This window comes from Chionomys nivalis, chromosome 2 (genome assembly GCF_950005125.1).
Source record: "Chionomys nivalis chromosome 2, mChiNiv1.1, whole genome shotgun sequence".
Taxonomy (NCBI): Eukaryota; Metazoa; Chordata; class Mammalia; order Rodentia; family Cricetidae; genus Chionomys; species Chionomys nivalis.
Window position 1 is genome coordinate 86,911,349 of NC_080087.1, and position 113,051 is coordinate 87,024,399.

At 45.9% G+C, this 113,051-nt stretch overlaps 1 protein-coding gene across 2 annotated transcripts; it reads right to left on the reverse strand.

Annotated features, from left to right (window-relative positions):
- Positions 1-23,067: 23,067 nt before the first annotated feature.
- Positions 23,068-96,170, reverse strand: Dpy19l3 (dpy-19 like C-mannosyltransferase 3). 2 transcript variants are annotated; one of them, XM_057762249.1, is made up of 19 exons: positions 96,032-96,170; positions 94,470-94,611; positions 91,114-91,247; positions 71,131-71,221; positions 68,344-68,465; positions 66,824-66,969; positions 61,685-61,808; positions 60,664-60,798; positions 56,601-56,732; positions 54,103-54,204; positions 49,652-49,725; positions 49,377-49,535; positions 45,704-45,826; positions 45,287-45,398; positions 44,550-44,606; positions 40,467-40,549; positions 31,627-31,759; positions 29,080-29,238; positions 23,068-26,889 (listed from the first exon to the last, which is right to left on the reverse strand). In XM_057762249.1, the coding sequence occupies exons 2-19, from the start codon at positions 94,570-94,572 to the stop codon at positions 26,728-26,730; spliced, it is 2,151 nt and encodes a 716-aa protein (XP_057618232.1). In that variant the 5' UTR covers positions 94,573-94,611; positions 96,032-96,170; the 3' UTR covers positions 23,068-26,727. The 2 variants fall into 2 exon arrangements, with proteins under 2 accessions (XP_057618232.1, XP_057618233.1); XM_057762250.1 differs by lacking the exons at positions 91,114-91,247; positions 96,032-96,170 and having other exon boundaries at positions 94,470-94,570.
- Positions 96,171-113,051: the final 16,881 nt, after the last annotated feature.

Consider the following 113,051-nt stretch of genomic DNA (forward strand, 5'->3'; position numbering starts at 1 on the left):
AGAACTAATCTGAGTATAATGATGCGATAATGTAATAGCAGGAGCAGGGACCCAAGCCACTGCCTGCGCTGTGCGTTACAGCGGGGGCCGTTAACAGACTCCATCAACCAGGGCCTGACTCAGGAGGCTTAACGAGAACAGTTCCTGGGATGACCCTTGGTGGCGAGAAGGATCAGCCATCACTCACGGCGGGAGCTGCGGACCAACTTCTGCTCGGAGTCCTGAAGGAAGCCACACTTAGCATTCAGATTTCTGAGTTCTCCAAAGGGAGCTGCTGGTGCCATGAGTGACAAGGCCTGTGGGAGCGGGGAGGCCCGGAGCCTTGATGAATGCCGCCTCCCCTGTCCACATGCCTGACTTCCCGAGCGAGCTGACCCGTGTGTCTGTCTGAAGTCTGAGGGGTGGGCCGCTCCGAACAGGGCATCGATACCCTTCAGGATAATTAAGTCCCTAATTGAGTGTCTCCATTCAGCTGAGGCAATTTATGTGACGGCTTGTCATGTCCACGTGCCAGTTCCGTTTCCGTCAAGTGTACATATTGTGTCTTATTTCCTTTGGTGGGTTTGTGTGTGGTATGCGTGGTCTGTGAGGGGTGTGTTTGAAATGCGCATGTGTTGTGTTCGGAGGGTGTGTGTTGTCTGTGGTGTGTTTGTATCTGTGTGTGTTCTGTGTATGGTGTATAGTGTGTGTGTGTGTGTATGTGTGTGTGTGGTATGTGGTGTGCAGCATGGATGTGATATGTGTGCACACCCATGCCTGAGCGTGTGGCAGCCAGAGGAGAACATCAGCTGCCTTCCTCCAGCTCTTCCCCTTATTCCCTTGACGCAGGGTCTTCTCTTGAACGTGAAGTCTGCTGTGCTCTCCAAATCTGCCTGTCTCCATCCTGCAACACTAAGGTTACACTCTTCATAGCATGCCTGTCTTCTGCGTATGTGTGTGTGAATTGGGGGGGGGGGTGCCGGGGATTTGAACTCAGGACCTCAAGTCTGCATACACTAGGCAAGCACTCTATAATTAAACTGCATCTTCAGTCTGCTTCTGTTTCCATAAGGCTCTCATGCCAACCGCAGCGGTCCTGTGTTCCCGCTGCAATCTTCTGAAGGATCCCTGCCTCTTAATGCCATCAGTTTGGGAGGTCTAGCATTTCAACTCCGGACACAGACAGTCAGACCACAGCAAAAAGAAAAAAAAATATCATGTATTGATATATATCTTCAGCATGGCCTTTACCAACAGATTTTCCTCTTATCTCTTATTACTACTTTTGGAGGGTGTCACTGCTTTGACTCCTGTATACTCAAACATTTATGAAGCGCTTACTGGCTACGCTGACCCAAGATAGTTCTGGATTCTAGGTATTAGCCCACACCATCTGATCTGGTTTTGTCCTTCTAAGTGGAGTCCCAGCTTGACACCTCAAACAGTCATGGGGTGCCAGTATGGGATGAATGGGGCTTGGCTCTGTGCAGAAATCCTCAGAACTTTGGGGAGCACGGCGCCCACTGCCAGCTTCTCTCTGTCTCACACAACCGAAGAGGTAGAGTCTCTCAACAGGGCCCGTGATGCGATCTTCTGGTTGAGACATCTATTTTCGAAAGTCTCAGAAGGGATGGGATGGCCACATTAGGGCTGTAGGACAAATCAACACGGACCTAATTTCCACAGTAAATGTGTCCTCTTCTGTGCTAGCTTTCCTTCGCTGGAGGACGGTTCACCTACCTGAGCTCTTGGTTTGCAACGTTTCAGTTCCTGGTTGGCTGGCTGCATGGTTTGGGGCCTGAGACAAGATGGAGACGGAAGTGAGTGGCGGAGGAGGCTGGTCACCTAATGGCGGCTGGGAAGTAGAGGGCCAGAGGGGCCAGGGCCAAGGTGTACCCTCAAAGTCACACCACGTCCTCCATCAGGGAAGCTCCACGTCCAGTTTCTGCTGCCTCCCAGCAGTCCTCTGTCTTTACATTTTACATATCTACTCTGCGTGTGCTTGTGTGCACACATGCACATGGAGGAGTCAGAGGTCAACTTGCAGGAGTCTGATGCCTTCTTCCACCATGTGGGTCCTGGGAACATAACTGAGGTTATCAGGCATGGCCACAAGGTCCTTTACCCACCGAGCCATCCAGCTGTCCAGTCAACGGTCCTTTCAATGACAAATCTAATAATGGGTCAACACACTGATGAAGTCAGAGTCCCTAAGTCACACAGTGAGCACTGCTGTAGCAGAGGCCAGTCCTTCAGCACAGACGCCTTTGAGGGGACACATCACATCCAAGCCAGCATTCCTATCCTGAGTCTAACTTTAAATGTAGCTGCTTCCAGTGTGGACACAAGTTGAGAAGACAGTGTGATGAACCCCAAATTAGTTAAAACCGAAAGGGTTTTATTATTTCCACATATGCACTTGGATTGCACCCATCCCTCATCATGACCTTTGCTCTCCCCTCCCGGATCCCCAGCAGCCTTTTTTATTTTCACATCCTGCTCCCCTCCCCCACCACACAAGGAGGGAAACTGTGGAGCGCTTGTCTTTTGTAGTCTGGCTGCTTTCACTTAACACAGTCTCCCGTTCCACACGCTCTCCTTCAATGATGTGATGTTCTTCTGCATGGCAGGAGAGCGTCCATGGTGGGCGTGCACCTCTCCTTCAGTCAGTCCTACAGCTGGGCGGGTTCTGTAGCTGGGCTCCTGTGGGAAAATCTCAACAACCACAGGAGGACAGGCACTCCCAGAGCAAGGCGACGCTGATTCTTCTGGTTACCACATGGTGGGTGGCTTTGAAACATTAAATGACTTATCTGAATTTGAGTCGTGTTTTATAAAGGGTGGGTAGTGTCTCTAGACTTGTCATTTGGGGAAGTGACGATTTGGCGTTCCCTGGCAAGCTTGCCATCCCTCGTCTTCTCCCTAAATTCTGGACTGCTGTTGCTCCTCTTTCCCTTTCTGCATATCCAAGGTGACGACATTTACCACCCCCATAACTAAATGTGTCAAGAGGATAATTAAAGAAACTAGCCGGGCATGGTGACGCACGCCTTTAATCCCAGCACTTGGGAAGCAGAGGCAGATAGACCTCTGAGTTTGAGGCCAGCCTGGCCTATCGAGCTAGTTCCAGGATAGCCAGGGCTACACAGAGAAACCTTGTTTTGAAAAAAAAATCAAAACCAAAACAAACCCCATAGGATCCAGCTGGGCCTCATGGTGCACACCTGCAATCCCAGTACTTGGGAGTCAGAGGCGGGAGGATCGATGAGCTCACGGCCATCCTGGCCTACACACAAAAGCACTGAACAGTCTCACACACATACAGACACATGCACAGGGTGAGGGGCTGGAGAGATGGCCCAGAGGTTAAGAGAGTTCACTGTTCTTACAGGAAACCCGAATCCAATTCCCAGAAGCCACGCTGGGCAGCTCAGAGCCATTTATAACTTCAGGTATAAGAGGTCTAACTTCCAGTTCTGGCCTCTGTGGGCACCTGATATGTGCCCTTTCTAGAAATTTTATGGTCAAAATTATTTAAGCTGTGCAATTTGTGAAACTAATTTCTTTATCTGTTTTTACTAAGGAGTAAATAAATGTTTGAAGAACAATGAACAGTGCTAAGCATGGCTCAAAGTGTCTTTAGGATGGCCTGGAACTCATTGTGTGGCTCAGAATAGCCTTGAACTTACTAAAGTGTGTACCACCATGCTTGTCTCTCTCTCTCTCTCTCTCTCTCTCTCCCTCCCTCCCTCCCTCCCTCCCTCCCTCCCTCCCTCCCTCCCTCCCTCCCTCCCTCTCTCTCTCTCTCTCTCTCTCTCTCTCTCTCTCTCTCTCTCTCTCTCTCTCTCTCTCTCTCCAATTAGTGCTGCCTGTTAACCTATCTCGTATATGTCCTGGGCAGTTTCTGAGTTCATGGGTTCAATGACTGGGTCAGGTCCTGAAGACAGCATTTCACAGTCCTCCTCCCCACCCTCCAGCCCCTACATCTTTCTGCTCTGCCTTCTGTGATGTTCTTGAACCTGGGGGATGAGGGTTGAGATGGATGTCCCACTTAGGGCTGAGCAATGGGTACCAGATGTCTGACTAGGAAGTTCCTTAGTTCTCTGACCTTGGCAGGAAGGGAAAGCACACCGTTTGTCTTGGCAGAACTTCGACTCCAGAACGACCCCCTGCCCCCTGGCATCCACCTTCCACCCAAGGCTACCCCCCCCCACACACACACATAGAGGGATCCTCTCAGCATCCACCTTCCACCCAAGGCTACCTTCTCCCCCTCCCCCTCCCGACACATGGGGGATCCTCTCAGCATCCACCTTCCACCCAAGGCTACCCCATCCCCCCCACACACATAAGGAGATCCTCTCCACAACTCTAGTTCCCCTGGGACTCCGGAGAGGAGGATCCCCTCCCGAAGCCCACCAGGTACAAGGGCACACCAACTTCAGTAGTACTGAACCCAAAATGCTTCTCCCTTGCAGTCCGTCCTCACAGCTCAGCCCTCACCAGCTGACCCTAGACCTCCCGCACAGCTGCAGGCACTGTGGACAGATGCCTGTGGTTTGTGGGTGGAAGTTATCAAAGACAGGGTTTCATTGTGTAGCCCTGGCTGTCCTGGAACTCACTCTGTAGACCAGGCTGGCCTCAAACTCACAGAGATCCTCCTGCCTCTGCCTCCCAAGTGCTGGGATTAAAGACATGCGCCACCACCACCCAGCTGGTTTTTAAACAAGGAGTCTTGGAGCTAGAGAGCTGGCTCAGTGGCTAGTAGCACTTGCTGCTCTGGCAAAGGACCCGAGTTCAGTTCCTAGGATCCACATGGCCGTTCATAACTCCAGTCCAAGAGACTGGAAGTCTTTTTCTGGCCTTCAGAGGCACCAGGTACATATGTGGTTTGTATAAATAAATGCAGGCAAACACTCATACACATAAAATAACAATTAAAGATAAATTACGGGCTGGAGTGCGTACTGCTCTTCCAGGGACCTGGGTTCAGGTCCTAGCATCTACATCACAGCTCCCAGCATCCTGTAACTCCAGCTCCAGGGGACCTGACACCTCTTCAGGCCTCTGAGGGCTCAGCACTCATGTGCACAGACCCTACACAGACACACATAATATACTTAAATAAAAATTTCTAGCCGGGCAGTGGTGGTGCATGCCTTTAATCCCAGCACTCGAGCGGCAGAGGCAGGTGGATCTCTATGAGTTTGAGGCCAGTCTGGTCTACAAGAGCTAGTTCCAGGACAGGCTCCAAAGCTACAAAGAGAAACCCTGTCTCGAAAAACCAACCAACCAACCAAACAAACAAACAAAAAAATTCTAAAAAAAGGCGTCAAGGCAGAGTGGAGATTTTGCTCAGTGGCTAAGAATCCTTGTTGCCCTTGCAGAGGACCTGGGTTCAACTCCAAGCGACCACGTGATAGCTCACAACTGTCTGTAACTCCAGTTCCAGGGGATCCCATGTCCTCTTCTGACCCCATGGGCACCAGGCATGCACGGTGTGCATCCATACACGCAGGTAAAACACCGTACACATAAATAATCAAATAAGTCTAAAAAACTGGAAGCTATCATGTGTCTTAAGCCCTTGTGTTAGATTGAATTTTGAAGTATTTTGAAAGCCAGTCACTCTTCTTGTGTGGTTCTGCCTGGTGCTGCTGGTTTGGCCTTCCCACTGTTTTGATTGTCGTTGCAGAAGGTTGCTTTCAAGAAGCTCCTTGGGTCTCGCGCTGCCTTGGGTCTGAAAGCAAAGGCTGTGTAATAAGGTCGACTTGTAATACCAGCACCAGTCCTCCCAGTGGGTTTTAATTCTCATCGCAAAAGAAAAGATTGTTCTCCAGAATGAGACAACTGGTCTCTGGGAAAGACTCTGGCTTCGAAAGAGTTACCATGACAACCTCTGTCTTTAGGGCAGCATTTGAGTTTTACGAAAACAAAAGACTTGGCTTTGTGTTAAGTTGGTTGCCATGAGTGCCACAGCCTGCGGACTTCACCCGCTCCCTTCGCTCCTGGGGGCATCTGTTTTTCTTCTGAGATTTGGAGACTCGGCTCAACACTGAGTGGCCATCTCCCACCTCCCTCTGGCAGCTCGGACTCACAGTGGGAGCCTGCTTATATCTGTGAAACGAGATATGCTTTCTCTAAGACAGCAGGTTCTGTTGGCTGGATACGGCCCTTCACCACGTGCTTACTGCTCCTTAAATATGGGGCTCTAAGTTGGGAAAGATTTCTGTGCACCGGAACACACTCTGTTTATGTCTCTACCCACCATCCCTCTCCACCACCCTTTTCTCTGGCCATAGTGCGCTGTTTGTCCCTTGACTGGTCCACTGACATTGAGTTATTCTCTTAAGGGGGAAATATCATCACACTTCCATGACATTCATGAGATTATATGTGGATTAATAATCTGAAAGTGGCCTGGCAGTGGTGGCGCACGCCTTTAATCCTAGCACTCAGGAGGCAAAGGCAGGTGGATCTCTATGAGTTCAAGAGCAGCCTGGTCTAAGAGCGAGTTCCAGGATAGCCAAGGCTGTTATGTAAAGAAACCCTGTCTCAAAAAACAAAACAAAACAAAAATCTAAAAGTGACTAGGGTGGCAGAAGAAACCATTATATATGTGTTTCCGTGTGTGTGTGCGCGCGCGCGCATGCGTGTGTGTACACAAGAGTGCAGTGCCCACAGAGACCAGAAGAGGGCATCAGATCTCTATCAGATCTGCTGGGAACTGAACTCAGGAACGCAGGTCCTTTGCAAGAACACTCTTAAGCACCCAGTCACTTTGTCTGCTTTTATTTTTTTATGATTTTATTTTTTTGGGCTGGAGATCCAACACTCTCTTCTGGCCTCTGTGGGCACTGCACACACGTGATGCACAAACATACATACAGACAAGCACTTATAAACATAAAATAAAAATATACAACAAAATAAAAATGACATACATACATACACACATATGCATTTATTATGTCATAATACATATGCATGTATATATGTCACACACACACATATATGTATGTATGTATACACACACACATACACACTGGCTGTTTTATCATCTCCATTCGTTGCATTTCTTTTGGGCTTTGCACCTTTTGGTTGAGTGAAAAATCCCCTTCTTTGTTTTGTATGGCAATGGCAGTACTGAGAGGCTGTGGCTCTCCCCGCTGTTGACTGGTCTCTGTCGTCCCCCACCATCCTAGCATCCTGAGCTGGTGGTGTGGGTTTCCTCCTTGACAGAGAGGGTTGTTTTTAAAAGGCGCCTTTAAATCCCAGGTTTGAATTTTTAAAAAATTAACCTCTTAGAGATGATTTCTAGTTTTACTAAATTGGCACATCCTGTGGTGGAATTAGACATTTTCCACTCGTGACATTTCTGTGATTAAGTTGATTACACACAAGCAAGGTTGTGTGGTCCTGCCAGTCAGCCACGCTCCTACTGAACCTGCTGTAAATGGGGATGTTCGCGCTGAAGCACCTCACTGTGGTTTTCTTTCCGACATTCACGCCTCAGTTTCTTCTACTGTGCTTAACAATTCGGTGATTAGCATTTGTATTAGCGACCCGACCACTTTCACTGGGAAACGTTCCTCCTGTCTGGTAATATCTCGGCCCAAAGCCACATCACACATAACGGAGGGTTTTCCTCAGCTGGCAGCTGCCTGGTGGCCATTCATTCGTGTCTGCCGTGCTCCGGCCACCATGCTTGGTCATGGGGACAGAATGCTGAAGAGGCCACCGCTGGGCCTGCCTCGGCAGGGCTTCCAGGAGGAGACTCAGTCTTAGGCGCACTCCTACCCATGCTCACATTTGTTCACACTTACACACTCTTGTGTCCTGCACGCTCAGTCACACTGTCACCCATCCCCCGAGTGCATTCTTCAATCACACACACACACACACACACACCCTTTTAGCCTGTAAGATTCGGTATTAGGAAAGGAATTAGAAAAGGCATAGACAAAAACTGCTGTTTTTGCCTTTACAAAGATTGCATGATTTTCTGTTCTGTGATGGTCGGTGTGAAATATCAAGCTACTAGAAAGTGGAGTCACCTGGGAGACGGACCTGGGCATGTCTGTGTGTATGTGGGGGTTATTGTGATTGTGTTAACTGAGTCCATTTGGTCTGTAAGCCTGTGTAATCCGCACATGCTAGTTCTCTGGAAAACCTTAGAAGCAGGCATGTGGCTCATGTAACTAACACCAGTACCTCCTGTGCATGCGTGTTTGTGAATGTGTATGTCTGTGTGTGTGCATGTTGATGTGTATATGTGTGTGGTGTATACATTCGTGTGTGTATGTAGTATGTATGCATATATGTATATTTATATATGTGTTTGAGTGTGGTATTTATGTGTCTGTGTGGCATATCTGTGTGGTGTTATGGCATATCTGTGTGTGTGTATGTGTGTGTGTATGTGTGCTGTGTCTTCCCAAGAAAAGTCACAAGCATACAACAGCCCCTGGGCATTTCCCACCTGCGTAGCTCCGGCAGGCCCTGGCGTCTGAGCTGCTCTTCAGGGTGCTGTGCCGTCTGGAAGGACACAGACTCAGCTCCCGCTGCCTTTCACTTCTACAGCCTCACCTTGCCCAGTCAATGGAGTGAGAGTGCTGGAAAGGGTACTTAGAGGATGGAGGAAACTCTCTTCAAGGTTTTCACTCTGCTTAATTTTAACAAATAGAATATATATCAGCTAATGAATATTTCAGTCTTTCACGTATGAGCCGAGAATGTAATTATGGATTTGATTTTGCCGACTGTTGCTGCCTGCGGTAGTCAGAGATCACAAATCGCATTAAATGAAAGGTGAACCCCATTACGGCCTCGGGAAAATGGAGCTTAATAAGTTTTATAATTATGGGGCAAATCTATGCAAATTGCCATTTTTTTATCAGGTAATTTTCCATCTTCATCTTGGTGCTAATAGTCCATTAGACTTGCGGCAGCCGGTGCCTCTGCTACGGAAGTCTTCCAGCTTTCTCTCTGGGTTGTTCTCTGTGATAGAGACATGGTGTTTGGGGGTAGGATAGTCACAGACTGATTTACTTTTTGTTTTTGATCTTTTTTAAAATGACAAGACTTGAATTCTGTGCTAGTCACTCAGCTAAAACTCTAGCAAGCCAGATTATACCCATCTTGTATAGAGACTGAGAAGCCAAGTTTGAGGCATTATTTTGTTTAGGTTTTGAGACAGGGTCTCACTCTGGAACCCAAGCTGGCCTGACATTCAGAGAGATCTGCCTGCTTCTGCCTCTCAAGCATGAGGATTAAAGGCGTGCGTCTCAGTTGGGGGTGTCTATCGCTGTGATGAAGCACTCTGACCAAACAGCAAGTCGAGGAGGAGAGGGTTTATTAGGTTTCCTCTTCCATACTGTGGTCTATTGTTTAAGGAAGTCAGCACAGGAACTCAAACAGCATAGGAAATTAGAGGCAGGAGGTGATGCAGAGGCCATGGAGGATGCTGCTCACTGGCTTGCTTCCCCCATGGCTTGCTCAGCCTGCTTTCTTATAGAACCCAGGACCACCAGCTCAGGGATGGCACCATTTACCATGGGCTGGGCCCTCCCCCATCAATCACTAATTAAGAAAATTAAGTTCTACAGGTTTGCCTACAGTTCGATCGTATGAAGATGTTTTCTCGCTTAGGGTCCCTCCTCTCAGTTGCCCGCAGCCAGCACAGCACGGGCCACCACATTTGTCTTTACTGTTATTGTTGAGTTTCACCCTCTAGCCCCAGGCTGCCTGGAAATAATGAGAATCCTCCTGCCTCAGCCTCCCAAGTGCTAGAATTACAAGTATGAAGTCCAGCTAAAGCTATCAATTTTTTTGTTTTTTGTTTTGTTTTTTGTTGTTGTTGTTGTTTGTTTGTTTTGAGACAGGGTTTCACTGTAGTTTTAGAGCCTATCCTGGAACTAGCTCTTGTAGACCAGGCTGGTCTCGAACTCACAGCAATCCGCCTGCCTCTGCCTCCCGAGTGCTGGGATTAAAGGCGTGCGCCACCACCGCCCGGCCAAGCTATCATTTTTTTAAAGTGATTTTTGTTTTTTGGGCATTTCTATTTGTAGCCCCAGCTGCCCTGAAACTCACTCTGTAGACCAGGCTGGCCACGAACCCAGATATCTGCCTGCCTCTGCCTCCCAAGTGCTCCCAAGGGATTAAAGGCATGCCCCATCACCTTCTGGAGAAGTGATTCTTTTTTAAAGATTTATTTTTAATTATAAAATTAAAATTATATTTATAGTAATTTTGTATTATTATAATTATATTATTATGTAGGGGGTATATACACATGAGCGCAGTACCAAACAGAGGCCAGAGGAGGGCATCAGATTCCCCAGGAACTAGAATGACAGGCAGATGTGACTGCCTGATGTGGGCATGGGGAACTGAACCCAGGTCCTCTCTGCAAGAGTAGTGTGTGCTCTTAACCACTGAGACTTCTACAGCTTTGGTTCTGTTTTTCTTTGCTTTCTCTGCACCATCATGTAAGATGTCATGTTTTAACACAGCGGCTTATAGAGAAAGATATATTTTATTCTTAGGTGAGTGTTTTGCCTGTTGCATGTATGTGACCACATGTGTATCTAGTGCCCTCGGATGTCAGAAGAGGGTGTCAGGTCCCCCAGAACTGGAGTTACAGACAGGTGTGGGCTGCCTCTTGGATGCTGGGAATCTAACCCAGCAGCCTCTAACTGCTGAACCATCTCTCCAGCATCCTGCACTCAGATCTCAGAGCATGCTGTCTCTTTTCTTTAGGACTCTAGCTCTGCATCTTACAGACTCATCCTGAAACTCTTCTCAGTGGTGCAAGCTGGGAATCCCAGCCGGGCATGTGGGTGGCATTCTAAAGTGGGCCCATTCCTCAGGCGGCAATCAGCAGCGAAGGGCCCGCCTGCTGCCACCGGCAGGTCCCAGACACACAGACAAGACAAACTGTGGGTTCTTGGGAGTCTCTGAACACATGAAACGATGTATAAATACAGTACTGAGGATTCTGGCTTGAGCAACAGGGTGGGCAGAGGTGCTGTTCACGCATGTACATGTCACATGTCGTTGGCTGCACGTCTCAGAACACACGTCCACCTGGAACATGTGAACACATCATCACTTCGGGAGAAGAGTTTTGTGGGTGCAATTAAGAATCTTGGGGCAGGACTCAAGAGTGGGGGCTGGAGAGGTGGCTCATAAGAGCACTGGCTGCTCTTTCAGTGGACCTGGGTTCAAGTCCCAGCACTCACATAGCAGCTCACACCTGTCTGTAACTCCAAGATCTGGCACCCTCACACACACACACATACATGCAAGCAAAACACCAATGCACATTAAAAATAAAAAGAGAAAGAAAATAAAAAGAATCTTGGGATTGGAGAGATGGTTCCTGGTCCTGAGTTTGGTTTCTGGCAACAATGCGGGGCTGTCAGAGACGCTTGTGACTCCAGCTTCAGGGGAATTTGATGCCCTCTTCTGGGATGTGCACCCACAGGTGCAGGGACACACACACACGATTAAAAATTAAATCTCCCCCCTCATTTTTTTGAGACAGGGTTTCTCTGTGTAGCCCTGGCTGTCCTGGAACTCACTCTGTAGACCATGCTGGCCTCGAACTTACAAAGATTCCCCTGTCTCTGCCTCCTGAGTGCTGGGATTAAAAGCGTGCGCCACCAACGCCCAACTAAATCTTTTTTAAAAAAATAATCTTGAGGGGCTGGAGAGATGGCTCAGAGGTTAAGAGCATTGCCTGTTCTTCCAAAGGTCCTGAGTTCAATTCCCAGCAACCACATGGTGGCTCACAACCATCTGTAATGAGGTCTGGTGCCCTCTTCTGGCCTTCAGACATACACACAGACAGAATATTGTATACATAATAAATAAATAAATATTTAAAAAAAATAATAATCTTGAAAATATTCTAGATGATCCTGGGAGCTTCCGAGGAGGAAGGTATAGGGAAGTTTGAGACATCTGTGAAGCACATATAAAGATAGAGAAAAAAATTAGTTTTGTAACCATAAGCCAAGAACCAAAGGAGCTAAGGAAGGGTGAAGTTTCCAGAAACAAAGAAACAAATCCACACCTATGTCAAAGATCCCCCAAGACTGGCTGATTATTAGAATTGTGGAGAGCTGGAATTCTGCAGATCTAGAGCCAAATTATCTGGGCCATTTCTTTCCCACTGCTGCATCTCACCTAACAACCTTTTAATGCTCATGGAAAATCTTTCGGAATGTACCAACCAGGTCAGAGGCTGCCACCAACCCCAAAGCCCAGGATGCGATAAACGTTTATCAGATGCCATCTGCGGCAACCCTTCCTACTTGGCGTAGGAGAAAACAAAAACAGAACAAAGCTACATCCCAAGCATTGAGAGTTGCGGCTGGGGCAGCAGAAAGCAGAATGGAGGGAGCTGGGGTCATGTGACAAAGGGCGGTGGGGGGGGGGGGCCCACCTGACGTGTTCGCTGTACCTCTGTGTTGATTGGCACCTGCAATCTGTGAAACTGTGTTTTTCTGTTGATGGAAGAAAGTGTTTCAAACACAGGTGCAGAGAAGAAAACAAAGGTTAATATATGTTTCAGCCACATCCTGGGTAGCCACTTTATCGCAAAGTGTGAGGGAGTGATCATGGAGCCAACCTCCCTGTTAGGAATTGTCAGAACTGGGTTAATAATAGCAATAAATATTTATTAGGTGTTTAGTCTGCTCAGTTTTGTTCTAAAAGCTTTAAATTATTAACTAATTTAATCCTTTCAAAAACTCCGTGGGCTGAGACTGCTGACTTAATCTTTTTACAGTCCACACACAGGCGATGCGCCCAAGGTTACGCTTCCGGCAAGCGCTGACAGACACTGGGCGCGATGCTGGCTTTTCCTCCAGACCTCTCAGGCCATGAAAATGTGATTGAAGACGGGTTTAGAGAGATGGCTTAGGGTCAAGAGCACATATTAATCCTGCGGAGGACTTGAGTTCAGTTCCCAGCACACATGTTCGGCAGCAGGTAACCTCTTCTAATGCCAAGAGGATCCTACGCCCTCTGCTGGCCGCCAAGGACACTGCACTCCTATGCAAATACACAGGCACACATATGATTAAAATAAATTTAAATATAAAAAAGAATAATAGAAAACCAAGAGTGTAATAACTGAGATGTCTTCTCTTCCTGCCTTGTCCTCCACAGTGCTGGGATTTGTACTCGGTTCCCCCACTCCTCATGGTTACAGCATTTTCCCAGTTACCCCAATGCACAGTTTACCCCATACCACCACGCTCCACCACATGAATACCATAACCCTTCAGGTGCACACTTCATTTAGGTTCTCTTATGGCACTACACAGTTCAGGCTTCACCATGATCTGAGATAGAACAGCCACTGCTTCAAAAGTCCCCCTGTCTGGGTCTGTGAGAGGACCCAGCACGTAAAGGGGCTTGCTGCCAAGCCTGAAGATGTAAGCTCGATCCTCAGGACCCACAGGGTAGAAAGAGAGAGAGCTGACTTCCAAAAGTTGTCCTCTGACCTTCACATGACCTCCAGAGCACACACACAAACAAAAATAAATAAAAGACCCTTCCTGTGGCACTTCTTCAGCCATCTATCCCCTATATTTTTAAAGACTTACTATTTTCATTTCATATGTATGTGTTTCACATACATGTATGTATATGCACCATATGTGTGCAGTACCCACAGAGGCCAGAAGATGGCATCTAACCTGAAACACCATCCCTAAACGTCCTGTCCCCAAATATCAACTTGGATTAAATGTCTACCTTCTTTGTTTATGTGCATGCATATACACACAGTGGCTGACCTCAGTGTCCCCCTCTATGGCTCTCTGCCTTCATCCCTTGAAAAAACTTCTTTCACTGAATTTGGACCTAGGAAAGTTTTGAGGCTAGGCTGACAGCCACCAAGTTCCAGTCATCCCCATCTTTGCCCAACCCTTGCACTGGGAGGGTACATGATATAGGTCCTTGTGCAAAGGCTCTTACCCTGGTTTCCACCTTATTTATTATTATTTGTTTTTATGGGTATGGGTCTGTGTGTATGCACACATGAATGCAGTGCTCATGGAGGCCAGCAGAGGGCGTCAGATTTACCGGAACTGGAGAGGCAGTTGGCTGTGCACTGCCTGATGTAGGCGCTGGGAACCAAACCCCCATCTTCTGCATGAGATGCAAGTGCTTTTAGGTACTGAGTGGTCTCTCAGTCCAGTTTCCACCTACGAGGGCATATTCCAGCCTCACACAGATCACAACATTTTGAGATTGCCTGCTTCCCTTCAGAAATATGGATTGGGAATTCTTCTGTGACTTTCCATATGGGTGGATTACTTTTTTAGAGCTGACTAATACTGCCTCATCTAGATGTACAGCCACTGAGGAGTTCTTGGTTTCTACTTCCACTAAGTTTTCTTTTCTTTTTTTTTTTTAAATATTTATTTATTTATTATTTATACAATATTCTGTCTGTGTGTGTGCCTGCAGGTCAGAAGAGGGCACCAGACCCCATTATAGATGGTTGTCAGCCACCATGTGGTTGCTGGGAATTGAACTCAGTACCTTTGAAAGATCAGGCAATGCTCTTAACCTCTGAGCCATCTCTCCAGCCCCCACTAAGTTTTCTGTAAAGATCTGTATGCAATTTTCGTGTGGACTAGCGTTTTCAACTCATCTGGACAAATACCCAAGGCTGTACTTTGGAGCCACAGACCTGCTCCTCACTGGGGGAATCGAGGAAAGGGCGACCTTAGCTGGGTTTTAGCCATTTTATTGTGCGCATGTTGTGTGCATTTGCCAGAGCACTGTTGCAACAAAATTTTTCCTGGGGAGACTGCAGCAGTTCTTAACCTCTGGGTCATGACCTCTTTGGGTGTCCACGACTCTTTCACGCGGGTCACTTAGGACCATTGAGAAACACAGATATTTACATTACGATTCATAACAGTAGCGAAATTACAGCTGTGAGGTAGCAATGAAATGATTTTATGGCTGGGGGTCACCGCAACGTCAGGAACTAATGAAAGGGTCTCAGCATTGGGAAGGCTGAGAACCCCACCCCACACGCTCATCTACTCAGCCCAGACAGGGAGTCCGTAACAGACCAAAGTATAGAAGCCATGCAAGTCCAATGTGGTGAACCATGGAAGGAAAATATCAGCCTGGGAGCCCAGAGGCCAGTTCTCGGTACAAAGATTTATTTGCTCCAGAGGGACAGAGGACAGAGAATAAGAGACAAACACGTGACAGAGGACTAGGGAGAAGGGGAAGGGAACAGGTAGAGGCGGAAGGAGTATTTGTCCCAGAAGGTCAAAGGACTGCCTCTGGAGAAAGGAGACAGACATGGTCCATCGGCAAACGGCAGTCTATAAAGGTAAAATGTGAAATTAGGGTGAAGTGTTTAATTGGGCATGTTAATTAGTTGAGCCAAAGGGAGGTTTTGATTGCTGGAATTCAATACTTTGATTGCTGGACTTTGGTAGTCAGCCTCAGAAAGAGGAAGTGGCCAAAATAAGGGAACAGACGTTGGTGGTTAGCTTTACGAATGCAATCTAATGATTTTTTAGCAAGGCAGAGGGAATGGGGGAGAAGGGCAAGGCCTGCCAGAGCCTTGCTCGCCATGCTCCAGCTGGCCAGAGTCCCTTCAACGAGCTTTATTGGGGTTACTTAAAGGAACAGAAATGACTCAAAGCTGCACCACCAAGGCCCGCCCCAGCATGGTGACAGCTCACAAAGTGGGGACTTGGTGCACATGGGCAGCTCTACAGGCTGGAGAGCGTCATTTCCATATGTCTCAGTGGTCTAAACCTCTTCCAGGCAGCTCCGCCTCTTCCAGGCAGCTGGTCTGGTCCCAGAATCGTCTTCTTGCAGCCCAGTTTCCTTTAGTCTGAGAAGGACTCTCAGCTTTCATTGCTTCCTTGGGCAGGGAGGGGCCTAGTGGTTCTGGTCCGTTTCAGGGACTTCCTGAAGCTCTTTGGAGTTGTTTACTTTCTGGCATAGGCGCTCCCCTGCAGGGTGGATGGTTTCCGTCTAGGGGAAACTTATACAACAGGCACAGAGGCAGAAGTCAGAGGAAAACCTGGGGCTTCACTTACTTCCAGGCAGATTCCAGGGATTGAACTCAGGTCCACCGGGTTGGCAGCAGAAGCCTTTTCCCACTTTGCGGTTCTAGTAGGGAGTGCTATCTCCTGGCTGTCTAATTTGTAACCGCTGACTTGAGTTCAAGTAGAATAAAGGAATGCCCTGTGACTAAGGCCAACCTTCTTACTATCTCTAACCCCCTGGGATATCAGGCCGCATTGTGGACAAGCAGAGTGCATGAGACAGGGCCAGGAAGAGGTTAGTGGAGGAAAAATACATCAGCTTTATTATCTATCTATCTATCTATCTATCTATCTATCTATCTATCTATCTATCTATCTATCTACCTACCTACCTACCTACCTACCTACCTACCTACCTACCTACCTACCTACCTACCTACCTATCTATCTATCTATCTATCTATCTATCTATCTATCTATCTATCTATCTATCTATCTATCTATCTATCTATCTATCCAAGACAGTCACATGATGTTACACCCAGAGATGGTGACACTGTCTTCCTCACATCTTAAGGGGTCAACAAGAGAGGATATGAATGAATCCATTGTATTAGTCAGCGTTCTCTAGAGGAACAGACTGATAGACTATATTAAAGGGACTTTGTGGGGCTCAAGAGATGGCTTAGTGGTTGAGAGAACTGGCTGCTCTTCCAGAGGACCCAGGATCGATACCGTCTGTAACTCCAGCTCAGGGAATCTGATGCCTTCTGGCCTCCATGGGTACCAGGCACACACTTGATGCAGAGACACACATGTAGGTAAGACACCCATAAATGTAAGATAAAGTAAAGAAAATAAGGGAGTTCAAGATTAGCCTGGATTACGTAGTCTCCAAAACATGACACAGAACACCATGGGAAGATCCTGCCCCTCATGATTAGGAAGGCAAGAGGGTTCTATACCCCATGAATATGTCTCCTACCCCTATACATGTTTGTAACCCTCCCTTATTAAACAGCAAGCCTGCAAGCTCCTGCTTGCAATCCCTGCCCTGTGTCAGCAGGGATCATGGCTCCTTACTATCACTTTCCTGTACCAAATCCACACCTGCATAAGATACTGTTTCTTTGCTGAAGTCCTCTCTTTTGCAGAAGTCACAAACTGAGAAAAACACCCCCCACGCCACCCCCACCCCCTACTCTCCGCCCCAGTAGGGGTTGAAAAGATGACTCAGTGGTTAAGACAGCTATAGCTCATGCAGAAGACCTGAGCTGGGTTTCTAACACATCTGGTGGCTCACAGCCATCTGTAACTCCAGCTCCAGGGTATCTGGTGCCCTCTTCTGGCCTCTACAGGGACATCACACACACACACACACACACACACACACACACACACACACACACTTAAAAATAAACCTTGCTGGGCGGTGGTGGTGCACGCCTTTAATCCCAGCACTCGGGAGGCAGAGGCAGGCGGATCTCTGTGAGTTCGAGGCCAGCCTGGTCTACAAGAGCTAGTTCCAGGACAGGAACCAAAAGCTACGGAGAAATCCTGTCTTGAAAATCAAAAAAAAAAAAAAAAAAAAAAGCCAACAAAAAATAAAAATAAGCCTTAAACATTTTAAATACCCATAGTGGGTTGGACCTTCCCATCTACCTGACCAATCAGAAATCATGAAAACACCCTACAAATTTGCCTCCAGGTCAATCTGATGGAGGCCTTTTCTCAGTTGAGGTTCCCTTTCTGTCTATATATCTAGGTTTGCACTGATTTGACAAAGACCAACTGGCACAGCTACTCTGCCCTAGGGATGGATGCCTAACGGTTTTCTTTCCTTCTCTGAACAAGTTTTAAATGGCCATCTTGACATCTTTGCTGAATTTGACATTTGGCAATCTTACAGGCCATCTCTGTTGCCTGCATTTTTCTCAGCCTATGGGACGCACATTCCTGGGCCTTCTCGTGTCTTATAATTCTTAAAAATAAATACATTCTGTCATTACTCCTGCCACCGTTGCATATTTAGAGCCTGTCGACTTGAGCGATCGTGTATTTTTAGTGGAATTTTCATATTTATGCGCTCCTTCAGAATGTACAACTCAGTCAGTTTCCTTGACAGGCAGTGGGAAGGGCAAGTGAGTTTGTCAGGCAACATGGTCCCTGCTCTCATTCTGTTTCTCTCTTTGGGAGGAACCCACCGATCCCCCACATCTTTGTCAGAGCATCAACAATACTAGTGCAACGTTTTTGTGGCTGCAGTTGAGCTACCTTCCCCATTTTCCACGGCTATTTCCAACTTTTGCCCTTTCTCTTCATTTTTGATAAGATTTTCTTTGAAAACTTCATACATGAGTACTATATTCATATCATGTTCCCTCTTCCCTTCTCCAACTCCTCTTGTATTACCCTACATCCTCTCAAATCCATGGCATCTTCTCTCATTATTACACGTATGTGCAAATGTATATTTACACACACACACACATACACACACATACACAAACATCAAAATAAATTTTAAAAAGAACAGAAAGAAATCCATGCCCATGAGAACTTGGCCTGTGCGTCTGCCGTGTCTTCACAGGGACAGTGTGATTAGAGAGAACAGTTGTTTGCTCTATTAGATCAAGGCAAAGAAGTCGCCAATTGGAAACGACACCAGTGCTTGATGGAAACCAAGCCATGGCTGAGACTCAAGAAAGGGTCCACAGCATAAGTCTTCCAGACGCATTGCAACCACAGTCTTCCGTTGCTACTTAAAACGCATTATTTATTATTTATTTATTTATGTATGTTTCTGTGTGTATCTGTCACGTGTGTGCAGGTGCCATCCGAGGCCAGAAGAGAGCCAGACTTCTGGAGCTGGAGTGCTAGGCTGTTGTGAGCTACCCCATGTTGGTGCTGGCAACTTAACTCTGGTCCTCTGCAAGAATCGTGTGCACCCCTAAGCCACAAGCCATCATTGCAGCTCCCCCCTGCCCCCGCATTGCTGCATTTTAGTACTTGCCTGGCTGCAGGCTGCAGGTGACTTCATCTGTGTGGCATGCACAAGGCAGCTCAAGCCTGACTCATGATGCCTCTGGAGACTGATTAGGGTCCCGTGAGACAATGTATTTGTGATTTTTTTTTGTTTTGTTTTGTTTCTCTTAGTGCTGGGCCTGGAAAGTAAGCTTTGCCCATGCTAGGCGAGGACTTTATTATTGAGTTACTGGGATTTTGAGACAAGGTCTCATTATGTTGCGCAGGTTGGCTTGGAAGATTGTTTTCCTGCCTTAGCCCTCCCCAGTGCTGGGATTCATATGTGTACCACATGGCTGGCTGTTGCCAATCTTTTGTTTGTTGTTGCTAAACATGCAGGGGTTTTGTTTTTTTTGAGACAGGATCTCCCCATGTAGCCCTGGCTGGCTTAGAATTTACATAGAATTTACATAGATCAGGCTAGCACAGCAGGGAGCTCCACCAGCCTCTGCCTCTGGTGGGATTAAAGGCACGCGCCACCACAACTTGCAATCTTTTTGTCTCGAAGTTTGACACCTCACCTTATGAAAACTATGATTGCAGCATCCTGGGACTTTTTTTTTTTTTTTTTGAAAAGCGAGTTAGATAAATATTAACTGACTCAAGAAAACTTCACCCCCCACCCCCGTGCTTTTGTTGACACTGGGAAAATGTCCCACTTCAGAGTGGCGTCTGTGGCCTCACCATCCACTTGCTGCATTTTCCACTTGTGGGTGCCACATTCTTTCTTGCCTCAGGGGGTTGATGATATGTGGTTCATGCCCCTGGGAACTGGCTCACTCAGCTCGGCCCCTGGGTGGGCTTCACTGGGTCAGCTCTCACACTGACCTAACCGCCATCTCAGCCGATTGCCCCGATGCTCTTCTTCCCTATTTTCAAGCATTTGGCATTTTCTCGTGCTTTTCTGACCCAGTGCCTGACGGGTTCTCCACTGTAATGTTGAGTTCAGAGAGAACATGGACTTCATCCGCACTGTCCACGGGCGGGAACCCAAAGCCACAAAGACTAGCAGGTGAGCCGAGCGTGGTGGCACACACGTGGGGTCCCACCACGCAGAAGGATGAGGGTGGGAATGGATGATCATGAGTTCTTGGCCAAGCTGAACTTCACAGAGAGACAACAGACAAATTACAGCAGAAAAAAGAGACCAGTGAATGAATTTAACCAACTGGGGTAAGCCAACCTGGGCTAGGTTGTCTGTAACTGGGTATGAGTCACAAAGCGGGCACACTTCCTTAAAGGTCATGCTAATAGATTTACTGTTTACAGTTCTAGGGATGGAACTCAAGGGCTCAAACAACCTAGGCAGGGGCTCTACCCCTGAGCCACACTCCAGCCCCTCACTGGGGGATTCTAGGCAGCGGCTCTACCACTGAGCCACACCCCAGCCCCTTCACTGGGGGATTCTAGGCAGCGGCTCTACCACTGAGCCACACCCCAGTCCTTCACTGGGGGATCCTAGGCAGGGGCTCTACCACTGAGCCACACCCCAGCCCCTCACTGGGGGATTCTAGGCAGGGGCTCTACCACTGAGCCACACCCCAGCCCCTCACTGGGGGATTCTAGGCAGGGGCTCTACCACTGAGCCACACCCCAGTCATTCCACTTTTATTCAGTCAACTAGGGGATCTTTTTCTGTTCTGGAGGCAGAATCATACTAGCTCAGGCTGACTTGGAACTCACTTTACAGATCAGAGTAGACAGGAACTTACAGTGGTCATCTTACCTCGATCTTACAAATGATGAGATTGTATAGGTGTGGACCACCATGCTCAGCTTTGGGAATCGTTCTTATTCATGTTAGTATAATAAAACCCCTTTTCTAATACCTTATCATCAGGTGTCTTTTGTCTCAGAGGACTAGGTAAGTTCTCACACTCATGTCTGCCACCCAACTGGCTCTTACAGATGTGCGAAGACACTGAGATCTGGACTGGAGAGATGGCTCAGTAGTTAAAAGCACCAGCAGCTGTGGCAGAGAACCTGGGTTCGATTCCCAGCACCGCCACGGCAGCTCATAAGTATCTTTAACTCTAGTTCCAGGGGACCTGCCACACTCTCCTGGCTTCTACCGGCACTGCACACAGGTGGTGCACAGACAAGCATCCATACACACTAAAAAAAAAAAAAAAAAAAAAAAAAAAAAAAAAGACTCAAACATTTTCTTCACTGAACAGGCAAGACCACTGCTTACAAAGACAGCAGAGCAAATACAGAGGGCTTCCCCAAAATGGCTGCACTGACCATTACCCACAATCCCCAGGTTGAGATCAGGTGCTGGAATAAAACCCACATCACTGAGCACTAAATGAGCACTGCTTATGTAAATAATCTTAGTAGCAATAATAAGAGAGATAATTGTTCACAGGTGTCATTTCCTGGGGAAAAAAAAATCCACCTTTTCTTCGGAGAGGAAATGCTAATAGTTTCATTCAATTTATGAGTCTTAATTAGCACACTGCTGTTCTAATTATTGTGCGGGGCCTGAAATCATTTTCCTGCACCCTTTTCCCTCTCCTGCACATCCACACTCAATCAGCCACTTCTCTCCTTTATGAATATGCACTTCTGGGCATGTGCACACATCTGCCCATGCCAATCACACAGCACAAAGTGACGGCGTTTGGAAGGCAATCTGTCAGTCTTCGTCTTTGTCAATGGCCCTTTCCCAACTTCCCTTCTCTTCTTGTGCTCATATACACACAGACGCAAATGTGTCGATTTTAAAGATGTGTTTATTTTATGACTTATTTTAGTGTACACTGGTGGTTTTTTTTGCCTGCATGTGTATCTGTGTGAAGGTATTGGAACCTCTGGAGCTGGACTTACAGAGTTGTGGACTGCCATGGGGGTGATGTTAATTTAGCTCAGGTCCTCTTAACCTGTGCTCTTAACCTCTGAGTCATCTCTCCAGCTTCACAAATGTATCTTTTCTGGCAATGTAAATAAAAACCTTGAGACAGACTCAACTGTTCTATGCTTTTCTAAGTCTCTGATGGCTTTGGTGGGAAGATGTCTCCTTTATTTCCCGTGTCTGTTGGTGGCTGTTTGGATTTGGTGTGCACTGCGGTGCACATGGGGAAGTCGCTTCTTTCCTTCCACTGCTGTGCTGTGCACTACGGCTGGCTGGGAAGCCAGTCTCCCCGCAGTCCCTCTAGCTGCTCCTCCCATCTTGCTGTAGGAGTGCTGGGATTACAGATGCACACCAATGTATACGGCCTTCCTAGATTTTTAACTATGTGTATACATTTATCTCTGTGTGGGTGTGTGCACTCAAGCCCAGGTGCCCCCAGAGTCTAGAAGAAACTGGAGTTACGGTTGTGAGCTGCCAAGTGGGTGTTGGGAATTGAACCCAGGTCCTCTGCAAGGGCAGACAGTGCTCTTAACCACTGAGCCATCTACCCAGCTACTGTGTCTGGCTTTCTACATGGGTTATAGGGATCAAAGTTGGGTCTTCGGGCTTGTCTGGTAGTACTTTTACCCACTGAGCCATCTCCTTGGCCTCCAGGTTTTTGTTTATTTTTTATTTTATTTTTTTCAGTGGTTAAGAGCACTGGCTATCCATCGGATGAGGGTTTGCTTCTCATCACTAACATGGCTACTCACAACCACCTATAATTCCAGCTCCAAGGCATCTGGTGCCTATTTCTGGCTTCCATGGACACTGAATCCATGTAGTACACAAACATACATGTAGGCAAAACACCCATATGCATAAAATAAATCTTTAAATGTTTCTATACAGTTGGGTGTGGTGGTGCAGTCCTGTAAGCCTGGCTTTTGGAAGGCTGAAGCGGGAGAACCCTGACGCTGAGGATAGCTTGGGCTACACAGCGAGGTTTGGGGGAAGGGGAAAAGAAGAGCTGGAGAGAATGAGAGCGCAGCAATGCGGGGACCTCACTGCTCCCATCACTGGTGATTGCTCTACCGGCACAGGTCTCCACCTGCTCCAATCCGACCTTTAAAGCAACGAAAGACACCTGGGATCATTGAAAAGAGCTTTATTTAGTATATAATCTCCATACAATTCAGTACAACAAAGTAGAAATGCTCTAAGGTTTTCCCCAAAGGATGCCACACACGGAAGGTCAGCTGCTGCCCCACCTGACAACAGCCCAGAGCTTTTCCCCCAGCCACAGGCCGCCATGGCGGGTGATACGACAGACAGCTTCGAGAACACTTCCACACTCTCCCTCTGGTTCCCAGCTGTGATTTAAAATCAAATGTTGCAAGTACACTTTGCTAAAGATGAGCTACATTTTGGGGACATATCTTTAACGGCCTCGTTGTTTATGCGCTTGGCTAATACATCCGAGATCAAGTGGTGGTGTCCTCCTCAGGGGCAGAGCCTCCAGCGGTCATGGCAGCAGGGACTGTCTATCTCATGGTTACCACAGGGAACGGTCACGGGCGGTGGACACAGTACCCTGTCTGTCTCACGGTTACCGCAGGGAAAGGTCACCGGCAGTGGACACAGTACTCTGTCTATCTCACGGTTACCGCAGGGAACGGTCAAGGGCAGTGGACACAGTACCTTCACTCACTGATCTTTTGATGAGAAGCCAGGGCCTTTTACTTCATAGGAGTCTTTGTCTGCAGCTCTCTATCTTGCATAAATTGCACCAATAACATAATTGGGAAAAAATGTTCTCGAGCTGAGACTTTTTCTTCCAGTGCTGGGGACAGAACCCAGGACCTCAAGCACGCTAGTTCTCTAACTGAGCCACATGCCAGCTTCCAGCTTAGACAATAGAAAGGTGGGGGAGTACATGAGTTAATTCTATGAAGGAACCTAAGCTCGTTAATCTTCTTCATTTCTATATCCTAATAGTTAATAACTTTTCTGATCACATTTACTTTAAAAAAGTTTTCCTATTCTTTGAATTATTTTCAAATAATTTCCTATTATTTTAATTGTCTGTGTGTGGGAATGGGCATATGAGTGCAGTATCTGTAGAGGCCTGAAGAAGGCACTGGGTCCCCCGAAGCTGGAGTTACAGGCAGTTGTGCGCTGGCCACCATGGGTGCTGGGAACCAAACGAGGGTCCTCTGTGTGAGTCATATACACTCTGAACTACTGAACCACTTCTGCAGAGCCGAGCCCATTAAATTTAAAAGCAATTTTGATGAGAAACTGACATTATCAAAGTATCTGACTTTAATTTTTGCAAAGTATCTCTTTTTCTGTCTGTCTTCTTCGAGGGCTTTGTGCAATGCCGGGCAAACACCCTACTGTCAAGCCACACCCCGGCCCCCTTGTGGTTGGGCTCTGTACTTACAATCAGAAGCAGAGTGTGTACCCAGAATCTGGGTTGGGCTAGGACTGGAGCCTGGCGCCAGGAGTGCAGGCACAAGGCGGGCCACCTGCCGGATTGCAGCAGGTGGCTTCCAAGAGGGCTGGAGACTTGAGGCTCCAAGGAGTCAGAAGTGGCGTTAATTAAGAGCACTTCTGTTGTACTTAGAGGTTCTTCCGAGAACTCAGAAGCAAAGCCTAGTGCCTGTTCTATCCAAAGCCACAACTGAATGTTATTACCAAGACGTAACGGTGCCTGGGTCTGAATGTCAGGCAGTGAGGCCTACAGGGCTCTGGCTTCAGCCTGCAGGGCGTGGGGGCAGCAGCTAAGGTGGGCCCTCTTTCCTCCTGTGTGCTCGATGACAAGGTCACAAGCTATAGTCCAGATCAGAGCTAAAAATATCAAACGTGATTCACTGAAAGATTTGGTCACCAAGAGTAAAAACTTGTCCTGTACACATCACAGTGTCTCGGGGAGAGGCCGAAGAGAAGACTGGTTTCGGCACTTCTCATGATTTAGGAAACGGTCTGGCAGCAATGGTGCTGTGGAGAGAGCCAGCGCTGAGAAGCATGACTATCACCACGGTAAGGATGTGTTTCCAAGTTAAGTCCACGGCTCTTGGATACGTCACAGAGCCAAACACAGAGCGATGAGACAAATACATACAGGAATGTTTAAGACAGATGCAAACTCACCCACAAAGTAACAGTCATGAGACACTGTGCCTTACCTGCGCTGTGTTCCCTTAAGAGTAAGGCACTGGCCCAGAATGTTCCACCAGTGCCGGCAGCCGTGGCAGGCATGCGACATTGCTGGCTTCATTAAAGTTTTGGCATTGATGAACATGTTCTCTTGCTGTGTTACCCCAAACTGTAGTGGTCTCCAACCTCAGGGATCCAGAAAAGGCAGGACTCCAAAGTTCCAGTGGCCTAATTTAAAAACCTGGCTGTCAATGTTTTATTGAAATGAGTTTTGCATAAAAACCCTGAGCCTGAGGAGACAATGAAATGCATTTCTGAAAGCTACTTAAGTAGCAACCGAGCAGCGAGTCATTGCATGCGCTGCTCTCCATCCTGGTGCTCAAGGGATTTATTGCACTGACATGAGGAGAAACACTTAAATCACTTCCAAATGGCAAGAGCAGGAGAGAAAGTTAATTTCATTAGCTATCTTGATTTAATTAAGTGGACAATGTGCCTCTATCAGCAGCTTTTACATGCCCCCACCATTAGAAATGAATTATAAAAGCAATTATCAAAAAACTCCGAGCAGGTAACCACTCCTCTCCGCTGTTTACGGTCGAGCGCGGCTCAGAGGCACTTGGTCACCTTAGGGAGGGAAGTAGCATCTCCGGGGCTGAGAGGGAAGGCTGGAGTCCACAAGTCAAAGGGCATGAAAATGCCACACTGAACTCAAGGGCTCAAGATACAGCGTCTTAAAAAGCCCCCAGACCTTGCAAGTTTCTAGGCTATGAAAAAATACAAAGGCTAAAAACACAAAAAGTTCATCAAGTTTTGCAAACCCAGTAAATTGAAATGCGTAAGAAATGAAGCAAAACTGTTTTACTTGCAAGAGAGACTAAATAGCACGAACGGGCTTGAAAACGGGCCTGTAACAGCAGCACAGGCTACCAGGGTCCGTGCACTTCTGCCCTCGCAGACCTGGATGAGACCTGTGGCACCTGCTGCTTTGAGACAGGCTCTCTCTGCACAGCCCAGGCTGGCCTGGGTCTCGCTATATAGACTAGGCCGGCCCTGAACTCTCAAGAGTTTTGCCTGCCCCTGCCTCCGAGTGCTGGGATTAAAGGAGTGCGCCACTACACTTGGCCCAGGAACACCCGGGCTTTGAGTCCAGAACTAAAACAAACACACACTCGAAGTCTGCCCCACACTCTGCACACGCGACGTTTTAGAGCACAAATGGAACATTTAAGATTTAAAGACCTAACGTGATTTGTTTCTTCACACGTGAAAGCATGGCAAATTGGAAAATGTTATAAAATTTTAACGAGACGGGACAATAAGCTTTTAAAAAGCCACTGACTGGTCTCAGTGGTGAAGAAATATCAATGACTGAGCCCTGCAGCCTGTCAACTACGCTCACTCATAACTGGCTCAGGTTCACTGAAACCCCAGGCATTTCAGTCTTAAATAGGCTCTCATTGTCCGGGCCAGCAGTGGGTCCCACACGACGCCCTCAGGCGTACATCCCCGAGCAGTCTTGGACAGGTGCACGCAGTTAGGCTAAAGAACACTTGTGGAAAAGAGACTGTCGGATGACGGCGGGACTGTCTGCAGCTGCCTGGGACCCCAGTGTTCATGCCCCGCTCCTGACTCACAGACACGTCTCAGTCAGCTGTGGATGTGCTGTTGCAGGAATGGACATGGTCACTTGTTTCTGGAGAGTCTGTAGACGTGGAATGTCTTGTTCTGGAACACTCTAGTGAAGTGAGCTGCATAGGACGGCAGGTTCCTCTTAATCTCCTCACAGAAGCGAGGGTGATCTGCAGGCCTCAAGTCGGGGTCACTCTCTCCTGGCCCATCCATCTCCTGAAACCAAACCAAACCAAACTCAAACACAACTTGAGTGGTGGTAACCACCCACCCACCTACCCACCTACTCACCCACCGTGGTTTTTGTTTATTCCTTTGCTTAGTTTTGAAACGGTCTTTCTGTGTAGCCCTGGGAAGCCTGGAACTCCAGATATAGCCTGCCTCTGCCCCCTGAGCACTGGAATTTAAAGTCGTGCGCCACTATGTCCAGCCCATATCCTGGTTTTTGGGGACAGGACCTCACTATGTAGCCAGGCTGGCTTAGAGCTCTTGATCCTCCTGCTCTAGCTTCACGAAGGTTGGTTCTTAAGGCATCGGTCCCCACACCAGCCGGGGCAAAAAATCACATTTATAAAGGCCACAAAAATCAGGCTAGGCACTGGATGCTATCAGTTAAAGGGTATTTCAGGACCAGCCCCGCTCGGAGATCAGACGGCCGCCTCACTCTCCTCCCTCCAAAGAGCAAACCAAGGCTGGCAAGAGAATCCTGTGTCGTGAGACTGTCACTGCCAATGGCAGATCAGGAGCAGAACTCAGATCTCCCTGGGTGCTGGCTAGTTTTCTGTCAACCTGGCAAAACTAGAGCCATCTTCCGGGTGGTGGTGGCATACACCTTTAATCCCAGCACTTGGGAGGCAGAGGCAGAAGGATCTCTGTGAGTTTGAGGCCAGGCTGTATACAGAGTGAGTTCCAGGACAGCCTCCAAAGTTACATGAAGAAAACCTGTCTCAAAAAACCAAAACCAACCAACCAACCAAACAAAAAACTAGAGCTGTCTAAGAAGAGAGGATGTTAAGAGAGGGACTATCTTCACCAGATTGCCTGTAATCAAGTCTCTGGGGCACTCTGTTGATTGACGTGGGAGGGACTAGCACTGAGGGTGTCCTCTGGGCCATTCCTGGGCTGGTGGTCTTGGGTTCTGTATGAAAGCAGGCTGAGGGTGCCATGGGGAGGAAGCCAGTAAGCAATGTTCTTCCACAGCCTCTGTTTCAGTTCCTGCTCTGACGTCCCTTCAGGAAGGGCCGTAAGCTGTAAGATGGAATAAATCCTTTCCCCTTGTCTTAGGCAGGGTTTCTAACGCCGTGAGGAGACACCATGGCCATGGCAGCTCTCATAAAGAAAACATTTAACTGGGTCTGGCTGGCTTACAGTTTCAGAGGTTCAGTCCATTATCACCATGGGGGGAGCATGGTGGCATGCAGGCAGACATGGCGCTGGAGAGTGCTACATCTTGATCAGAAGGCAACAGCAAGTGGCCTCAGTGTCACACTGAGGGATGTATGAGCAAAAGAGACCTCAAAGCCTAACCCCATAGTGACACACCTACCCCAACAAGGCCACACCTCCTAATAGTGCCACTTCCTTTCAAACCACTGCACCTCTCAGGTATTTGCTGCAGTACTGAAAGCTAACTGAGCCATGCTGTTCCTAGAAGCACGCTATCCTGTCCCGTCCACAGAAGTTAAGCACAGAGAGCTCCATCAACTGGAGTCAATTCCCCAACTCAGATGCCGAGTAAGGAAAAGCGACATGCAGACTCACACACAGGCAGGTGCGGGTTCTGCTCAGCCTCCGGGCAGTCGCTGCTTACTCCTTTCCTTGGGTGCGGAACCTCTACTTTCCACCTTCAGGTTGTTTGTGGATTTAGGCTGGTTTCCACACACCATCAGCCACGCCACATCCCCAAAGGGACAAAGATCCCATTTACCGTGACCTGGCTCAGCTCCCAATTTCCCTTTCTCTAAGGGAAACACAGCTTGTTCTGCTGTAGAGGGCAAGCTTAGTTACCCTGAGGCTGCGTGTGTGGTGGACAAGAGGGAACAGGATGCATGGGTCACAAAGCCTGGGAAAAAGAGGGGGGCCCACTGCCTTGTATTTAAAGATGTGCCAACAGGATGCTTTGGAACTGTGTTGATAGGCAGGTACGTTGTATACAGCAGAAAGATATTCTTTACAAATAAAATGTATGCAGTGTGGCATCATGCCAAACAGCCAAAGGCAGAGAGGTGCTCTGGACCCTTCCGGTCCCCTGGCCCAGTCCCTGCTGTCACTAAAGAGCAGGTCTACAAACGTCTGCTCATAATGCCATTCCCACATGTGGTCCAAAGTGAAGGGTACCACTTGGGATTCATCCTGGATTTCCGCCCTCTCTGAGGGATCCCCGAGATGAAGAAGCAACGTGCTCACGTGTCCATTGGCGACGTCCAGCAAATCACGGAGCCGGCAGCCCCTTTGGTGCCTGCGTTCATAGCAGATACTATCTTCTAGGATCACAAAGTCAGTGCCGAAGGACCTCAGGAGTGAGTGCACTTCCTCTGGGGACCTCTTGGCGTAGATCTGATAAACCTTCAAAATGAGATAAAAAAGGAAAAGGACACAGTCTCCCAATTGCCTGGGAGTTAATGGAGGAAGGGAGGAACATCCCCATGGGGGCGGTGCTAAGACCTGACACTCAAATCCCCATGCTGCCCAGGCCACTCTTGTCCTGTCAATCACAGTCTGGAGTAGGAAGGTAGAGAATTTCCAAATAGATACTGTAATTATCCAACAGGAAGAGGGAACAGGAATCACAATGAACACATCTAGCTTAGATGTAAAGAAGACCTGGACCCAGAGTTAATCATTGTAGGTTTCGAATATATTTATCAGATGATAATTCTAAGAATTATTAAACATGGGTGAGTCAACAAGACAAGCAGGTTGGTGGTACCATTGGTGCATGTGTCTGAGAGGGAGACCTGGCTTCCCATCACAGCAAGTAGGAACAGGAACCCAGGGAATCTGCAGTAGCGGCCTTTCCCTGGGGTGCCCTGCCCTCTTCAATGTACCCTGAGCACACACTTCTGGGAGTAGGCATCTTGGGGCACAGCATGGGGATGTGAGAGGTGCTGCTTTCTCTGTGGCCCTGAGTCCTGATACATGGCTGTGTGAGAGGGCCTGATACCCCAAGAGGCCTCCACACCGCTCAGGTCAGCAGTGGGCCTCGGCTGAAGTATGCCGAAGATTCTAAGTTGCGACTGGTGGCAGGGGCTGGAGAGAGGGCTCAGAGGTTAGGAGTGTACACCGTTCTTATAGCGGGCTGAAGTTCAGTTCCCAGCACCCATGCTGGATAGTTCAAAATTGCCTGTAACTCTAGTTCTAGAATCTGATGCCTTTGGCCTCTATGGGCACTGTACACACGTGCACAATCAGCAATACCCACAAAGACCCCATCTATACATAATCAAAAATAAACTTTAAAAAGAAAAGTAGCGGTTAGTATGAACCAGGCACATGAGGACTAGTAATCCTAGTACTCAGAAGGCTGAGGCAGGAGGATGACAAATTTGAGGCTAGCCTGGGCAACAAAGTGAGACCCAATATAAAGAATTAAGAAAAAAAAAAGGTGAGCTTTCTGAAACATTCAGCAGTATGAATCCTCAGTACTCGGGTAGCAGGTGCCTTCCTGTACTGCTGACTGACACAGAAACAGAAAAGACCTGTTCAGAGGGCGCCCTGATAGACCTAAGAACCTGACATGCCAGCAGACACCACACAGAAAAGACACACTCAGTTTCCCTCTCTCGGCCACTCTGTGTATGTTCATGCAAGACAGAAACGGCCAAAATGATTGAAGAAACCCGCCACACCCACTTGCAGTATTTACAGCTTTAAAAATGGCCAGGAGGGCAGGGTTGTGGCTTGGTAGCAGTGCTCACCTTCCTCTAAGCCTTACTACATACAGTACCACTGCACTGATGTAATTATCCCCAGAATACAGTGTCAAGAACAAGGAAGGTGGCCTACAGCAGTTCTTTGTAAGGAGACTAAGAAAGGATGGAGAGATGGCTCAGTAGTTTAGAGCAGGTACTGTTCTTGTAGAGGATCCAAGTTCAGTTCCCGGGACCCACATCAGGAGGCTTATAACCACTTCTAACACAGGCTTCAGTGGGAATGATGCCCCTTTCTTGCCTCTGTGGGCACTGCACTCAAGGGCACGTACCCACATACAGGCACACACAAACATACATACATGCTATTTGTTTCCTGGGAAGGCAGTGGATAGTAGCTAGGATACAAAGATTGGGCGAACATGCTTCAGGCCATTACCTTCTGTATAGTCTGAACTTTGAACTATGTGGCTGTATTTAAACAAACAGCAACAGCGAATACCTCCAACATGCATGCACGCACACACCGGGAGTGGCCTGCAGCTGGTTTATGAGGCATGATCAGTATGTCTCCATTTCTTTTTTTTTTTTAAATATTTATTTATTTATTAATTATGTATACAATATTGTCTGTATGCCTGCTGGCCAGAAGAGGGCACCAGACCCCATTACAGATGGTTGTGAGCCACCATGTGGTTGCTGGGAATTGAACTCAGGACCTTTGGTAGAGCAGGCAATGCTCTTAACCTCTGAGCCATCTCTCCAGCCCCCTATGTCTCCATTTCTATTCCTTCCCTTCCAAAACCACAAGCTCTAAGAGCCTTGGCCTAAATGCTGACTCCCACACATCCTAGGGTGTTTATTCTCTTAGCACTTTCCCTACCTAAGAGAAGTACGTGCTGTACCCAGCCCCAACAGGCAGAGTCAGGAGACACCCATGCCTTTATGATCTGGTTCCTTTCTAAGCTACAGGCTGGAGGTGTGTAGCATGCAGCCCCTCATCCTGGCACAGGGAGACACATCCTCTGCCCTCAGTGGCAGCACAGGGCACCGAGAAGTGAGCACAGGCAAAGATGGGCCTCACCGCTTGGGTCCGCTCTCTCAGGCTTTTGTCTTCATAGTGTGGGTGGTTGGTGAGGGTCCGTCCTGTGCACAGCTTGACTCCAGCCAGCAGCTGCATGCTCCCAGCGAACACAGCCTTTCTTGGTGTGTTAGAGCTACAAGGTTTGAGAGTGTGGATTAACCCCAACACAAAAATTTCCAAGAATCACCCAGGAGCTCTGAAGGAGAGTATGAAGAGGGGAGGGGTGTGAGGGTGGGGGAGGGGGGGGTCACACAAATGACTTGAACTGATTTACATCAAAGGTATTTTATGCAAACTTTAATTATTTACTTATTTTGAGACAGTCTCATAATATGTAACCCAAGCTTGCCTGGAGCTCAGGATCCTCCTGCCTCAGCATCAGCCAACTTCTTGTTTTCCTGTTCACTAGAACAAAGGCTAAGGAGTGTCTCGCTCTCCGTACTTGGAAGGGTTGACTTTTATGATGGATGCACTTTTTTTTTTTTTAAGATTTTATTTATTATGTATACAATACAGTGTGCTACCTCCATGTATAACTGCATGCCAGAAGAGGGCACCAGATCTCATTGTAGATGGTTGTTAGTCACCATGTGGTTGCTGGGAATTGAACTCAGGACCTCTGGAAGAACAGTCAGCATCCTTAACCACTGAGCCATCTCTCCAGCCCTGGATGCACTGTTTTAGGAGGCAGGTAGCTAGCTCCTAAGGCCACAGTCTCTGTAGGAGTCTCTTCCCCCACTGCCTAGAGAGGTGCAGTCCAACACAAAATCTCAGGGGCTGCAGTGCTTTTTGAGGTAAACTGAAGGGCAGCTGAGAGTGAAGACATGAGACATGTCTGGAGAGATGGCTCAGTGATTAAGGACACTGGCTGCTCCGACATGGCACCCAGGTTCAGTTCCCAGCATCCGCTCAGTGTCTCAGAACTGACCGTAACTCCCATTCCAGAGAATATGATTCCCTTTTCTGGCCTCCTCAAGCAATGCATGCATATGATGTCTATATATGCACCATGCACGCATATATGTGTATATATGTGTGTATAGTTATATACACACATATGTGCAGAAGCTCATATACAAAGAAGTTTTTAAAAATTAATAAAATATGTGAGAAATCAGGGAAACATCATTGATCGTGACGCAATTCCATGGGGCTAGAAGAGCAAAAAGAAACAGAGCCGGGCGGTGGTGGCGCACGCCTTTAATCCCAGCACTCGGGAGGCAGAGGCAGGCGGATCTCTGGGAATTCAAGACCAGCCTGGTCTACAGAGCTAGTTCCAGGACAGGCTCCAAAACCACAGAGAAACCCTGTCTCGAAAAACCAAAAAAAAAAAAAAAAAAAAAAAAAAAAAAAAAAAGAATCAAACAGAATCCAGTATTACTGTAGATGACATCTGAAGAAGAAAGCCCTGCAACCATAAATGCAAGAGCTGGGAAGAAGCCTGAGTAAACCCACCACCCAGAGAGGACATGGGAGCATTCTTCCTCTTTAACCCTGATAAGGAGAACTATACACAAGGCCAAAGCTTAAGCAGCGTGGGTACCCTAGCACTATCCCATGAGCTGATTTCCCAATGACCACCAAGCTCCTCGTGGGCCCTGAGGAGCAGTGATGGAGAGCGTAGGAAAGACGCCACATGGAAGGGACTTCCTTCCCTCAGCCCTGGAGAGAAAGGATCTTTTTTCTTTTTTTAAATTTTACCACTGAATCTTGCTACATAGCCCAGGCTTGCCTAAACTCACTACTGTCTTGTCTCACCTTCTTGGGTTATGGGATGACAGATGCATCTGGTCAAAGAGCCTATAGCTGACTCAATCCCCTTCTCTCTGGGGAGAGCTGGGAGCTGCTATGGGAGCTCCCCCAGGGCTCTGCCTCAAAGGATTTTCCAGATGCTCACTAGAACATCCCAAGTTGTGTTTATCTTTGAGTTAAGGAATAGGAGGGCAGTTGGCATGGCTGTGTACACGCCCTTAATCTCAGCACTCTGAAGACAGGTAGAGGCGGGTGGATCTCTGTGAGGTCCAGGCTAGCGGGACACTGCATAGCAAGCCCTTGTCTCAAAAACAAAACAGAACAAAAGACTAAGAAGAAAAGAAACATGGGGCTGCTGGTCTGTGCTAAGGCACGGAGGGAATCCCGCAGACTATTTGAAATGTAAAAAGAAAGCCAGAGCAGGCGGCTGCAGTCTTCAGAAAGCAGGGCCGCAACCTGCTCTGCTGCCGAGAGAGTGCGCGGGCTCTGAGACATCTCACACTCCTGTCTTTATTCCGACTCAACACTAAGAATGCGGCCTGAACACAGGCCAACAGAGGCCCGTGGGTGTCTGGGGGCAAGACACGCCGTGCTTCGAGTGATGACACTTACAAAGAAACTACGTTTAGAAGATTCGAGGTTTCTTTCTAACCGTGACATTCATCTAGTGTTGCATTCCAATAAGGCTTCTCAGCTGAGGGGAGAGAGGCGGATGGAATTACAATGAGCAGGGAAGGAATGACAGACAATCTTCTACACCCGCCCTCGCTGAAGTCTAAAACTTCCGCATGAGCTTGGCTGGCCCGACGGCGTTGTCAGCATTCTAAGAAGCAGACTGGGGAACACAGACCGGATAGGCGGTTGCTCTGCCCCCCACAGATCCACAATTTACAGGAAAGTCTGACACTGGTCCCACATGGTCAGAGGAACTGGAGGGTTACGGAGGCATGAGAGGGTTTAAATAAAGGCATGCGTGGGTAGAGAACGCCTCAGGACAAGAACTTGGGGGAGATTCAGTTTACTCCAATTATGGCTCACTGAACACTTATCCTGAGTCTTGTCTGTCTTCCACCCTCCATTTAGAGTCACAATTGTAGACTGTACCACAGTTGCTAAAGGGAATAAACATGAATGAAAGGCAGAGAGAGCTGTTATTTTCCCAGCCTTCATTCCCCTGGATCCTCTCAATGGCACAAGGCAGCCCACTGCAGTAAGCCTACAGCAACGCATCTTCTGCACGACATAGACTGAGAATACATGGGAAGGGGAGCCTTGTTTCCATGTTTGGCAAAACAGGCGATACTGTGGCCCCAATTTCATTTAGTCTTGAAGTGCCAAGCACCAACAGGTTAATTACTGCTGAACTAATGGGCTAACTGAACATGAATACTTCAATTAATTTACAGAATTATGCAGATAGGATAAAAGGCTTGGGGGTGGAGTGCTGAAGTGGTCAAGAGCACTGGATGCTCTTCCAGAGGAACTCGGTTTGAGTCCCAACACCCACATGGGAAACGCATGTAACTAGAATTCTGGGAATCTGACATCCTCTTCTGGACTCTGAGGGCACTAGATACATATGGTGCACACACATACATATAGGCAGGCACTTATGCAGATTTAATAAATAAGAGGCTCACCAGCACTTAAAGTCTGAACTTAAACCTCATCTTTAAAACACAAGCAATTCTTTCTACTCTGATTAAAAGCAAAAGAAATTCCGGATGTGCTTTTCGGTTGTGCTGAGAACATTCTATACATGGCAAGCTTCTTGATTGCTAAGAGACAGCTTCTAGTGAAAAATCTCCTAAAAGCAAGCAATTAAAATGCCATCTTTCAAAATAATGCTATTTACAGATCCCTCATAATTGAACAAGAAAACTTCCAGGAAACAAAAATACTGCATCCAGGACAGACTGGCACAAGGCAGGACCCGGCCAGGCAGCTTAAGTAAACAAGCTTTCCAGCCACACCTAGAGCCTATAAAGGCACCCCCTGGTTTAGAAGGCAGAGGGCCCAGGGATGGAATCTCTGTACCCAGTGTCAGAGGAGGGCACTTCCGAAGGCCTGCTAGGAGGGAAGGCACACAGCACTGAGCACAGGGGCGGGCTCAGAGAGGGAGACAGTGGCAACAACCCCCCCCCCACTCACGTGGGCACTGGGAGGCAGCTGGGGCTACATATCCAGGGACCTGATCTCCACAAAAGGTCCTTGCAGGCTAACGTGCTTTCATATAAATGTAGTTAATTAAAATCCGCTGAGAACTGTGGCACAAAGCTAGGGTTACAGAGCAAGGCCTCGTCTGGAAGAAAGGAAGGAAGTGGGAAAGGGAGAGAATTAAAAGACTCTCTGTGTCTCTGAGACAAGGTCTCAGGTAACCTAAGCTGGCGGCCTTCAACTTGCTGTGTTGCTAACAATGACCTTGAGCACTCCAAGTTCTGGGTCCACCTTCAAGTGCTAGGAATATGGTGAAGCGCTAGGGTTGCAGGCCTGGGTTCTCTTGGTTTATAAATTCACCTGTCCTTTCCATTAGGAAACTAAACCCCAAACACCTTCCAACCACACTTGGGAAGCTTACAAGCTGTGAGGCTGAGTGAGGTGAGAGCATGGGGAACTGCCAGGTGGTGGTGGTGCACGCCTTTAATCCCAGCAGGTAGAGGCAGGTGGATCTCTGAGTTTGAGGCTAGCTTGGTCTATAGAGTGAGTTTCAGGGCAGCCAGGGCTACATAGTGAAACCCTGTCTCAAAAAATCAATAAAAAAGAAAAGAAAAGAAAAGAAAAGAAAAGAAAAGAAAAAGAAGATGGAGAACACACAGGCAGCAGGGCCAGAAGAGAGACCCATAAGTTTAATGAAGTGTGACGGCCGGCCACTAGCGTCCACGCATGTACTCTGGTGTCCTGTGGGGTACAGCTGGTGCTCACGCAGAAGCTAGTGAACTGAACCAATAAGCATGCAACCTCAGGTGTGAAAGCTTTACAAACTTAAGGCTTCCAGCGCTTTCACAGGACTCCAACCCCTTCAGCCCCTTTCATGAGTCCTAGCGTGAAGGAAGTTCTTGAGGTTCTCTCTCTCTAGAAGCCCATAACTGGGCTCCTTTAAAAGATGGGACAATCACTAACTCCCACCAAGGCGATGGCCTCTTCCAATGTGTCCTTAGTCAACCTGCAGGAAGCTCAGATCTATGGGGCCTTGCAGTTTTGCAGTGAAGCTCAAAGCAGGTGTGTGGCTCCCACAGAGCAGGGCCTGAGGGGTGGGGTGGAGGTGGGGCAGTGGTGACAGATTGACAGGTGAGCCTCCTCTCCACACCCTGTCACAGAATCTTCTTACACTACGTGGAAGACCACTGGAGGTGCCCCTGGATTTTTCGCATGCCATCCTAAGGTTGACCACCTTGAACCTGAGTGCCCTCCCTCGCTCTAGCCGACATCATCAGGATTGCAGTGACAAAGGACAGTGCCCAAGGACATAGCAGCCATCAAGAGTGACCATGCTGGGTCCCCAGCTGCAGTCCTCGCTCCTGGCAGCAAACACGTGTGACCAATCTCCACACGGGAGCCAAAGTAGAGGGGCAAAATAACAGAAGGGTTAATGAACATTAAAGCGGGATATGGCAGCACAGGCCCGTAAGTCTGGCTACTGGGGAGGCTGAGGCAGGAAGCTCAAAGTTCAAGGTCTAGATTGGGCTAGACAACTTTGTGAGACCCTACCTCAATAAATAAATAAATATTTTTAAAAAAAAGTAAAGCCGGGCGGTGGTGGCGCACGCCTTTAATCCCAGCACTCGGGAGGCAGAGGCAGGCGGATCTCTGTGAGTTCGAGACCAGCCTGGTCTACAAGAGCTAGTTCCAGGACAGGCTCCAAAACCACAGAGAAACCCTGTCTCACAAAACCAAAAAAAAAAAAAAAAGTAAAAAAAGGTCGGTAGTAGAATGATGCTTGCCGAGCATGCACGAGAAGTCCTAGGTTCAACCTCTAGTACTAAAAATATAAGAATATTAAATGTACTCCCTTACGGGGAGAATCAGTCTGCCGACCACAGCTGATTTGAATGTTGACTTAAACAAACATACTTTGTGTCTAAATAGACCCTACTTTGGCATACATTCATCATCACTTAAGCTTAATTTACAAACATGCCAAGCAGCTAGTTTTTTTTTTTTTTTTACAAAAAAAAAATCGTTTCGATTTGAGGAAATTTCAGGGAAAACAGGCAAGATTAGATGACAATGGCACTGATATTTTTAGAACAATATGAATCTTTCAGTTGCTGAGAATGAAAAGAGAAGAAGAGAGCCAACCAGCTAATAAGTCAGAGGAGTCCGCCAGCAAAGACACTGTTAGCTGAGGGGACTCAGATGCCAAGGCTGGTCCCCAGCAGGAGGAGCAACAGCCCTGAGCTACCTTCTTTAGACCAGGAATATCTTCTCACCCACACTTCTGCAGAGTCAGAAATGTTGCTTAAAATACATTTTTGAGGGGGAAACTTGAAAATAATAGATGTTGAGTCTGAGATAGTCAGAGGAGCCTGGGCTCCACCGCAATTGTCTGTCTGGACTATAATTAGGTTCTGCAAGCCAGGGAACACAGGTGCAGACGCTAAGGATGGCCCAGGGAGAGGAGAGCCACCATCCATGAGATGCCCATGGGACCACCTTCAACAGTGTCAGCTTAAAAACATACAGGACCAGTGCTGGAGAAGTGGCTCAGCAGCTAAGAGGAACTGAGCTCAATTCCCAGCACCCCTGCTGGGTAGCTCGCAATGCCCTACGACTTTAGCTTTAGGGGATCCAGCACCCTTTTCTAGATTCTGTAGGCAGCACCATACCAGCACACATCCCTACCTGCACGTATAAAGGATAAAATAAGTCCTTAAAAAATAGAGAGTGGGGGCTGGAGAGATGGCTCAGCGGTTAAGAGCATTGCCTGCTCTTCCAAAGGTCCTGAGTTCAATTCCCAGCAACCACATGGTGGCTCACAACCATCTGTAGTGAGGTCTGGTGCCCTCTTCTGGCCTGCAGGCATACACACAGAGAGAATATTGTATACATAATAAATAAATAAATATTTAAAAAAAAAGAGAGTGGACCAGCCTCACTTTCAGATGTACATGTTATAGCTATCTAATCGATTAGCTAGCAGAAAAGAAATCAGCTTTCCTTTACATGTGTAAATAATCTTTTCCTATTTACAATACTCAAAGAATTGTTTTTTCCCATAGTACCTGACATGATTTAAAGTTAATAAATAAGGACAAGTGCTGCCCCCCGAGACATGTCAAAAATTACACTGTTGTCCAGTCAAAGCCACATAGATATCTAGACATGAAACCCATGCATGGTGCTCAGAAGACCTAAGCACCAAGCACTTGGCATCTCTTAACTTGAAGCAGTACTAACTGGTGTGGCCAGTAAGCACCAGTTGTGCCAGGTACCCACGAGGCTGTTGCTAAAATCCTAAGTGATGGAGACAGGGGACTCCTGCTTAAAGCAGGAGAGCTTGCTCTACAGAGCATGGGCTTGCTGCTTAGGTGCAGAAGTGTGTCTCTGCTAGTGAGAGTCAGAGTTCCTGAACACAACTTTGAAACATAACAGCTCATTCTCAGGCTGGAGGCTGAGGTAAAGCAACCAAGTTCAGGCAAAAAGAAGAAAAGGAGGAAAAAGAAAAAAAAAGAGCAATATATGCTAGGGCATTCTGATATTTGTTTTGTATTGAGAATCTCTATGGGCTGGAGAGATGGCTCAGTGGTTAAGAGCACTTGTTGCTCTTCCAGAGGACCTGGGTTTAATTCCCAGCACCCACATGACAGCTGACAACCATTGAGGGCATCAGACATACATGAAGGCAAAACACCCATATGCATAAAAATGTAATTAAAACATTTTAAAATAGGAAAATGTTTGCTGGGTGGTGGTGGTGCATGTCTTTAATCCCAGCACTCAGGAGATAGAGGCAGGCAGATGTCTGAGTTTAAGGCCAGCCTGGTCTACAGAGTGTTACAGGACAGCCAGGGACACAGAGAAACCCTGTCTCAGGGAGGGAACAAAAAAGGAGTTTTATTTTTTTAATTAAATAATTAATTTTTGAAATTTGAAACAGGGTCTCTCTATGTATCCCTGGCTGACCTGGAATACTTTATGTAGACCAGGTTAGCTTTGAACTCAGATATCTGCCTGCTTCTACCTCTCTAGTGCTGGGATTAAAGGCAAACACCACCATTATGCCCGGGTAAGAAAAATGTTTAAAATAAAATAAAGTTTTCTCTGAACTAAGAGCTTGGGCAGTGCGATGACTGTGACAAAGCCTACAGGGAGCTCTAATTTAAAACTTCAAGGAAGGATGCTTGCATGTGTGTCAGTGTAATGGAGACTCTGAACCCAATTCGGACGAGAAAGAGATAAAGTCAGCAGAAAGTAGAAGCTAGGTTTCAGCATGAGTTAAATAAAGTCAGCAAGAGGTGCTGGCTTTGCTTTTAAATATGGGTGTGTATATCCATGTGGGGTGTATGTGTGTACACATCCGTGTGAGAGGGGTGTGTATGTGTGGTGTGTGTGCATGTGAATGCAGCTGCCTGTGGAGCCCAGAGGGAGGAGTCAGAGGCCCTGAAACTAGAGATCCAGGTGGTTGTGACCCATCAGGTGCAGCTATTGGGAACTGAGTTTGGGTTCTCTGCAAGAGCAGAGCCTGCTCCCAACTGCTGAGCCTCATGGGTAATAAAATTCCACTCCCTTCTGTTGATGTTGGGAGTTTGTTTTCTGATCCTGGTTTCTACTTCAAAAGAGTATTTATTTCCTCCAGGGGATGTGGCTGTAGAGAATCCTGTTGTTTAGAGACAGGGTCTCACTATGTGGCCTAGGCTGGCCTCCAAGTCATGGCCTCTGCCTCAGTGCTGGGGTCACAGGTGTGTGGCAACGCACCCAACTCAGAAGAGTTTCTTCCAAATCCAGAGGACTAAAGAAAAGTTTGATTAAAAAAGAAAAAAAGGATATTTCTTCACAATTAGAAAATAAACTCTCCCCACTAACAAATGAGATCTACAGTTGACCCCAGAAAGGCAGCTAAAGTTTTAAACTTGAAAAGTTCCTCTTACCTAATCCAGTTCATCAGTTCCACTGTATCCGGGTCATAGAATTCCTTCAACTCGGAGAGTTCATCCATCATTCCTGGCCAGGACTGAAATTAAAAACAAAAATGGACTCTTGTGGGGGCTGGAGAGATGGCTCAGTGGTTAAGAGCATTGCCTGCTCTTCCAAAGGTCCTGAGTTCAATTCCCAGCAACCACATGGTGGCTCACAACCATCTGTAATGAGGTCTGGTGCCCTCTTCTGGCCTGCAGGCATACACACAGACAGAATATTGTATACATAATAAGTAAATAAATAAATATATTTTTAAAAAAATGGACCCTTGTAACTGTCACCAAGAGGAAATAACAGAGAAAGAGGAACTGAGCATCACGTACTCGGAAGCCAAATGCAAATGGCAACTGGAAACCAGAACTGCTTTAAAAATGTTCTGAGTCACACTGAAAGTTCCAGACTCATTCATGCGGAAGCTAATGGGGTCAGTGGCTCTGTTAGCTTTTACATATGGACGTTTATGTTGTTAAAAAAAAAATAGGCTGCTGTTGGGGCTGGAGAGATGGCTCTGTGACTAAGAGCATTTGCTGCTCTTGCAGGGCGACCTGGGTTCAGTTCTCAGCACCCGTATGATGGCAGATTATAACTCCAGTTCCAGGGGATCTGCTGCCCTCTCATAGCCTCTGTGGGTGCTGCATGCATGCGGTGCACAGACACACACAGACACACACACACTCACACACGGAAGGTTTCCAGTACAGAAACACCACCCTGTCCTCACCGTGACCCACAGGACAGATGGGCCCCGGGGAGCACCACCATCAGACTTGTCTCTCAGGATGGAAACTGTGGCTCAGGGAGGTGACTGACTCGACCAGGCTCAGCAGTGACAGAGCTGTGCCTCAGAACCGACTTCTAAATGCAGCCCCCTGATCACAGCACTGTCACGACTCTGGTCTGCTGCTGGGCGAATGGTCTGATGTATGGTCATAGAAATACTGGCACAATGGGGAAATGGTTGGCAACTGGGCCCTCCAGGAAAATCTCATGTGTTTGACTTTGCTATTTATGCCATCGGTCAACTCCTGTCACTTAAGGTTATGCAGACACAATATAAAAATAGCATTCCTCCCCATCAGTTATCTAACATAAATTCTATTACACTAATCAACGAAGTCTTAATTATTCTCAAATGATAGGGGACCAAGTACCACTTCCCCTGCTAATTCTTATTTTTGTTGTTTTGAGACAGTCTTACTGTGTAGCCCAGGCTAGCCTCAAACTCCTGGCTTGCTCTAATAAGTGCTTTGGAGAATAAATGTGTTGTCCCTGTTACTTGACAGTCAACAAAATACTAACATTTATCTAATAAAATGCTTCAATTATTTTGGTATGTCTGTGAATTCAATGGGCACTGGATATTTTTCTAATCTTAAAGATGCTGATACTGAATGTTAAAATCTAGTGCATCTTGAGGGAAACTCCTTAAATAATATGCAAATAAAAACTAAGTATCACCCTTTAGCAGAATGAAATAGATTAGCTGGGATTTCACCAATCCAATAAGCTAACCAGGACCAGAGCAAATACTTTTAATCTCTGGCTCTGAGGAGCCTAGCGCATGCTTTTCCCTTTGAATGGGATTATCCCAGAGGAAAGAACCCACAGTATAACTGCCAGGGAAACTCAAGCCAGGCCCCGAATAATTACTTCTTAATAGCTGGTGCAGACAGGAAACAGTTTCAGTGTCAGGGAAAAATTCTGAATGTCTATATTGTTCATTTGCTCTCTGATTTTATACTTATACAGATTTTTATACTTATACTTTATGCAGATTTTTTGTTTTGTTTTGTTTTGAGACAGGGTTTCTCAGCATAGCCCTGGCTGCCCTGGAACTCACTCTGTAGATCAGCCTGCCTCTGCTGGAATTAAAGGTGTGTGCCCCGGCTACAATTATTTTATAAAAAACCAGACCCTCACTCACTATGTAGCCTTGGCTGCCCTGAAACTCGCTATGTGGACCAAGCCGGCAACTGAACAAATCGAGTTCCCCTGCCTGTCTCCCTAATGCTGCGATTGAAGTCATAAGCCACCATTCCTGCTTTACTTGGCAGATTTGAGATAAAGTATTAAAAGGATTTTGTACAGTTTGAGTAAAGGCAGTCCCAGGGGAGGACCTACCAGCATCAAGGACTTGAAGGCAGGCACTTTGCTTCCCTATCAGCTTGGTGCAGGTCAGCCCTGCAGGACATGGTCATCTGTGAGAACGTCCTTGTGTTCCGAGAACCTAGGCCACAGCAGTGCATCTCGCGAACCTGATGCCGTCCGCATCACCTCACAGCTGAGCATGAGCTCAACCCACACCTTGCATGTCCTAGTTCCCTGACGCTGATGCTTCTGCCTGCCTGGGGGCCATGTTTAAGAACAGAAGCTTTAGAGCATGCTTTATCTATTCTCTAAACCCTTCCTTAATCTTATCACTAAATCCTTAAGCAGTTTTTAAAAAAATTATCAAATTTCAACAAGTAGTGGACAATTCAGCCTATACACACACACACACACACACACACACAAGCATACCCATACACACATATACAGGTAGACACATATGCACGCGGACCCACATTTATGCACACACAGATGTGCGTATGCATATACACACAGTGCCGAGCCCTTTACTGTCCTGTTCCAACTGCTGACAACAGGGCACTTGGGGTTTAGTCCTCAACTCCGTGTAAAGGTGGAGCTGCCAAGTGGCTTATTAAACATTTACCTTGTTTCACTTATTTACATAAAAGAATAAAATTCAGGGAGCTGGGGGCTCTGCCCGCAGTGGCAGCGGTTCTGATAGGAAGCGGACTATCACGTGCAGTTTCCAAGCCTAAAGCCTTTAGATTATAAACACTCTGTTACAACAGAAGCAGGCCTGTCTGGAGGCCAAGCAGTGGGCAGATTCTCTCTTAACCGCTCTGTCAAATGAGGGAGGGCCTCTCCACAGTTACCTCTGGTCCACTGCTCTAACTTAAAATCACACATAAAAATAAAAGAGTAAGTTTGTTTTGTTTACATTTGGTTTTGGTTTAAGAAAGGGCAAGAGAGCTGAGTGGTGGCAGCAAATTCCTTTAATACCAGCACTCAGCCGGGCGGTGGTGGCGCACGCCTTTAATCCCAGCACTTGGGAGGCAGAGGTAGGCGGATCTCTGTGAGTTCGAGACCAGCCTGGTCTACAAGAGCTAGTTCCAGGACAGGCTCCAAAGCCACAGAGAAACCCTGTCTCGAAAAACCAAAAAAAAAAAAAAAATACCAGCACTCAGGAGGCAGAGGCAGGCGGATCTCTGTGAGTTCAAGGCCAGCCTGATCAGAACAGCCAAGGCTATAGAGAAACTTTGTCTCAAAAAACAAACAAACAAGGGCAAGAGTTCAAATGGATTAAGTATTCTGCACTATTTTCCCAGGTAACAGATGAATCACCAAGTAATGACCCATGATGGTGTCTCTGAGGGTGTCCTGGAACACCTGCAAATCAGTTAAAGGAGAATGTGACAGTTTTCTCTGCATCACTAAAGTGTCTTCAGGTGCGGAGAGGGGTCAACCTTTGCTTTCGTTGTTTTTGTTTGGGTCGCCTTATGAAGCCCAGGTTGGCTCTGAATGCTGAATCTTCCACCCCAGACTCTCAGTGTTGAAATTACTGCCGGGTACCACCACACCCGCACCCAAAGACGAACCTTACAGTGTTTATTCCGTGTGTCCAGCTCTCACGACAGCATCTAATGGAATGTACAGGTTAAGTAGGTCCTACCTTAAAACCTCTCATTCTACATAGACAATTCTTTTTTCTGCCTTATTTGTTTCAAAATAGGACTAAAAACATTTTCAGGATCTGCTTCCAGTAAGAATCGAAACGAATAGAATGACTTTTTCTAATCTTTTTTTTCTTTTCCGAATGGCTTTCCTACTATAACACATAACCTCTAGAAACTACAAGTTTAGAGACTGCTTTTCCTACCAGTACCAACTAAACAAGGTTCAAGGACGTCTTTCCGGATGCCACAAGTCCCTCTGCACAAACAAAGGGGGAGTGAGATGAGCCTTACCTTACAGCACAGGTACAGCAGGGTGAGGATGGGCACCGAATACCGCATGACCCAGATCTGCAGGACAAAGACTCTGTTAAGACTGAACGTCTCTGAACCGCTTTGGCCTCCAAGTCTGGCTTTGCTCACTCACACCTTTCGAAGACAGCAACAAACCCAAACAGACTGAATGGTATCAGCCTCCAGTCTGCTAACCATTGAGCTAAGTGAGCCTCCTGTAGCTTCCTCCCCCTGCCACCTAACGAAAGCAGAAGGCAGAGCGGGCTTGCCTAGGGCTGGCCAGCTCTGTCATGTAGATGCCAGCAAATTATCTTTAAGAAAATGTCTTATAATAATCATTGTAATTCTGGTCAATAGAACGATCTGAAAATTTTAATTTCCTTTTTAGTGCTTTTATTATATTCCTAAATTCTATATATAGTGAACACATCTGACATGTAGAAATATAAGTGACTTCAAAATATAACTGATAGGGCCAGGCGGTGGTGGTGCACACCTTTAATCCAGACAATCGGGAGGCAGAGGCAGGCAGATCTCAGTGAGTTTGAGGCCACTGGTCTACAGAGTGAGAGGATAGCCAGGGCTACACAGAGAAACCCTGTCTAAAAGAACAAAACAAAACAAAGCAGTCCAGATTCTGTACCCACTCTATCCAACACCTGGCACCTACTGAAACACTGATATGGAAGAAACTCTGCAGCTCACTTCCAACTGCATGGACAGAGGATGGCACTCACCCTCTTTGGGTTACAGAGATGAACCAGCCTCAGAAGCAGTTCCCAGATCTCAGAGCTGCACAGGCCAAATGACGCGAACACACACATATGGGAGGTCCACAGGTACTTCATCCTGAAACAGCAGAGAGAGGGCCGTCAGCGGTGCCTGCTGGAGTAAGCGCCTGTCAATTTCCACAGAAGCCATTGGCCACAGGGTTACCTATGGAACAGTCGCGTAAGTGAACCATGGAAAGAATGTTTGCAACTAAGAAAAACACCGCAGTGATATTTCATAGAGGGAAGAGAATACGCAAGGGCAGATGTGTGCGGCCAGAGTCATCAACGAAGGTGACTGCCAGGGTCGGAATCGTGCTGCTGGGCGACATCAATTAAAGAGCTGTCAAGCTAAATCAAAGACATTGGCTGAGATGGAAATACCTCATCGTACTCAGCGCCAAGACTCCGAACAGAATGGTGTGGATTAAGTTGTAAGCGGCTTCTGGCTTCAGGTCAACTGCACACTTTCTTGTCTGACCCATGGACTGCGGACTCGCGGAATCACTGGGGAAACAGCAAAGGAGCGACAGTAAAGCCGGTGCCTTAATCCCAGCGTGTGGAGAGCTCTGAATCTGAGGCCAGCCTGGTCTACAGAGCGAGTTCTAGGACGGTCAGGGCTACACAGAGAAACCCTGTCTCAAAAACAAATAACAACAACAACAAAAAATTATGAACCTATAAACTTTGAATTCAGTTAATGGATCAGGTCATTTCACCTACCAATGCCTCATTATCTTTTTTTTTTTTAAAAAATATTTATTTATTTATTTATTATGTATACAATATTCTGTCTGTGTGTATGCCTGAAGGCCAGAAGAGGGCGCCAGACCTCTTTACAGATGGTTGTGAGCCACCATGTGGTTGCTGGGAATTGAACTCAGGACCTTTGGAAGAGCAGGCAATGCTCTTAACCACCGAGCCATTTCTCCAGCCCCAATGCCTCATTATCTATATCCAATAAATGAATGTTATCATTATTAAATGGATACTCCAGGTACACAACTGGAGAATGTGAATGGAACTTAAACACCCAGCAGAAAGAACACTAACTCTTAATGTCATTTAACTGTGTTCTTAGTTATTCATTTATTTTCCTTATTTATTTTTTGAACAGGGTCTCACTATGTAGCTCTGGCTGGATTTGAACTCCTTAATTCTCCTGCTTCTGTTTCCCAAGTGCTGGGATTATAGGGGTGCACCACAAGGTCCAGCAGCAGGAATTGTTTTTTGCTTTTTGTTTTTGTTTTTCTTTTATGTGTATGGGTGTTTTGTCTGCATGCATGCGTATGCACCATGTATGTGCCTGATGCCCTTAGAGTCCAGAAGAGGGAAATGGATCCTTTGGGATTGGGGACGAGTCACCATGTGAACACTGGGAATTGAACCAGTGCTTTTAACTTTCGATCAATCTCTTGGGCCCCAGTTTTAAAACATTAAAACAAAACAAAACAAAACAAAACCCCAACAAAGCAAGCAAGCAAACAAAAAACCCACCTAGAATCCAAGGGCTGGAGAGAAGGCTCAGTGATTAAGAGCACTGGCTGCTCTTCCAGAGAACCTGGGTTTGGTTCCTAGCACCTACACGGCAGTTAACAGTGGTCTCTAATGCCAGTTCCAGAGGACCAAACACCCTCTTCTGGCTTCTGAGGGTACTGCAAGCATGTTATATAAGCACAACACAAATACACATTAAATAAAAGTAAATAAACCTTAAAAAAAAAAAAATCACCCTTTGACCACTAAGTCAGCACATGTTAAGAAACTACCATTCTTTAATTAACATGGTGCTTTTCCTTGAAGGGCATCTAAAACCTCCAACAGGTAGATGAGGGACCCTCTAATCCTGCAGTTCTCAACCCGTTGGCCACGACCCCTGTGGGAAACAAAGGACCCTTTCACAGGGGTTGCCTATCAGATATCCTGTGTATCAGATATTTACATTAAAATTTGTAACAGTAGCAAAATTACAGTTATGAAATAGCAACAAAAATAATTTTATGGTTGGGGGTCACCACAACATGAGGAACTGTTTTAAAGGGTCCCAGCACTGGGAAGGCTGAGCAGCACTGTTCTAACGCCTTTATCTACAATCATACAGCCACCCGGTCTCCAGATGCACAGTGACCTCAGTAGACTCTGCAGGTTCACTGGGCTCCCCTGCTCTGGATACAGACTAGGTTCCTGTCCACATCTGTGTATCAGCAGTGACATTAATTGTGCCATCTAGAAGAACTTTCCTGTTTCCATGGGGCTAAGGTTTATCTTGAGCCAGCTGATGACTGATGAAATATTTTCATAGTTTCTTTTTAAAGAAGACTTCTATGGGGCCGGAGGGATAGATGGTTCAGAGGTTAGAAGCACTGGCGGTTCTTCCAGAAGACCTGAGTTCAATTCCCAACAACCACATGGTGGCTCACAACCATCTGGGGTGAGATCTGGTGCCGTCTTCTGGTTTGCAGGTATATATGCAGATAGAGTACCTACATACATTAAATCAATCAATCATTTAAGAAAAAGGATTTCTATTATGTGTCTGTGTGTGAGGGCCTGCAGAGACCAAATGAGGACATCTGGTCCCCTGGGACCGGAATCACAGGAGGTTGTGAGCCACCAAACACGGATGCTAGGAACTAAACTCGGGACTTCTGGAAGAGCAGCAAGCCCTCTTATCCACTGAGCCACCTCTCAGGTCCTGCATTATTCTTAATAATCATAAGGCTGGAGCGATCTGGACTCACTCTTCCCGCAGCTCCTGCCTGGGAATCACAGTATATTACGTGGCTGTGGAACTACAGAGAAGGGGCTTCCCTGAGAACTCCATCAAGCTCCCATAAACGACGGTTGCTTCAACTTTGTAATTTTCTCAAGGAAACATGCATTGTAAATGCAAAACTCATCAGCCTAAAGGGAAGTATTCTACAGGTTTTCCAAAAAACGTGTTTGGACTCCTTGATGCTTTCTTCTGTAGCTGGGAGACGAGCTAAGTTTTAAATACAGGCAGGAGGACATAAAAGTTTCAGTAAACACTCATAATTATGTCTATGCCAACTTCATGAGCTTTCAAACGAGACCCAGGGAACAAACAAACAACAATTAACTCTTTATTTTTCTGGTACCGGGAATCAGAACCAGGCTCTCAGGCATGCGAGATAAGCGACCGCTGGGCCATATGTCTGGCCCTTATTTTCCCTTGTTATTTTGAAACAGGGTCTAAGTTGCTCACATTGTCCCTGAACTCATTTTAGTGTGTAGGGAGGCCCTAAACCTAAAATCCTCCTGCCTCAGCTTATAGGTCTTTGTCACCATGTATAAAGTTATTGAACCAATGTGATGGAGTTGCCAAAAAATATCTCATACACACACAAACATACACACACACACCACATAAAAAACTAACCCACCCCCCCATTTCCAGTCATTTCACTATTTTTTTTTTTTTTTTTTTTTTTTTGGTTTTTCGAGACAGGGTTTCTCTGTAGCTTTGGAGCCTGTCCTGGAACTCCCTTTGTAGACCAGGCTGGCCTCGAACTTACAGAGATCCGCCTGCCTCTGCTTCCCGAGTGCTGGGATTAAAGGCGTGCGCCACCACCGCCCAGCTCATTTCACTATTTTGTATTGTGCCACATTATAACTCTCATTGGTACCATGATGAGGGTTGCATGTGCCTAATCTAGAAGAAGAAAGTCACTGTGAGCCAACAATGACAACAGCAGCTACTGGTCACTAAAGCCCACAAAAGGGTCTTGGTACGAGACACTTTTTCTATACCTAGTGTTGTTTTTTTTTTTTTTTCAGTTACACAGCAACTGCCCTGAAGGTCTTCTTGTTCTACAGGAAAGGAGACAGAAGTACTGACAGGTCACCCAGGATGGGCGTTTCCAAGCATGCCGACCGGCCAGGAATGCAGCCCGTTCTGCACTGCAGCTGCCCTGGCATCTTCCCTTGTAAGATGAACGGCGCTCTTCTGTTCTGGCTTACCGTTTGTGTGCTCATCCTCCCTCCCCAGCTCCCACTTGAACAACCTCATTAGGGCAGGAGTGTTAAAAAGTCCTACCTGAGGTTGCGGAAGGCAACTACCGAGGCTGTGACCACTGTGACAAACAGGACAAACATGTACGCGTAGAAGAGAAGAGTCTCCGAGAGCCTCTGGAATGTGTTGAGAGGCAGGAGGCCAAAGGCTTCTTCACACAGGTAGAGATTCGCATCGAAATCCCTGGGGAAGGAAGGAGGGCAAGCTGTCACACCTGAGAGGCAAGGGGACTGCAGGAAGGGCTGAAGGCTTTGGGGCTTCAGGATCAAACAGCAGGCAGAGTCTCACGCCAGTCATACCTTGTTGCTCCAAAGCCAAATTTGGCCTTCAGAAATTTAAAGATGTGTTCGTCTGACTTCAGGTTAAGAATTTTCTATTAGGAAGAGAGAAAAGGAAGGAGCTGTTAGTGCCTCCCCGCCAGCCCGTGATGCAAACCGTGCAGGAGGACACGTGAGGCCAGTCGACGGTCAGTTCCCAAACTCTCGCCTCGGCCTCACCTCCTCTCCCCTGACGTCTGCATGAACTCAGCATGCGAAGTGGATAAAGGAAAGGTGGCCCTTTTGGTTTTACATCAGAAAAATCGACAAAATGGTCTGAAATCTCAAGCAGGTACATGGTCCATGTGGCTTTCAGGTTTTGGTTCTGAAGACAAAAATGACACAGGGCTCAGTCATTCACAGGTAACTCTGGAGAGAAGTGACCCTAAGATGTAGATGCCCCTAATTTCAGTGTTCATCCTTAGTGACTATAATTTTAATTCATACAATTTTATTTTTTATTTATGGATTATAAAAAATCCACATAATATAAACAGTGGGGGCTGGCTCTTGCAGAGGACCTGAGTGGGGCTCCTAAGCACCCCAGTAGAGCAAATCAGAACTGTGCATAACCCCAGCTTCAGGGGAGCTGATGTCCTCTTCTAGCCTCCATGGACACTGCATTTACATGCACAACTCCAGCCCCCACATATGCATCATTAAAAACAACAAAAATAAAATCTTAAAGACAAAAATGAGGGAAATAGTATCAGATAAAGAAAGGCAGGGAAAAAATAAAGTCAGAACTGCAATTAGAAAGCACAATACATTCATTAACAATAAGGCAAAAATGTGTTTGGGCCTTTGAGCGGCAAATACAACTGCCCGGAGCAAGGGAAATGCTTCCTGTGGGTCCCATATGTGGAAGGAATTTCACAGACTGTTTTTTCTAATTTGTCATTGTGGGTCTCTGCTGAAACATTCAGTGAGGGCCGATCAATAGACTCTTATCCTTTGGAGTGTCAAAAACAGAAGTCTGGGCTCAAAGGTCTCTCCTGGTTCAATCAAAGAGCAGATTGCTGAGTCTGGCGAGCGGGGAAGGTGGATGAGCTTTGCACATGTAAGTTGCAAGTGAGCACACTCAATCCTTGCTATTATCACAGAAACTGATTTAGAGAATCCTTCAGCGTCCAATGATCAACGTAGTGTTTGCATACAAACATTCGTCTGCACTCTTTTTTCGGGGGAGGATGCAGTTTGAGGTATTGGACTTAGGACCTTGCATATGCTAAGGAATCAGTCTACTGCTCTGCTAGAGATGCACAGCCCTCTGTTTCCCTGCAGAGCACAGGCTGGCCTTGAACTCAGGAACCTCTCGCCTTAGTCTAAGTGCTGTGATTACAGGAATGCACCACCACCACCATGCTTGGCTTTCTGTAGACTTGAAACCAACTCTAGATTACTTTTAATAACAGATATAAAATAAATGCTATATAAGTGGCTGTTATACTGTATTATTTAGGAAACATAAGAGAAAAATCTATTTTCTGAGTGTGTGTGTGTGCCTGTGCATGTGCGTGTGCACATGTATATGTGTGAAGGGCAGATGTTAGTGCCAGGTGTCTTCCTCCACCTTAGTGTTTGAGACAGGGCCTCTCGAGGAACCTGGAACTCATGGCTCAGGTAGACTGGCTGACCAGTGAGTTCCAGGGATAAGCCTGTCTGCCTCCTGGGCCCTGGGGTTACAGACACATGGCACCATGCCCAGCCTTTCATATGGGACCCGAGGATCTGAACTTAGGTATTCGTGCTTGGGTGGTAAACACTTTACCAACTGAGTCATCTTTCTACCTACTTTTCTGAACAATTTTGAGTCCTCCAATTAGGAAAGTGTGGGTATGATACAGAGTTTAAGAACATAGTGGCAGCCTGGCGTTGGTAGCGGTACATATCTTTAACCCCAACACTTTGGGAGGCAGAAGCAGGAGGATCTCTGTGAGCTCGAGACCAGCCTGGTCTATAGAGTGAGTTAGTTCTAGGACAAGCCGTGGCTACACACAGAGAAACCCTGTCTAGAAAAACCAAAACCAAAACAAGCCAAAACAAACCAAAACAAAAAAACAAACCAAAACAAAAAAAGTGGCATGCTCACTGTGGTTCACTGACTACATTTTTTCCTTTTTGACAGTAAACAGGGAGAAGAAACAGAGACTGCCAAGCTCCTCTGAAGGTAAGAAAGACGTTTTATTGATGTTTCTAACACTAGACCAGTCTTGAAGATGGGAGTGGGGGTGCAAAGGTGTCTGGGGTAATCACTGAAGCTTTGCTCTAGTTTAAAAACTAATGGGGGGGCCGGGCGGTGGTGGCACACGCCTTTAATCCCAGCACTCAGGAGGCAGAGGCAGGTGGATCTCTGTGAGTTCGAGACCAGCCTAGTCTACAACAGCTAGTTCTAGCACAGGCTCAAACCCCCCCCCCCCCAAAAAAAAAGAAAAAGGAAAAAAAAACCAGTGGGGGACTGGGAAGGCAGCTCAGCAGTTAAGAGTACTCTTTGCTCTTCCAGAGGACCCCACCACCCACACGGTGGCTCACAGCCGTTTGTTTGGAGGATCTGATGCTTCTCCTAGAGCACCAGTCATAAATGTGGCGCACAGACACACATGCAGGCAAAACACCCGTGCACAGAAAATAATAAAGTAAAAAGCAAAACGAATGGGACACCAAGGTCCAAGACATAGACCCCGAGGGAAAACCTGCCCTCAGAAAACAGAAGACAAAACAGAACAGAAACCACCAGACAAACAGTAAAGAAAGCCGTATCACAGAGCACATAACAAAAATCTTAGTAAAACTAGGCATGATGGTGCTCTCCTTTAATGCCAGAACCCGGCAGGCAGTCAGGCGGATGTCTGGGAATCGCAGGCCAGCCTATTCTGCACAGTGACCAGGTTACTAAATGAGTCACCCTACTGTCTAGTTACCTTTTAATTAGTTTCGGTGGTGTGAATGGAACTCGGGGCTCTGTACAGGCTGACTTCATACATGTCCCAATGACATCCCAGCCGGGGCTTGTTCATTTTAACTGAGCAAAAATGAACACACATCTTCTTCTAAACAACAAAATCCCAATAAAGCCCACCTGTGGGGCATGGTGGTGCACACCTATAGGCCCAGCACTAGGGTGGCTGAGGCAGTGGGATGCAGAGTTCAAGGCCAACTAGGTTACACCCTGTCTCAACCCCCCCCCCCCAAAAAAAATCCCATGGTGCCTTTAGGAAATAGTTAATGTTTTTAAAGTTGAGCCTTCAATCTGATAAGTTCAAGGACACTGTGCTGGCTAGTTTTAGGAGAGGAGGGAGCCTCAACTGAGAAAATGCTTCCATAAGACCAGGCTATAGGCAAGCCTGTGGGGCATTTTCCTAATTAGTGATCAATGGGGGAGGGCCCAGTCCACTGTGGGTGGGGCCATCCCCAGGCTGGTGGTCCTGGGTTCTATGAGGAACAAGCCCATAAGCAGTACCCCTCCATGGCCTCTGATCCAGTTCATGCCTCCAGGTTCCTGCCCAGTTTGAGTTTCTGCCTTGGCTTCCCTCAATGAACTGTGACTGGCAGATGTATAAGCAAAATAATCCCTTTCCTGCCCAAGTTGCCATTGGTCATGGAGTTTCATGACAACAATAGCAACCCCATCTAAGACAGACACCACCGTGATTTGACTGAGATGTCCTCCATAGTAGCAAGCGTCTGAACACTTGGTCCTTACTTGGTGGCACTGTTTGAGGAGGCTCAGAAGGTGCAGCTTTGCCAGAAGAAATATGTCATCACTGGGGTGGGCTTTGAGAGTTTAAGGCCTCACCCACTCCCAGTTTGATCTCTCTGTTTCCTGCTCTCAGCCTGCTTGGCCCCCCCCATCATGGACTCTAAGCGTCTGGAACCACAGGCCCAAATAAACTCTTCTCTGAATTGCTTTGGCCATGGTGCTTTCTCATAGCAACAGAGAAGCGACTAAGGCAGCTGTGTTGTGAAAGGGAAGAGAAGTGAAAAATTAAAACCACCAAAACCAAGCGTGGCCCTCACCAGGTCAACCATGACACCATGACTCACTGTTCGGGTGGAAGCTCCATCTCAGTGCCCCCTTCCAGAAAACACGCCAAGTGGCGGCTCCCCCCCACCCCACCCCAGAGCTACTGAAGACGACACCTACAGGGAGGGTATTTAAACTGCCTCCTGGAGCCCCTGGTCTCCTCTCCTTACTTCAACTTTGGGGGTTGGGAAAATCACCTGGGGCCGTTTTACCAATAAACCTGGTCTTTTAATTCAGTTTGATTATAATTACTGTGTCAGCAGAGAGACCCAATATCCGGGTATGGAAACCTTTCATCAGTGATTCAAGTATGTTTTATAGAAAGAACTATTTCTAATTAAAGATTCAAAGCTTATCTCCAATACCATAAATACATTTCAGATAGATTAAATCTCACTTATTAACTTACCTTAATAATGTTGTTGAGAAAAAGTGTCAAGCAGAAAACTAGAAGTAAATGCAGTAAGAGTTTCCCAATCCTAGTCAGGAAGGTTCCAGTTTTTAGGTTTTTCTAGAAATTAAAAGAATTGTGTTTTAATTTTTAAGAAACATTTAAATAAATTTTAATGTCAACTACAACTTCATAATCCCTTGAGATTGCTTGAAGATTTAAAATGTTGGCTCATGCAGCACACACATAAGTGAGAAACAAAACCTACTTCATGGGGTCTCTTTCTTTGTTTTAGTAATTTTACATGTGATATGAGAAGGGGGAAATACTGGTGGTTAAAGTCTAAGCAGGGGTGAGAGGGAGAAAGGTACGGGGAGCTGGTGAGATGACACCAAGGATGTACAAAAAAGCCTCGTGGGGACCAACTACTCTGTAAGGTAATTTACAAATGCAATTAAATAAAGAAGGAGTTTGAACAGAGGTCACCTGTAAGGGTGTATAAGAAGGCATGGGTTAGTAAATGAAAATCTTGATGTGAATACTTGGGAAACCTATGAGTTACTGAACAGGAAGGCCCCAGCAGACCCTAAGACAACACAAATTCAAGACAAGATCTCCTGAGTAAATTGGGAGCATGGGGACCATGGGAGAGGGTATAAAGGGAGGGGAGAGAAAGGGAGGAGAGTGGAGGAAAATATATAGCTCAATAAAAACAATAAAAAAAAGATGCATATTGGAAAAAAGACAACACAAATTCTTGGCTGCCCACTGGTGAAGACACCACACACATGGGTTGCAGCGAAACCAAACAGACTGGGGAACTCCCTCTCAGCAGGTGAGCTCTACAGTGCAGGAAGGAGCTATGCAGGATGCTGGGTAGGGTGGGGGTTGGAGGTAGAGAAGACCTAGCACTGACTCTGCCTGCTAAAACATTGGCCAGCCAGGTAAAGAGTGCTCACTGGTGTGACAGTGGCTCGACCTTTATGGGAGCAACCAACCGCTTTCTGATTGGATGAGGTCTATGCACCAGAAGAGAATTCATGCCTGGTTCTATAAACTTAAAAGCACACGACTGGGGAGGTCATTAGCCCTGGGAAAAACCAATGGTTGTTGTTTTGCTGAGTGGCCATGCTGTCGAACATATTCATGTTTTTATCTACAGGTCTGTCATTCTCTTAGCCTTGGTTAGAAAAGCTTGTTCCACGCTCCCCCAGTGGTTAATACAGAGATTCATAACTGACTAAAGTATAGAGGATTATTATTAACTATGAGTGTTTAGCCTTAAATGAGATACCTTTATCGCGCCCCCTCCCCAAGGCTCAGGGAACCACAGGACACAGTGGGTGGAGAGAAAGCAAGAGTTGGAGGAGGGAGAGAAAAGCCCTGAGATGCTGTCTTCAGGACACACGGCCATTGTACTCACAGCAGGTATGGCTACCTTCAAAAGACCTAGACAGATCAAGCAGATTCCAGCACGGATGGGGAGGGGCTGATGAGGCCCAGCCCTAACCGAGGAGCCACCAGCAGCTGCTGGCTGCTGGGAGAAGGAGGGTCATTGTTCTGAGAATATGGCTTCCGGTAGGTTGCCCACGCTGCAGCGGGTGGCCCCACAGCCATTTGCATAGCTCAGAACTAACTGCATTCCGTGGGTAATTTTATAAATGAGGAAGAAGACACAAAGTTGGAAAGGGGACATGTTGGGGACTCTGGGGAGAGACTGAAGGGTCAAGAGTGGGAGTAGATATGATGGAAATATATAGCATACAAGTATAAAATTCTCAAAGGATTAAACGTCTAAAAGAACTTTACACGATTTTAGAATAGCTTATGAGATGCCCCACGCCTTTGTAAGCAGTTATCTGGATTCTCTGAATTGTGAAAACAGTGCATTTTAATTCACTTCAATGTCACTAACAGGCTATGGAAAGACAGGAAAGGGTGTCAAACAGCAAGAGGTCCAGACCTGGAAGGCACTACTGAATACAGATGATTTTTTTTTTAATCTTCTATTGCAGTTTTCCATCTATGACATATAATAATGTAATTCAAATAAACAACCCTGGCTAGTGCAGAAATTAAGGTTTCAATTGCGTAAGAAACAATCACTGCTAACAGCAAAGAATGACACGTGGACCTGAAGAAGCTTAAAACAAATGTTCCAGCATGCATTTCAAAAGGAAAAAGCAAAGGTAACCCTGATGGAGCTCTTTACTGGGAACTGGGTCATTTTCATCTGAATTCTGGATGAGAGTAAGGTTCAGTGAGCCACACCAAAAATAGATCTTATAGGGCTGGAAAGATGGCTCAGCAGTTAAGACTGTATTCTGCCTTTGCAGAGGACCCCAGTTTGGCTCCCAGCACCCAGTTTAAGTAGCTCACAACAGCACATAACACAAGGTCCCGGGGATCTGGTGTCCTCTTCTGTCTTCCCTAGGAATTGCACATTCACAAAACACAGTCGCAGAACTAAAGATTAAAATATTTTAAAATAGTCTATAAAAATTAAAAAGTCCTACCTGAAGTTTTCTTACAATTAGTACTGAAAGGTTAAAACTGATGAGCAATGATCCCAGAATCATGGAGTTAAAGAACTGAAGTGTGCAGACGAGGAGCAAGCAGCTTATCTGTATGCCGTACAGCCAGGTGGCCTGCAACAAAGACGACACAATGGAGATTTCATCAGGAGACAAGACACGGTGGTACAGTGACCACATTTCAGATTACCAGCAATGCAGAACACACACCTAGCTCCAAGAAACCCATCTACAGAGGAATGCAACATTGTATAAATTACATTTGTTTTTCATTTTTACTGATAGAAAATGCGCTAAAGATTTCTATTTAATTGTGTGTGCGTGCACCTTCATGTGAGTTTGAGCATGTGTGTGCAGTGCCTACAGAGGCCTGAAGAGGGCGCCAGATCCCCTGTAACTGGAGTTACACATGGTTAAGAGCCACTTGATGTGGATCCTGAGTGCTCTTTAACCACTGAGCGTCTCTCCAGCCCAATAATAGGGTATTTTAATTTTGTGACATTAATGAAAAGGGAAACCAACAAAGGGATAAATATATTTGGGAAAATGAAAATGTGATTTGTAATTTTTAATTTTCTTTCCAATTCTTTTTATGATTAGTATTTACAACCAACATTTAGGACTTCATCTCCTCCTATTACTTTCCAGACCATCCACTTCAAGTCTGAGTCATGCATGACTTCATTTAGTTTGTATTCATCTCCAGGGTAAGTCTGAAAACCCACATGATGGTTCACAACTGCTTGTAATTACCAGCTCCAAGGGATCCAACACCCTCTTCTGGCCTCTGTGGGCACTGCATACATGTGGTGTCATCACTCACACACACACACACACTCACACACACACACACACACACACAGGCAAACACTCATTCACATTCTAGGAAAAGTAAGTAAATCTTTTTCAAAGCAAGTTAGCATTTTCAATTCCATAATTACACAGATCTATGGAAAATAACCGTTTTGTTCACCAGACCTCACTTCCCTAATGGGTTCATGCTTTTGACCTCAAAGGAAACCAATCTGCTTCAAACACAGAGAAGGGAGGGTGTCACTAGGAGAACAGGGCAGAGGATGCTAGGGGTTTTTAGGACTACAATGTATCTTATTATATACAGAAAAACATGAAACAGAATTGTAATTGATAGGATGGCAGGGCCAAGAGTTACCAGACACCAACAGGCAATGGGAGGTCAGACTGGTACCTCCCATTTCATACAAACAACATACTCCATGCTATGTGCAATTTTCTCACACCAATGACTATTTTGTGAAAATTTAAACTTCAAAGCACTGCATAACTGTGACGATCTGATTATGAAATGTACCCCCATAGACTTATGTTTTGAAGGCTTGTTCCTCAACCTGTGGGGCCTTAAAACTTTTGGGGGAGAGAATTACATACATGAATACAGTGAGTATGATCTTATCTAGCCCATTTCTATCCTATGTCCCCCAATATGCTCCCTCCCAAATTTTAGTCTTTTTGACAACCCACTAAGTCCAGTTAGTACCGCCCATAGGTGTATGGATGTGAGACATCCATCACAGTGTGCAAGACCTACCAGGACTACATCCTCAGTAAAGCAGCTACTTGGCAGGGTGGGGTTGGGGGGCTAAATGCCAGGATTCCAGCTGGTTTGATCTTGTGCAGGCAACCACAGCTGCAGAGTCTTTGGGAGACGGGGCCCATCAGTGGTAGGTGGTCACGGGCACCAGGCCTTCACGGCTAGACATAGCTCTGGTTCTGATCCTTGCTTCTGCTTCCTGCCTGCTGGTTCTAACTAATGCTGGCTTGGCCTCTGGACACCACAGAGAGAACCAACCCAACCCATTACCATGTCTTCACCAAGATAGACAGAAATTTCTGCAGTCATGAGACGAAAAGAACCTTTTATCCTTACCTTGTTCTGTCCCCGCAGAGAGAACAGTCACTAAGATCACTGTTTCACCACAGGCCATGATGACATAGCTACCTCATGTGGGTGTATCTGCTGTCATATATTTTTTAAAGTTTATGTGTATGAGTTTGACCATATGCACCCAGCTCCTCCCTCCCACCCACCCCAGGCACTAATATTTTTAGTTGTGAGCCTAGTTTTTAACAGCTGAGCCATCTCTCCAGCCCCATCCCAGGCACTCTTAACATGTCTCCCTTCCCCCTTCATGTCCTCTCCACTGAGGGCAATGCATGCTGCCTGCTGGGATACTGATTCATCTAGTGCAGGGGGCCACAGCTGTGATGAGTTCACAGTGCGCAGAGGTCATGTCATGTCCTAAAGATAGCATTTCACGGCCCTCCTGCCCGTCCCCCAGTGCTCACATTCTTTCTGACCCCTTCTTAGGAAAAGGGGATTGAGACGGGGGTCCTGTTTAGGGCGGAGCACTGGGTACCAGGTGCTTTCCTGACTATGAAGTTTCTTAGTGTTCTGACCTTGGCAGTGGAAGGCAAAGCTGGCTTCCTCTGACACCATCCTGGCAGAGAGGGAAAGGATGTCGCCAGGCTAAGTGGGGGCTGAAGTTAGACTCCCCATGTGGCTTGTGGGAGATGGTGAAAACTCCAGATTTTCTGACAGTGCCCTGACATGAAGCAGATATGCTTCAGCAGAGCTGGATGAGGCAGAAATCCAGGTGCTCCCACGATCAGCGGCTGTCAGGGTTGGGAGTGGAGCTGCATGTGTTTGGAAGGTGTTGGCCACCATGGGCTGTTAGTTTTCTGTCTTGCTAAGTTTTCTCCTTTCTGGTCCTCTGTTTTTTTTGTGTGTTTTGCTGTCTGAATCTACTGCTATTTCTGGGTTTCTGATTTTTGAAGGGACTACTCTGGGATCTGTGAAGGAGAGAGGAAACACGGGTGATTCGTCACATTGTCCTTCTGGTCTGGTTTCTAATCGTCATAGTCAGTGTTCTATTGTGTGAGGAGGCACCATGACCACGGCAACTCTTATAAGGAAAGCATTTAATTAGGGATGGCTTACAGTTCAGAGGTTTAGTCCACTATTGTCTTGGTGGGACATGGCGGCATTCAGGCAGCCATGGTGCTGGAGAGGTAGCCAAGAGTTCTATATCTGGATCAGCAGGCAGCAGGAATAGAGGGTGACACCGGGCCTGGCTTGAGCCCTTGAAACCTCAAAGCCCCAGTGATAGCACACACACTAGGAGGTAGATATGGCTTTGATATTTTATATGATTTTATATGTAGTGCTTGACCAGTCAATAAGCGCATACATTCTATATATCGGGAGAATGTTGCTATGAAAATTCTATAAAATATTATGGAAGAAAATAATTGTTTAGTCTGGAATGGTGGCTCATATCTGTAACCCCAGCACTTAGAAGGCTGAGGCCAGAGGATTGCGGGAGATTGCAGATCGACCTGACTTACAGAGGAAGGTCTTGTCAAATGGCTCAGCAGTTACGATCACTTGCTGCTCTCATAGAGGACTCAGGTTTGGTTCTTAGCACCCATTTGTCAGCATATAACCACCATTCATAACTTCACTAATAAGGGATCTGGAGCCCCTCTTGGCCTCTGCAGGTACCAGGCATGCATGTGGTACACACATATACATGCAAGCAAAACACTCATATATGTAACATAAAAATAAACCCTTTAAAAAAAATTAAAAACAAAACACTTCCAAAAGAATTATATGCCCAATTGAGTTTTGTATTAAAAAATTGGTACTCTATATTAAGAAAATTTAAGAGCTACACTGTATTTTAAATTGTAATGCACGTTTATAAATGGCAACTGACTAAGACACCGGTACCTCAAATAGATGTACTGTCAAAGGAGTCATTTCATTTCTTTATATTATTTGTCTGTATGAGTTTATGTGTACCATATGCATGCAGTATCCAAGGGGGCCAGAAGAGGGCACTGGATCTCCTGGAGTTGAATTTACTCCATATGAGCTGTTATGTGATTGTAAAAAGTTGAACCCAGGTCCTTTGTAAGAGCAGTACGTTCTCTAAACCATCGAGCTATCCCTCTGGTTGTCTAGAGGCACTACTTAGCTTGAAGATGAAGGCAGAGTGCTCACCTTCATGGCTGGCAGCATATCCAGGGAGTCCAGGATGAACAGTACTAGTGCCTGCAGCAGCATCATGAACTGATTGAATTGCCATGTCAGGCTAAAGAGGAACGTTGATATGAAAATGGCAAGAAGTGTCAGCCTCTGTGGGGGAAAAAGAGAAATCTTTGGGTAATTTACATGTCTGCAGTCATAAAAAAAACTCTCAGTTCAGCTTTCAGAGTAGCCTGTGTCCCTATAAACCAAATAAAAGTAGAGAAAGCATAAACTGCTGCTTTGAAAACCGTTGCGCTTGTTATTTAAGCTCCAAATATCCCGAAGTGACATTCTCATATAAATATTCACATATGGCATGTGCATTCCACGCTGATCTGGAGGCCGCAACACACCCATCCCCATCTCAAGAGCAACGACTTGGAAATTCTGACAGCTCCACAGAACTGTGTGTGGGCTTCCCGCAACTACTTGAGGGCAGACTGTAAAGAGGACGTTTTTCACTTGAAAACATTTTCTTTGCAGGGGAGGAGAAGAGAGTTCAACCTGGAAGTGAAGAGGTGGCTCGGCAGTCAACTTGCTGCTGTGGCAGAAGACACCCACTCGGGGCTGCTCACAACTGCCCGTAACTCCAGCTTGAGGAGGTTGATGCCCCTCTCCCCCTCCCAGGCACCAGAACCCAAGCGACTGTACCCACACAACACATGCCCGCACACATAATTTAAAAATAATAAATCTGGTCATGGAATGAGAGCTCTCCCTGGGAACCGCAGCATCTTAGACAAAATTGGGGGTTAAAAAATAGTCTAGAAACTTTGGACTGGCAAAATACTTAAGTGGGTAGAGACACTGAGAACCCTGGTTTAATCCCTGGATCTTACAAACCGGTGGGAGGAGAAACGATTTCCCCAAGTTTTCCTCTGCCCTCCACATGAGTGTTGTGGCAACTCCCACACCCACACTCATACATACAGTCAGGTATACACATTCTTGCACACATATACACACAAGTAACTAAAGTGTTTTAGAAACTTACTTCAGAAAGAGGCTGTAAGTTTGGTCTCAGGAAGTAGGTAATCGCTGCGATCTGAATTGCAAAGAAAGGCAGAGCCCAGTTCTCCCTCAGCGGGATGGTAAACTCAACCCTCGTGGTATCTGTTCTGTAGGAAGAGAACACAGACAACCAGAATAGTAGCTCTTGGACTCGTTTCCTCAAGAGATTCCCTGATAGCTATAGGGCATGTTTCGTTCAGGGCCACCAAGATCTGGCCACAGCTCCCGATGGCAACCGTCATCACCATCTTCATCACTATTACCCCGCTGACATGAAATCCCGTGTCTTCCTCGGAGCTCAAGCCCATGTTAGTGAGGGTACTGAGGACAGTGAGGCTCCTGCCAAACTCCCCTTCCTACTCTTCTCTAGATGCCGAAGCAAATTTTCTTTTGTTTTTTTCTTTTAAAGATTGATTTTTATGTACATGAGTGTTTTGTCAGCAGTGGCCAAAAGAGGGCATCAGATTCCCTAGAACTGGAGTAACAGGTGGCTGTGAGCTGCCATGTGGATGCTGAGAACCAAACCAGTGTCCCTGTGTCCTCTGCCTTTTTAGATTGTTTTTTTTAATTCTTGGTTTTTTTTTTTTTTTGAAGTTGTTGTTGTTGTTTTGTTTGTTTGTTTGTTTTTTGAGACAGGGTCTCTCTGTGTAGCTCTTGCTGTCCTGGAGCTCACTATGTAGACCAGGCTGGCCTTCAACTCACAGAGACCTGCCTGTCTCTATTTTTGGTATACTAATAAACCCAGCCCCTTATAGCATTGCTGAAAGAATAGATTTTGTAAAGTGTTGACCATATCATAAGCATTCACTAGACTTATAATAAAAAATAATTTTGGGAAGTCTGGAGAGATGGCTCAAAGGTTAAGAGCATTGGCTGCTCTTGCAGAAAACCCAGCTTTAGGTCACAGCATCCACAAGGCAGCTCATAACCATCTCTGACTCATTTCAAAGGACTGGATGCCCTCTTATGGCCTTCACAGGTAACAGGCACACACATGGTGCATATACACACATGCAGGCAAACACTTAAATACATAAAATATGACTAAATTTAAAATATAAGTTTCATAAGATTAAGAAGAAAAGCTACATTAGAACTCATGCTAAAACTTTAGTAGCCTTACTAACTATTGCTGCTGCTGCTTTAAGCTGGGGAACAACCCAATAAGTCTTTTTTCAAGACCGGGGTCTCATTATGTAGCACAGACTGGTCAGTTACTTGCTATATAGTTCAGGCTACTCTCATACTTGTGGTGATCCTCCTGCCTCAGACTCCTGAGTTCTAGGAATATAAAGCATAAGCCACCCTGCCCAGCCAATAATCTTGAATAGGTTTTCACACTGCTATTTCATAAGGCTCCCACATTTACAAATTAATATGAAAATATGTCAACAATAACAAATAATGAAAGGATTGCATATACATAGCACTGTATATTTTGCTGCAAATCCTATTATGATGGACAAGGAAGCTAGGTATGCTGGGGAAGCCTCTTACTGCAGCAGCTAGGACAGCAGAAGCAGGAGGACCTGAACTCAAACCCTGCTTGAGTCACAGAGTGAGTTCAAAGACAACCTGGCAACATAGTGAGACCATGTCACAAAATTCAAAGATTACAAAGGGAGTTTGGGACATAGTTTAGTAGAATTCCTTCAAGGCATACACAATGCCATGGGTTTAACACACACACACACACACACACTCACACACATACTCTCGCACACATACATTCACATACACACTCTCACACACATATAGACATGTACACACACACTCATGCACACTCTCACATATATACTTATATACTCGCACACACATACACATCTCTCACAAACATACACTCTTACACACATGCACACATTCATAGGTTCATACACTCATACACATCTCACATACACACTCCACGTACACTCTCACATACATACAATCATACACATACTCACATATACAAACTCCACGTACACTCTCACATACATACATACACTCATACACACACTCACAGTACACTCTCACATACATACAACACTCACACACTCACAGTCACATTCTCACACTCCCACATACACACTCACATGATGTGGGATTCCCCTCTGTATGCTGTGAATATATTTTATTACCATTGGTATTAAAGAAGCTGTTCCGGCCTATGGCTAAGCAGAGCAAAGCCAGGGGGGACATCTAAACAGAGATATAGAGAGAAAGCAGGCGGAGTCAAGAAGACACTATGTAGTTGCCAAAGAAGAAAGACGCCAGCCACCAGACAAAACCTTATTGGTAAACCACAGCCTCATGGTGATTCACAGATTACTAGAAATGAGTTAATTTAAGATGTAAGAGCTAGCTAGAAATGCATAAGCTATTGGTCAAACAGTTGTAATTAATATAGTTTCTGTGTGATTATTCGCGGCTGGGTCTCTGCCTACATGTAGCGAGCTGCGTGAAGCCACATCTGATAATCAGCTCCTAATTATGGCTAAGACCTGACTTATGCTGTGATCACGCAATGACTGTCAGCTGCTTGCATATGCGTGGACCTATGGGCAGGGCCCACCTGGCAATCTGGGGTTGGTTGCCCATGCCTACTTAAGGGCTGGGAGGTTTCGCCCAAGGAGAGAGTGAGAGTGAGAGAGAGAGAGAGTGAGAGAGAGAGAGAGAGAGAGAGAGAGAGAGAGAGAAGTTGTGAATAAAGTCCTGGAATAAACTGCTTAGCAAGAAGAGCTCCGGTGTTGCGTGTCCTTCTTGCTGGCCAAGGGGGACCGCGACACCTACACTCACATTCATACACATTCTCTCTCACACATACACACTCACACACACACTCATGTACACTCACACATACATACACACACATACATACACTCATATACATACTCACATACACTAACACACACACTCATGTACACTCACACATACACACATACATACATACATACACTGACATATAATCACACACTCACATACACGCACTCATACACACGTCACGTCCATACTTTCTCATATACCTCTGCTATCACTTAACTGTGCAGAGATGAGGTGTGTGGCTAAAGAAATACTGGCCGGGTAATGGTGGCGCACGCCTTTAATCCCAACACTCGGGAGGCAGAGGCAAGCGGATCTCTGTGAGTTCAAGACCAGCCTGGTCTACAGAGCTAGTTCCAGGACAGGCTCCAAAGCCTCAGGAAAAAAAAAAAAAAAAAAAAAAAAGAGAGAAAAGAACAACTGACCACGGATCGAGCAGGTATCGACAGTGGGATAGTAACTGATGAGGCTGTGCTGTGGTATTTTTTGAGGGAAAGCTCTGGAATAGGGCTTTCTGTCTTGCTGAACAAGAAGAACCTCTCTGATGGAGGAAGGTCATTGGTTAAGTAATAAAGAAACTGCCTTGGCCCCTTTAATAGGACAGAAAATTAGGTAGGCGGAGTAGACAGAACAAAATGCTGGGAGAAAGAAGCCGAGTCAGGAGTCGCCATGATTTTCCCACTCCAGACAGACGCAGGTTAAGATCTTTCCTGGTAAGCCAGCTCGTGGTACTACACAGAATATTAGAAATGGGTTAGATCAATATGTAAGAGCTAGCCAATAAGAGGCTGGAACTAATGGGCCAGGCAGTGATTAAAAGAATACAGTTTCCGTGTAATTATTTCGGGGCATAAGCTAAAAAACTGCGCCCATGTTCCCAAATATTGTTTATAAATGTTCTTTTACATTTAAAGGGGGAAATGATATAGATATGAATAATTTGCATTGGTATGGATTTTAAGGTTAATTTTGTTATATGTATATGTATTTCTGCTCTTAAGGTATTGTGATTATGTAGTTCATTTAAAAATGTAATGTAAATATAGGTTGCTAATGGATAATCATCGATAATAGTAAAGCTTGTAGTCATGTTAGTTAGATTTTCTAGATATGCATAGATATATTTCAGATAGGCATTCTTCATATCTTTCAAAGGCTACAGAATATGGCATTTAAGTGTTTTAATAATTTAGGGCTTTTTATGACAATGAGACACATCTGCTCCTGGCAGCACCAATCTACTTCAAGAGGAAGATGGGCATCGAAGAGGCTCCTTATGGAGTTTGATAGCCATTTGGACAAGAAACTGCTCTTGCATGGACTGATGCATAAACTGGACACAAAGAACCCGCAGAGAGAGGACTGCTAAACTTGCCTAAAGGTGAGATGGTCTTTCGGGGTTCCTGACTCATGAAAGAGTCTGCAAGACATTCTGCAGGACACAGCAAAAAGTGACTGAACTGTCTTTGGAATTTCCTGCTTGATGAAAATGTCTGCTGGATACTATGGGCCTGTAGGCTGAAGACAGATGCCCCAACGGTACAGAGAAACTTTGGGTGACTGTCCAGGCAGCGAGATGTCTCTGTCATTTCTAGAGTTTGAAGTTTCTTACTTCTTGTTTACTTAGGTAATATTATATCCTTCTGGAGTCTTTGATGGAGTTAAAGAATGGTTAGTTATAGTTATAGTTTTCCTTAGTTATGATAAAAGATAAAATAGATATAAATATTGTAACTGTAATTCTTGCTTGATAACTGTTTTGCTATATGTAATCTTACTATGTTAAAATGAAAGCCTTTTTTTGTTTAAACAGAAAAAGGGGAAATGATGGAGGAAGGTCATTGGTTAAGTAATAAAGAAACTGCCTTGGCCCCTTTAATAGGACAGAAAATTAGGTAGGCGGAGTAGACAGAACAAAATGCTGGGAGAAAGAAGCCGAGTCAGGAGTCGCCATGATTCTCCCACTCCAGACAGACGCAGGTTAAGATCTTTCCTGGTAAGCCAGCTCGTGGTACTACACAGAATATTAGAAATGGGTTAGATCAATATGTAAGAGCTAGCCAATAAGAGGCTGGAACTAATGGGCCAGGCAGTGATTAAAAGAATACAGTTTCCGTGTAATTATTTCGGGGCATAAGCTAAGCCATGCGGGCGGCCGGGTGCCGGGGACGCAGTCCTGCCGCTCATATTACAACACCTCTCAAGCAGCACACTGTGCTTTGGCTCACCAACCACACTATTTACAGTGGTCCCTTGCATAAGAAAACAGTCACTTCCTTCCCACCCAAAACCAGGAGAAGAAGAGCAAACTGACTCAACTCACCTGTTGGTGACATACCAGAGAGCAGCCAACAGTCCTGACAGCCAGGTGCCACTAAGGAGCCAGCTGGTTATATAAAGGGCTGTGACGTAGACTGCTTGGAGCCCGAAAAGAGTGTAGATATAAAAATAAACAGGTTCGAGATATTTCTGCAAAAGGCAACAATAAAAACTACTCATCAGGGCTGGGGAGGCAGCTCAGTGGTAGCCTATTTGCCTAATGTCTTAGTTACTGTTCTCTTGCTGTGAAGAGAACCATGGTAACCATGGTAACATACAGAAGAAAGTGTTTAGTGGGTGCAGTTTCAGGGGTTGAGTCCATGACCATCATGGTGGGAGCATGGCGGCAGGTAGGCAGGCTGGAGCAGTATCTGAGAGCTTACATATTGATCCAAAAGAAGGATATATAGAGAGAGCTAACTAGGAATGGTATCGGCTTTGAACAGCCCTTCTATCTCCTCCAACACACACCCACTCCAACAAGGACACATCTCCTAATCCTAATTCAAATATATGAGCTTATGGGGGCCATTCTCATGTAAACACCACACCTAGAAGTGCCAGGCCCTTGGTTCATTCCACAAACCATGAAAGTTTATCATAGATGTCCTAATCCTCCTTACTGGCATTTAAAAAAATATGTCCATAGAGGGGCCTAAAGAGCTGGTTCAGTGATTAAGAGTGCACATCACTCTTGCATAGGACCAAAGTTCAGTTCCCAGCACCCATGCTGGGCAGTTCACAGCTGCCAGTAACTCCAAACCCTGGAGATTCTAAAGCCTCACACGTACAAAACCCTTCATATTCAAACAAATCCAAAATAACAGAAATGCTTGCAAGAGTACGTCCCTAGAAAGGTAACACTGAAGAGCTTGCAGGGGACCCCAGCGGTAGGGTCATCAGCACTTTCCACCTCCCAGAGAGCAGCTGTCCTTCTTCAAACTAGCAAGAGAAGAAGCAAGGGAGGCCTCTAGACAAACCAGCACCTAACTTTGTCTAATTCTGCCTCATGCACGTGAGAAATGGTCATTGTGATTTGATAATTTTATGTATTTTTTTAAAATCATAAAAATAAGTCATAGAGCAGGGTGGTGGTGGCACATGTTTTTATCCCAGCACTAGGAAGGCAGAGGCAGGTGGATCTCTCTGAGTTCAAGGTCAGGCTGATCTATGGAGCGAGTTCCAGGATAACCAAGGCTACACAGAGAAACCCCGTCTTGAAACCCCTTTACCAAAAAGAAGTTGTCTTAGGAAAACAGGTTAGTCAAGAATAGTTACAAATGAAATTATTTCTGAAGCTTCTAGACTGCATGCATAGTATGACATAAGCCAGGAGGCATCTACTTGTAAAAATAAAATAATACTATTTTACAGGATTAAAGAGCAATGAAAACAAAGCAAAGCTCTCAGAGCCCTCTACCAAACCAGCTGAAATCAGAACACGAGTGAGACTTCCATCCTGAGCGGCAGCAGGTGAGGACCAGCATCAGACACTGAGAACTCAACGAAGACAATGCTACATACCTGTATGGGGAGAACTCTATATAAAACACTGAGAAAAACTTCTTGGTAAATATTCATTCGCTGAAGGAGGTTAATCGTCCTCATGGATTCAGTCTTATTGTCATAGATTAAGCCATGGAAACCTAAGGATATTTGAAAAAAAATATTAAGAGAAAAAAAATGAAATACTTCTCCATTCATTCAACATGATGCATAAACTGTTTTATGTGGAGAGTGTGGTTAAAACAACTGACCTCAGAGTAAACTATAGAGCCACAGTGACAAAGCGTAACAACGAGACAAAAAAACAAAACAAACAGATGTGTCAAACAATGGGAGGCAACACAGGACCCAGCAATAAACCCATGCAATGATGGCAGCCTAATGTTTGACAAAAGCAGCAGAAACATGTGTTAGAAAAAAAAAAAAAAACAACATGGCAGAGTGGTGATGGCGCACGCCTTTAATCCCAGCACTGGAGAAGCAGAGGCAGGTGGATCTCTGTGAGTTCAAGGCCAGCCTGGTCTACAGAGAGAGTTCCAGGACAGTCAGAGCTGTTACACAGAGAAAATCTGTCTCAAAAAACAAAACAAAACAAAACAACAACAACAGAAGCCTCTATGACACCTGCTGGGGAAGACATTCACACACAGGTCCAGTTAAGAGTTTCTGAAGAGAACCCCAAAAGAATGACCCCCAACAGACAAATGTGCTGACACAAATTTAAAAAGCTTGTGCACAGCGAAGGAAACACATCACAGGGCGGACACAAAAGCCTATAGAGTGGGAGAGAATCCTTGCCAGCTACACCTCAGATGGATGATTAATCTCTAGAACACATAAACAACTACAAAAATTGAACACCATGAAAACAAACTTGCTAATCAATAAATGAGTATGAAAACTGTTGAACAGTTTTCCAAAGGAAGAACACAAATGGCTGACCCAGCTCTTTAAAGGTGTTCCACATCCTTAACCACCAGGGAAATGCACATGCAAATGACTTGGAGAGCCCATTTCCTGCAGGTCACACTGGTCATCATCAGGAGAAGAAATAACAAGTTCTGGAGAGGACCTGGGGAAGGAGGAGCCTTATCCACTGCTGGTGGGAGTGTTAACTGGGGCAGCCACTGTGGACACCAACATGGAGGCTTTTCAAAAAATTAGAAATGAAAGCCGGGCGATGGTGGCGCACGCCTTTAATCCCAGCACTCGGGAGGCAGAGGCAGGTGGATCTCTGTGAGTTCGAGACCAGCCTGGTCTACAAGAGCTAGTTCCAGGACAGGCTCCAAAGCCACAGAGAAACCCTGTCTCGAAAAAAACCAAAAGAAAAAAAAGAAAAAAAAAATTAGAAATGACCATTAAAAACTAGAGCTTCCCCTCCAAACACACACGCCCTGATAAGCTACTGGCAGTTAATGTTTGCTGGGGCGGGAGGATTGAGTTGCCCATGCTCCAGTAAACACCACCCACAAACGATTATGCAGGCAACCTCGATTTAACTCAGTGGGTCACAAACAAAATGAAATAAAACCAAAAGAGATGTGAAAGCACATGGGAAACTTGTTAGGAAGAAAACAAGGTTTAGCAGAGGCAAGGGAATGACAGTGGAACACTCGGGAGGTAAAATGATCAAAACGCATTATATACACATAGGGAATTTGACAAAGAATTCTAAAAGACAATTTCTTCCTCAAGAGTACTCATCATAGAATTGCTGGTCCCGTGTCAGCCCGTCAATGGCATCGGTTGTTTTTGCCATGTGGCAGGAGTAGACAGGCTGGGACTTACAGAAACACAAGTCCACTCGAGATCACGTCCACAGGTGGCTCTGGATAGAGGGCACGCTATTGCATGTGATGAAGCAGGCGCTCCTAAGAACACGCTCTGTCACAGGTACATTCTGAGGAACTGCTGATTCTGAGACCTCCTGACCAGGGCTTGACTATGGTCAAAGACCCAGCTCCACAGTGCTACCCTGGTCCGCAGCACCCTAGAGGTTACCTTAAATTCTTAGGGACCCTGACTCTTGCCAAACCAAGATTTGTGGCTTTGAGGTTGAAAACAGTCTGAGAATTAGCCAGCATGTTGAAGGCAGAACTGGAGATTAAAGTTGTTGAGATAGATTCTCAGGAGAGGGCCAGCACTTCCAAGATGCAGATTCGGGCTGCTGTAAGAGTGCTTGCTACATCTCGTGCCCCACGGTGACCGTGTGGAAGGTGCTGGAAGCTGTGGGAATTTCACTGCCCAGTGTTTCTTGGGACACCATCTGCCTCCTTTGCCTCTGTTTCCCTCTTTGAAAGCTGGGAACACAAGGAGGTGCCTTGAATGGGATTACAGCCAGGAGCTATGGGAGCTGGAGATAGCTCAGTGATTAAGAGCACTTGCTGTCTTTTAGAGGACCTCAGTCTGAACTCACATGGCAGCTTTAACTGCAGTCGTAGAGAACCTGGTACTCTCTTCTGACTTCCACAGGCACCAGGAGGAACATACATGGCAGACAAGATATTCATACATTGAAATTATGAGCCAAGTGTGGTGGCACACGCCTTTATCCCAGCACTAAGGAGGCAGAGGCAGGTGGACTTTGGGTTTGAGGCCAGCCTGGTCTATATAGGGCAACCAGGGCTACACAGAGAAACTCTGCCTCAAAAAACCAAAACAAATGCATGCACATGTCACACACACACACACACACACACACACACACACACACACACACACACACAACGAGTGCATCAGTGCAAAGCAGGCTTTGAGTGATGGCAGAGAAAGCAACAGCGCCCAGACTATAGCAGCTACAGTTACCTTGCAGGAGGGTCGGCGCTTGCAGCATCTGCTTGTAGTAAGAATAGTACAGTCCACACTCCGTCCTGAATGAGATTTCTCGCTCTACTTCCTGAAACAAAGTGAGAACGACTGGGTTTACTTGACCTAGTTTTGTTGAAACACCACCGTTACTATAGAAACAAGATGCAGAACTACAGAACTTGGGTGAGAAAAGATACTCTGCAAATACCAGAAATCATGACCCAGGGAGGCATGGTGGCAAGCGCCTGCAATCCCAGCAGCGGGAGGCAGAGACATGAGGATCATGAGCTCAAGGCTGGTCTGGAGGCTACATGGAGAGATCCTGCCTCAAAACAACCAAAAGAAGGCTGAAGATGCTGATATGGGGCCACAGGCTGGACGCCCAGAGGTTGGGCCATTATTCTTTTTTAAAAAATATTTATTTATTTATTATATATACAATGTTCTGTCTGTGTGTATGCCTGAAGGCCAGAAGAGGGCACCAGACCTCATTACAGATGGTTGTGAGTCACCATGTGGCTGTCGGGAATTGAACTCAGGACCTTTGGAAGAGCAGGCAATGCTCTTAACCTCTGAGCCATCTCTCCAGCCCCCTCCATTCTTCTTTCTACTTTTGTAGGTATAGTTCCATAAGAAACTGGTTTTAAAACCTGACAGAACTTGTTCCATTTAAGTGGGTATTTCAAAGTTCATGGCTTCACACAAATTACAACTACAAAAAAAACAAAAACAACAACAACAAAAAAAAAAACTCAAAAAATTACCACAAAGCCGGGCGGTGGTGGCGCACGCCTTTAATCCCAGCACTTGGGAGGCAGAGGCAGGCGGATCTTTGTGAGTTCGAGACCAGCCTGGTCTACAAGAGCTAGTTCCAGGACAGGCTCCAAAACCACAGAGAAACCCTGTCTCAAAAAACCAAAAAAAAAAAAAAAAAAGAAAAGAAAAAAAAATTACCACAAGTCCCAAGTAATATTAATATCTCAGAGCGCTGAGGCTGGAGAGATAGCTCAGCAATGAAGAGACTCCATGTAAGTTTTTTCTTTTCTTTTTTTAAAAATGTGTCAGTAATTTAAAAGGCTTTAATCTATGCTGTTATAGATTCCTTTGTTCCAGTGTCCCAGAAGCCAGGTCCTAGAGCTGAGGTTACACTGTGTGCAGAGCGGTGCCACACACAGCTGCACTCCACAAACCTCACGCAGCCAGGAAGGCCACAAACCCTCACTCTCACTGCTACGAACCCTCGTTTCAATGCATCTTTGCTCACCCCTATCTGCCAGGATTGACTCGAAGAGTAATAAACATTCTATTAAAAGATCCACTTATGGGCTAGAGAGATAAATCAGTGGTTAAGATAAATTATTGGCTGCTCTTGCAGAGGACATGGGTTCAGTTCCCAGCACCCACATGGGAGCTCACAACCACCTATAACTCCAGTTCGAGGGGGATCTGATGCTTTCTTCTGACCTCGTGGGCACTGCATGCACGTGGTACACTTAGAAAAACACGCAGGCACAGTCATGCATTAAAAATTTTTTTTTTTTAAAAAGGAGAAGCACTTGGGCTATTTAGCTCCAGACCTGTAAATTAATGTGTTTCTTGGACACATCCTTTAAAAATATCGTGAATTTGGGCTGGTGAGTGGGCTCAGCAGATGAAGGTGCTTGCTACCAAGACTGGCAACCTGAGTTCCATCCCCATGACCCACTTGGTAGAAATAGACTCCTACAAGCTAACCTCTGACCTCCACAAGTGTCTTGGAAAATATGTGCTCCACACATGCATCATGCATGTACACACACACACACACACAATTTAAAAGAAATTTTATAAGAATGTCAAAATATCCAACTATTAACTCTAGGAAACTATTAGCTTGTATTTACTCTTTCTAGGAACACGTGGGGACAAACTTTGTACTGAACTTTTCATAGAAAATAAGCACATCTTGGGGAAGTTAGGCACTGAAGAAGAGGAGGAGAGAGAGCAGGAATGAAGGGGAAGGGTGTGAGGGAGGGAAGGAGAAAGGGAGGCAGAAAAGGAGGAGGAGTTTGCTAAGCAGGGTGGCTCAGGTCTGTAGTTCCAGTACCCAGGAGGTGGAGACAAAAGGATCACAAGCTGAAGTCCTGTCTGGGCTACATAGTGAGACTTCATCTCAAAATAAAAGTTTTAAAATGGTTGGAGGTGCAGGGTGTGGTGGTGCTCACCTTTAATCCCAGCACTCAGGAGGCAGAGGCAGGCAGAGTTGGAGGCCAGGCTGGTCTATAGCTGAGTTCATTGACAGTCAGGGCTACACAGAGAAACCCTTCCTCAAAAGGCAAAATAAGTAGCAAAGAGTGCTGTAGAAGCAGCACAGAAGTACAGACTAGCCTGGCCTACACATGGGTTCAATCCCATAGTGCAAAAGCACAGAACACCACCACACACAACAGTCAGCCTCAGCATCCCTGCTGCCCCCTCCTCAGCTTCCACAGTGGTACTGACTTATCTTTCACAGCTGAAAGAGGTGACCTTTTTCAACAATTACACCAGCCTAGCCATCTTCCATCTTTGCGAACACATGTTCCATTGTGTTTGATCATATGAAACCAAACTGGTACCCTGTGTTTCTGTACTGTTCAGACTCCCACTCAGTCAGATATTCACGGAGACTGCCTATTGATGTTAACTGAGCAGATACTAGCTTTTGTCCGTGCAAAAGAATAATACGAAAATAAACTCATATTAAATGTAATTACACGCCTCTTTTTTCCAGCTGCCTTTGGGTGTTCACTCTGCCTTCTACAGAGTATCCTAACTCCAAACCTATAATCTCAGTTGGGGAGCTAGCCCAGTCATTGACATCTTTGGGCTTTATTTCCTATAAGATTCTAGGATTAAAAAAAAAAAGTCTTATAAAGATGGGGGGTGTTATTCAAAGTGTAAAACGTGGAAAGCTATGCCCTTCCCCCTCTTTACTACACCCAGAACAGTAAAACCAAAGGGGGACCTAATTAGTAAAAAACGCATTCAAACATGATTAATTGGTAATCTTGGCACCAGCTGTCTAGAACCAAATGCTATCCTTTATTAGACAGACACTTGCAAGTTTTACATCTGCTTCATGCTAAGGGAACATCTGCTTCACTCTCACGCTTTCCCAGTTCTGCAGCAATTTATACTTTGTCTGGTGGTGTGCGCCAGCGGAAATGCACATCGGTAGAAGCTGCAGAGTGCAGAGTGGACAGACACTCCACAGCTTCACCTGCAGAGGGTCTGCAGAGAGAGCAGCTTTGGTGAAAGAATAAGAATGTGTCTGAAAACAATGACCGGAAAGAATAGACAGACAGATGAACGGAATTGTTATTTTTTATTTGTGCGTATGTGTGCGCAAACACTCGCAAGCACAGACCCGCAGAGCCAGCAGAGGGTGTCAGTCCTCTGGATGCTAGAGTTCCAGGCAGTTCTGAGCAGACATATGGGTGCTGGAAACTGAATTCAGGTTCTCTAGGAGAGCAGCCAGTGCTCTAAACCCCCAACCCATCTCTCTAGACCTGTGAACTATAGTTTTAAAGATCTGTTTAAAAACATTGTGATAGTAGCTTACATAGCAATTTAAGTACTCAAAGGGGAAAACACAGTTCTGTTGGCCATGCCCGAAAGGTTATCAGGCCCTTCAAGACAAATGACACTCAATTCAGGAACACATCAAGCTCATTTTAAAAAAATCCCATATCAGTTACTTCCGTGGATGAAAACTGTTCCCTCCCTATCCCCCAATAATTAGGCTGCCGGGAACCGAGAAGCCAACGACCCATTAACTCTCCAAAACGCTGTTTCAGAGTTAGGCTAACAAATCATCTCACAGAGATACTGCGAGTTCAAGGGAAGACAGCTGTGCAGAGAGCCCGCACTGGGAACCATGCCCTTGGCAAACATATTTACGGCACGTACATGGTTTATTGTCTGGTTAAATTCACATCCATCTGTTAGGACGTTAGGATTCCTGCCCCAGAGTTGATTAAAGCTGTGACACGTGACAGCTGACAAGCAGTGTTGGTGAGAAGGTTAAGTCTTGCAGGCTCTCCCAGCTTGCACTGGGCCTGCCTGGAAGCCATCAGCATCTGCAGATTAACCCCGGTTATTCCAGAAACACCTCGCTTTGAAGAAGTATGCAAATCCTGCAGCAAGAAACCTTTTATAAAGGCTTGCGGGTGAACCAGAAGCTCAGGGAAAGGGACTAGGAAGAAGCCAGGAGAGTCGAACACATTCACAGTGGGTGGAAATAAAAAGAGACCTAAGAATCCAGACCTAGACCCAAAGGAACAAGAAAAGTGTGAGGAGAGCAAAGGAAAAGGCTCCTGGCAGCTCACAGGGTAGGTCCAGTTCCCGGGGATCTAGTCCTGCCCTCTGACTTCCTCAGGTATGCATACGGCTCACATACACACATGCAGGCAAAACACACACACACGCAAAACACTCACACACGTAAAATAAATAAATCTAAAAAAAAAATTTAAAGTAGCTGGGTGTGGGAGTGGTGGTGTATGCCTTTAATCCCAGCATTTAAGGGGCTGAGGCAGATGGATCTCTGTGAGTTCCTAGTTTGCGTAGTGAGTTGCAAGCTACACAGCCTATATAGTTTAACCTTGTCTCAATAATAATAATAATAATAATGAAGACAAAGATGTGAATTGGTACCTGAGCAGAGATCAGGATGTAACCGTGGCCAGTAGATACCTGAGGAAGGGTCACACAGAACCCATACAGAACCACACACAAGTACCAGGAATAGTCAGGAAGGCATAGCAGCTTGAGTGCAGATGAGGGTACAGGAAGAGTGGGTACAAAGGGTAGCAAGCAGGTAACTCCATAGGTGACCCAGACTCTGGGCCTGTACTCGAGAGCTAGGAGGGGTGAAGTGTGCAGAGGGAGTTAGGAGTTTGTTTTTATTCTTAGCAGGCTTGAAAAGCATGGGTGATTTATATTTTATTTTGAGACAGAGTCTCACTAGGTAGCCCAGGCTGGCTGGCACTGAGCTGATCTTTATGCTTCTAACTCATGCTAGGATTATACACATATACCACCATGTTTAGACATCGTACACACACACACACACGCACACACGCGCACACACACACACACTTATATAATACATATGCATTATATATTTGACGAATTTCTTTATGTTTTTATGTGTCTGTTGAGTACCCACAGTGGCCAGAAGAAGGTGTTTGATCCCAAGGAGCTGGAATTACAGTAATTACTTTTAACCACTAAGGTATCTCTCCAGTTCCTTCGGTTTATATTTTAAAAGGCTTTAAAAAAAAAAAAAACCTACAGAATTCAAAAGGGGTCCAACTGAACCACTGGATGAACTGAGGCAGGCTCACATGCAGGATCTAGACATACAACAGACATATGTGAGACAGGAAGTAGAAGGGTAGCTATTTGGGGTGTAGGTGTAATGGTAAAAATAAAATGCTGTGAGTTCCTGAGTGGCTGCAGAGGGCAGTGGGCCTTGAAACCACGCTGCAGGTCCCTAAGCAGCGCAGAGGCAGGCAGTGGGCCCCAGTCCCAGGCAGGGATGGTGCATGTGACCACACCAAATGCAGCTGGTCCCAGGCAGGTGAGACAGAGACATGGAGGGAAAGGGGAGAAGAGCAGAGAAGGAGAGAGAGAGAGAGAGAGAGAGAGAGAGAGAGAGAGAGAGAGAGAGAGAGAGAGGGAGAAGGGGGAAGGGGAGAAGTGGGGAGAGGCAGAAGCTGCTTCTTTGAGGAGACAGAAAAGGAAGGAAACTCAGTCTGGAAGGTGAAGATCAGCTTGCCTCAGAGGACAGGGGAGGGAGTGGTGTGTCTCTTAAAGGGACAAGACAGATCATTACATTAGGGAGGGTTAGAGGGAAGGGGAGCAAGACAGGATGGGGGCAAATAAACAAAACAAACCAGGCCAAACATTTCAATTTTCCTTCATATGCAGAGTCTAGATTTTCAAAACCGACACCTTCATGAGAGCAGAAGCAGGAAGGAGGGACAACAGATCATGGGAGGTGGATGGTGCCAAGTGCAATGGCGGCATGTTTGACATTTCATAACGAAAGTCGCTATTTATATTAGTTTTAAAAAATGAAGGATCAAAGTTGGACTTGCACTAAGGTACCGCTGTAGTGACACGGACAGAGAAAAGGCAGTCTCGGGATAGTCACCTTCTGGACGTTGTACGTGTTTAGGAGAGGGATTTGCTGAGGGATTTCATGTAGGGTCTGCATGAACAAGATCTTTCAAAGCCTTCTTCTGGCCTATGCCAGTCAGATATGAAGTTGTAAGTTGCAGATGTGGGAAACACCAAAGCAGGGAAGGCCAGTGCTTTGGTCTGCTGCATCTGAAATGCCCACCGGACAACGGAAGAAGGTGGCCAACTTAGGGGCTGATACCAGGTCTGGATTTCAGGGAAATATCTCAGTCGGGACCTTACTAGGAGTCACCAGCATGCGGATCTTAGAAATGAGGGTGGATAGAAGGGACCTGGGATTCCAGGCAAAAAGAGGTCAAAGGCCAGGGGCAGCCTAAGAAGACCTGAGGGCTCAGCTGCAGAGCCAACTCTCAAAGAATGTGTCCTGGGAGCCAGAAAAGGGTGGCAGCAGACCAAGTCCAAGCAAGGCCGAGTGACTGCTGCTGGACTCAGCATCTCTGAGACTGCTGGTCACTTTTAAAGCAGGGCTATGCACTCAAGTCCAACTGGAAAAGGTTCTAGAAAGAATCACAAGAGAATAGGGACTACAGCAGCTCAAAGGAAAAGGGGCACAGTGGACATGTTCCCCAGATGGGAGCAAAGATGAAAGCATCAACTGCGGAGTGCCTGCTTCAGCAGAGGTGGAGAGGAGTCAACGGCACAGCTCTGTGCACAAGAACCAGCAGGTGTGGTGTGAAGGCTTGTCCTCAGGTCCACAGGTGGGATGGAGTCTGAGAAAGGCTGCCTGATGAAGATCTGAGCTGCAGAGGCTGCTTAACCAAAACTCAGTGTGCCCAGAATGCATGCAGTCCCTTGTGCACAAACACGGGACTGTGACAAGTCCAAGATGCCCAGTGTTCATGGGTCCTAGATGGAGTCATTCACCCCTTTGAGCTCTCACACAAAGATGAACAGAGACTAGGGGGTCAGTGTAGCAAGGACGTCAGCTGGACATGGTTTCCACTCCAGCTGTAGTGTGGAGAAACAGTGACATCACTCACTCCTTCTCAACCTCAACGTCTCTTTCATAAAATAAAATACACTCCGTGAGGAGGACTTCAAGATTTCAAGTAACAATCTATAGGTCATGAATACATACAATGTGCACAAACATGCTTCCTCCAGGAGTGATGGTTCAGCGTTGGCCAGTTCTGTGTTCTCAGCCACCACAGAGATGCTAAGTAACACACAAGGAAGTTCTGATCTCAGCACTGTAACAGCTTCGTGAAATGTGTTCTACAATGGTTTGAACACTATTGGGGTACTGGGTTTTGTTTGTTTTTTAAGAGTTTGGGCGGCTATAGCTATGGCTCAAGAGTGGAGCACCAGTCTAAAATCTACCAGTGAGGGGCTGCTCAGAAGTAGAGCATTACCTAATGGGCAAACACCTTATTTGCATCCCCCAGGGCAGGGAAATGTTCTCTTTGTAAAAAAAAAAAAGTCACTAGTGCGTGAAATTCTCAGGGTAAAGAACGGCAAAGTATTCAAAGTAAATTGTTTTCTGGGGCCACACTTGGCAATTATTATTTTCCTGCAATAAAGTCTACTTTTTTCTAGACCTCGGGTTTGCATATACATGCCACCTTGATGGAGGAAGGTAATTGGTTAATTAATAAAGAAACTGCTTGGCCTCATTGGTTAGAACATAAGTGGGTGGAGTAAACAGAACAGAATGCTGGGAGGAAGAGGAAGTGAGCTCAGATGCAGGGCAGCTCCTCTCAGAGCCAGACGCGATGCATCCAGTCACCAGGTCAGACATGCTGAATCTTTCCCAGTAAGCGCACCTAGTGGTGCTACGCAGATTATTAGAAATGGGCTAAATTAATACGTGAGAATTAGCCTAGAAGAGGCTAAATATAATGGGCCAGGCAGTGTTTAAAAGAATATAGTTTGTGTGTTATTTTGGGGCATAAGCTAGCCAGGTGGCCAGGAGCCGGGCGAGAATGCTGCCCGCAGCTCCTTCAACACCACCTGTGATGTCATGACTGGCTTCTGTTTCTAGTTTCTGTATTTCTACTTCATTTCTTCCATCTTTGTGCTCTGGCAGACGAGGTCACACCGACAGCTCTCATTTTCACCAAATGTTTGCCTTGTTACTAATCTACTATTTAGCTGTATTCTTCCCTTTGCCTGACTGTTCACTTTGCAATTCCACCAAGGAATATTCCATTCATTTCTGGGTACTTCATCCTCATTCTATATTATACTATTTAAAGCAACAAAATTCTGCACACTGCCTTGAAATGCATCTCTGCTTTCTAGATTTCTTTCCTAATTTCTAAACATTCAACATTCATTTTCTCTGCGCTCCAAGATTTAAGGAATACTTTGAGGCATTCGTTTGCAGTGTACAAGGTCCTGGGTTCAATCCTCAGGGGTACAACAAACTGAAAAGAAAGTGAAGAAGGGGGAGGAAGGGAACTTTTAAATTTACAAGTCACAAGGATTTTGCTTTTAGCTAGCTTGAATTTTTATTTAAAGGAATGAATGAATCAAAGAAAAAAGTGTCACATTATCCTGAGGCAGGAACAGAGTGCTTACTGGGTGAATAAAGTCTTTCCATTTTGCCGGGCGGTGGTGGCGCACGCCTTTAATCCCAGCACTCAGGAGGCAGAGGCAGGCGGATCTTTGTGAGTTCGAGACCAGCCTGGTCTACAAGAGCTAGTTCCGCTAGTTCCAGGACAGGCTCCAAAACCACAGAGAAACCCTGTCTCAAAAAAACCAAAAAAAAAAAAAAAAAAAAAAAAAAAAAAAGTCTTTCCATTTTCTCTGCTAAAAACAAAACAAAACCAAAACAAACTCTGGGGAGCCAGAGAGATGGCTGGCTCAGCAGCAAAGAGCACTTTCTGCTCTTGTAGCATACCAGGGTTCAGCTCCCAGCACCCACATCAGCAGGCTCACAATTGCCTGGCATTACAGTTCCAGGGGATCCAATGCCCTCTTCTGGCCTCTGGGGGCACTGGTCTGGTCTACAATATGAGTTCTAGGCCGGTCAATAGTGAGATGCTGTTTCAATCAAAAAAAAAAAAAAAAAAGGTTTGATACGTTTGATATTCTTGTGTTCATGATATACTTGTGTAATGTTGCTTTTGGGAACATTTTGTCTCTGTTTTGTCTCTGTTTCTGTGTGTGTGTGTGTGTCCTACTTTTAACTGGGAAACTTTACAGGGTGACTTTCTTAACGACACAGGACAGCTTATGTACCTCTCTGTGTACTACCTACTGATGCTCTGCAGTGAGTAGTTGTGATCGTATGTTGTGAGTACTTCTCCTGTGTTTTTGATTAGCTCTAAACCTGTGATCATCCTGCCTCAGCCTCTTGAGTGCTGGCATAACAGGCGTGTACCACCACACTCAATTCTATTCATAGTCCCAGAGTTTCACGGAAGTGAGATGAACCCTTATCTCTCCTCTTAGGTCATATGATCCGTAGTGCCCACTGGTTTCTTGATTAAGTCCTGCAATCCACCTCCGCACTTTTCTTACTCTCTGAAACTGAGGGGCTGTGTATATTATGAGAGCACTCTATACTACTCAGCTATATCCTCTAAGTCTTCCAATTTCATACTGCTCTGTGCTTTTTATTATTCTGTGTGCACTTCATACACAGAGTTCAATGGACAACTCTGCAGAGTTGGCTTTCCCCTCGTTACACGGATTCCAGGAATCAAACTCAGATCATAAGCCTTACGGCCAAAGAGCTTCGAGGCCACCTCAGTGGCTCAGAATGAGTGTGTATACACAAACACACAAACACAAACACACACACATACGGTCTCGTGTATCCCAGGCTGTAGCCCACGATGACCTTGAACCTCGGACCTTCCTGATTCTTCCTCTCAATTGCTGGATCACAGGCCTGCTCCACCACACTGTATTTTCACGGTGTTACTTCAGGCTGACAGTTTTGCTGGGTTAACTTTCTGTGGGACCAACTATGCCCTTTCAATTTGTATGCCCAAATTTTCCTTTATCCTTAATTTTTGGGGGCAACAAATTTCTGTGTCATGCTTTCCCTCCTGTTGTTGGAACACCAGTGTTGCATGTTTGCTGTTCTTTGTCTTCCCTGGCCACCTCTTCCCTGCTTCCATCTACACGTCTGCCCAACTCCTCCTCTGTGTTTTCCGCGGTCGCATCTGCAGGATGCTGAGTCTTGTCTGGTCTTACTTTCTTTTTCTTTTCTACATTCTGTCGATTCTGTTTCCTTTCCCTTTGTGGCCTTCCTCTAGCTCTTTGAGAGCTGGCACACTCTAGGGGTTCTATTGCTGTGAAGAGACACCATGACCATAGCAACTCTTATAAAGAAAAACATTTAACTGAGGCTGACTGACAATTCAGTTCTGTCCATTATGGTCACGGGAGGTGGCATGGCAGTGTGCAGGCAGACATGCTGCTGGAGAAGGAGCTGAGAGTTCTACAAAGTGATCCATGCTGGGTGTGGCTTGCGCAAAGGATAACTCAAAGACCACCTTCACAGTGACACACTTCCTCCAACAAGGCCACACCCACTCTATCAAAGCCGCACCTCCTAGTAGTGCCACTCCCAAGGGACCCTATGGGGGTCATTTTCTCTCAAACCTCCACAGTGAGTAGGGACACTGTGTCACATGGAAGGACATATCAACCTGGAACTCCAGGTCCAGGTGATCTGATACTCTCTTCGGGTACACAGACATACATGCAAGCAAGCATTCATATTCATACAAAAATATTTAAAATTTTACAAGTCTATCTTCCAAACTGGCAAATACTTTTTATTTTGGGGACATGGTCTCACTGTGTAGTTGAGGCTGGCCTTAAACTCTGTCCTCTTGCCTTAACCCCCTGAGTGCTGGGGCTGGCTATGATGTATTCGGTCTCTATCTTCTTTTTTTTTGTTTTTAGTATTTTTAAAAAAAATATGATTTATTTATCTTTATTTTATGTGCATTGGTGTGAAGGTGTCAGATCCCCTGGAACTGGATTTTCAGACAGTTGTGAGCTGCCATGTGGGTGCTGGGAATTGAACCCGGTTCCTCTGGAAGAGCAGTCAGTGCTCTTAACTGCTGAGCCATTTCTCCAGCCCTGGCCTCTATCTTCAAGTCCTTGCTATTAAGTTTTGCTGGTTTCTTCTCCCCTTTTCTCTTACTGTATCATTACACAACGTTTTGCTAGCTATTTCTGGGTGATTAGTCATTGTGAACATAACTGACAAGCTCTTTCTTGATCGGTTCTTTACAAAAAGGCTACAGTGGGAAGAGGGGAGGGACACATTCAGACCAGCAAAAGTTGCTGTAGGACAGAGGTGTTTTTCTTTTTCTTTTTTTTTTTTTTTTTTTTTTGGTTTTTTCGAGACAGGGTTTCTCTGTAGCTTTGGTGCCTGTCCCGGAACTAGCTCTTGTAGACCAGGCTGGCCTCGAACTCACAGAGATCCGCCTGCCTCTGCTTCCCGAGTGCTGGGATTAAAGGCGTGCGCCACCACTGCCCGGCCAGAGGCGTTTTTCAACAGTAATTTCTTAGCCTGCCCTGGTGGTGCATACCTTTAATCCCAGCATTCCAGAAACAGAGTCAGAGGCAGGGAGAAATCTTGAGTTAAAGGTCAGCCTGGTCTACGGGCAGGTCCCAGGCCAGCCAGGGCGACATCATAGGACCTTAAGAATGATTTCTCTAGTTTTCTCCTGAGTTTAGTGAGTAGTAAGGGGCAATGTGAGAGATGTTCAAACCGCAGGTCCTGCTCCACTAAATCCCATATCCTATGGATGCGATCAAACCCTGGTAGGACTCCTCCTTTCTTACTGCCTTGCTCCATTCTCTTCCCCAGAGGCACATCACGGCACCCACCAGGGAATGGGTGCACATGCCAGGACCCAGGCTTCACTGGAGGGCAGAGCTGGGAGCCCTTGCTCAGCCCCTTTTATACTCCTCTGGACTTCACCGGATATACCTGGAATTTGGATAATGGGCTTCTTAGATTCAGGAGATTCAGGTCTGGGGCACTGTATGGTAGAGTAAGCTTTGCCTGAACAAGCCTTAGAAGGAAGGCAGGGAGGGAGGGAAAAGAGAATTCAGCTCTCTTCATTTTCCTTAATTGTTCTGACACAATTTCAAGACGAGCAGAAAGTGACATGTTTTTACTGCCACTTTAAAGTGAGAAGTTAAGTAAGTAATTTTGGGAATTTAATGACACAATTAGAAACAATCTAACTCTCCAAAATTGGGGCACATTCAAAGAGTGAAATAAATAAGAGTATACGCGTGTCAAATCTGCTGAATTCTATAAGCATACATTTTTAATCTAATAATGGTGCAAGCTTGGTGAAGACGTGCAACTGTCTAAGAAGTGTGCGATGTGACACCAGACATGGCAAACTGTACATATGTTGGGTTCGCTAGGTAAAATACATATGCATGTGAGTGAAAATGGAAGGAAAAGTGTTTTTCTTTGGTGGTGGTGGTGGCAGAAATGAAACCCAGGCAAGCACAGACTAGCCAGCGCTCTACACTAAATCACACTTTACCTTCAACACTCAAAAGATTTCCCACTTTTTGTGTTCTGTGTGTGTGAGAGAGAAACCTGAGGGGCCAGGTATAGGACTGGAGACTGAACTCCAGGCTTAGGCAAATACTCTACCACTGAGCTACTTCTGACCTATTTTCTCTTTGTTTACATTGAGACAGGGTCCTGATAAGTTGTCCTTGCTGGTCTTAAACTTACTCTGCAAGCCTCTGCCTCAGCCTCCCGAGCAGCTGAGCTGGTCCAGCCGGCTCTGAAAACGCTGAGTGTGGGAGGCCTCTGCCTTTGATCGTTGCATACAGGAGACAGAGACAAGTGAATCTCCATGAGTTTCCGGCCAGTCTGGACTACACCTCCAGGCCAGTCAGGGCTACATAGTGAAACTGTCTAAATCACAGAAAGTGTGAGTGTATGTTTTCTAAATACATAAGTACAACCTGCTCAGTTTTTCTGTTATTTGTATGTATGTTTTCAGGGCTGATCATTTGGTATTGCCAATCAATTGATGTGCTATTCCCTATTTATAACAACAATTAATGAAAAGAGAGTCCATATAGTTAAGCATTTGGGAGGGTTAAAAGGAAAGGGGGAAATGATATCACTATAAACAAACAAGCAATCAGTAGTAGTAAGTCTTACGTAATACTTTTCATCTTAAAGTCTGTTTCACCATCACAGGATAGCACGTATAGCAACAACAAATGAAGCATAATAAATATTCAATAAATAAAAGCATAGTGACAACATGGTTTTCCTATAGCCTCTGCTGACAGAGATCATTAAAATGAATTAAAAGTGGCTGTTCCCCACTTGCCAGGACAACAACCCCTCAGCCAGGTTAAGCTGTTCCTTCTGATCCAGCTCCAGGCAGATTTTCCCAGCAGCCGGCTGACTCCCAATTCCTCTGCCTTCTCTTCCTGCATCCTCAGAGGTCCAACCTGCTTTAAACACAAGCTTATTTACTTAGCCCCAATAATGCACTGGGCTGTAAAGGGAATGCAGCAAGTATGATGTAGACTGTGCCCTTTTGGTATGTTTGGATTATGATAAAGGACAGAAGAAGCAGGCTGCCTTTAAGGCCAATTTAAAGCTAAGGTGTTTACTAAGAAAAAAAAAAACACCATAAAATGTACCACACACATTGCAGACATTCAACATAGGATATGTAGTTTTCAGCCTGTAACATCTGAAGTTTTGTGGCAAGGAAGATAAAGTACAGTGACTAAAGAGGAGAAATAAACTCTCTAACCCATCAAAGCGGCTCAGAAGGGGTTCACAACAGATTCTCTATACCGCTTAAGCCAGTATCTTTCCCTTCGGTTCAAGCTGACGCTTCAAGGCTCCCACTTTTCAAATTCTCACACTGCAAAGTACATTCCAAAAATCACTTAGAAGGAGACTGTCACACGTTCAAGGTGAGCCTGGCTTATGTTCGGAGTTCCCACGAAGTGACTGAGGTGACACCATCCTGTCCTCATTTTACCCAGATTCCAATCTGTGTCTGCTCAGAAAAGTCTCAGCCCTAAGCACCCCTGGCAACCACGTCCTCTGGGGCAACACATTTAGGGTTTTCCATGACCCTAACCATAGCCCAGATGCGTAAGCAAAACAAATGACGTGCTCTGACAAAAAGAAAAGGGTTGTGGGGGAGGCTACACGTTCCCCTGACAATGATGTCATCATGGTGTTTGCCTTTAGAAATGCTTTACCCCTGAGCTTTGGGCTCAAGAGCCTACTCTTAGTTGCTAACGAATAAAGATTTCCAACTTGACCTTCTATGTATGGTAGTCTGTAACATTCTCTCCTGGGCTGTAATGCCAGGCCATCCAGGGTAGGGCACTGAGACTATGTTTCAAGAAAGCAAACAAACACACAAACACATCATATTGAAGTAGGGCACAGTGGTATATACTTGCAATCCCAGAACTCAAGGTTGAGTCTGGAGGACCAATAATTGGAGGCTAGCCTGAGTAACGCAGTGAGATGTTATCTTAAAATTAAGTAAAAATTAAACCAGTAAATATTTGGAACATAGAAACTCAACACGTGAGCTTTTTATCTTTCAAGGAATTATTTTTAGTCTCTGAATAATTAACAATTCCAAGTCCTCAAAATGAAAGTATTTTCATGAAAAAACAGCTTAGTGTACACTTTTAATCTCAGCACTCGGGAGGCAGAGGCAGGTGGATCCCTTGAGTTTGAGGTCAGCCTGGTCTAACAGAGCAAGTTCCAGGTCAGTCAGGGCTACACAGTGAGCCCCTGTCTAAAACAAATAAAAAGAGACAGAGCTTGAATAGAGTGGGGGAGGGGAGTCAGCGAGACTCTGAGCTCAGTTGTAGCCTCCACAGGACAGTGGGTGGTGGGCGGAAGAAACCTGTTGGAGGATATGCCAGCTTGTGGCTTCCCAGATGGCATCGGAGGCACAGAAAGAGGCTGTCCAGGCTTCTCTTTCTTTCCCATTCTACACACTTCTGAAACAATCTCACCCACACATCTACAAGCTGGTAATATGAAAATGTCCGTTTTTCAACACAGATGGAGCGCCTGCCTTCGGAGCCACAAATCCAGCTTCCTCAACTCCCTATCTTTGGCAGACAACTTTGAAAGTGCCTTTGATATCAAAAGTGAACTGGGGGTGGCGGCAGGAGACTCCTGAGCTCAGAGCCAGCCTGGGCTACACAGTGAGACCCTGTCCTTGGAACTTTCAAGCTCCAGACATCAAGGATTCAGCTGTTCTCAGCCCTCTGTTCCTGGAAGGCAGCCCTTAACTCCTGAGTGATGAGTGTCCTTTTTCTAAAGACCCCAGCTGACAGCTGATGTTGCTGACTCAGAATGTCAGTAAGTCTCGCCAATAACTAGGTTAGGGCTTTGAGCCCACACGGTATCAATCTGACTTTGAGCCACATATTATCAATGTGACTTCTCTAGGCTGTAGACAGTGCTCAGTTCATGGCCATGATCCACTGAGTCTTGTGCCAGCTAGTTTTTATGTCAACTTGACCCCACCTAGAGTCATTATGAAAGAGAAAGCCTCAATTAAGGAAATGCGTCCTTGAGACTGGCCTGTGGGAAAGCCTGTGGTATATTTTCTTAATCAATGTGAGAGGGCTCAACTCACTGTGAGTTGTACCACCCATGGGCAAGTAAAAGCAAGGAGATTAAGCAGGCCACGAGGAGTAAGCCAGTATCAGCATTCCACCGTGACCTCTGCTTGAGTGCCTGCCTCCAGGTTCCTGCTCTAACTTCCTTCAATGATGAACTGAAATAAACCCTTTCCTCCCCAAGTTCCTTTTGGTCATGGTGTTTTATCAAGCAATAGAAACCCTAAGACAGTCATCTACACTGGAGCTTAGGTGAGCTGTCCTGGCTGGAAAGTTTGGCCTAACTAACTGGTGGTAGCTGGAGAGAAGTCACTGTACCCTGGAGAACTGCATATGGCAGTCTGCATATGTCACAGGGAATGGCAGATGCACCAGCCAACCACCAAGCTGTTCACAGAGGACACTGGGCAGTCGCTGTCTTTCTGCCCCGTCAGTCACCTTCCATAAAAACGACAAAACGTCCTTCCAAATCAACTTCCTAGAAAATTCGGACTTCACCCTCTTCTCTCCAGTTCCTTCCAGGCTCTGAACCCCTACACAATGGGAGTGCAAACTCAAGTTCCCCAAAGAAGTGGAAGGCACTGCAGACTGAGGAACTGACCACTGTGGGGAGACGAGAGGGATGGCTGTAGGCCCAGAGTCAAACCATATCCTGCTGCCTTTAACCTCAGGAGGCATTTATCCCCAACCTCTCTACCTGCCCTAGGACATCTGTCTAGTAGGTGAAACTTTTGGCATACACCCACTTTGCAAACCACTAGCTTCTCCCAGATTCAAAACTAAGAATGTCACCAGGCAGCATCTGGAACCCACAGCAGAGACGACCCCCACCCTTTGTTGTAATTCATGTCTTAGATTTCTACTGCTGTGACCAAATACCATGACCAAAACCAACCTGGGGAGGAAAGGGTTTATTTGCCTTACATATCCAGTGCATGAAGGAAAGTCAGGGCAGAAACTCAAGGAAGGAACTAAAGCCGAGGCCATGGAGGGGTGCTGCTGAATAAACAGTTGTTCAGACTGCTTTCTGATACAACTGGGGACCACCTGCCTAGAGATGGCACTGCCCCCAGTGGGCTGAACCCTCCCATGTCAATCATTACTCAAGAAAATGCCCCAGAGATCTCCTTACAGGCCAGTCTGTCAGAGGCATCTTCTCAAGTGAGGCTCCCTCTTCCCAGATGACTGGAGCTGGTGTCAAGTTGACAAAAAACCAGCACACCCACACTTGACGTCCCCACTAAAGTATTTGGGTAAGTGTGCTGATTTATGATTCCTCTGACCTGTGACCACAGAAGTCCCTGTAACCTTTCCCATGGCGTCATGTGTCACCCAGAACAACATGAGTCCGTATCCAGGCCATGCACACTCATATTTGGCTCAAAATAAACTGTCTGTCTCATTCCCTCTGGGGCCAGAGCTGCGCTGTACAGACAGGGTCTTTTTGTATAGCCCCTTACACCTTCCTTCATACGCTCACAGAATTATGGTCCCATGTGCTCCTCTCTGATTCTGGACAGGTCAACTTTATTCCCACTTTGGAGCCACTTCCCTGCGAAGGCATCTACCCCTTTTTACCACATAGGTCCTGGTTTCCACGTCTTATCCTTGAGGTCAACAGCTTCACCCCGACTCTAAAGAGGCCCCTAATCACTCACCATCTGCTTTGATTCTTCTTTCTGATTTTGTCCCCCGCATCAAAATTAAGTCTCCTTCAATGCCTGATTCCCAGGCCTAGAGAAGGGCCTGACTCACGGAAGATAATCACTTACGGGATATCCTAATTGGATATTCCAGTCTCATAGAATCCACTGAACAGGATTAACTCCGCGGTGGGCTCTAGCTTTATTCTGCCCTCCCCAATCCATTCTCCACACCACAACTTGAGACAGCTCTCCAGGGAAGCGCTGCAGCCAGTTAGATGACACAGGGCTCACCACACGCTCAAAGGCCAGTGTCTATGACAGGAGCACAGGTCCTTCCCCATCAGCTGCAGCTATACACAGTCTACCCTTTCCCCTTCTGTTCTCTGGCCACAGCCGACTGCTGATGGCACACCCAGCTCTCCCTTGTCTCCCGGCCATGAGCACTGTTCCCCCCCCCTTTCATTTCCCCTCCCGGCTCTCTTCCTTTGTTTACCTTTCAGGATTCCTTAACCAATACTTGTAGCCCCAACCATGGGCTTCCTTAGAACTCTACCCAGGTCAGAGCATGGACTCAGGATGTGTGCCACAATCTGAACTGTCTGAAACCTTGCCTGTGCTCTTCTCAAGAGTATCACCCACATCGGGGAAGGGCCTTGTCCAATCCGTCTGTACTGCTACCATTAAGCACAGTGTCCACTTAATACTGCAGGTGTCCGGTACCTATTTGCCCCATTTAGTATGTTAGACAAGCTGAGGCCTTTGTTAGTTCCTCCAAGTTCTCCACAGAATTTCGTTCAGTGTTATCCACAAAACAGGCGCTCAACTCTGGATTGAAAACATAACACAATGTAGTACAATGACTACTCTGACCCAGGGAAAAGTCAAGGGTGCCCAAGCATCTTGATGATGGTTTGGTTCTGTAAGATGTGAGCAAGGCCACTCATATACTTCAAAGAGCTCGATTCAATAGCTCTTCCGACATGTCTCCCTACCATAAATCTATTAGCATTTAACTTTGGCTACATAGTCCCACAGAGGCATCTTAGCCTTTATCCAAAATAAAGATATTAATGTTCACAAAGAAGCATTATCTGGGGCTGGAGAGATGGCTCAGCAATTACATGTGCTTCCAGAGGACCAGGGTTCAGTTCTCAGCACCCATGTCCTATGGCTCACAAGCTCTTGGAACTTCAGCCCCAGGGGATCTGATACCCTTTTCTGGCCTCTCACAGACACTAGTACCTACAGGCAGGCGCATAAACATGCATGCATACTATATATAAGTAATAATGCAAATCATGAGGAAAAAAAGCAAGGCATATTTATATCAAAACCCCTGGCAACAGGCAAGCTTCCTTCTATGAAGTCACAGACATGCCCTGAAACAATGCCAGCAGGTTCTAGAAATTCTAAGACAGAAAGAAAACAAAATGGTATTTGGAGAGTCGACCCTGCCCCTCGACTATAAGGAATTGATGGCTTTCCACTCAAGTTCATTTGCACTTGCACACACAGTACTAGAAAGTCTGAAGCTCCTGATGGAGATGAGGGCTCCATCTGAGTTTCTTCCTTCCTTTTTGCCTATTGCAATCAACAGACAGAAAAAATAAATCAAATAAATAAATAAATAAATAAAATTTCCACCATAACCCCGTTTGCACACAGATATATACAATTGAAACGAAAAGTAACAAAACAATTCTCAACCCTCCTCTCTAACATTCCACTGGATTTCACCGAGCAGCCTACTATGCCAGTGTCATAACCCGTATTTTGACAAATACGATAGTTTAAAATACCACAGTAAAACTAAATTTATCAAAAATTTATCCCTCTTCTTCCTGCATGTGTATAGGGGGATGGGGACACACAGGCACATGTATTTGTATCTGCATATGAGTGGAGACCAGAGGTCAACCTTGAGTGCCATTCCTCAAAAGCCGTGTGTCTTGAGTCTTAGGGGACAGAGTCTCTCACTAGACCTGGGAGTGTAAGAGTGCACTGCTACACCTGACTTTTTACACAAGCGCTAAGGATTCGAACTCAAGGCCTCGCTCTTGTGCACCAAGCACTTTACTCAGTCATCTCCATGGCGCTTTCCAGACAGATTCATACTATGTAGCCCAGGCTAGCCTCAACTCGCAACCCTTCTGCCTCTGTCTCCCTAGTGCTAGGACAATGCGGGTAGCACCATACCGAGGAGAAACTCACCTGATAATACAAATTTTGATGCTATTTTTAAATGATGAACACATAAGTCTTCTTACCCTCGGGTCAAACCCTTCTAAGACCCAGGATTCTTTTCTTTCCTGGGAAGACAAGTTCTCACATAACCCAGGCTGGCCTTCGAATGCCCGATCTTCCTTTTTCCACCTGAGTACTGGGATTACAGATGTGCACTATCATGCCGGGATAAGAAAGTGGGTTGGACTCTCACGGCTAACCTGTGTGGTCCTGGTCATTTATCTACATGGCTAGCTCTTAGGGAAACAAATGAGTTGATCATATAATAATGGTCTAAAGTAGCCCATACCTTAATATTGGAAAACCACAAATCATTCTCATGCAGGGTGGCCAGGTAGACAGATGTAAGAAGTCCAATGCAAAGGGCCACGATTCCGCCAACTACAGATGACAGGATCTTCCAGAACCTTCCAGAGGCACAACCTTTTAGAAAAGTGAAACACATCAAACAAGAATGTAGCATTTGGGGAGGTGAGACAGTGCCACTGATAAGATCACTCGCTGCTCTTGCAGAAGGCCTGAGTCTGGTTCCCAGCACTCACATCAGGCAGCTCACAACCGTCTGTAACACCAGTTGTAAGGGATCTGATGCCCTCCTTCAGTCTGTGCCCATGGGTACAACCTTCACACAGACACACATAGACACTTATGAAAAATAAAAAATTTCACAGAAACAATACAGCATTGACCAAAAGACAACAAACTAGAAAGAATACAAACATAGGAGATTTAAGGATAAGAAGTAAGGATGAATATCCTAGTGGGGAACAGATTAAGGATATGAATAAGCAATGAACAAAAGGGGGAAAAGGGACAATAAATGTAACAGACAGAAAACATGTTAAAACCCATGCAATTCTCTAGCATTGACAAAAGAACAAGCTATACTTAAAAAATATTCTTGGGAAATCTGGAATTTAAAAATGCTAATTCATGAGCTGGGGGGTGTGGCTTAGTGGTAGAGCACCTGCGCGGTGTGACCACTGCAAGAGGGATACATGGTAATGGGGCAGAAAACTACTTTGGAAATGGGCTGGCTAGCTTTTATGTCAGCTGGACACAAGGGAGACTCGGCTGACAGGAGGGAACTTCTCTTGAGAAATGGCCTCCTTAAGACTGTGCACTTGAGAAATTGCCTCCACAAGACTGGCTGCAGGCCAGTCTGTAATGGAGCTTCCTAATTAGTGATTGATAAGGGCAGGCCCCATCATCGTGAGCTGTGTGTGCAACAGCTGGGTCCTGGGTGCTGTAAAAAAGCAGGCTGAGCAAGCCACGAGGAGCAAGCCAGTAAGGAGCACCCCTCCATGGGCTCCGCATCAACTCCTGCCTCTCAGCTCCCGCTCTGCTTGAGTTTCTACCCTGACTTTCTTTGGTGATATGGAAATGTGAGCAAAACAAACCCTCTCCTCCCGAAGCTGCTTTTGGTCACAGTGTTTCATCACAGCGATAGAAACCCTAACTGTTAGGCTGGGACCCTAGGCCCCAGTCCCTCGCATCGATCCCAGGCCTGGTCTGGACTTCAAATCCCAGCAGGCCAGGTCCTGACCCCTCCCCGGGGGTGGGGTCAGGACCACTCCCCAGGGTACTTAAGTGATCCCCCAAATGTTAGGAATATTTCCTAAGCGAGCTCTCTGATGACGCAAAAATTCCCAATCAAGCCAAACCAAAACAAGCCGAATTAAGAAATATCCAGGTTTAATGGGAGATCTGTGCTCTCAGGTGGCCCAGAGGGGGAAACGGAAAGCCGTAGAAAAGCGACCCCCGGGAGGAAGAAAGGGGGACCATGTGTTTTTCTTTTGGGGGATCAAAACACTAATACAGAAATGGATTTAAGTAAATCTCTTGGGGGCTGGAGAGACGGCTCAGGAATTAAAAGCACTTGTTACTCTTACAAAGGACTCAGGTTCCACTCCCAGCACCCACATGGTGACTTAAAACTGTCTGCAACTTCAGTTCCAAGGAAACCGATGCCCTTCTCGGACTGCCAAGGGCACCAGGCACACACATGTGGTGTAGTTATGAAAAGGCTCGGGACCTGGTAACGGCAAGCAGCAACTTCCCCAACGGCACATGGACCATGCTCAGTTTTGTAAAGCTATGTATGACTGCTTGTGGGCAACCATGTGGAGACAGCGACATCCAGACAGCAAGATAAACATGGCCATCTCTGCTTCTTTCAGGGCAAGGAAGTTGGTAGGAGTAGCTTTTCCTTCTTTTTAAAATGTCTTTAATTTTCAGGGTTGCCTTTTTTCTGACATGACTTCATAAAATGGGCAGTCTTCAAAGTGTTTTTTTTTTTTCTTTTTCAATTTAAAACAAACCAAAACAGGGCTGGAATAATGACTCAGCAGTTAAGAGCACTTAGTACTCTTGCAGAGGACCCAGGTTCAGTTCCTACCACCCACATGGTGGCTGGCTCACAACCATCTGTAACTACAGCTCACAGGGGTCCCGATACCCAAGTCTGACCTCAGAGGGCATCCAGGCACACCAGTAGTGTATACACATACCTGCAGGCAAAACACTCACATGCTTAAAAAGAAATAAATTGTTAAAAACAAACAAGAAACAACCGAAGGGCTGGTGAGGTAGCTGGGTGAGTAAGGGCATTTGCTGCCACGCCTGATGACCTGACTTTGATTTCTGCAATCTACAAGGTAGGAAAAGAACAGATTCCTGCTAGTTATCCTTGGACCTTTACATGCATACACTGTTGGGCCACCACACATACAAGGTAAATAAATAATGCAATTTAAAAAGAGAAAGACAAGGCTCCAAAACCACAGAGAAACCCTGTCTTGAAAAAGCAAAAAAAAAAAAAAAAAAAAAAAGACACAAGGCACAATTTAACATGAATTTTAACTGTATACCATCATCAGAAACTACTCCAAATTACCTCACACGCACTGGCTCCCATTAACTTAGCCGAGTGGCCTGACTTTCCAACATAGGCACCTTTTATCTTATTAAACAGCTTTTTCTGCTACCTATTAGCTCTGGCTGCTAAGAATTCATCTAGCTACAAAGGATTAATTATGTCCAATACCAAAAATGGCTCTGATGTGTGTGGAGCTTTTCAAGCTTACTTTAAAAATTTTGGCCATGTTTAATTAGAAAATGTGACGGGGAGGGGGTCACTTAGCAACTGCTCAGCATTATAAAAACGTTTCACCAAGTTCTCATTTTTTTTCTCCTCCTCCATCCCCTACCCACCCCCAAAATAAAGCGAAAGAGATAACTTTAGGAATTTGACTGAATACAAAATGTTAATTTTCTTTTTCAAAGACTATAATGAAATGGGACTCAGGCAAGCTAAGGCTGCCTGGATGGTACATACGCACACACAAACCAGACAAGATATTAGGGAAAGGGACAGTCAGGTGGGGCAGGCAAAGCCTCAGAGGACCTGATGACATCGTCACTGTAAGTTAATCAACAGACAACTTACCAAGGGTTCTCATCAAAGCTCTTTTACTGATTATAGCTGAAAGGCCAATATAAGCAAAGCACAATCAGAACGTCTGGGTGCTGGAACAAGTGTCCTTCAGAAGTCTCACCATTTTTTTTTACCCTATTAGATTGTGACATATGCTAATACGCAGAAGTGAAAGTAATCCAAATGCTGCCTTAGCTCAGATCACCTACCAGATGGCAATTTCTTTTCCAACTTCACATTTTCTTTCGGTGATGGACAACCCTCGGAAACTTCTACAGTTTTCGTCTCTCTTCTTTGCCGGATGTACATCATGATGTCAAAGATTCATGTGCATTGGTCTTCCAACCACTCCTACAAACAACACCCAGATAAATGCCCCACGGATATGTCAACACTCTCTTTACCCCAATACACCCTTATGCTCTTAAAGTCTGCTGTCAGCAGTCTTTAAAGACGCAACGCAAATATTGAACTCAACCATATTTCTAAAGCACAGGTTCTCCAGGTACTCCGGGAATCAGGGATACAGGTGAGACACATGAAGAAGCCCAGCCCTTCTTCCAGGAAGCCATCTTGGAGGCTCCAAGTCTTGTGACATTTTCCTCCCCTGAACCCTAACACTAACTACGTGTTATGTTGTGTGACACAGTTTTACATTTTCTCAGTTCCCAGAGAAAGTAGTGGGTTTGATGCTCCCACAGAACTGACCACGGGGGAGGGATTCCTAGTAAACTCGTGACAGCCAGATTTTGAAGAACTGAAACACTGTTGCTGATACCTGAATTTTAGCACCTGTGTTCTTTGAAACACCCGCGGCTAAGCTAGATGTCTTAGTGTCAAAGACGGCGGGGCTGCGCGAAACAGGGTGGCTGCTCTCCCTGGGGAGCAACAGTGGGTGTAGCTGTGGGAACAGTTACCTAGTTTGGAAGCTGAGGGGGGGGAGGCGGGGGTGTCGTGGCGGTGAGTAAGCTGGCACCAGTCCCTCCCGCCCCCCAGAACATCTTGCCGTGTTCCTCTGAATAATGAATAGCGTTTTACTAATTATCTATTAAAGCCCCGAGGAGTAGCGAGACGCGACTGTTTGGGCAGCTAATCCAACCTGCACTCAAGGTACCAAAGTCTATGTTTACCTAACGGTTTGCTCAATGCAACAGAGCAAGCCAACAAGACACAACACTTTTGTGAAGATTCGCTCATTCAAAAATAATGAGAAGGAATACAGACTTAAATGCTGTGCCTCAAAGCACAAGAAACGAAGAAAGTGAAGGAGTTAAAAAAAAAAAAAGGTATCTTTTCAAAGTCTTGCAGTCACAGCTGGGATCCCCTCCCCCTTGGTGATTCATGTCCTGCTAGCCCTAGGCGGGACAAGGGGCTATAGAGGGCCCGTCGTGCATCCACTGTGCCTGTTAAGACAGAAAGTTAACAAACACGCCAGGTGCTAATTATGACACGCGCCTGGATTGCAACAACCCCACGAACCAGGTAACAAAAAGTTGCTCTGGCCAGCGGGACGCGGAGCCCTGGCCAGACTTCAGCTAAGGGACCCGCAGGCAATAGCACTACTGCCGATCGGGATGCACGCCGCCACCGTACACCTGGAGCCACTCCCCTGCGCACCTGGCGAGCCCATGAGCCGGCCAGGTGCCGGGCAACCCCAAAAACGTCTGGGCACTCGCTCCCGCTCAGCCGTGCTCCCTCCCACGCCCCGCCCACGTGTCCCGTGGACGCGGCTCGGCCAGTGCCCTGGCGGCCCGACCCCGCCGCCACAAACCTGCGGCCTCAGCAGTCCTCGCGGGAAGCTTGGGATGAGCAAGGAAGCACGCCGGGCACCCGGGCCTTGGGGACGCGCCCGCAGCGCGGGAGAGAGCGAGATGAGGACCCAGAGGATCTAGCGGCCGGCGACTCTGTGAGGCGCGGTGCAAGGCTGGGCCTGGGGGGGCGTCTACAGCCCCTGGAAGGGGCGCGCCGGGAAGGCCGGGCCGCTGCGGCTGCATTAATTGGTTCCGGGAGCTGTTCGTCAACTCAAGGCCACGCCCCCGCCTCCCGCGTTGCCCCGCCCCATCTCGTGCGGCGCAGACCGGAAGGAAGAGGCGCACTTCCGCTCGGAGGAGACTTGCAGGCGTGCTGCGTTCGCTGGCAGTTCTTAAGCTTGGCTAGTTTCTGTCCTCGAAGGCCCTGCTGTCCCGAGGAATGGTCATCTGGTCTCGGGTGGCTAAGCCAGCTGTACCTCCTCAATGTCTACTGTGTGTGCGTTAGACGTTTAGTGGCAGAACCTGTAGGTATATTTGCGGCTCCAAAGACACGCCCTCCCACCCCCAGCCCACCCATCCCCCGCCCCGTTGTTTGTGCTCTGGGCTTGTTGTGCTCAAGCTGAGACCCCCAGAGAGACCACCACAGGGATCCAGTTACGTCCAGAATGCAGACGCAAGGTTTATTCAGTGCACAAAATTCCACCCAGCTAGCTGGGAACTCAAAGCCACTACTCACGGCGTAGCGCAGTCGGGAGGGCTCCCACTCCTCGTTTGGGGTTGACGTATATAGGCAAAAACCGCAAGCCAGTTTTGCTTAGGGTCCATGGGGTTAGTTTTGCTGAGGACAGGGTGTGGACTGTTTCTGTAGTCCTCTTCCTCCTTTAAGCGGCTACTTCTGCTTCTGTGTATGCCCCCGTCCTCCCCCCAAGCAGTTATTTTCTGCTCCTGTCTAGACCACAAAGCTGGGTATCCACAGGGGGCTAGCTGCTAGGGACAGTTGGTTTGCATTTTTGCAAAGGTTTTTGTTTCCAGCTAACTCTCTTAATGCTAAAAAGTTTCTTGAACCCAGTGCCTTAACCAGCTCCTGATCAAGCAAAGTTTCTTAAAATTTTCCATGTCCTTACAGGCTTTGCTATTCTCCTTAACAGGATCCTCTGATGTTGAGCCCTGGGTGTTAATCTTATCTCTAAATTGCTTGTCCGTCTTTTTTCCTCTTTGAGACACGGTCTCCCTTTGTAACTGTGGCTGCCCTAGATCTCTCTGCCTCTGCCTTCTGGGTGCTGAGATTAAAAGCAGGCGCTACTGTACTCAGATTTTTAGTAACGGACGGCCCTCAGGGATCAGTGCCTATGAAAAGATGGCTGTCATCTAATTCCAACAAAAATTGCTTCATCCACCCTGCCTTTCTTTGTGATCGTCTCAGATCTTTTTCTTCTTTGGATATCAACTGTTAATACCAAGAACACACTGCTCAGAATGCTCTCTTATTAGGGTTTTTCTTTCTCCCCCTTTCTTAAAGCTATGTGGGTAAAATATCAGTGCTGTGAGGTGTTCCTTCAGGGAACAGTATTCAGCTGCTGCCTGATTGCTGAATGAGAAAAAGAAAGAGGAAAGGAGAGTTGGCTGCTGGTAGGTATGGTGGAGGAGGAGGTTTATTGTAGATAAAAGGGAGAACATAGTCAGAGGCAGACACACATCTGGTCATGACCCTGAGCCATGTGAGGAGGCGAGGAGGAGAGCCAGGTGTCGCAGTCATGAGGCCCAAAGCACAGAAAGAACAGGTAACCAAAATGGTTGGATTATATAAGGAAGAGCAGCCCAGCCTCCTGGGCTGCAAAGTTCAGGGTAGAGGGCAGTATGCCAGCCAGGAGGGCCCTGTAGAGATAGAGGGATACAGGAAGAACCTGGCAGCCAGGTCTGCTTTGGTCTGTTAAACAGGCACTCTGGCCATTTATCTGGATTTGAAACCTAACAATTTCTATAGCATGAAGCAAGAACTGTCCTAAGAACATCACATTGTAGCCCTTCTCATAGGTATAAGGCGCCCACTGCCGAGGGCTGGAGTCTTAGGTTTGCATGGAGCATGTCTACAGTCCCAACACTGAGGAGGTTGCAGCAGGAGCATGGCAAATCCAACTCTTGCCTGGGCTGCATCCAGAGACACACAATACTGTCTTTCACAAACAAACAGCAAGGCAAAGAGTTGTAGTGAAGCAGAACAGAAGACGGGGAAAATTATGGGGAAAGGAAAAGGGATCCCCCCATCCCATCCCAGAACAAGAGGAAGCCTCTCAGGAATTCCATCCACAACACACAACACTTGCTGTAAACTAAAGGCTGCAGACATAGAAATAATATTCCTCTCATGGAGAACTGTCTTATTTTTAAATAGCAATCAACCTTTGAGTCTCATTCATTTCCCTCAGACATCTGGGAATCTCAAGGAAGACTCTTAACATTTGTTTACAGTAAAGATATCCTACCTTAGGGCTGCAGAGATAGCTCAGCAGTTAAAGCGCTTGCATTTCTCTGATGGCTGAGGATGCTGAGCATTTTCTTAAGAGACTTTCAGCCCTTTGAGATTGTCTGTTGAAAGTTCTCTATCCCATTTTTTCTTTTATTGGATTATTTGTTCTTTTGATGTCAAGGTTCTTGAGTTCTTTGTATAATTTGGATATCAGTACTCTGTCTGATGTGGGGTTAGTGAAGATCTTTTCCCAATCTGTAGGCTGCCATTTTGTCTTGTTGACTGTGTCCTTTACTTTACAGAAGCTTCTCAAGACAACTCTGAGATTCCATCTTACACCTGTCAGAATAGCCAAGATAAAAAACACTGATGACAACTTATGCTGGAGAGGATGTGGGGTAAGAGGAATGCTTCTCCATTGCTGGTGGGAATGCAAACCTGTACCGCTTTGGAAACCAGTATGGTGATTTCTCAGAAAATTAGAAAACAGTCTACCTCAAGACCCAGCAATACTGCTGTTGGGGGTGGTGGTGGCTGGAGAGATGGCTCAGTGGTTAAGAGCACTGGCTGTTCTTCCAGAGGTTCTGAGTTCAAGTTCCATCAACCGCATGGTGGCTCATAACCATTTGTAATAAGATCTGGTGCCATCTTCTGGCATCCAGGCATACATGGAGGCAGAATGTTGTATACATAATAAATAAGTAAATCTTTTTTTTAAAAAAATACTGCTGTTGGGTACATATCCAAAGGATTCGCAATCATACCACAAGGACATATGTTCAACTATGTTCATAGCAGCATTATTTGTCATAGCCAGAACCTGGAAACAACCTAAATGCCCCTCAACCGAAGAATGAATAAGAAAAATGTGATACATTCACACAATGGAGTATTACACGGTGGTTAAAAAAAGATAATGACATCTTGAAATTTGCATGCAAATAGGTGGATCTAGAAAAAACAGTATTGAGTGAGGTAACCCAGACCCAGAAAGACAGATATACTATGTACTCACTCATAAGTGGCTTTTAGACATAATGCAAAGAAAAACCAGCTTACAGGCCACTCAGAGAAACTAGACAACAAAGAGTACCGTAAGAGAGACATACATGGATCTACACAGGAAGGTGAAAAAGACAAGATCTCCTGAGTAAGTTGGGAGCATGGGGGTCATGGGAGAAAGTAAAAGGGGAAAGGGGAGGAAGAGAGGGGAGTGTAGAAAAAAATGTATAGTTCAATAAAAACCATTTTAAAAGTGCAAGGGAAAAAAAGGATACTTGCTGCTGTTGCAGAGGACCTAGGTTTGGTTTCAGAACCGATGTGGTAACTCACAACCATCTGTAACTCCTATACCAGGAGATCTAATGCCCTCTTCTGATCCTGCAGGGCATCAGGTATACATGAGGTGCACATACTTGTACGAAGAACACTCAGAAAATATAAGGTGGACTGTTGAGACGGCTAAGCAGATAAGAGCATTGGCTGCTCCTCTGGAGGACCTCTGTTAGATTCCCAGTACTCATGTCCTGGTAAATCCTATCCCAGGGGATCTGATGCCCTCTTCTGGTCTCAGTGAGCACTGCGTGCACATGGTGCACAGCCATATAGGCAAAATACTTCTATACATAAATCTTTTCAAAATTTTCATAAATAAAAATAAGTCTTTAAAAAAGTATTACCTTGGGTGGTAGCCTCAGATATGAAGAAAACTCAGCACAATCTGAGATATTCATCTGCTCCATGCAGCTGGAGTCAGTGTGGGTGTCTATACAGATTATGTAAGAGGCTGGCTCCTAGGTTTCTGACTTGGGCAATCAGGCCAGTGGGATGGACCAACAGGAAAGCTGGATTGGGACTTGGTACAACTTAACTGGGGGTTTTCTCCTAGGCAGAGGTGGTTCTGCCCAGGATCAGTGCTGATATCAGTCTAAGCTCACCTGGCATTGTCTGGTCAGTCATCACCTGGCTGGCAAGGGGCCAGCTAGAGGCCAAGTGATGCTCACAAGGCTCTCTCCACAGGCAGTTGGAACTGCCTCAAGACATAAGCACTGGAATCTGAGGCTCCTGAGGTGCCTACGGTAGAGCGAGTGCCCTGAAGAGCAGTCATATCCTGATGGCTAGGACTTGCGGAAAGGAAATGGCAGCGGAGCACGGCCTTCTTCCTTTTTCCTGGTCACCCAATCTGGGCCTGGGCCTGGGGGAATGGAATCGTGCACCTAGGGCTCTAACCACTGAGCCACCTCTCCAGTCCCTATCTTTTTGTTGTTTGCCTTTGAGACAGGGTCTCTATAGCTCTAGCTGGTCTGGAACTGTCTTTGTATACCAGGTCAGCCTCCAAGAGATCCACCTGCCTTTGCTTTTCCAGTGCTAGAATTAAAGATATGTACCACTATACCCAGCCCGTTTCTGGTTTTATGCAGTTTTGAGCAATGTTGTAAGAACATTCTTAGATATATATATAATTCTTTAGGAAATGTTTCTAGAAATAGAGTTGAAAGAACTCATGTTCTAATTTGTGATAAAAGTTGGCAAACTCTATCCCGAAAGGATGAACACTTCCATTATTTTAATTTTTATTACCAGTTTGTGTTACAGCTAGGATTTCCCTGTACCTTTGCCAACAGTGGACACATTTAATCTTTGCCAATGTTAAATGGAAAATAATATATCATTATCTTATGGGGTTTTGAGGGATGGGGGATGACCTGCTGGGGGTAACACACAAGACTTTCTGCATGCTGGGCAAATGCTCTACCATCTACATACAGTTTCATTCCTGCATTAGGACCTTAGTAGCACAAATAATAAAAACCCAGAGACAGCTGAAGATCAGTAAAACAGAACAGCCAAGCTACTAGAAAAGTCTCACTTCTACCAAGGCTGGGCAATTGCAGACTGAGCCCTGAGCCTCTGTCTCCTCCCATTTTATATTCCCCTTTAGTGCTGGGATTAAAGATGTGTGACTCCCAAATACTGGGATTAAAGGTGTGAGACACCACCACCTGGATCTGTTTCTATATTGATCTTGTGTAGCCCAGGGTGGCTTGAACTCACAGAGCTCCATCTGCCTCTGTCTCTCAAATCCTGGGATTAAAGGTGTGTGACACCACTGCCTGGCCTCTAGTGGCTTAATCTTACCCTCTGATCTTCAGGCAAACTTTACTTATTAAAACATAAATAAAATATCACTATCTTTTCCACTTTTCTAAAATAAAAAATAAGGCTATACATAATATAAGAAAAACTATGTATAATAAATACAATAACTATATGCAATATATACTTTCATAACTTGCTTTCTCCATCTAGTAAACAAGGAAAACTATAATTACAACTATCTAGTATTCAACTCCCTCAGAGACCGAAGAAGGAAATAATATTAACTGAGTAAGCAGGAAGTGTGAGCAAGCATCTTCTGAAAATAGTGAGAAATGACAGAAACAGCTGGCTGCCTGGACAGTCATCCAAAGTTCCTCCAAAATGTTGGGATATTCATATCATATTCATATTCATAAATGGCTAGAATATCTGACAGACTTTTTATGAAGCAAGGTTTTTTTTTTTTTTTTTGGTTTTTCGAGACAGGGTTTCTCTGTGGTTTTGGAGCCTGTCCTGGAACTAGCTCTTGTAGACCAGGCTGGTCTCGAACTCACAGAGATCCGCCTGCCTCTGCCTCCCGAGTGCTGGGATTAAAGGCGTGCGCCACCACCGCCCGGCTTGAAGCAAGTTTTTTTATTTATTAAAAATTTCCACCTCCACCCATCCTTCCATTTCCCTCCTCTCTCCCCCTCCCTCTCCAGGGTGCTTTACCCTGTGGGAAGTCCAAGGCCCTTCCCCGTCCATCCAGGTCTAGGAAGGTGTGCATCCAAGTAGACCAGGCTCCTAAAAAGCCAGTACATGCAGTAGAATCAAAACCCAGTGTCATTATCATTGACTTCTCAGTCAGCCCTCATTGTCAGCCACATTCAGAGAGTCCGGTTTGATCACATACTCATTCAGTCCCAGTCCAGCTGGCCTCGGAGAGCTCCCATTAGATCAGTCCCACCGTCTCCGTGGGTGGACGCACCCCTCATGGTCCTGATTTCCTTACTCATGTTCTCCCTCCTTCTGCTCTTCACCTGGACCTTGGGAAGCTCAGTCCAGTGCTCCAATGTGTGTCTCTGTCTCTATCTCCATCCATCACCAGATGAAGGTTCAGTCTGGATGGATCTCCTCAGCACAGGAACAGGGACTCCTGGTAGTCCAAGGACCCTGCAGACAAAAGGGCAAACGGTCTGGATGGAACTCCTTAGCACTGAAGCAAGGTTTTTGAAGGACTGTCCCACCTTGTCTGGGCAAGGTTTGGTAGTCACTCTCTTTTGTGTCTTGCTTGTCTCATTAATACAGCATACTGTGTCATCAGTTGAGGCAAAGGCACTTCCTCACCCAGTGGCTTACTTTTGCCACAAAGAAAAGTAAGCTCTATGTTTCTTCGATGCCTATTATCTTCTCTGAAGTAGATTGGTGCTGCCAAGAGCAGATATTTCTCGTCATTTAAAAAAAAAAAAAAGAGCTCATGTTACTAAAACATTTCAAATGACATATTCTGTAGATCTCTGAAGTGTTTGAAGATGATATGTCTATCTTAAATATATGTTTGACCTTGAAAACATATCTTATGTGACTACAAGTTCAATTGTAATAGGTGACTAATTACTAATCTGCATTTTTTAATTATCCTAAACAGTTGGTAATAATTATTTTCATGGACTAGAAATTTGCATTACATTGTTAAATGAGTTGTATAGGTACAATATCTTAAACAAGATTAGAAACATATTTACCATGTGTTTTAATAAAATTAATTTCAAATTTGTATCAATATACAAAATTTATATATAATATACAGGGCAGGAAGTTACAGAAAGACCAAATCAAACTCTAAAGGATATGCTAAATAAACATAGGGGATGATAAATACACCCAGAAATAGATTGCATAATGCTTTATTAACTTTGAATTTTCTAAATGCTAGTGAGAAGGGAACAGCAGCTGTGTAGAGACCTTGGATAGTAGAAAAGACAACAGAATTAAATCAGCCAATATACTTTAAAGACCTCCTGTGGTGGCGCAAATGAATGTAGACAGATTATATAGATATATACAGCTTTAATAAGGAAATAAACTTACAGGACCACAGGTTCCCGCGGTGTACCGGAAAAGCGGAGCAAAAGAAAAAGGGCTGCTGGGCTCACGCCCGGCAGATTTATCCGTAAACATTAGCCCGAGGCGAACACGCCCCCAATGGGTGGGGCTATGTCCCTACAACCTCCGAATGGAAACCAGGTTATGTTATGTTGGGGAAGGGGTTTTGCTTTTATTTCTACAGGAGAAGAAAAGCTTTGGATACCATCAAAATTGATAAAGATTTTTTTTTTTTTTTTGATTTTCGAGACCGGGCTTCTCTGTGGTTTTGGAGGCTGTCCTGGAGCTAGCTCTTGTAGACGAGGCTGGTCTCGAACTCACAGAGATCCGCCTGCCTCTACCTCCCAAGTGCTGGGATTAAAGGTGTGCGCCACCACCGCCCAGCTGATAAAGATTTGATTTGAATAAGAAACACCTCTTAATTAGAAGAGACGATAGATCATTAAGTATCATGGCCGGTTAATCAAAACTACCTGTAAAACTAGCAAATGCTTTTCATTTGATTGGATATAACTTGCCAAAAGAGAATCTCCCCAAAATAGGGGTTGGGGAAGGGTTTTGTTTATGTCTCAAGTCCTAGCTAGACAATTTCCTTGGCTTGTTGCCACATGATAGAAGTCTTTTTTTTTTTTTTTTTAAGATTTATTTATTATAGGTACACTATTCTCAGTATTCGGTCTGCATGCCAGAAGAGGGCACCAGATCTCATTACAGATGGCTGTGAGCCACCATGTGGTTGCTGGGAATCGAACTCAGGACCTTTGGAAGAGCAGGTAAGTGCTCTTAACCACTGAATCATTTCTCCAGCCCCAAAAAGTCTTTTTTTAAACCTTTACTATTGACTTGATTTTCTTTATGTAATTCTTAGGCCTTCAGCACATTTCCAACCAATAATTAATTCATCGATTTCTGCATTACATTGTGCTAGAGGACCTGGCAGACCCATATGGGATTGCATATGTGTTATGTATATGGGATAATGCCTATTCCTGATTTTATCTTGTAACTGAATAAATAACGAAGTCAATTCTGTGTCATCTGGTATAAATTCTGTGGTTTTAATATACAAATAACTCTTTCTGTATATTGTGAATCAGTAACTATGTTGAAAGGTTCTTTAAAATCCTTTAGTACCATGAAAATAACATATAATCCTGACTTTTGGACAGAATCATAAGGACTTTGATCCACTTTACTTAAATTTTCTGATTTGTAGCCTGTCTTTCCTGATTTATTTGCATCAGTATGGAATGTAGGGGCTCCAGTTATTCGTGTGTCCCATACAATGTGAGAAAGGATCCAGTTAGTTCTCTTTATAAGTTAAATTCTCTTGCTTTTGGGATAGTTATCTGCCCTACCTTCAGAATGGACAGAGCTTCAGTAGACATTCTCCGCCAAAGATGCCCAAGTGGTCAGAGATGCCTTCCCTGTTAAATGTCCACCATAACCACAGTCAGGGTTTGGGGAGACGGTTATTGGCTAAGGCCCTTGCCCTGCAAGCAGCAGTCATAAAGCCTGGTGTTAGGATCTTCAGAACCCACATAAATACAAGGTGGGCATGGTGGCTTGTCTGTAATTACAGTGCTCAGAAGTCTGAGACAGGAGCCACAGAGCAAGCTAGCTGGATGGGTGAGCTCTGAATTTGACTGAGAGACCCTGCCTCTGGCCCGAGATGGCTGTTGGTTATGACCCTCACCACCAAGCCTCACCATCAAACCTGAGTTTGATCCTAGGAACCCATGTGGTGGAAGGTGAGAACTTACTCCCACAAGTTATCTTCTGACCTCCCCCCAACACACATACTAAATAAATGCAATGGAAGAAAGGAGGAGAGGGAGAGGGGAGAAGTAAGCCACCTTCAGACAACTCATTGCCACCCAGGGGCTCTCAATTTTAGGGGAACAACTGAAGAATGTTGGTGAAAATCTAGCTCAGCGCTACATTGGGATGATAAACTATCTGGACCTGAGAGTTGTAGAAACATCCATTTCCACCTCAAAGTTCTACTTTGTCCTGTAGAGAACCCAAAACAAATCTGAAGCCTGACAGTATGCCTACACGTCTGTGACCAGGGAGACTTTGCACCCATACCTATCTGTGGCACAGGGAGTGACACCCAAGTAGGTCCTGAGAAACAAGCTGGAAGGACCAGCCAAGACCACCGATGAATGAGAAGCGTGAACAAGTGGGAATCGTCACCCCTGAGCAGCTTATGCGACTGAGCACCGTCATCGCCTGCAGGCGGGTAGTTGGATTATTCTTGCCCCTCATTCAGAAACACACCACACTGATTCCAGCCCTGAAAATGAAAAGAAGTGTAGGAGGTAACCATGGAGATGGAAAGGCACAGAGAAGTCAAGGTAAGAAGAATAGCAGGTGTGAAGGAAGAAAACGAAGCAAAACTGGTACTTTAAAGCTCTGTGAACTCAACTCTGCCCGGCCCCGCCCTGAGCTAATGGCATGCATGCCTATGCCAATCTGCCCATGTAATTCAGTTTTAACCCATTCTGAATCTAGTTAATACAAAAGCTACAAAGGAAGAGAAACACATTAACAGTATTTCAAAATGCCTGGCTACAGACTCTCACAGAGAACTGAAGTCAGATTAGCTGGAAAATGAGGCTGGAAAGGAGACATCAGGATGATGTCAGCTCCCATGCAATTATGTCATGCACTGGCAAAGCTCGGAGGCCATCGTATGGCTTCCTTTAGAAATAAATATTAGGGCTGGGAGCACTGCTCAGTAGTAGAGCCCAACCCAGTGAGCCCAACCCAGGTCCTCTGCAAGAACAGCAAGTGCTCTTAACTGCTGAGCTGTCTCTACAGTCCTGGGCCAAACTGTCTTGAACTTCATATATTATATGCTCCTCTCATGATGCTGTGTTGTGAGAGCCACATTCCCACCACACATGTCTATGTGCTTTATTCGACTATAATAATGATTAACATGAATTGTTTCACCTAACCAGAAAGATGATTATAAAGTTTATTGGAACAATATACAGAGTGGCTGAACTATTTGCCATGTTTAAAAGTCAATTGCTCTCTCAGATTTCAAAGAGCGTTCTTCTACAAAGAGACAGTACTTTCCATCTTGTGGCACTGCCATGCGGGTCTGTTTGCTGTATTCTTCTCACTGGTGCAAAGACTCCCAGCACCCACATCAGCTCTTCACAACTACCTACAACCTAGTTTCAAGGTGCTGGGAGCCCTGTTCAGTCTCTGAGGGTACCTGCATTCACACACCCCTCTTACCACACCCATAATTTAATAGTAATAATAATAACAATAATAATTTTAAGTGAAAACAGAATGAAACAAACAAATGACAAGAGCTGGGGATGTAGCTAAATGATATTGTTCCTGCCTATGTGCACAAGGCCATGAGTTTGAATCTAACACTTTTGTTTCCTGCCCCTTCTGCAACATTCCCTGAGCTTTGAAGGAGGTGATCCAGCTGTCCTGGGACAAGACTTGGTATTCCACTATCTTTTATTCTCAGCATTCTGGACAGTGATTAACCCCTTCCCACTGCAATAGAAGGCTTCCTGGATGATCTCAGATAGAGGTTGGGACTGAAGTGTTCAATAGTGAACATGAGCTGGGAATTCTCTGTCCTTTTGATTTTTTCTGTTTTGAAGATTTATTTAGTCTGTATGTGTGTGCCATGTACTTGCTGGTGACTGTGGAGGCCAGAAGAGGGTGCTGGGTACTCCTGGAACTAGAGTGGTTGTGAGCTGCCCAGTGTGGTTGCTGGGACCCGAGTTCTAGTCCTCTGAAAAATCAGCAAGAGCTCTTAACTGTTCAGCTATCTGCCAAGCCCCTCTCTCCCCGGCCCACATTTCATCTTTTAAGTGTACGTGACATCCATAGATGATGGTTAAACACGGGGTTGATTTTTAAAAATAGGATTTATTTTTATTTTATGTATATGGGTGTTTTGCCTACATGTATTTTATTTTACCATGTGTATGAGGTTCACAGAGGTAACAAGAAGATGTTGGATTCTCTGGAACTGGAGTTACAGATGGTTGAGAAGCCACGTGGGTGCTGGGAAAAGAACTCAGGTCCTCAGGAAAAGCAGCAGTGCTCTTAACTGCCAGTCCACCTCCCCCACCCCTGATTTAGCTTTCTTTCCTCCCTCTGACATGTCCGGCTTGATCACTAGGCCCTTTGGTAGACCATGGAACACCATCCCCAGCCTGCAGTTCACTATTCTGCATTAACAGGTTGGCACCAGTGTCCTGCTGGAGAAATGACCTCTTTCAAGGTTACACTGACGTCCCTTAGAGACTTTGCACAGCCTGGGAGAGAACGTGTGTGTGCATGTGCGTGTATGTGTACTTGTGTGTGTGTGTGCAGTCTGTGTGTGCATGTGCTCACAGAGGCCCGCAGAGGGCACTGGATCCCCTAGAGGATGCTTTTCCAACCACTGATTACCCACACTTCTTAATTTTTTTTAAATTTATTTTTTATAACAATCTTTTCTCATTTTCATATCAATTCCAGTTCCCTCTCCTTCCCCTCATCCCACTCCCCCCATCTTCCCCACCCATCCATCCACTCCACTTTGAGGCAGGACCAAGGCCCTCTCCCAAGTATCTAGGGCTCCAAAGAGAATGGGCTCCAAAAAGCCAGTTCAAGCACTAGGGATAAATCCTGGTCCCACTGCCAGGGGCTCCACAGTCTGTCCCAGCCACACAACTGTCATCCACATTCAGGGGCCTAGTTTGGGTCTATGCAGGTTCCGCCCCCCCCCCCCATCAGTCCGGAGTCAGTGGTATCCCACTAGGCTCATGTCAGTTGTCTCTGTGGGTTTTCCCATCATGGTCTTGACCCCTTTGCTCATATTGCTCCTCCCTCTCTTGGACTGAACTCTGGGAGCTCAACCCAGTGCTGGCTGTGGATCTCTGCATCTGCTTCCATCAGTTGCTGGATGAAGTTTCTATGACAACAATTACAGTAGTCATCAATCTGATTATAGGGGAAGATCAGTTCAGGCACCCTCTCCACTACTGCTTAGGGTCTTAGCTGGGGTCATCCTTGTGGATTCCTGGGAATTTCCTTAGTGCCAGGTTTCTTGCTAGCCCCATAATGGCTCCCTCAATTAAGATATTTCTTTCCTTGCTTTCCCTCTCTGTCCTTTCCCCATCTTGGCCATCCCATTCCCTCATGTTCTCCTCCCCACTCCCTTCTCCTCTCTCCACCCTAACTTTTTTTTTTTTTTTTTTAAGACAGGATTTCACAATGGAGCCCTGGCTGGCCTAGAACTCTGTATGTAGAGCAGGCTGGCCTCAGACTCATAGAATGTATTTTATACACACTCTTCAACAACTATACCCCTGACCCTGGACGTGCCGAGACTGCCCTCTTGTCCAGGTTGGGGAACCTTGCCCACTCTCAGTGCAGCTTTTTGTGGATTGGACACATTGGTTTTCCCCCCGACCCATCTCACCTTCAGACGCAACTCGTAGCTGCTGTCCCATCAGTACCACTCATTCTTTCCTGGCGCTGGTCACAAAGAAAAAAATTCAATTTCTAGACGGGACTTGAGAGCTGATTCGGTGGTTAAGAGCATGTACTGCCTTCCAGAGGACCTGATCTTAATTCCCAGAATCCATGTTAGATGGCTCACACCTGCCTGTTATTCCAACTCTAGGAATCCTACCAACACCTGTGTGCATGCCTGTCTCTCTGTGGGCGCGCGCGCACACACACACACACACACACACACACACACACACACACACGATTCTCAGACAGAACGCTGGAGTTTCCTGCTTAACATTTGCAGACTGACTGCTGGGCTGCCCCAGGTTGGTGCAGATGTTGGTGTTTTTAACTGTCCAGTGCTACTGGAACTGCACAGGCTGTGACATCTATGCAGAACACGTTGGCCTCAAATTCATAAGAGATCTCTCTACTTCTGCCTTCTGAGTGCTGGGCTTAAAGGCACAATCTGCCACATATGGCTTATTTTTGGATTAAGATGAAGGATTAATTTTATTTCCATGTCTCTTTACACATGTGTGCAGGTGCCTGTAGAGAGGGCACCAGATCCCCTGGAGGAATCCTAACAGGCAGGTAGGTGCTGGGATCCGAACTCAAGGCCACTGGAAGATCCGTGCAGGCTCTTAACCAGCCATACCTCCAGCCCTACTTTGGAATCTTGAGACAGGGTCTTGCTATGTAACTCAGACTGGCCTTGAATTTTTGATCCTTCTGCCTCAGCTTCCTGTGTCGGGGGAACCACAGGTGTGTGCCCCAACTTCTGTCTTCAATGGCTTCTTCTGCCTATCTTTTTGTAGTCTTAGCTGCAGGGGAGCTGAAACAAGCCCAGTTTAAGACTTCAATCACACTCCACTCTACTCTCTCACAAGCCTGAAATAAACTTTTCTAACACCTTTTGTGATTGGATACGCTGAATTTAAATAGAGCTGCAGCTATAAACAAAAAAGAGCAAGCTGTGGATTGATGTGTCTATTTCAGTGAGCCGCAGCCATGTTATTTCTGAACATGGAGACTAAAATTAATAAAATGACAAGTAGAAAAAGCCCCAAATTTGGAGATGTGTCCTGTAGTGATGTCTTTAAATAACACTAGCAGGTGTTTATAAAAGACCTGAAAAAATTGAGTAACATGCTTTTTTATTTGTATTTATTTAGAGACAAGTTTGCATTGTAGCCTGGGCTAGTCCCTGCTCACAATGTCGTGGAGGCTGGGATTGAACTCCTGATCCTCTTGCCTTCACCTCCCAAGTGATGGGGCAATAGCTGTGCACCACCATGCCCAGTGTTTATTTATTTTGGCAAGGACTTTTCCAGGTCACTGTGTACACGCTTCATGGGTAAGAATTTTATTTACATTTTTGTGACTTGGGCTTTGAACCTGGGTTTTCCATATACTAGACAGGAGCTCTGACATCTCAACAGTCCTAAGATAACACTTTTATTATTAGTTTTTCTTATTTATTTTTATTCTGAGGATGGCATCTAGGGCCTTATGCATGCCACACACATTGTCTACCGCCTAGCTACACCCCATCTGTAGTACTAATTTAAAACTGTTTGTTACTCATGTCAATGGCAATGATATGGATATTTATAAGTTCTTCATTTTAATGAAGGACAGAGGTGAGGAATAATGCTCGTATCAGAATTGAAATGAAGATGTTTACTTCTGCTCTATGTCAGTGTCTGTCAGCTCGGATCCCCTGGTTTTCACTGAAATAGTTGGGCCTGAGCTCACAAGGATTCCTCACTTTCTGATCCGTGTAAATGAGACTATGTAATCTACGTAAGAGTTCATGTCCCTGAATGTTACCAAAGAGGTACCCGTCGTATACTCAATTCTGTAAGCTATTATAGAATGGTACCTTTATTGTATGTATTCAGCAACCTAACTGGTATATCTGGTTAATAGTGCACAAAAGACCACATCTGATGACCTCATTATATAGCATGGCATTTCATTATTTTATAATAGATGTCTAAAGTCATACTTTTTAATTTGAAGATCTATTGTAATCTTTAGTAAGGTAAATAGTTCAAAGTGATTACCTGTTATTGAAAAACACTCATTAAGCTGGTATAATTTTACCTATAATGTATGGATCAAGAGATAAACCTAGATATTCAATGTATTAAGTATTAAGGTACTGCCAGGAAAATAGGCCTACAGCCTTTAACATAGCACACAAACTGGAATCCGTGGCTCATGCTGGAGCCCGAGAGCTACACCCCTTTTACTTAAACTTTTGCTTAGTGATGACTATAAACACAATGGTCAGGGCTGGAGAGCTGGCTCAGAGGTTAAGGATGTCCCCTGCTTTTCCAGCGTGTCTTGTGCTGCTCACGACCAGCACCTCCAGCTCTAGGAAACCTAATATGGGCACTGCATCCACATGTCAGACACACTCTTAAATAAAAAATAAATCCTTAAAAATAAAAACAAACCTTCCAACACCAGACTTGTCTGATGCTCTGTTGAGCTGGAAATTTCCTCATCTGACATTCAGGCTGGCTGACTAGAAAGAAACCTGACTTTTCCTTAGCCCTTTCATGGCAGCATCAAGGCCCTCAGCACTGCTGGATCTGATGCTTTGTTGCAGTGTAGCTCAGACTCCAGCCAGGGGTTAGCCTGCCCCAGTGACTTCATCAAGCTCACTTTGCACCACCATGACAAAGGGAGGCTCTGTGACTGAAGGACCCTCAGTACTGAGGGTGAAGTCTGAGGGCACACAGACATGGTAAGGCTGTCAGGAGGAATCCCAGAGCAGTGTAACTTTATATATATAGTTATTCAGATATTTAAACAAATGGTTTGGCTTTACATACCTATCACCTGAAGGTGATTATAGAGTTTTAGAAAAGGTAGATAATGACGATGACAGAGGGGCCAGATAGTTTAGTGGGTGAAGGCATGTGCTGTGGTGGCCTGGTGACCTGAGTCTGATCCCAGGAAACCATGTAAAGGTGGAAGGACAGAACCCACTCCAACCATCTCTTCTGACCTGCACGGATATGCTGTGGCACACACAGGCCCCACTCACAGGGCAGCTGCAAACTCTTTATTACTGTAGAGCCCAGATTTCAACACTGTTTCAGTCTAGAGTTCAGTGGCTTTATCACTAAATATGTGGGTCACACAATCTACCACCCAAACACTAACACTAGCAGTTAGTAAAAATGTTCAAAACAGAGAAAGGACGATGTGGCCAAGATTCAAAACTTTGTGAAAGCAAGTGGCAAGCTGGATTTGAAATGGAGGCCAGTTTGCCAGCCTCTCATCTATACTAGCACTAGCCAAAAATCTCCAGTAGCCACATTAACATGTGTTGTGGTTTGGATCTAAGTGGCCGCAGAGGTGTTAGGTTTGGCTGTGAGCTTTTGGGAATTGATTCTATCATTAGGGCTCCGACCAAATTGGCCATGCATTCACCACTGGATGCTACTATGGGGAGTTGAGGACTGCCTGGAGGAGGCAGCTTCTGGCTGTGCCCTGGGAAGTCTATCTTCTATCTTGTTGCCTTCTTGTCTCTCCCCTCTGCTTCCTGGCAATCGTGAGCGTGCAGTCTGGCTCACAGGTTCCCGCCACGGTATCCTGCCTCACTGCAGTGTGACAGCAAGAGACAGACCACCTCAGAGAGCAGCCTCTGAACCCCTGGGTCAAGGCACCCCTTACAAGCTTTTTGTTTTGTTCTTTTTGTTTTTACAAGCCTTGACTGTCTTGGAACTCTCTCTGTAGACCAGGCTGGTCTCAAACTTAAGAAATCTGCCTACTTCTGCTTCCTGCTGGGATGAAAGGTGTCCCCCCACCCCCACCCCAGTTGTTGGGTTGTTGTCTTTTTTAAAGGTGTCAGCTACAGCAACGAAAAGCTAACACAGTAA

Coding starts and splice junctions, on each gene's coding strand:
- Dpy19l3 (XM_057762249.1), bottom strand. CDS start 94,572: ATGATGTACATCCGGCAAAGAAGAGAGACGAAAACTGTAGAAGTTTCC. Junction 61,809..66,823: donor CTCTGGTATGTCACCAACAG/GTGAGTTGAGTC, acceptor CTCTTCCTACAG/AACAGATACCACGAGGGTTG. Junction 49,536..49,651: donor TTTGGCTTTGGAGCAACAAG/GTATGACTGGCG, acceptor TTCCTTCCCCAG/GGATTTCGATGCGAATCTCT.